The 117,092-nt window shown below is 50.3% G+C and overlaps 3 protein-coding genes across 5 annotated transcripts; 2 read left to right on the top strand and 1 right to left on the bottom strand.

Annotated features, from left to right (window-relative positions):
* Nucleotides 1–13,226: 13,226 nt before the first annotated feature.
* On the top strand, nt 13,227–84,391 carry LTBP2 (latent transforming growth factor beta binding protein 2). 3 transcript variants are annotated; one of them, XM_018907407.3, is made up of 35 exons: nt 13,227–13,353; nt 21,284–21,354; nt 26,973–27,216; nt 45,167–45,348; nt 46,745–46,915; nt 48,454–48,654; nt 48,992–49,260; nt 50,808–50,910; nt 59,477–59,551; nt 63,329–63,451; nt 63,915–64,079; nt 64,876–65,106; nt 65,637–65,659; nt 67,304–67,343; nt 67,754–67,837; nt 68,873–68,998; nt 69,189–69,317; nt 69,715–69,834; nt 70,768–70,887; nt 71,096–71,218; nt 71,413–71,538; nt 73,894–74,016; nt 74,317–74,442; nt 74,540–74,662; nt 74,891–75,022; nt 75,979–76,104; nt 76,852–76,995; nt 77,269–77,460; nt 77,583–77,663; nt 78,270–78,398; nt 78,631–78,771; nt 79,017–79,184; nt 79,664–79,927; nt 80,161–80,310; nt 83,519–84,391. In XM_018907407.3, exons 1-35 carry the CDS (start codon nt 13,346–13,348, stop codon nt 83,683–83,685), a joined length of 4,800 nt encoding a protein of 1,599 aa, XP_018762952.3. In that variant the 5' UTR covers nt 13,227–13,345; the 3' UTR covers nt 83,686–84,391. The 3 variants fall into 3 exon arrangements, with proteins under 3 accessions (XP_018762952.3, XP_050831308.1, XP_030096183.2); XM_050975351.1 differs by lacking the exon at nt 26,973–27,216 and having other exon boundaries at nt 67,751–67,837; XM_030240323.2 differs by lacking the exon at nt 71,413–71,538 and having other exon boundaries at nt 67,751–67,837.
* A 635-nt stretch (nt 84,392–85,026) lies between these two features.
* On the bottom strand, nt 85,027–87,147 carry NPC2 (NPC intracellular cholesterol transporter 2). The gene is made up of 4 exons (XM_009102381.4): nt 86,981–87,147; nt 86,787–86,894; nt 86,424–86,596; nt 85,027–85,821 (listed from the first exon to the last, which is right to left on the bottom strand). Exons 1-4 carry the CDS (start codon nt 87,063–87,065, stop codon nt 85,735–85,737), a joined length of 453 nt encoding a protein of 150 aa, XP_009100629.2. The 5' UTR covers nt 87,066–87,147; the 3' UTR covers nt 85,027–85,734.
* Nucleotides 87,148–89,439: 2,292 nt separating this feature from the next.
* On the top strand, nt 89,440–92,503 carry ISCA2 (iron-sulfur cluster assembly 2). The gene is made up of 4 exons (XM_030240226.2): nt 89,440–91,175; nt 91,336–91,504; nt 91,643–91,758; nt 91,951–92,503. Exons 1-4 carry the CDS (start codon nt 91,090–91,092, stop codon nt 92,123–92,125), a joined length of 546 nt encoding a protein of 181 aa, XP_030096086.1. The 5' UTR covers nt 89,440–91,089; the 3' UTR covers nt 92,126–92,503.
* The last annotated feature ends 24,589 nt before the right edge of the window (nt 92,504–117,092 follow it).

The raw sequence follows: 117,092 nt of genomic DNA, 5'->3' as shown, positions 1-117,092 counted from the left end.
AGGCTGTTCACCCCAGCTCACATTAGTACAGCACAGACAGCTCAGGAGAGATGACCCTTCTTCCTGCAAAATAGCTTGTGCAGGCATTGTGGACAAGGATTAAGAAACAGACTGAAAAGAAATAGCAAGATAATGGAGAAAAGCTTGGAAAGGTCTCCAGGCCTGCAAGTACAAAGATGTCCAGGGACCCTGTAGAGAGGCTCCACTGTAGTGTTTGGTACCATGCCCAGCCTGAAGCTCGAGCACCATTTAGGAGGCTGGACCAGCCTTGGCCTCAGTCTTGTTTGGCTGGATGAAGCAGTTGTCATCATGTCCCAAGTACAGTATCATCATCACTTTTTAATTCCTCCAATGAGGTGTTGCAAACAGATATCCATGTGTTGTAACTGTAGCTTGGAATTAGACTTGTCTCTGGGGGCAGGCAGTGATAAGTGTTAAGAGCTGTTTGGTTCCCAAACTCATGTTTCTGAACTGGTTTCTAACAAGAGCAGAAGTCACAAAGCTGGGAAGAGGCTGTGCTCCCCACCAGAAAAATCCTATGGTGTGGGAAGGGATGCTAAGCTGGTGATGCCCTCCCAGCAGCTGGGGTTAATAACCACTCTAAGGTATTGGAAGTGTTTCCTGACAGCTGCTAATTGGGTTTGCCCTTGTTCAGTGCCTGCCCCTGGGGTTTCCTTGGCAGTTGCATGGGCAGGTCTGTGGACATGGGACCCCTGTGGGAAGAGGCTGCTGTGATAAAGGACCATCGATAAATAAGAGGATAAGGGGTACGAGGAGAAAGTTGCCAAAGCTTTAACTCTGGTGAGTGCAGAGGTTCAGCCTGGTTCAGATCTGCTGGCAGGCAGGGAAGGGTCCTTGGCCAGCCAGGGTGTTAACAAGCCAGAGGTGAGCTTGGGTGAACAGGACATCAGGACATGTTGCATAAGTCAGACATAAAGTTCCAGAGAAAGCCTCCAGGGAGATAAAATGCCTTAAGTGTCATCAGCTCTGCAGAGATAATGAGAACCAGAAAGCAGCAGGAGGTAAAATGGCATAGAAAATGGGCTTGTGGGCCTGGGATCATCATCGTGGATCAGTGCTGGCTGCAAGGGCTGGAAGGGAGGGTGGCCGTGGGATAGTCTGGTGTTTATGGAGGGGCTGAAGAGTTAATCCTCCTAAATCTTAGAGGCAATCAACTCCGAAAGAAGAAAGTCTTCCTCCCAAGTGATGTCCCCTGCTTCTTCGGTTGTCTTGAACAGAAAGCAAGAAACCGGGGAAATGGCAAGGGCTGGATCTGCTGTCACTGTGTTTGCATGGTCAGGGAGAAGGAGGCTCCAGGCTTGGCCTCTTGGCTAGCCTGGGCTCTGAGGGAGCCCCTTGGGACTGGAGCCAGCAAGTGCAGCTAAAAGCATGTGTGGATCCCCAGTGTCACATCCCCAAGAGGGGCACATCTGCCTCCTCTGATGTGACCAAACCCATTACAGCAAAGTGGTGGATGGCCACCTGTGTTAGGTGTCAGAAAAGTGTTAACAATGCTGGAGCAAGTTGCCTGGGGGGCTGTGGAACCTCCATCCTTAAAGGGGTTCAAAAACTCAATCGAATGTGACTCGAGCATCCTGGCCTGAGCAAGGGACTGGGCCCTTCTCCAGAGGTCACATCCCACCTCAAACAGTCTGTGTGTGGGAGAGCACCAGGGAATCATCTCCCCTGCCAGGACAACCTGCTTGCTTGGCTGTGGCTGAGAGGTTCATAGCTGTCTGAGGCAAGGACAGTAGAAACTTTTTTCTCCGTACCTTCACTGTGAAACCAGTGATGGAGTCCTGCACCACTCCCTTGTCTATGCCAATCCTTGCAGGGCTGTGGTGAGACCTGCAGGGCAGGAGCACTCCAGGGCACAGCAGAGTGCTTTTGGAAGCCATCTCAGCTGGGCCCCACAGTGGTAAAACTGACTTGGTTCCACGCCTCCCAGTGGGAGGCAGGGCTGTAAAGCAGCTGTGGAAGTCAGACGCCACCTGGCTGTCTTTGGCATTGGGCCTGAACTGGTCAGGGTGAGGGCAGGGTTATTTCACAAAAGTGATGAAGTATCTGGTGGGGGTTTGTTTTCCTAGCTGCCTCCTCGCTGGTGCCCTGAAGGCTTGTGGTAAAGGACAGATGTTTGCACTTACACCTGTGCCTCAGGTGGGTGCCTTCCTCTGCCCACAAAGCGTTCCCAGGCTTGAGAGAAGCCCTGTGTTAGCTGAGAGATCTCAGGCTGGATTAAGTGGCAAAGGCAAATCCTCAGCTTTGGGAAGAGCACACTTGACCTTTGCCTCTACAGGGTTATGTTCTCTCTTGGGAGGAAGTGTTGGCTCAGCTGCTAAACAAAGCACTGGCTGTCATGAGCAGGACCTGCCTGCCTCAGGGAGGGAGGGAGGGCCTGGGGTGAGGGTCAGATTTATAGGGGGGAGGAAGAGATAACACACCCATTGACCTGTAAGATTAGAGGTGACCAGCTCAATTTAATGAGAAATGTGAAGTTATGCCGCCTCCTCTCAGTAAAAATACTTCCATCTGGAATGGTCTGGGCAAATGGGCCCACTGGCACATGCAGAAAGAAAAGGGAATTTGCTTGGCAAGATCCAAATGATATTTTTAATTCCATTCCCTTATTTTCCAACCTGTTCTTCTCTGTTATGTCTTGTAGTGCCTCTTAACCTGAATTTCTTCTAGCAACTTTGTAGGTTCTCAAGTCCCATGGAAGAAGAATCCAGTAGCAGGACTGGGCCCTGGCATGGACTTCAGACAGTGTTATATGTGCTCAGTGGTAGGAGCAACTAAACATGGTGCTTCCCCCTAAGCAGTGACCTGTGTACAGCTCTCACATTAATTCAGGTGTTTTCTCCTGCCCTTTGTTCTACGCAATGTAGCTCACTCTAGCACCAGGTATATGAGCAAACCCAGAGTGGGTGTGTGTGGGGGGGTCTCTTTTCCACTTTTCCCCCAAGTTTTTAAAACAAACAAATAAAGACATAGAAAATTACTCAGTGCAAAGCACCATAGAAATGTGTTTGTATCTTCATCACTACAGGTACACTGTTTGAAGCTTTGGGGTTACCCCTGACCTTCACACCTTTATCTATCCCTGGGCTCCTCCATTAAATCCTCTTGAATTTGGAACCACTTTGAATTAGTGAACCTAAAGAGGTAGTTCAATATTACTGAGAGCATGTGAGTTTGGGAGGGAAGATATTCACTGGGCTGGAGCTGACAGAAGAACCCATGCTTGCCCCAGTCTCCAAATGGCTCAATGGTCTCCAATAATGCTCAGCCACTATGTTAGCAGAGTGGTTTCTCTTTCAGGGGTGATGAGAGCATAGAGTGGTAGTCAGCACTGCAGGACAGGAACGTTACCTTCACCTGCAGGTGGACTGTCAAAATGCAAGGAGATGAGAGGATTGTTAATCAGCTGCTGATTAACTTTGGCCCAGACCCTCTGAAGATCTTGTGGGAAACAACCACCACATTACCAAAGCTCCCCTGCATGCTGGGGCAATCTCCTGCCCTATCAGCTTTACAGGTTGTGTGTGTCTCTTGCCTCTGTCACTCACACCCCAAAGCATCGGCTGTGTTTCTGTTGGTGTGGGATGACTGGAAAGAGACCAAAATCTGTAGAGTATGTTACTGAACACTTATGTGGGAGGTCTGTTGTTAGCACCAGTGTGAGTGCTGCACATCTGAGAAACAAATACGATGAGAGGGGCTGTGCACGTGCAACACTCAGGGCAGTGGGGCCCGTTCCTCCTTCAGATCTGCTTGGTGCTGACAAACCCATTAGTGGCAGCTTGGTGTTGCTGCTGATCAGGACTTTGCTGAGAGCAAAAGCCCTGGAGCCTGTTGGCAGCTGAGCTTCGCACAGGACCAAGATGGTGGAGTCAGTTACCCCCTCCCAACCCATATGGTGCAGATGCACAATCTATTTTCTGAGCACGTGGAGTTTCTGGGAGACATTTGGCTGAAGTCTAGGCTTTGTGTAGCTGCGTCAGCGGGTTCTGGGGTGGGAAGGGCACTGGATTTCACTTCCCTGTTTCCTTCCTAGAGCCTTGCTGACACAGCTTCCTGGACCACTAGTGTCAGGAAGGGGCAGTTCAGTTTCTAGAGGAAGGTGGGAGGGAGGAGAGGCTCAGCCCAACCTGTGTGAGGCATCAGAAGGGCACCAAACCATCCTTGTAGCCCAGCTGCTTCCTCCACTAAAGCGACCAGACAGAGTTTCTGCCATACTCAGACTGTTTGGAAACATGTTGACAAACTTCCAAATGTCTATTTTACAATCCAGATGTGCTAGTCTTGGCTGTAAACCCTCATCTGAAGAACAGGTGTGCTATAATGTTTCTAGCAGTGGCTCTAAAGCCAGCTGGAGGCTTGAACTGAGCAGGGGCCAAGGGGCTGATGCCATATAGGATATGGATACTAGGGCAGGGACAGGTGAGGCAGAGAGCTGTAGGTCAGCTGTAGTTCACATCAACTCGGACTGTGAGGCAAGAAAGGGACAAGGCAGAATATCTCTCAGCCCCCAGGCTCTGCTCAGCAGCACTGGAGCTGTCACTGAAGAGGCTGCTCTGCTTGAATGGGTAACACAGATGCATCCCTGCAGTGGCCTTGGCTGGACCTGTCCTGGTGAGGAGGCACAGGGCTAGAGCTGGCTACCAGCCTCTGTGTTCTCTCTTGACATCCCCAGGAGCTCTACGATCTGGGAGGCACTGCAGGTGCAGGTCAGAGCCCCTCCCTGCTGGCATTGCCATGGCAACTGAAATAAGTGGGGCAGCTGCTTCCTTGGGCCAAACTTCACCTGCACTTTTGTCCTGAAAAGCAGGTGCTCCTTCTGGGCTGGGAAAGATGTCTTGCTGGGCCTGGATCTGGTTTCTGAAAGCTGTGCTGAGGAGAAGCTCAGTCCCAATGGAAAGACTGGTGGCAGCAGTGGGCTACCACAGTGCTGATACCACACCACTCAGTTACACATGGTGCCTGCGGACTCAGACACGAGGTCTGTGCTCATAGCCTATTGTTCTACACCCCAGGTCCCCAGACTTGCTCTCACATGTTACCTCTTGGTGATTTGTGTAGCCTAAAACTTTTGTCAGCGATCTTCATACCCTGTGTAGCTCCCACAGATCCAGCCAAACCCGCAAGGAAGCACAGCCTGACTGAGAGCAACCTGCCATAGGAGCAGCTGCCTTTGCTGAAAGTGGGCAGCAAGGTTGGGGTGACTCCAGCCAGGGGCCATATGGGTCCCATCCCCTCATGGAACAAGAAACCAAAGTGGCATTGAGAGGGATCCCCAGAGACAGCACTTTTCCTGCCACCTGGGGTGGCCCTGGCCATGCTCTGTGCCCAGCCAGGAGCACTCAGCATCCACATGTCCCTTGCAGTGGGCATAAGGCTAGCTTGTGCTGTTGCTTCATTTTCATCTGCTCCCAGATTGCACTCCTGGCTGGGGAAGAACTTTCCTGCTCTGTAGCCCTGCCTGCCTTCCTCCTGATCCCCTGCAGCAGGAGCTGCCCATAGAGCAGCCCAGCTTGCACTGCAGGCAGTTCTGACCTGATGCAGTTGATGCAGGGATGTTCCCCAAAAATATCAGGAGCTCCCCAGCTCCTTCAGTCCTGCCATTCTCCAGGAGCTTCCCCTGGCTCAGGGATGCAGAGAGCCTGGCTATGGGAGGGAGGAAGGAGAGGGTCTCTCCCACATCGGTGGTTCCAGCTGCCTTCCTCTGCTGCCACCTTTGCTGTCAGGGCTTGCCAGCCTTGAGAGAAAGCAGGTGGCCCCTGTGCTGTTTGCACTGCTTTGGGCTTGAGCTGTGCAAGTCTTCCTTGCCTGCTCAGAGGGGCTGAAATGAGGAAAGGGGAGAGGGTGGGAAAGCAGAGGCATAGCCTGAAAATGCAGGCCATGGCTGAGCACAGAGGTAATCATCTTCATCAGAGAACATTGTCCCTGCTTTTGTCTTTAGCTCCAAACTCCTCTGGGAGAGGTAGGAGAATTATGAATGCCATCTCTTTAATCATGTTATGGACCTCTGTGCCTGGCATGGCCCCTGACTGGGTGGGAAGTGGACGCTTCTCCATCTCAAGCTCCTTGTGTTTCTCAGATTATGGCCTGACATCGTGTGGTAAGAAAGGGGGCTTTGCTCCTCTTCTCTGCAGCTGACCTGCGTTTATTTCTTTGCTAGACTCCCATTCATCATTATTCTTATTTCCTGTGAGAGTGTGGGTCCTATCTTAAGGCTGTGTGCCACACCTACATGCAGTCACCACCTGACAGTAGTCAGCATGGCAACTAGTGAGGGAGACTCGTGGAGCTGTGATGTCACCAGAGAGCTGGATTCCCAGCCTATGAAGTCATAGCTGGGAAATTGGGTACTCAGCCTAATCCCAGTAATTACCCAATGGGACTGTAAAGTGTCGATGCATTAGTCTCCTGCATGATGACTATTTAAGCTCTAACACATACCACCTAATAATTGCCACTTTTTTCAGTTCCCTAAGATTCACTTATTAATAAGCTATTAAACATCCCCTTGAAATCATTGCATTGCAAAGAGCTGAGGTCACAGCTCACACTGTGATTGCAGTGCCCAAACTGGTAGGAAAGCACCTAAAATCTTGTAATGGGTGTGAACCCACAATCTCAGGATGGCAGAGTAATCAAACTAATATGCAGATATCACCCCCAATAATCATTCTTCTTTCAGGATCTACCATCATCAGTTTTACTCTGTTATGCAAAGCTGAAGAACTTGAAGTCCAAGTTCCCCATGCCCTGGGCAGCCACAATAAGGTTCTTAAGGAAGGAGCAGCAACCTGGAGGAAACTAATTGCTTTATAGGAAGACTGCTTTGGAATCAGAAGAAGGAATTAAACTACTTTAATCACACACACTCTGTAGAATTCGAAGTTTGAGTCAGGTTTGGTTTTTTTCTGATCTCTTTGTTGTTAAGAAGTTCAGCATGGGAGGAATTTCTCAGGAAGAGCTTCTTCATCACAGTCTGGGCATTGCCTGGTTTCTTCTGTCCTCACTGCTGGATCAGCTGGTTTGCATCTCTTATATTTTCTACAGGTTGTGGTTTCGTTCAGAAGTGCTGCCTGTGAAGTTGTACCAGACACCAGGAAGGGGGACTTTTCACTTAGGAGAGCACCTCAGGCTCCCTGCATACCCTCAAGCTGCAGTTCCTGCTCCCTGTTCCCTTCCAGTCTGTGACATGCTGAGGCTCAATAGCTGCCAGAGGAATAGCCTCCTGGCATTGATTCCCCAGTGAAAAGGGGAAGATAAGGTTATGGTTATTCACTGTGAGGCCCCTTTCCACCATTTTCAGCAGTGCCCTGACCTCCCTCTTCTTGGGTCACAACCCATAAAAATGGCAAGATGTTCTGCTTCCTTCTTCCCTTTCCCTTTCCCTTTCCCTTTCCCTTTCCCTTTCCCTTTCCCTTTCCCTTTCCCTTTCCCTTTCCCTTTCCCTTTCCCTTTCCCTTTTCTTCCTTAGTGAGGACAGCTGACAAATGAGTGGAGCAGCTGAAGTCCTCTATCCGGCTGATGTCCTGAGCAAGCTTGTTCCACAGGGAACATGTGATGGAATGGATTTCCTGGTCAGGGCAGCCTCTGTGCTCTTAGGGCACCATCAGGCTTTCCTGATTTTCGGGCCCTGTTCACTGCCACGTGCAGTTCCAGCCAGGGGTATTGAAGAAACAGAGAGGCCAGACCAGCCTCATTGGGAAGAGGGAAGATTGCAGTCAGATCACTTCAAACAGGACTTTATTAATTATAAATGAACAGACTCCCTTGAGCTGCTGTAGCTCTGCATGAGTCACATTCAAACTGAGCATTCTTTTTTTTCTCCTGAGGAGTTGCCAAACAGGCTCTACATAGTGTGATGGATAAATAAGGAACCAGCTGTGCTCTGTAGCCAGCCCAACCAGGGCCTTTCTACAGCAGTAGCCCACAGCAATCTCCTCTCTGCCTCACTCTGCACTCCCATCCCTTGGGTTTTGCCACCTGATCATTCTCTCTGGGTTTCTTTTTCCCAGTGGCATGTCTTTGTCTTCTCTTGTAACCTCTTTCTCAGCATATGGTCTCAGCCCTTGGTAATGCATGGACATATGCTTAGACAACAGCATGAGCAGGAAATCCAGTTGTAGGACACCAGTTGCTTGGTCTGTGCCTCCATCTCAGAGATTGGCCTGGTCAAATGAAAGCAGAAGGAATAGTAAAACCAGCAAACCTTGGCTTTAGACTAGGAACTGGACAATTTCTCCTCTGTTTTCTGACAACAAACCACTGCTTACACAGCTCTCAGCTGCCTGCTGGTGGAGAAGCCAAGATGTCCCCAAGGCTCTGAGGGATGCACCATGAGTGTGTGGAGGTGGCTGAAGGGCCAGGCTGTGTGTCTGGCTGTAGTGGCTTGCCTGTTGGGTGGGAATGTCTACTTCCCTGGGTGCCCATAAACATGGGTGTGCTGAGTTGTGTGTATCTGATGGCAAAGACAATGGGTAGAAATGCTGTCCATGGAGGGTTTGCTGGCTGTGTTTGCAAATTCAGAAGCTGCTTTTCCTGCTTCTCTGATACCCATGGTTACAGAGATCCTCTCCATAGATCTCTCTGTATTGCTGCCTTGAAATTGTTTCTCAGTCCATGTTCTCCACAGCTGCCATGTTCTCCCTCCTGGTGTGAGATGACTCTGTTCAGAGATGCTGTGAGCTCTACCTCTACAAGGCTGGCTGCACACCCCAATTTTTAAGCCAGTGAGCCTGGCCAACCTTCCCCTGCCCTTGAGCCCTGAGCAATGGGAGCACTCCTTCTTCCTCTGTAGGAGCTGCAGGCAGCTTCTGAATCCATGGAATGTGTCCCATCTGCAGTGTGTTACGGGTATGCTCTCAGCAGAGGAAGAAGCACATGTGGGCTGTGAACCCTTCTGAAGAGGAAGAAAAGGGGCTAATTAATCGAAGGGATACAGTGCCAACATCTGGGGGCCAACTGGCCCTGGAAGCATGGCTCCCAGGTGTTAGCACCCCAAGGGAATTGTGCAGAGCTGGTTGGACCCAGTGGTATCTCATGGGTGGGATAACAAAGATGTGAGGGGGCCTAGCATGGAGGGGCCCCCATCAGCACGGTCTCGAAGAGTCCCTTCTCCCTATCCTTTGAGAGGGCTCAAGATGATGGAACTTATGCTCGTCCCTGCAGGTCACAGCCTGCTTTGACTCCTCTGCCTCTGGCCCTGTGGCTTTGATCCTCAGCTGCCCAAGCACCCCACCCTGCCTGCCATAGACAGAGCAGGTGAGAAGTGTCATCAATGCAGGCCACACTTGCTCCTCTTCTCTGCAGGATCTGATGAGCCCCTCACTTTCTGAACTGGCTGCCAGGTCTGCCTCATTCAGCTCAGTGCCCTGGCCCTAGAAAGCATGGACTTGTAGGGGTGATGCAACTGTGTCGGCTCTTGGACTCTCCCCTGGTGCCATATCTGTCACCTAGAAGGTCACATGGTGAATTAAGGGAAGTGGAGGCAGCAAAAAGCACTTTGAACTGCCCGGCCTGAAGGTCATGTCCCCAGAGGTGCCCTGTGCTCCCTGCTGCTGGGGGCTGGGCTGTCAAACCCTGCATGCTGGCTTATTGCCCCATCCTCACTCTGCTGCTGCTGATTTCTCTTCCCAAGTGCGGGTTTGACCTCAGAAGCAAGCAGCCCAATCATCCACACTCTGCCTGTGTGAGTTCCTGAGCAATGAGGTATTTAATGTTTGACTGCTGAGCCCCCACTGTGCCACATGCTGGAGCCCAACCTGCACTAGGACTCCCCACACCCCTGTCTTTCCCCTTTTCTAATGGGTTTTGTTTTGGGAATAGCCAAATACGAGCCACAGAGCACCTGCAAATAACCCCTGTTCCCTCAGCTCCTTGTGCCAGACAGCCCTCAGGTGGGGGGACTGGGGGCCACTGCCCTCAGCTGGCCCCTGCTCTGCTGCAGCACTGCCGTGGGATCAAATGGCATCAGCACATCCCTGAAAAGCTAAGGAGTGTTTGCCTGTGTGAGGCAGCAAGGAGCTCAGTGTCCAGCTCCAGGGGGTTATTGTAAACACGGAGCTAAGCTGATTTGAGAAGGGATGCCAGCTCCCTGGGCCAGGCTCCACCTCAGCCAGGGGTGGCTGCAGAAGGTGCCAGGGGGCCGTTGATGGCTCTCTTTGCACATTTCATTGCTCAGCTTCATTGGGGGGGGGGGCACAAGCTCCTGGAACCCCTCCACCATTGGTGCCCCAAGTGCAGGCTCCTGTGCACATGTTGGCCCCTGGGGATGTTGAAGTCATCTTCTTCTCTGGGGTGATCCAACACCTCTGGGAAGGAGGAACCCACTTGTGCCCCTTGTTCTGGGGTCTCCTGTTCTGGCTTTGAGCACTACCCTGGCTCTTGGCTGCTTTGTTTATGGCTTTGTTTATGGCATTGATAATTTTCTCATGTCAGGTTTAGGCACAAGCATTAGCATTCTTTCCACTGCTGCATAAGAAAGTAATTAGGTGAGGATGGAAAGGACATTCTTCTTCCTCAGAACAAAGAAACAAGCCACGGCTGTTAGTGGGCATTGCTTCTGACATCCACCACCATGCAAACCCCTGCCCAAGTGACTGTCTCTGCCCTGACAGGATAGAGAAGTAAGTTGATTGCATCTCAGGAAGTGCCAAAGCACCCTCTGAAATTTCTGCCTGCCCTTCAGCTGCCAGCACCAAGGTGAAGCCTGAACCCACTCTGCCCATCATTCTGGTCACACTTGCTCACCTGTGGTTACCTCCCATCTCCCTCACTTGCCATCCTCAGCCACAAGGAATCTGCTGAGGTCCTGCTCCACTCCAGACCCAGCATTCAGGGGGATTCCTTTCCCATGCTTTTGCTCCTTTCCCAGTTCCTCTGCATGCTGGAGGGTAGGCAGCAGTGCTCCTACCCCAAGAAGGAGGTGGCTGTGGACTGAGAAATTGTAAAAGGCAAGGGGCAATGAGGAGAAGGGAGATGGAACCACTGGTTTCAGATAGGAGAGGCTTCAGGAGCATAACTGCTGGAGGCTGAAGAGATAGAACTGAGTGAGCTGGACAGACCCCTCTGCCATAAAGCTGTTGGAAAGCAGACAGCTTGGTGAGGACCACGGAAGGCAGCACCTATAGTAGGAGGTTGATGGGAGAGGAGCATCAGTGGGGTGGGGCTGTAACGGGCTGGGGAAACAGTGGGCACAGAAGAGAAGCCAGTAGTCCTATGTTGCAGTCACCCCACAGATCAAAAGGGACAAAAGAAATCAAATAAAATCATGGACTGATATGACAATTTGCCTTTTTAAACCCAGTTGCTGAGCTGCAGCAGCTGGCTGAAGGAGCCCCTACCCTGCAAGGAGCCCCTACCCTGCAAGCCCCTACCCTTCCCAGCAAGCTGCTGGAAGATGTAAAGGTGCCCCCGAAGGATCACTCTGTGCACACAGAGTTCCTTGTGTTCTCCTGCAGACATCCAGCTGCTGCACTCAGGGTCACCACAGGACCCACTGCAGGCACAGAACCCGGTGAGTATCTCCTTCCTGTGAACATTTGCAGTGCTCTAATATGTCTCTGCATGTAGAGATGCAGCAAGAGGCCTTTAGTCACCCACTAAGGTAACCAATGCTTCTGTGGCTTGGAATGAGCCCACCCCAAATAAAGGACAGTGTCTGCATTCCAGTGGGAGGATTTGCTCCTTGCCCAAGATGGCCAAGAGCAGCAGAGATCTGTAGAGATGTGGCAGAGCATGAGGTTAAGCTCATGTGTGTGGCTGAAAGGGGATTTGTGCCCCTGTTCTCCCTCCTCCTACTCTTCTCTCAGTCTTTCTCAGCGCATATAAAGCAAAGCAGTCATTTAAAGTCCTCCCTCGACCTCTTGGTACTCAAGCAGAGGAAGACGAGGGGGGGAAGGATGGGCATCTACTCTAAGCTCCTGGAATATGTCTCCTGAAAGATCTCTCAGGTTGAAGGACCTGGAGCTTATAGGTGGGTCCTTTTCCAGCCTGAACTTATATCTTCTTATAAAGGAAGATTATAAAAGCCTGAATGGGTCGAGAGGATCTAAGAGCTCTGGCGCCAGCGTGGGATACACAACAAGGCTCTTCCCATTGCCGCGCCTTTCTCCCGGTAGATGCGATCCAGAACAGCGAGAGGGCTAGCGGTGCTGATGCAGCTCCACAAGTCCCCAAATGCTGAGGGGCAGCGGTGTATTTTTCTGGCATCCGTGTCTTCTGCTCCGTGCTCTCAAAGCCTGGGTCGCTCCACCTTTCCTGAGCGTTCCCACCTGCGGCGGGGCCCGGCGGGTCGCTGCGGGCCGGGCGGCGGGGAGGGCTGCGGGGGCTGCACGCCGACTGCCGGGCCGGCGGCGGCCGGGTCTCCCTGGCCAGGCAGGGGTTAAGGCTTCTCTGTTGTAGTTTGTTTCCCTTTGCCAAAGTGGGTGTTGCTGGAATGTCTCCTCTCCTAAGAAGGGGGGCCGAGCCGTGTCCTCTGGAGAGGGGGGATGTCAGCATCAAAAAGACACAAAGGGGGAGGTTTCCAAAAATAAAACCCTCCATCCCCTCCAGGCGCTGCCAGTGCCAGAGGCAGGCGCGAAGGTGCTTGGAGCTGCCTGCGGAGCGCGGGATCTCGCAGGCAGCCCGGAGAGCGGGGCCGGCCGCCCTTCTCCTCTTCCTCCTCTTGCGGGGGCCGCCCGGCAGCCCTCTCCCCTGCCTCAGCACTGCTCTTTGCGCCCCCAGCCTCGGTGGGCGGCAGGTCCCGTCGGAGTCCCGGAACGGGATGGGGCGGTGAGCGGGGGCGGAGAGCCGGCGGTCCCCGCTGCCCCGCGCCCGCCGGGGGATGCCAGCCGGGCTCTGAGCGCTCCGCACCGCCCGTCTCCCCTCGCCACCGGCTGACACCATGCGGGGCGCTGCCGCCAGCCTCCTCCCGCTCACCTTCGCCGTCCTCCTGGGCTTCGCCCGCTGCCGGCCGGACTCGGCGGCTAGGCTGGAACCGGGGGCCGGGGGAGCTGCGCGGCTGCGGAGCCGCGGGGCTGCCCTGGGGGCGGCGGGTACGGCGAACGGCCTGTCCCCAGCGTCCCGGTCCCCTCCACCGTCACGGCCCCTCCCCGCAGCCCTCCACGTGGATCGCGGCTCCGCGGCCGCCGCGGGGAGCCCGAGCGGTGCCGACGGCCGGAGGCAGCGTCCCGACCGCGGGCTGCCCGCGACCCGCGGCCAAGCGGGAGATGCCGGGCTCGGTCCCGGCGTGGGGCAGAGGAACAGGCAGGACTCCTCCCGCCAGCGGCAGGGCAGCGGGCTGAAAGCGCGAGTGGTGCCCCGGGCGAAGGAGCCAAGCGGCAGAGGGAGGATGGTGGGGTAAGTGCTGCGGCCGGGGGGATCCTGACGGGGGTGCGTAGCGTGAGCCCCGGTGGTCCCGGCGCTGGGGAGTCCCGGACGGAAGGTCAGGGCCCCATCCCGAACCTCGTGCTGCATCCCCTTTTCCATCCCACGAGCGCTCCCGGCGCTGCCACGTCCCCCGCGGGATGTCGGGGTAGTGCTCCCCCGCGACCGTGTCCGGAGCGGCAGAGTGGGAGCCCACGGGATGCTCGCTGTCCTGCGGCGCGTCTGTCCCGCACTTGCGGCCGCGCCGCTCGCAGCCACTCGTGGGTGCGTGTGTGTCGGTGTGCACGCAGGCGTGGCGTGTTTCCCGAGTGTGCGTGGGCCGCCAGGCCGCCGTCTGCCAGCCGTGGGGCTGCGTGCTTCAGGCGTGTTCGGATGTAGTGCCCTTGTGGCAGAGCGGGGCCTCGGCTGGCAGACAGCTGCGCGGCAGCGGGCAGTGTCCCAGCTGCCCTCTGGAGCTGCCCCGGGAGGCGTGCAGGGTGGGGGACTCCCGAGGGGGATGTAGTCTGATTTAGGTGGTGGAGAAGCTGGAGGGGCTTGCTTGGCTCTGCGGGACGGAGTCTGTCTGCTGCCGCTCTTGCTGCAGGTACCTGGCCTCTTGGCTCCTTCCTCCCATAATGGGCCCCTTGTAAGCACTCCACGCCGCAGCTTCCCATGGCTTGAGTTGGCTCAGCCGAAGGAGGCTTCCTATGACTTGCCTGGCAGGGCTGCTTCCAGCTCCAGTCTCTGGCTACAGCCCTGTGGAGGTGGAGGGGATATCGTATGGCGGGGCCAGCTGCTCGATCGTGAGGGGAGCCTGCGAGCGGGGCCGTCTGTGCAGGGCCGATAGACTCTTCAGCCCAGGGCCCCTTCCTCGGCAGTTCCCTCGCTGCTCCCCCGTGGCCGATGGCCTTCGAGATTAGCTCCTTTGCCACTTGGGAAGGGCTGCCAAAACCATCGCGCCGGAGTTTGACCAACCCATGTGGCACTGTGTGTCTGCTCTCATGTGAACCTTGTTAGGGGGATTGTGGGGGCAAGCTCTGGGTTTGCAGCCCTCTAACATGGGCAGAAATATCTTCTTCTAACATCTGGTGTGGAGCTTCACTAGAACACAAAAGGTCTGTCTTGGGTCTTCTCTCTCCTACTCATCTCCTTGTAAAGTTTAGAGGCAGAAATGTTTTCTGTGCCACTCTGTGTACTTTTCTTCAACAGATCCACAGAAGCACCAAGTTCACTCTACTTCTATTATGTTTGATACATAAAGTATCACTAGCAGCTAGGCATATCGGTTCTGAGCTTACCCACCTCATTATCTTGGCTTGTCAGCCACCCAGAGAGGGAGTCTTGGGGAAGATTCAGTCCTGCCCAGTCAGATTTGGACATTTTTGGGCGCAGAAAGATTTTACCCTTTCTGCAGTTGGAATGTTGTCAGTGATGATTTGGGATCATGTAGCAGTTTGGTTGAATTTGAGTCATCTGATACCTAACATGTTTGTTTTCAGACTGCAGCTGCCTCTGGTGACAACAGCTGGCCTGTGCTGCTGTCAGGAGCATGAGGGCAGCTCCAAGGTTCACACTGTGCTCGGAAGAGCGCTGAACCTTTTTGCAAGTAGCTTTCATCCCTTAATCCAGGGTGTAAACAGGGATGGTTGGTCCAGCACTTACACAGTTTACCTGTTATTATCTGTATCTGAGAGTACCACTGCCTCCAAGCTCAAAGTAAGGAAGAGCTGTGTCCTAGTGCTGTGCTTCTCATGCAGGCTCTGCTGCACTTTCTGCCTCTGCTCTGCACTGGAAAATCAGGGCTGGGGATACAGAGCTTTCTGCAGTCCCCAAGAACGTCAGTTCTGCAAAGTGTCTGTAATGGCTTTCTGTTTGTTCTGGAGTCCAAAGCATCACTTTTGAAGCTTCTCTGCAACTTACTGTCTTCGGAGCTTAAGAGAAAGCCTAGCTGAAATAACTGTCCATGAGTAACCACATGGTGCTGCTCCTCATGGAAAGCTAGCTGTTGCTGCCTCCAGCCATTCTGGGAGCCTCTGTCCTTCCACCTCATCCATCTTCTTACACCCTTTGCTGCACCAGACACATTTTCATCCAGGAAATTCAGGGCCTCTAAAAAACTTCAGTTTGTGATGTTTCTTTTTTTTGCCAGGTGAGATATTTTCTGTTCTGCTATTTACACTGAAGTTCTGCTAGTCTCTGGTATGACAGCCTTCATTTTCCCTTACTCAGGGAAGGGAAACACACTAAACCCCGGTACTCTTTATTTATACAATTATTTTGGCTAAAAATCCTAACTCCTGCCTGTGTTGCATTTCCAGATTCCCCAGTGAGGTACTCTGCTGGTACCTTCAGGGGCCCTGTGGAGTTCTGTGGTTGCAAAACCCCATTTATTGGCACTCTGTGTTTTTCTAGATAATTATTTTCTCACCTTGTCTGATAGCTGCATACCCAAGATTGAGTTTCTTTCCTGGGGACTCTTTGGATGCCATCCTGCTCCTGTCTGACCTTTTTGCAGGCGTGACTTGTACAAACAACGTCATGAATGCATCTGACTTCAAGACTTGCAAGAGCTGGGTTTTAGTATTTTCCCCAGAAGACTCACTGATATCCCCGCAAACATCACAGAAAATTACTGACTTCTGGCACTGAATGAAGAAAACAATCCAGCCCCGGAAACATCACTGCTTTGCTCTGCTCAGCTTAACATCCCTGTTTCTCCAGCTCCCCTGACTAGAAGGATTTTCCTCTTGAGTGTCGTGGGGTAGAGTACCAGCGACACATGACTACTATGACTGTACTTGTGTGCTGGATGCATCTCTAATTTGGGGTGGCCAGTCCTGCTGTGAGGACACTCTGGGCATCTGCCTCTACATCAGGGTCCCTTGGGATGTGTCCCCTCTTGTTCTTCTGCCCCATGGCTGGGAGGGTGGGTCACAGTGATGAGGAAGGTGGATAATGGGAGAGTAATCTGGGGAAACCTCTACTTCTGGTACCTGCCTGGACACTTTCAAGGGGCATGTGAAGCTTCCCAGGTAGCAGGCAGAGAGTCCCAGACTTCTTCTTTCTCCCTCCCATTTTCTTTTTGGGCATTCTACACCCCAGTTCACGTTTTATTGCTGTTGTAGACACCATCTGTGGCTCTCCTGCTTTACCCAGGCTTTGTTGCATATAGGTTCTTGCTGCAATGTGTTTATAGGATTGCTCAGGAGTGGAGGCAGTTAAATGCTGGTGTGGACTTGGCAGAGGGTTTTCAGTGACTCATCGATGCCAACAGCATTTTGCTAATGTTCTTCACTGGGTCTGACTGCAAATATTTCATATGCATTTGGATGAAGTTCACTTTCCTTCAGTAGAAAGGCAGACCTGATGATCTAATGGTCCCTCTGGCCTCCTGTGAGGATGCTGTACATGGTCTGAATGGAGTCAGCATATCTGGCAGCACAGAGTTCTGTGTGAAGTTGAAAGATGATGCATAGATTGCTATTAAAATAAGTGTTGAAAAAAAAGGGTTCTACTGAATGCTTCAGAAACAGTATGTGGTCATTGCTGTGAAAGCCATGATCTTACTACTGTTTTCTTGCTTTTCCTCCCCCTAGTGCCTCTTATGGTTGCTTGGTCTTGTTTAAGATAACACTACAAGATCTTGCAGGCTGTTCTCATCCTGGGTACCTCAGCATGCCTGAGTCCGATCCTGTTGGTGGCCTCTGGCTGCAGCAGCAAAGGAGGGGATGACGGAGTGGCTTGCAGCAGCTCCTTTGCTCAAGTCCAAGGTTGTGCCAGTGCATCAGTCAGGGCTATGAATGGTTCTTCAGGGTGCAGGGAGGCTTCATGGCACTGGCTTCAGCTCTGTGGGGAGTTTCAAGGAGCTATCTATCCCAGAAAAGGAGCAGGTCAGTGAAGAGTGCCTGGGAGCTCCTGTACACCAAGCTCAACATGCCAGGGATTATACCCGGGCATGGATGGTGCATGCTGGCCATAGAATGAAGAAAAAGCTTGGTTTGCAGTTGCTTGCTGCTGCCTGGGCTCTTTGGAGACCTCAGGGTGTACCTGGTACTTGAGGCAGAGGCTGAGATGTGGATCCAGTGTCCCACTCTGCATTTTCCCAGAAAAGTACTGAGTTGTGCCTTAGGGTTTTCTCTGGTACTGTGGCTATTTAGCTGTCTGAGCTATTTAATGCCCTTTCTCTTCAAAAAGGGGGAACTGGCTACTGGAAATGGTCTCTATCTGCTTCAGTCTGAGCTGGGCTGGGAACTATTTTGGAAGGTGCTAAGTGGCCCATAAGCCCTGTAGCAGCACAGTACTACAAGCAATTAGGTTCAGTGCTTTTGAATGTTCTCAGCAATGTTTCATTTCACAGGATATGTGCTAGTGGACCTGACCCTTAGGAAGGCAAATACATTATTAACATCTTCCACTGGTAAGGAGACAGAGATAGGAAAGACTGATCATTTGCTGGAGGCTTGTTTTGGCATCAGTGTTAGGGCTGGGATGAGGGCGTCCCATGGAATGTGACCTAGTATGAGGTTCAGTGGAACTTCAGTTTGCAAGACCCATGTGAGGACATGTCCTCCCTTCTGCTTTGACTGTTGAGTTTCTTTCCATCTGGGAGAGCTGCTGACCCCTCCACATGCCCATTCAGCCACTGGTCCCCCTGCAGCACAAGCTGTGCTGGATGGGGGTGTGAGTCATGCTCCCATTTCCTTTCTGCTGTGCTTCCTGTTCCAAGGAGTAGGTAAGCAGGAGAAAACCTGCTCAGGCAGCTGCTGAATGCTTCAAAGTTCCAATCCTGGCTCTGGCTTGTGCCATTGTTAGGTCTGCCAGGGGCTCGGTGTGTCACTCACAGCACCCAGCAGCTCCTCTTGCCAGGCAGTTCTGCCTTGGAAGTCCTTGTTCCCTGTGTGATGAGGGGTGCTCAGAGGCTGCTCAGAGGCTGCCACCTGTCTGCAGGTAGCTCCTCAGGAGGGACCCTGCCACTTGTTTGTTCTCCAGAAGCAGCACTGGATGGAGAGGCCAAGGGTGGACTTGCCCCACAGGGGCCTCCTGCTTGAGCCGCATCTTTGCCTAAAGTATTTGTGGTGTCATGTGCAGCAGGACAAATGGATGTGGAAGCCATCACTCTCTCTCAAGAACCATCCCACAATGTTGTAAACATGCCATGCTCCTTAAATTTCATGGGATTCATTCTGAATTCTTTGCAAGGCAGTACAAACCCCATGGCATTCAAACCAGGCAAATGACAACAAAATACTTGAAGTAGAACCAGAAGTGCTCAGGAATGGGTCCCATGCAGCAAACCTCCCATAGCTATTTTTTTTCAGCTGATACTCTTGCTTACCTGTGCCTCATGCTCTGTGAGGTCCTGCTCACTGGGCTTTCATCAGGAAATAGTTGTGGTTTTTCTCTACCCTCCAGCACTACCTACATGTTGTTCCTTCCAACTACTCATTTCCAGTCTAGGAGGTCCTCCCTGCCTCCATCTCTTCCCATTCTCTCATCCAGGACCTTATGATAGAAAGGAACATTCCTATCCAAGTATTCCTTCTGCCCCTGCCCCTGAGGGCACCCGTGCCAGGTTGTCCTCCCTCCAGGAGCATCACCCTGGTAGGTGCTGGAATCAACACCAACCCTTTCCCCTGGGGCTGTCAGTGACTCATGTCTGGGGTTGGCAGTGACACAGAGTGGCTCTATTAAGGAGAGATTTGTGCTGAACCCAACAGGGGTTTCATGACTTCAGAGTGGTCTTGTCTGCTCAGGCTTGGCCCCTGTCTATTTTAGCCTCGGATCTCTTTTCCTATGGCTGCTGGCTTGATGTTGGCATTGAGAGCAGCTAGCAACATGCTCCTTCCAGCATGCCTGTGAGAGATGAAGATAAAATTTAAACATTAATCCCACAAAGAACTATTAGTACGATTCAAGGCCAAAACAGTTTCTCTGGAGAAGGTAGCTATTTTGCCCACAAGAAACATGATTTTCTGGATAAGTTGAGGTGGGAAAGGGCAAGGGCTTTGCTCACTGAAAAGACTGAATATGACTTACGGGGTGTGTTTCACCTGTGCCAAAGGAAGAATGGGAGCTGTGACAGTCTAAGCAAAGCTGCTTATATTGCTGCTTGGAGCAGAATCCCGCTCAGGGCTTAATTATCCAAAGACCTGCTCCAGCTCAATTGTTTTCTCTTTTTACTGATCAGGACACCTTGAAAATGTTTAATGTCTTGTGAGCTCTTATGCAGTAAATAAAGAAAGGGGTTTTTTTTCAGATAGATGCTTTCTGAGGATGTCTCAAGGAAGAGACTCATACATCTCTTTGAGTTGACAGACAAAACGCTGGAAATTGGCGGTTTTGCCCAGCCAGAGCAGATATGAGTGGGTGCTACAATTACTTTGGCTTGTTCTGCTTGCAGGAAGTTACACCAAGGGAATTTAAATGCTTTCTCCCTATAAAAATCTACCCAGATGAATAAAACATTGATCCTGAAGGACTAGGTAACATTTCTAGAGGATGTGTCTTCTCAGACTACTTCCCTTTCCCACATGGAGCAATTTTACCTCTACAGGCAGCTTCATTTGTGAGCACCAGAACAATCCTTGGCATACCTGCCACCCCCTGTCCTTGGCTCTCCTAAAACGTGAGCCCCACAGCTTGAGCCCTGGCACTTGTGGAGTCTCATCTCAGGCCATGCGGATGCAGGAGCCAGGAGGATGCCAGTTTAGAACAGGATCTTCCTCTGACCCTCCTGTGTTCATGTTAAAGTCAACCCAGAAGACAAATGTGCATGTTTCTGTGGTTCCTGTAAATTCTGTCAGCAGCTCTGACTGCCTTGTCCAGCATTAGAAATAAGCCATACTTTCCACTTCTTTTCCGGAGGATTTCCAGAGCTTTCTGGCTATTTCTGAGTTTCTATCTTTTGACAACTGTTCTTTCTCATCTACCTCGACAACCAAAGGTTACCTGTTTCTAAAATCTTCCCTTCATGATGATTAATACTCTCAGAGAGCACCCTGGAATTTGTTATTCCTTCTCATTATAGACACTTAAACATGACGTGATCAGAGGAAGCAGCGTTAGCTGCCTGCTTGAGCATTGCAGAGCACCTCTTAGAGGCCCAGCACTGTCTATGATAGCTGTATGTTGACAGTCATCCCTACCTGAAAACACATAGGAAAGGGGAGGTGGGGAGGATGTCATTTATGTAAGGGCAGTCAAAAAGTAACTGCAGCTAAATCCTGGATTCAGCACTCTGATTTCAGCATCTTGGAATTAGTGTAGCTCTGTGCACATCAGGTGGACACAAATTTCATAGCACCAGAGAGTCCTCAGTGCCCTGGGTCACTGCACTAGAGACAGATCACAAATGCAGGTCTGGGGTGCTTGCAAAGGGAGTGCAAGCTGGGGAGCATCCCAGAGTGTGGCTTCTGACGTGCCATCCCTGCCAGGGCAATGAACAACAACAGACAGCAGCAGTTAGGTGGAGAATGAAGTGTTGGCCTCGTCTGGCACAGCTCAGGACATTGGCAGGGGCAAGATACTATGACCAAAGTTGAAACTGGGCCAAATTTACACCCCAATACCATGAAGAACCATGAGATCTTTAATGATCTTTGGCTGCTGGCCTCCAATTGCTCTCAGGAGGAAAATGGTTCCTCTGAGTGCTGTGCCAGGAATCCAGCATAACACCAGTTCAAAAGGGAGCTCCTCTCTCAGGGATCGCTCACACTGCAGCATTCACAATCCTTGGGGGTTTCTTTTCCAAACACTTAAACAACTCAGCCCTTGTCCCATTGGTTTTGATCTCAGCTGCTGGTCCATCTGGAAGGAAATATCAGATGCTGCAGGAAATAATTTTGTGGGTGACTCAGAGGTGATGGCTGCAGCAAGACCTCAGCTTCCCCCTCTCCTAACCACACTGCTTTGTCTCTCTGCTTAGGCCAAATGTCTGTGGCAGACAATGTTGCCCGGGATGGACCACAGCTCCAGGCACAAACCGCTGCATCAAACGTGAGTATAACAGTCTCAGCCAGCACAAGTCTCAGGATGCACCTCTAAAAAGTGCTTGGATACTTCTGTGACCCCACACACTCCCCATGCACTGTGCCAGGGCGGGAGATAAATCGTGGGGTCTGTGGAGGCAGTGACAAAGCCTTGCTGTGGGACTGCCAGGCTATAGGTCAGCTCTTCCTGTCTGCCAGCAAAGTTTGAGTAGGGTAATTATGGTTTTACTTCATTATTGTTATAAGCGTCCATCCATGGCAGGATCTTGTTGGGGCAGGGCATTGTAGTGGCAAATTTGTGTGTGAGTTTTGAGCCTTGGGCTCTCACCTGTCCTGCTTGGAGCAAAGACGGGTCTGTGAGAGTGCCAGCAGCTGGGAACCAGCAGACTGGGGCTGTGCTCATGTGGGTGAGCATTGCTGATGATGAGTGGGGAATCAGGGCTGCAAATTATCTGAGTTCTATTAACAAAAGCAATTAATGGATTTGGCACAAGGGCTGGAATGGGTGGGGCTGGAGCCTGGGGTGCCTAAAATGGCAGTGAGGTGCAGGGTGCTCCTGCAGTGAAAGCTGCCTGGCCAGGACCCTCCTGCCACCCACAGAGGAAGTATGAAGTGTTCTGCTCACCCAGGCAGTCCTGGTACGGCCCTGTGGGCTGCGGTCATTGTGGGTTCCCTGGCACAGCACTGGAAGAGAAGATGTTTGGGTAGGCAGCAGTGCAATGCACACCAGAGACCAGGGACCTGTCACCTCCATCCTCAATAGCTCCTCAGCTCTGACCAACCTGTGCTGTGATCCCTGAACAACAGGGCTGCACCACGCAGCTCATCCGTGGCCTTCGCCAGGACTGCTGGCCCGGTGCACCTGCCGGGTCCCGGGGAGGTGGGGGCTGCCGGTGGCGCTCGGTCAGCTGGGGGGCAGGAGCACCGGCCGGGGGGAGCGCCCAGCGGGAATAGGCGGGAGCAGCTGCCTTTACTGGCGCGGCAGCAGCTGCCCAGATGTTAAACAGGGAAGGAGGCTCAGCTTTGTTTGCCGCGGGATCTCACGGCGTTTGGCCGTGCTGGGGTGATTGCATTAGCAATCGCTGTTTGGGAGCAGGGGGCCAAGGGCTGACTCACCTCCCTTCTCCTCTCCCCCATGCCGACAGAAGCCAAACGGTAGAGAGCGTGCTGTGCTGCCAGACAGTGTCTGTAAACACAGCGCGGGCCAGCCATGGCAGCATCTTTCTCTCATTAGGGATTTTGGTAGGAGCAGTAGAACTGGGCTCGCAGCCACGCAGGCTGCCTGGTGAGTGCTCAGGTGCTGAGCCCTTGTTCCCAAGGATTCATTAAAAGGACAGTGTCAGTATGATCAGCCCTGACAGTGTCCCTCTGACTGGGGATGGTAAAGCTCAGCCAGGACTTCGGTGGAGACTGGTGATGTGTAAACATATTTTAATTCCCAGCTACCTCCTTCCCTGAACTTTTCTGCTGGAATTCAAGCTGCTGGAGACATACAGCTGTTTTTAAAGCTGCCAAGGCAAGCGGGACAGCCCATGCCCATTAAGTTTCTGCACTGTAATGCTATTTAATGTCTGTTCCCATGGTCTTTGATATGTGGCATATCAAGGAAGTCGGTGGGGTAGAAATGCAGCCAGAGAGAACCTCTTAAGATTGATGAAACATGTAAGAATTAGTATTCAGGTGTTGGACAGATACTTGGTTTTCAAGGATTTGAGCCTGGGTCCAGGAGAGAGGATATGTCAAATTGTTGCCATAATCTGCTTCCTCTTGCCTACCAAGGGTGGTGGTTTCTTCCTTCACCTGTGCTTTTGTAGGCACTTTATTCTTTCAATATCCCTGCATATGACTTAACTCCAGCCTTAGGGAAGTGTCTCTCTGTATGTTTCAGATTTCAGGACCAAAGTTGAAGTGAGGACTTGTGGAATTTTCAGACAGTCTGTGATCAGGAAGATAAAAAGAGGAATATCTTTCCCTGGAGCAACAACATCTCCTGGGAAGGTGGAAATGAGCTAAGGGAGTTTAGGAGGAAGACCTGGCCTGTTTGCAGTGGGCTTGATCTCTGCCCACACGCTGCCAGGTCATCCCACTGAGCTGCAGGGGGGCTGTATGCCATGAGGCTCCAGAGATCTTCTCACAGAAGGGGCCTTTAGGGATGGTGAGCTGCATCTGAATGTAGGCCTGAAAGGTTCAACACCTGCCTATTTAACTTTGTTCTGGAGTGAGATTCTGGCCATTATGTTCTTAGTTTGGTGGAGAAGAAACCTGTATACACAAGTAGCCAGATGCCCCCTTGCACTGCCCACATTTTCAGGGCTCCAGTGGCTGCACTGTACACTTGTCAATAATTTAGCTGCTGCCTATTAGCTCATCATGCTCAGCCTCCCCATGTTAGTTTATCAGCCTCCATTTTCATCAGCATTATTCATGATGGTTCTTTGCTGCTTCCAGAGATAGTACCCTGGGCTGGGCTGGGAATGCAGTGTGAGCTTTTTTTCCTGACATGAATATTTTAAAGTTTAAAAGAAACATTTTTAATCAGTGTGTTGGGAAGGACTAAATAAACGAATGCACTTTCCAATCTTTTACAGATGGTCTTGCAGTTAAGATGGTGAATAAAGGTGCAGGGATTCCAGGCTGAGTCTCTGGCTCTGCTGTGGCTTCACAGCGTGACTTCAGACAGTCCCATTAACATCCCTGGGGCTTTTCCACATCTGCAAAATGACATTCACATGCCTCTTCATTTGTCTTTCTTCTGAACAGTGGCTATAGGGTTTTTTGAACCCTGGCTGTTTTTCACTGAAGTTCTGTTTCCTCTCTGTTATTCCTGCATTGATGTTGATCTACCTCCCTGTCACTCTACACAGATCTCACTTGTGGTAAACTGTCCATCCCTTCTGGGTGTGCTCTCACGGTCAGAGCCATAAGCTAGAACTGAGTTTATGTACATAACTTCTCCATGAGAAAGTGGACTGAATAACCCCAGTGTACAAGTCCTTCAGCACCTCAGTTTTCCAATGGACCTGGACAGGTTCCCCTGCATTTTAAATGGAGCTGCACAGGAGCTGCTTACAGTGAAGATCTACATCACTCTCCTAGATGAAGAGCATGAGCAGAGCTTCAGGGACTCAGTAATCGAATGTTACCTTGCATGTCATTGCTCAACCCTGGGCCAGGTGTGTCTGCAAAGCAAAGCAAGGCTGAACTTGGTGGCATTCCCCTCTGACAGGCCTGGCTGGGTGGTTAGAGTCATGCCACAGTCATCCCTGCTGTGTGACCTTGCTGGGAGGACTTACCTTATGCACTAAAGACTAGACTTCATCTGTGAGGGCACTGCTAGATGTTCTTGAACAAACTACATTTTCTGTTTGTGATACTTCAGCAGTGCTCCAAGTCTTATTCTTTTATTAAGAGTTTTGAGATGACTATTTTTGTTTCCCCTAATCCCCAGCTCCTGGAAGAGGTGATTACATGAGACTCCAGTGAGAAGAAATGAGTGCCTGTCATCTTAACAGAAACTGTTTATAAACTTTATAGTACCCCGAGCTGGGGAGCAACACCTCAGAGTAACCCCTGAGGTCAGAAAACAGAAAGCAAAGAGAAAGATTTCAAATATATACATGTATTTAACCATCTTGTTTCTTCAGCTAATGTTATGGTTTGGGGGGCCTGACTAGTGATTTCACACACTTGTCACTGGCAGTGCTGCCACTGACTGATCTGCTCTCCTTATATTGCATAGCTGAACAAAGTGAAAACCAGCAAATTTTAAAGCTCTTTCAAGTTCTCCCCAAGTCTATAAAGGCAACTAGGAAGGGGATTAATTCTAGAGCTGAAATATTTCAGCTAGGTCAGCTCCTCATTCATCCTGCTTGAAGAGACCAAGAGACTTATCCCATTCCCTTCTTCCTCTTCTCTATGTAAACTGCCTTAGGGGCTTTTTAGAGTGCCTGGTCACTTATCACCACTTTCCTGCTGAAGGGTACAGTCTAAGGTGACTCTGTTGGAGGGAGAGGTTGTGAGAACTGCTGTGGTTCCAGGTCCCAGCATCGTGGCTCTGCAGTATTTCAGCATGTGAAGCGGTTGTTTTCAATGGCAGGCTTCCTGGGCTGGTGGCCTTTGTTAAAAAACAGGCATTTATTGGGAGATAACAGTAGGGACTGGCAGCCTATTTAAATCACAGCTGAGTTTTGTATTATAAATTACATCAACTTCTGGAGTGCCAGACTTCCCAGAGACGCTTAATTCCTGCCTGACTAGGACCTTGTCCCTGTTCCAGGGACTGCAGTGTTGGCTGATTTATTTTACTGGGAGATTTCATCAAAACCTCTGGCTTTAACCTATACAGCCTTACGTGACTTGGGGTCTCCTTTTCCTTGAGATCTCCCTCTCTTCCTGAGTGTTAACATGGTAATAAATGTCACATGAAGCATTCCAGTGAGCATATCCTTGATCTAGCTAGGAAAAGCTGATGGCAGGCTAGTTTAGGATGAGGGAAAGGTTGTGGGGGCTATGCTGCTGTGAAAGGAATTCAAGTGTCTGCATAAGGACTTCTCTCACTTGATGACAGCGGGATGATGTACGGATGGCACACGAGGAACAAGCTGTCTGTATGTTTGTTGACCAGAAGCAGTGTTTCTTGCTGGCATGCTTGTATCTCACAGGAGCGGAGAGCACAGCCAGATGGGGAGAGACATGCCCTTGAAAGACCTGCAGGAGTGTGTAAAGGTGGTCAGATGCCCCTGCAGTCTCCCTGGGGCAGTCCTGGGAGAGGGGGTTTCAGCAGAAGCAGTGGCTTTCATGGGTTGAAACCCATTCACAGGGCTTCTATGTGGCTGGAGGTTAGTGTCCACCTTGTGTTGTCCAACAAGGTTTCCTTACCCTTTGACCAGCTGGCACCTTCGTTCTTTGAAGGACAACACTGTTTTCCAGTGCCTTTTCAATTACCCTTGCTCAGAACAATGAGCCCAGTCCTACTGGAGCAATCTGTGGATTCCTGGCTGCCACTGCCTGGGTCATAAACCCAATTTGGCATCTGTTGACTTGGGAAGTGTTAGGGTCCTGTGTATAATTAATAGCACTTTCCTCCCAGGGCACAAACTGAAGCTGATGTGCTGTAATTAGGAACACACAGGCTCAGAGGTTGATTTAGGCATAAAGTTAATGAACTGTAAGTCCCTGTAGCAGTGGAGGAATTTGGGTGAGTCCAAAATCAGCTGTGGAAGGAAAGCTGGAAAGCACTGAAGGGGACAGGCCAGGGGCACTGTGCAAATCAGACCCCAAAACAGACTAAAGGTAACATGCAATCCCTTGCTTTGCAAATTAGGACCTGCTCCTGTCCAGAGCACTCTGGGCCATGCTGGCAGCCGTGTGCTCTCTGCAGGCCATGCTGCTCATTTCTGAACTTCCTGAAATGAGCCTTGCTGGAGAAGAGCTCTGCAGAGACCAGTGTGGAGAATAGAGGCGACCTTGTTTTAGGGGCCCACAGCAGTTGTAACACCAAGACTGTGAAGGTCACCTGCCTGTAGAGATGAGATGGGACTGTCCCAGTTGTGCTGCCCCATCTGGGTGTCACCACCATGGGGCTAAAGTCCTGTGTCCACTAACTGCCTTTCTGTGTCTCCTCAGCTGTCTGCGACCCGCCATGCCAGAACAAGGGCTCCTGCAGCCGCCCCCAGGTCTGTACCTGTCGCTCAGGCTTCCAGGGTTCCCGGTGTGAAGAAGTTGTTCCTGAGCAGGAGTACCACCCGCCTGGTGCCGCTGCTGCCTTCCAGCCCCTCACAAGCTCCCTCCGGAGGAGGACCGGCACAATAGGGCGGGATGCCTCCCCGCAAGGGGCTCAGGCGCCCATCCCACGGCACGTCCCAGCTGTGTAAGTCAAACCTGAGTCCTGGCATGATGCTCCGCCGATCCCTCAGGCAAATAACACCTTGGTCAGCCGGGCCACAGTCTCTGCTTCATGAGGCCAGGCAACTTGGCTCTTGATGAAAATTCCTCCATAGGCTGTGGTAGCTGACATAAGGGGGTCAGGTCCTGCTGTCCCTCCAAGGGACTCAGTTTGTTTCCAGCACTCTGTCACAGTTCCCTGGCTACACGGGAATGAGACAGGCTAATGATGATCCCATGAGGAAGGAGAACTGTGAAGGTCATCAGTTTGCCTTGTCCTGTTGGTGAAAGCCTTCATGGTAGCAGCAGGGTGGACAGAGGAGCAGTGGGTAAACTCTTTCCCAAGAGGATATGTTCTGAGTGATATATCCAGGTAGTACCCACTGAAGAGTACTTGTGAGGTGTGCTTGTAAGTGCTGGTATTAGCAAAACAATGACACTCATAGACATCTCCTGGCAGACTCTAGCAATTATTGAGCCATTTGCTCTATATTTCTGAGAAATTTTATTTTGGTTTAAGTAATTTTGGTACTCAGGTGGATGCCTGCATATTGGGTACAGAAGCAAAGATGGAGCTGCTGGAGCTCAGAGGTCCATGCAGGGGGGACTGTGAGGAGTGTGTTAAGCTCAAGATGACAACTGTGGCATCATCTGATCTTCTTGGAAGAACTTAGTGCTTCAGCACACCTGCCTCAGATCAGTGCTGAGATGCTCCTGTACCTGAGCTACCACTCCTTCACAAAACTTCATGTTTTGTGACGTCCTGATGGAGCTGTAGCTGTTTTTACTGAATGAGGCAGTAAAAATGGGAGAGGTGTCTTTCCCCAATAAGCACTGATACAGTGTCAGCAGCTTTTTGGAGATGGAGCATTGAGAGTAGTGCCTGCTACAATAACCCACACATATTACTTGTTAGGGGTTTTTTAGACCATCTCCACTTCTCTGTAAGAGTCCATGAACACGGGAGCAAAGTGTTAGACTGCATCACCCCTAAAGGCCCCTGTGTTTCTTGGAGCTTTTCGCTCAATTGCTGGGCCAGAAAGACTTGTTTTGTTGGTAGCCACTAAAGCAGAGAATTTTCTCCTGGCTTTCAGCATGAGCCCCTTCAGTTCAGGAAGACATTACAGCAAATTACAGGTGCTTAACCAGGATGCAACTTCAGTTTTTCCCTTACCTTCTGTGAACTTCTGGCTTTCTCTGTCAACATCACTTTGAGCTGCCTGAGGAGAGGGCAATTTGGCCTTTGCTTTTCTATTTTCCTGCAGGTTGTTTCCAACGTGCCCATTGCCCCTACAGTAGCGACTGCCTTTCTGTCTGTTTTGAAGCAGAGGCAGTGCATGGGCTGGAGACAATTCTAGACCCTTGGCTGTTAACAATTTTGGAGAAGCTCAAATGACTGGCGCAGATTTTTACTGGCACTGAGTAGTTCACTGAAGCTGACATATCTCGATGCCCAAATGGAAGACTATCTGATAGAAACCAAATTCAGGAAAGGCAGAGGTGATGCTGTCAGGGAGAGGTGGCCAAGCCCCTGTCATTGCTGCTGTAAGAGGGGCTTGCTGCCCAAGAGAGCATACAGCCCTCTCATGTGCCTGTAATTCTGGGCATTGCTGATGAGTTTCCCTGTTGATGACCTCGTCCTACCCCTCTGTGCTACCACTCTGTGCAGAGGGACTGGAGGGGAGGGAGAGCAGTGTCCTTGGAGATACAGCACCTGTTGAAGGCTTTCCCTGTAAGGAACATGACCTCAGGCTCCGCACAGGGGACGGAAGGCTGTGCAGGCACTGGCAGAGCATTCTTGCCCAGTCAGTCAGACATAGCAACTAGTGATCCCTGAGCTGGGATTGCTGAATGCCCAGCTGCCCAATGTACCTTAAATCCTCTGGCACTATCCCAAGGAAATAGGACTCCATTAAGGACCGTGCTGTGCTGTTCCTCCTTCTCTGCCCGTGAAGGCCATAGGATGTCACCTTTATCCCATGCTTCAGCAAGAGAATTTGACTACTGTCCTTTGCAATGGCCACAGGTAGGACACTGGGACATGTCCACCACTGACTGCCTTCTGGAGACGTCCTGAAGGATTTGCTGATGTCGCTGTGTGCCTCTCCAAGAGGGAGTTGTCCCCACCCCTCTGAGTGCTGTGCTGCCCAGGCAATGTTTACCAGCCCTGCTTTGCAGGCAGGTGGAGGCTGCCTGCACCCTGGCACTGGTCTGCATTGAAATGCCTCTCTTCAGCCCCTGGGTGTTCTTCTATACATTTCAGTCACTTGGATTTTTTCTGTGGTCTGTGAAACTTATAACATGATGTGGTTCTGCATAACTTAAAAGTCTTGTTGCTGTTAGTAGAGTTATTTCCCAAAAGTTTTTGAGTGTCCCTTTCAGCATGCCAGCTTCTGGGCTAGCTGCAGAGCCTGTAAGAGTGACCATCTGCAGCCAAAGGCATGGCCTTGGCCATGCCCTCCCATTGCTTCACTTGTTGGTCCTGGTCTCTGAGTGAGTTGGCTCAGTTCAGTAAACCAGCAAAAAAATGGACACAGCAAAATCAAAGATAATTTTCTGCCACTTCAGTGGACTAAATTGGCTTATTGGAAGATCATGAGACCAGAAGAATTGGACGGAATTGCAAGTCTATCAGTGAAGGGGAGGAAAGGAGGGGTGGGGAAGTCACGCTTCTAGGTTGGTTGTCTCAGGAAACCACAGTCTTGGACTTGTCTGAACTTGCAGTGACAACATCATCTCTTTCCACTGGAGTACTTTCTGTGCTTTTGCTGAAGATTTCTTCATACAGCTGGGCTGTAGCAGCAAAAGCAAGAAGTTTGTCTTGAAAGAGCTAGGTAATGGTTGTTCATGTTTGCAGGTATGAGGATTGGTTTTTAGGCACTGCAAACTCAGAGCTGAATTACCTGGAGTTCAGTTCACTGTCAAGTGTGGGAGGAGCAGCTTGGCTTGTCAGCTCCATGGTCTGCTCCAGGATGAGGGTGGGTTGTGCTGATGGACACTGACTTTTTCTAGTCAGCCTGGCATGATTTCACAGGAGCTGGCTTACTTGTCTGATTTGTCAGTAAGGAAGAGGTAGAAGTAGTTCTTGACTGGTTCAGTGGATGGAGGACACTGGTGATTCTAGGTCAGTGTTGTGTGAAGACTCTGAGTTCCAGGACAAATACCCAGTCCCCAGCCTCCCTGAACATTTGCATTGCTTACAAGTAGGAGTTGCACAAGAGTAGGAGCTTATAGACATCTAAGCCTTGTCTTGCTGTTCCAAGACAGGAAATCAATCCTCACGTGAGTGAATTTGCATTCTCTTTTTGTTTCTTTGCATCTATATTGGCTTTACTTGTGTTTGTTTGTACAGAGCTAACTATCAGAGGCTCTGAAGCCATGCACTAGAACAGTACTATATTAGATCCCTTATAAACATGTAACAAAACCCATGAATCCTCCACAGAGACCTGGTCTGTAAGAAGCAATTGGGTTGCTTTTGCTTTCAGTGTGTTTCGAAGTGAGAAGAGAATTAAGAGAGCAGCCAGCTAAATTAGTTAGGAACTGCCAGGACCAAAATATTCCCCTCTTACCTGAGTGATGGGACTGATTTAAAATGATTTCTTGTCCTCCTCTAGTTGGACTTGCTGCTTATCATGACTGCACCTTCATTGTGGGGACTAACCTGGTCTGGAGGTAGGAAATTTTTGGGAGTCTGTAGGAGCCCATAAAGTGTTGGTGAAGAGCATGACCAGACAGCTGCCTGTTTTCATGGTACTGCTTCTGGTATGTACATGCCTCTGGTTCTGCTTCAGGCCCTCCAGAGCCACAGTAGCCTTCAGTGGCTTCCCTGCAAGGAGAGCCCAGGAAGCCCAGCTGGGACAGCAGGAGATGTTACTGTCAGTGCTCTACCCTCAGGTACCTTCCTACCCTTGGTGAGAAATGGCAGCTCCTTGAGCAGTGAGGCTGTACCAGTCATATGCAACTGGTTGTACTGCTTGGTTGGCATTTTCACCTGTCAGATGGGAAGGCTAGGGAATGGACCTGTGGGCATTCCCACTGTAGCTGTCATTGATCCTTTTCTGGGTGTGCTGGCAGTCTTGGAAAGATGTGGATGTGAAGGTCAGCTTGAATCTTGTGCTGAGCACAGGCATCGGTGCTGTGGAGTTACATGTAGCCCTCAGTGTTTCTGTTTGGAGAGGTACCAGGTAAGAACCACTCCATCCTGGGCTTGCCTCTATGGTGTGCATTCTCTCCTCTTCCTGGGACTAAAGAAGAAGATGTATTCAGTCTTACTTGAGCTCAACTCTTGCCCAGGGAAGGACAAGGCTAGGAGAAGGGCAGCTCTGGGTTTGCTTTGCTGGCACCAGAGCTGGTAATGCTCCAACTATCATCCCTGGAAATACAGGCTAAGCAATGAGTACCACTTCCCAAGTCCTTTCAGCAGTCTGTGGCTCAGTGCAGATTTGGAGTCAGGTGTCCAAGAGAGCCTGTGGAGACTTGTTAGCTGCTGCAGAAGCTGAGAGGCCCCCATTCTGTGCTGGGTGGAACAGAAAGTGCTCTGGAGAGCAAAATCCCGGGGGTGTTAGAGGCCCTCCCAGCATGGACTAGCTGCAAATCCTCCCTCTTCTTGATCTCAGCCTGAATCTCTGCCTGGAGAAGCAAAGCCTTGATGGATGATTGTGCGGGTGGAGTTGCACCTCAGCCCAGAAGCCGAGCTAAATGGAAACAGCTTTGTTTTCCTAAGGCTGGAGTATCAGCAGAATTCATGTTTATTTAGCAGGGAGTGGGAAGGGTTTGTTCCCTTGCCCCTTACCCTCAGGATGGCTGACCAGATGCCTTTGACTCTGGGCAGTGTGTGTGGAAGGTCCTGTTTCTGCCACCTGAGAAGGTCCCTTCTGCCAGGAGTGTTGTGCAAAAATCCGTAGGCAGCATCTGTTCAAGGGAGCTGTGCTGCCTGCATGGGAGGTATGTGCTGGCTGATGGCTGCTTGCAAAGCTAGGCATCCTTCCTCTGGGAAGAGAAGCAGGGATGTCTGGGACCTGCAAAGCATTCCCCCAGTAATGCAGGCAAGGGAAAAGGGCATAGCTGTGGTGTAAGGTGCTGAGACACTGTGCAGACAGCTTCATGCAGCTGAGCTCTTGAGGGCAGGGAGCTTCCTCTGAGAGGGTTCTGTTTAGGCAAGGCAGTTGCTGGGAGTTGCCTGGTGTTTTCAGGATGGAAAAGGAAGAAGGCTGAGTTGCAACATGCCTGGCCCACTGATTTCTGATCTCAGACTCCTCTGCAGCACCCTGGAGGAGACATCTCCTCCCTTCCTGATGAGAGGAAGTGCTGTATGCAGCCCTTGAGGAGCTGTGGCAAGTGCTCCTGGCCTGGGAACACTGGGAACCTCATGCCAGCAGGCAGGCTCTGCCAAAATCTCTGTTCTCTCTCCTGGAAGCAAAGGATTAGAACAGCAGGGAGCAAGCAGATGGGAGGATCTTGGGTGTGTGGCAGAGGTTGCTGGATGGAGAAAGTGTATTTCCCCCCATTTGAAAATTGTTCTCTTTCATCTGAAAATCCTGTCCTGGTGGTAGTCAAATGTCAAGCGTGATCCTTTGCAAAGGGGAGTGGAGCCCATGGATGCATACAAAGCTGTCTGCCCTGGGGTCACCACTTAAAACACGACATTGAGAACTGTGGCTTGGCAAAATCAGCTTGATGAGCTTGTTGTCATTGAGGACTAGCAGATAGAACAAAAAGTTCACTGCAAGGTCACTTGCTTTTTAAAGATGCTGCTCCAAACAGAGGCAGATTTGTCTTAATTGTTAAAGCAGGATCTGGAGCCTCCTGTCTTGCCAGCTTTGAACTTTCCACATTTATGAGAAAAAGGGAAACTTGCTTAACTGCCTTACTTGAGTGTCCAGGACTGTTTGTCCACCATATGTCTAGCACTAGGAGGAGGTCTGTACCAGCTACACACTTCTTGAATGCATCTTTGCCCTTCTGCTCGCTTATGACTGTCACTCAGTCCACATTTATGAGTGTTACAATTTATTAATATCCAAATATCAGAGAAAAAAAAAGCCAGCCCTTGATGAGAAGCATCCCCCTGTTTAAGTGCATTCCTGTGGCATAGGCTGTGGCAGCTTTCCCACTTCATTTGGTATGGGACCAGCCCAGGAGATCCATAGTACACAATGTTGAATTCCTAGGGTAGAACACCAGTGCCAGCCTTGTGTCACTATAGTGTCTGTGCTTGTAACTTGGATGGCATAATTTCTCAGTGCAGATAAGCCCTAACTGCAGCTTTCTAAGGTGCTTCCCTTTGGCAGTATGATTTTTACAAGGTGGCCAAACATTTACATTCCTTGATCCAAAGCCAACTTTGAGTAGATATCTGAGACATTGTTAAAAAATTGAAACTAAAAAGCCAGTGCCACTCCAGGTGAGAATATGTGAAAAGGAAAATATGTCACTCAGGACAATGAGATCTCCATAAGCTCCAGATCTAGGCCCCTTTCCTGCTTTGACATAGTCAAAAGTCCTTGGCAAGCTGGATGAGAAACCTAAAGTAAAAACTCAAGCTACTCAAGAGGAGTGTAAATGCCATTTTTCCTATATAAAAAAACCTCCTATTTTTAAATTACATGATATACCTTCTCTAGTCTGGCACCAGATTCAGTTGCTTTATTTTCTAGTGTTTTAAAGCTGTCAGCACCCTTCTGGTTTATATGTTTTATGTATTTACTTTCTGGGGGGGTGCATGCCCTTCAGAGCAGCAGGAGAATAGCTGCCTTTCAGGCCCCTTTTCAAAACTCCAAATATGGTCTTTACATTAGACCTGGTTTTTCTGCACCTCCTTGGGAGCCATTCCTATAGCTTAATGCAGCCTTTAGGCAGTTCAAATGCACTCTTCCTTCAAACTGAAAGAAGAGTGCTGCTACTGTCAGCTCAGTCTGAGACTCCATGCAAGAGAGCAGGGTGCAGGGCAAATACATTGTACATGTGGTAGGTAAGGTAGTACAGAAAATCCAGTTTATAGCCTATTTTATATACTATACATACATCATCTGGGACATTTATGACAATACAATTTATATAGCAGTTGTATAAAAAAGAAAGTTGTTAGAGGAGCACTAAGGCCACATGATCAAATGCTGGGAAGAGTTTTCCTAATGCCTGAATTTGGATTGCCATCTATCTTGCTTTCAGCTCCCTTGTGCCTGTGGATTGCTGCAGTTTCTCATACCTGACTGTGTGTTGCCTTTTTTGGTTTAAACTGGTACTTCACTAAAATCCAAGCTGCTCTCTTTATTTGCAAATGTTTCACATAAATCACCAGTGCTAGCAGGAAACAAGGGATTAATTGAAGTTGATTTGATACAAGAAGTGAAATGAGGGTCTAAAATTCTCCGTATAAAATCTACTTGTTCTCTTTCGTTTCTTCAGAAGCATCCTGAGAAATGCTGCCCTGAGTTCTTGGTGCTTGGTGGGATTGGTACCTTGCTCTCCATACCACCTCATTTTCTTTCCATCTGAGTGGAAGAGTGAAGAGTGTGAAGGCTCTCATTTAGGCAGAAACTAAACATCTGGGAAGGAATTAAGAAGACATTCAGGATGGAATTTTATCAGTTACTGCTGAAGGAAAAATATCCTCTATGGAAGGAAGAAATCTGGAAGGAGAGGCTAAGATTTTTCAGGGTAGAAGTGAAAAGCAAATTAGTCAATGGAGGGCAACGCATGTGGTGCATACCACGGACTGACGGTGCTTAGGACCCAAGTCAGATGAGTTTTTTGAGTTTTCTTCCCTGTACACCCTGGGCTCCTGCTCTGAGTCAAGGTATTCTTTATTGCCAGAAAAGATCTTGACAAATTGGAAAGAATTCTGAGGGAGGGAGGGAGGGAAGGAGCTGAGTAGAATGGTTAACAGACCCACATCTGCAAAACTGAGCCAAGGGTTGGCCTTGGAGGATGAGGAACATACTTGGAGGCTGAGGCTATCAGGATGGGGCAGAGTGTATTAGGTTGCCTGTAGCCTTGGCAGGGTGGCCATGGTAATATTTCAATGGTATGGCTTTCTAAAAAGCAATGTGCCAAACTATTCCAGGGATGTAATGACAGGTTGATAATGACACTGGAGCTTTGCCTTCTCCTTGACTTTGGAGCTCTGCTGTTGCAGAACTGGAGTCCAGGAGCTGCCAAAGCAGGTGCAGGGCTCCACATCCCTTCTCAGTGAGGAGTCTGGGAAACCTGTTCCTCCCTTACAGCCCTTGGTGTGGGCACTGAGTGCTATGTGAGAGAGGTCTAGAGCAGACTGATGGTCATGGTACTCCTGGAGTCACTGTCTTTGCCATCAGGCATCGTGCTTACATGGCCAGGAGGGTTCCTGGTTCCCAGACATCCACTAGCCATTTGGCTAGTGAGCACGTGAAGGGATGGGGCCAGTGCAGAGCAGTACAGACTAAAAATCACCGGGATGCTCATTCCCTGATCCTCAGCAAGAGTGGATAGCAAAGGTTACATCCCAGCTCAGCTCTCATGGATTGAGAGTGGATAGCAAAGGTTACATCCCAGCTCAGCTCTCATGGATTGAGTGCTGCAGGTGCAGGAATCCTGTGTGTGGCTGGGGATAGAGCAATGTGAGAAGACCTAACAACACTGAGGTAATAGATCCAAAGGCCAGGACATCCTGCTGGGTGTTTAACCATGATTTTAGCTTAAAATATGTCTTAGATCTACAGTGTTCTCAGGAGGAGTGGGAGACCACCTGCTGTAGATGAAAAGCCTTCACTTCTTCAGATGAGAGCACTACACAGATCTCTTCACGTTGTTGCTCTCACGCTGTGTGTGTGTGTGTGTGTGTGTTTTCAGCCCCAAACTCCTCACCCCACTCACATGCCTGGGATGAGAGAGGCTTTTCCAGCCCTCTCTGTGTCCTGTGTAGAGCAGTGGGCAGGCAGCTGGCTCTCCCCACTCCCAGGGGTGCATGTGGGTGCGAGGATGAATAGCCTAAAGTGTTTTTTCAGGGCTTTGAAGCTGGCAGCCTAGTGAAGGGGGTGGGTGTTGCTAGTCAACAAGATGGAAATGAAACTCAAATGTGCTTGTTTTCTCACTGTGCTAAGGGGGAGATGAGTGACCTCCCCGCAGCCAATGCTGAGCTTTTCTCTAACTAATGCCTCTGCAGCAGGTTTCATTAGATGGCAGCCAGGCCCTCAGCTTGCAGCTGTTGTGTCTTGTGGAAACAGAGGGCCCTTTGAGATGGAGATCTGTGTGCTTGTGTACAAGCACAGGTTGATATGTTGTCCTCTCTTCTTGTATGCCACTGCCCTAAGCACAGATCCTTCCCTGCCAGGTAGGAGCCTGTACTGGGGAGCGTGGGGAGTAGGAGAGGGGCAGAGGAGGCGTTGCTGTGGTTGGTGGGGGGCTGAACCCTCGGTGGGGTCATCACAGTGCTTGACTGACAGCCCATTGTGTGACTGACAGCCCATTGTGTGACTGACAGCCCAGCTCTGACTGTGCCAGCAGCTTATGCTGGGGTTTGTGGTGGTGCACAGGCTGCGGCCATGGTGTGATGGCTGCAGTGAGATGGTGGCACTGAGGGAGACCTGCCTGTGATGGCAGCTGTTAGGTTAGGATGCTTCTGGATGTGTCTCTAATCACTAAGGTGTGAGACTGCCTGTGTGACTGTGTTTGGCAGCAGTGCTGTGCCTCTTGATTGTGCTGCTCAGCACCAGCCCCTCCATGCAGCAGGGGAGCCAACTGAGGCAGCTTTGTCACTGTTTCAGCCCAAAAGAGTGTGCAGCTGAGCACCCAGGCCAGCTTGGGCAGTTCTGCCAGAGAGGTGGTAGCTTGCCTGGTCTCCCTCACCATCTAAATCCCTGTTTTAGTCTATAGGGTGTTCAAGATATGGCCCAAATGTGGCATTTGTAATCAAGTAACCTGGCATGGTTCCTCTGTTGGCTCCACTTGGAGCTCAGAGCAGTTGCAGGCTGCATTTTTATTTTTGGCTTTGGCCTGTGCTTCAGCTCTGGAGACAAGCAGATTGCAGACAGCTCTTTATCACATTTGGCATTTGGAAATCATTATTCTGGCCATTTAATGGGTCAGCACTAAGGCCTGATGGATGCACAGTCTGCAGCTCCTGGTGACCACCTGATGCCATGTCCTTGAGCAGGGCATGTTTCTGCAGCCTTGCTGGGCCAGGCAGGTGCTGTTCCCATGCTTGGAGAGTTGGACTTCTTCCAGGGAGTCAGTTGCTCACTGCCTAATACATGAGAGCAAAGAAGAGCATTCAACAGAGTGTCAGGTGGCATGTGTGGCACATGTGGCAAGGGAAGGGCATTTAATGTCAGCAGAGAGCTGTGTGGAGGCATGTGAGCAGCCACTTTGTCTAAGGAGAAAATTGGATCCCAAGAGACTGGTTAAAAAGGACTTGTTAGTTGTCTGTGAGCTTAGAGGGGTTCCGTTATGTATGTGGTGTCTGGCAACTCCTGAACAGATAAAATCAGAGTTCACAGCCCTCTCCCTCTCTGTTCTCACACGGTACATGGCAGGCTGGGAGCCCGCTAGGATGGCTCTGCAGCACTGGCACTGCTTTGGGGGCCAGAAGAAGGAAGATGCTAAGGTGGTAGTGGTGGAGTCTGAGCTTGGTGGCATGAAGCAGACAGCTGGTGACTCTGCTGCCCCATGGACCTGCACATCTGTTGCTACAGTTTGTAGTGAGAGATTCAGAGAAATCTTGGCCAGCCACTGGCACATATGTCAAGTGGAGCAGGCAGCTGGAGTTACCACTGCAACATGGCACAGGTGAGAGCCCAAAATAAGAGCCATGTGGGCTCTATGAGAGCTTCTTAGTCACTGTGGTAAGGGATAGGGCTGGCACTTGGGTTCTGGACTGACATGACTCTTGGCATGTGCCAGTGACAGAGTATAATGTGCATCAGGGAGCCTGACATATGTTCCTGGCCCTGCAGCCCCACTTCGTGAGTGCTGTTTGTGCCTTCCTACACAAAGGCAAAGGGTGTCATCAGTGACACTCTGCCAACAGCAGCTCTAGTGGTCTTGGAGGGGAAAAAAAATTTGGATGACTTGCACCTTGATGTCCCTGTGATTGTCTGGGTGCCTGTGTCTCGTGTCCCATCTGGCATGACATCTGGCTGTAGGTGACTGTGGATCTGGCCCAAAGGCACCGAGCAGTCATTCTTGTGGCCTTCATGGTCCATAGAGGCTGCTTGGCTCTCCCAATAAGGTCTTATGCCTGTGGAGGCTGGCAGCTGCTTCTCCTGTGCAGGAGAACTTCCCTTGCCTTCCATCAAATGCTAGGGAGCATGGGCTTCAGACTTCAGGGTCTCGCTCCTTTGAATGGGAGGTACCAGGGCTGAAGACACCAGCAGGAGGGGCAGCAGGCAGGTTTCAGTGGTATTTCTGCTGCCCCTGGAGATAATAAACTAAGCCAGGATTTATGAACCTAATGTGGGTGGGCTTGAAGTCAGGTACCTTGTATGGTGTCGTGTTCCCCCTCCTCCCAGAGTCTTAACAGAGCTGTCTTCCTCATCATGTTTGTGAGCTAATTGATAATAAACTTGAGTGCTCTCTAAGCAATGCCTCTGCTGTGCTCCAGTGCCGGCTGAGCCCTGAATCCTTTCTGCCTGCTGAGGAACCTATTTGGAATCCAAGAATGGGAAGTTTCTGGTTTGCAGTCAATTTACTGCTTTCCAAGGCTGGCTGCTTCTTTTTCCCCCATAGACACAGATGCTGGTGTTAAGGCTGCCCATTCTTCTGTTATGCTTTAGTGGAAAATCAGCGACTGCTGAGCATTACAAAGGGGGAAGTGAATCACTGATTTTGGTCCCTGTGGCCCCAAGCAGGGAGGGCATCTTGCCAGAGGGACAGGCAGATGGACAAGACAGACACCAAGTATATTGTTCAGCATTTAAAATCCAGGGGAGAACCTGCCTGTTGCCCTGGCAGGTTATCAGGGGCTGAGCATGACTCAGTCCCTGTGCTGGCTGAGCCTACTCCTCTTGGAGATGCACATGCAGGCTGCAGTCTGGAGTAGCTGGGGTGCACTTAGCAGGGCTGCAGTGGCTGCCCTCCATGGGACTCTGCTCCCACCCCACGGGCAGCACGTATCCTTTCTGGGTACCTGGAGGCAGCAACTGCATCCCAAGCAGCAAGCTGGTTATATTTGGAGAGATGGAGCTTGTTGGGCCCTGAGGTGGGGTTTTCTGGACCCTGGGAAGACAGTTTCTTCTCTGAGAGCTGCTTATCTTCAGATTTGTTTTGGCCAGTGCTATCGTTGCCCTTCTGAGAATTGCTCCTTAAGCCTCAATAGTCTGTGTCATCTCTCCCTGATCTTCAGCATGAACATCAGAAGATTTGTTTCCAGCTGGAAGAGTAAATTTCCAATCCTCATCTCCCCAGCCCTTTCCTTGTCTGGGGTTAGTGCCCCTCCCTGCTGACCACACTGCCCAGGACTCACTCTCTCCACAGTGCCTCCAGCCATCCACCCTGCTGTGGTCTGTCAGGCTTTGGCTGGGGAGAGGGTGAGGCAGGCTGGATGAAAAATCAGTAATACTCATGTGGTACTTGGCTCTGCACTTCTTTTGCACAAATAGAAAAAAACCCCCACCGTTTCCCAGCTCACTAGCACTCTGGCCAAAGTCAACAGCTGGATGAAGAGCAGCCGATAGAAGCTAAATCCAGGAAAGACTGAGGTGTTGCTGCTGGGGAGAGGGAAGTGCTTTGAAGAGTTTGCCACCTTTGCCCCTAGCTCCAAGGAGGATGCCTGGTGTTAAGTCACTAAGAGAACAGTTTGCCCACCTGCACTCCCTCTGGCTTTTGCTTTCCCAGAGAGCTATGACCATCAGAAGTGATCAGAGATTTGAAAATGCTTTCTATATCCAGTGGGTTAGGAAAATAGTATTGTTTTCTGGATACCTCATTCTCATTGGTTATTGTGACTCTGCGTATCTAATCTTGAAATTGCAGGCTTTAAAAAAACCCTGTGGTTGATTCAGAAAACAGAGGTCCTCCTATCCATCCGTGCAGTTTCTGGGAGCCTGCCAGCTCAGCCCTCAGTAGAGTGACAGGAAATCACTCACCTGCTCTGATCAGAGAACGAGCACCTTGTAGATTAATCTGGGACTGGCAGGAGAACCATGATATCCAGAGCATACAATATTTTTGTACCTTCTCTACCCTGCTATGACTGAAGTAAATGCAGAGCAAGTGGTACCAAAATTCATTGAAAGTAAAATGTTTACACACAAAAGTGCTGTGGTGATGTGTGGGATTGCTTGCTGAATGAAATACAAGTGTTATTTGGGTCCTGCAGGGATATGTAGCACTAGAATGTAGGGGACCAGACCTTCCTTAGTTCTCTTGACTTCTAGCATGTGTTCTCAGGCTTACAGAGAATCCAGGCCATTGACCTGCACCTGAGAACAGGGCAGCTAAAAGCGCTTGTTGGATAGTTTTGAACTGTTGCAGATCTGGGTCAGTCTGTCTGCACAGCTCCCTCCCATCCCAAATCTCTTAATTTTGATAAGCACCCAATATCTATAGGTATTTCCATGTGAGGGTGACTGAGGTCTCTTAGCTTTCAGCTGGTAGAGATCAGCAGGAGCGCTCACACCCATGCTCCTGGAAGGAGAAATCTGCTCCCTCTGCCTCCCCTCCTTGCTCCATGTTCTGTCCTGGACCCCTGCCACTGTGAGCTCCAGAGGTGTGTGTTACAGGACAGCTCAGAAGGAGAGGTGTCCTAGGAGTCTACATGCTGATTTTGCCCTACAGGCTGTGCCTGGCAGAGACAAAGTTGTCAGCAGCTCTGATGGATGAAAGCAGAGAGCTGTCTGTAAGAGAAGAGACCACTGCCTCTTTGCAGAGATGTGTGCTGGCCGTGTGCCTGGCTGAAGGAGTGGAAGTGAGTGATACCATGTTGAGGAAGGCTGTAAGACTGAATGAATATGAGGCCCTGGGACTTTTGGTGACTGGAATATAGTGCTTGAAGTGTCAAACTCCTCTGCCTCTTCATTGCCTCAAGCAGGTGGGGGCATGGAGCATGGCAACACAAGCTCCACACTCTGCTGATTTGGAGCTGCCCTATCTGTTTCCTATGCTCACTCTTCCCCCTAGGACAGCCACACCACTGAGAGAACCTGTGGCAGTGCAGATCCCTGGGAAGAGGCCAAGCTCTGGCCCTATGTTTATTAAGATCCATCAAATGGATAGGGATTGCTAATGGCTTCTGATCAGATCTGTACTGCTGTGGTGAGCTCAGGTGTATTTCCTGAGACACTTCAAGCAAGCCAGTCCCTGTCTGCCCAGCATGGACTGACTCTGAAGGTTTGGAGGGAAAAAACTCTGTTTTGTTTTCCCTGACCATGAGCCAGCTGCTCAGCATGACAAATTGAGATGGAAAGATGCCTTTTGCCATTGACTTCTGTAGCCCAGGCTTGAATGGTATTACTCAACTCAGTCCACAAATCCCAGTGCTCATCCGCCTAGAATAGAACCATATAAACAAATTAATTCAAAGCAAATCTGACCCCCCACACACCTCCTCCCTTCTTCAACTCACACTGGAATGCTTTGCCAATGGGATCTCAGTAGGATGACTTTTCCTCAAGTGTTGCAAACCATAGAGTAATGTTCCTACTCTGTTTTTCCTTTGTGAAGTTGGCACTGCCCCTTGTAGTAAGGTCATGTAATCCCTCTTTCTTTGGAACTGAAATACTAATGATTATTTTATTTAAAGCCCTTCACATGTTGTTGTTATGGGGTTTTGTGGGTTTTGTTACAAAATTTGGTAATCCTGGGAATGACAAGAGATGTTCCTAAAGACAAAGGGTGAAGTTCCTTCAGGCAGGCAGTGCATGGAGCCCAGCCAAGCTCTGCTACTTGCACACAGCAAGTAGCTCCCTTTTCTCAAGGGTAGACGTGATGTGAGGGTTTTCAAGCAGAAGAGCTGATATTTCCCTGTGTTTTGCTACCTGTCACCTTCACCCAATGACTGTTCAGATCTCAGGGCCAGCACTAGGACAGTCACTGGTGTCTGGGGGAATGTTCTTCTTTTCCTCAGGGTGCTTCCATCTCTGCAGTAGAAGACCTTGGAATCCCAGCCATGTTCACCCATAGGACTGTGCTTGGGATCTCTTACAAGGGATCAGAGAACAAATGTGCCTGAACTTCCAAGGCTTAGTAGCTCCTCCCCAGCCTCTCTAGAGTTCCATATGGCTTTTCTTTTGTCACTAACAAAACTAGCAGTAGCACACCAGGTGACAAAGCAGTACATAACAGGCATCAGAAATTCCTTTTCTGGCTGCAGGGCTGAATAAGAAGCTCAGAAATGTTTGGGCAGGTCATGCCTGGCTGCCCTGGCCATCTGGGGCAGGTGGTACTCTGCAGAATCTCAGGGGAGCTTCTGAAAGGCACTGAGGCAGAACTGAAATTAGGTTCACTTCTCTTCAATTATTCTGGCTAGCCTTGCTGATTATTGAAAAACAAGCATTATTTGCTGTCCTCATTTGAGTTTAGATCTTGATTTTAACAAGACAAGAAATATTTTTGTCAGCACACTCTCCTCTCCTGAAGAGGTTGTATCAGGAGTTTGGGAATCCACCGCTGAGGTTTTCGCAGAAGGAAGACAGCTCCATGTATACTGCTCCATGTAGGCATGCTTTATTGTAAGGAATCATTTGGCTTCAGTTTGCAGATGTTGTCAGCTCTTTACACCTGGTATTTTGTTCCTGTGGAGAAACCTGTGCCCTCTAATCAGAGCACCTCCTCTTTATCTCTAAATTGAAGAGATTGAATAATTTAGGTTTTTAAATAAAAAAATAACCGGTCCCCCGATTATTTCTGTCATATTTTTTCCTGTATTCTCTCCATATTTTTGACATCCCTTAGAAGATGTGACATATTTTACATCACAGCTAGGGTGATATTATAGCATGTATACACCCTCCTGTGATGAGGACGTGTAGGGAGGCAAAAATACCTCCCTGTTCTTGCAGTGTTTCAATGTCCTAATGTCAGGGCATTGAACTGACAGTTCATATTTAATTGCTTGTCATTAGCCCTGAAATCTTTTCTGAATTGCTGTTTTCCAGGATCATCTCCAACTATCTGCAGCTGCTGCCTGCATTCCTTCTTCCTAGCAGTGTAATCCTGCATTTGGCTCTATTAAAATCCCATGTTGCTTGGATGCATTTACCCTCCACAGAGATCCAAACTGCTCTGTGTGATTGCTCTGTTCTCATCACAATACACCACATTGCAAATTTTTGTGTCAGCAGCACACATTATCAATGTCGATTGTATGTTTATTTAGAAATAAAAATATTTATTTCCAGATGAAATTCTTGAGTCATGCCAGGCCTCATACTGATCACCCTGGAACCCATCTAATTCCCTCCCTAGTGACAACTACTTCTTGTGTTCTGTTTCACAGCCAGTTTGTTATTAATTTTGCATGTGCCTGATTGACATCGTACTGCCTGTTTATTTTTTTATTGAAATAACATAGGCTCTCAGATGGTTGGTGTGCATGTGTCTCATTCTATGAAATTATGAGAATGGACTCCTTTGACAAGAGTGGTTCTTCACAGACCTCCTTGACTCGACGACGTCACTTTGTATTCCTTCTGTTTAGTTCCCAGTTAATTGACCTGTATGTCATCTTTTCCATTGTTCAGGGCTGGTTTTGGGCTTGCTGGCTGACAGTTACCTTGTGTGTTGTTCTTGACCTGCTTGAATACCAGCACAGCATGAGCTCCCTTTCCATCTCCCCAGATCTTACTGTTATTCCAAGCTATCCAAGGAATGTCTGCAAGGCAGAGCTGCTGTAAGCCAATTCTCATTGAATCACCCAGTCCTGTTTGGTTTAGAAATTTGCCTTCCCTGTAGACACTGTAGCACATCTCCTGTGCTGACTGTGTCAGGGAAGATGGTAAAAACCACAGAATGGGATAGACTTCTCTGGGTACTTCAGTGGGAAGTGCCACTCTTTGCCTCAGCCACTTCATCAGAGATGGAGGTGTTGGACTGGGTAGGCAGAAGAGTTGTCAGTACTGAAATTTAGTTACAGAGGCATCCAAGGCTGTGCCTTTCAAAGAAAGCCAAGAAGCATGTGGGCAGCCAACTTGTACCAAGCCTTTTTCCTTGCAGGTAGTGCAGGTGAGAGTGAGATACTTTTGTTGGAAAGCAGAGTATCCTCTTTGAGGCTTAGTGCTGCAGTCAGTAAAAGGAAACAGGAGCAAGTGCAGTAGATCAAGATCTTTAACACAAAGAGCTCTGCCTTGTGGTCTACATGGCTTTACAAAAGAGTGTGTATGAGATGTGACCTTGAGAGCTGGATGGCTTCTCTGTGCTTAGTCCCCAAGAGTACCAAAAGCCATAAATGCAGTTAGTGCAGAAAGTTGTATCTGCTCTTACAGACTTGAGTTCTTGGTCATTCTCTCCTGTTTGTGACTCTTATGGGTCAAGTTTTGTGTATTTGCTTGGTCTGGCCTCTTCTCTGACTATCTTACTGTGGTTTTAGTGCTTGTTTGGGGCTGGGAAGGCAGGAGAAAACTTCCACCATAAGAACAAGTGTATTTGGAGCTGCTTATGTTTGCTATGGTCAAGGAACAGACCTTGAGTGCGATGGGCAGGCAGAGATTCTTCAAGGCAGCTGAAGCAGCCCTGTGGAAGGACAGCCTGATATGATGGTACAGAGAGGGTGTCTTGGTGAATACTGTGTCCTGCCAGGCTCAGGACATGGGGCATGGTTCCTAGAGGGAAACAGCGTGCCATGGTGATGACTGAAAGTAGGGGAGGAGTGGGATCCTGCACAGGTAGACGAATCTCTCTGTCCAGGTGGTAGCTCAGGCAGCCTGGCAGTGAAGGTTGCTGCAAGGTACATTGGTGGACAGGCACTGTGGGTTAGTGCAGTCACTTGTGAGGCATATTGGTCCATTCTTTCTCTTCCACAGGATTCAGAGCAGAATTGGCTCTCCTGTCTCCCCTCAGCACACAGGGCCATCAAGGACTGTCCGGCGCTACCCAGCCAGCAATGGCCAGCTCACCTCTAATGCACTCCCCAGTGGGAATGGACATGAGCAGAGCAGATCTGACCCACTCACTGTTTCCCAGGAGCACACCTTGTCTGCAAAAGGTAAGGTCGGTAGGGCTGTCACTCTTTGGGGGCTTCTTGTTGGGGTCATGCGAAAGGGCAACACTTTAACTAGGGATACCAAAGAAACCATGGATTCCCAGGACTGTGCTGCTCAGTGGAATGAAAAAAGATCAGCATGGGCATTGCTGGGCTTGGCAAAGAAAGGGGCCCTGCTGAAGGAGGACACATCAGGGAAGCAAAATGCCGAAGGATTGAGACAGGAGCCAGGGGATATGACAATTGCATCTCAGAGATGTTGAACATCACCCCAGCACACTGCCCCAAAGGGGAATTGCCTCAGTCTGTAGGAATGGTGTCTCCCAGCTTACTCAGTCTGAGCAGCTCTCAAGGTCAGATTGTGCAACCAGCGTCTATTTCTTCCCTTTGGCTGCTGCCTTGATGCCTTCTGACATGAGCAGGGATTAGCGGGGCTGCTGGGACATGCAGATGCTGAGCTCAATGCTTCCCCAGCCAGGACAGATGCCAATTGTCTTCTGCAGCTTGGTTCCCTCCTGAAGCCGTGATTCCCCAAGGAGGCACCTCAGCCCCTATGAGTAGGGCCATGAACCTGGCTGAAGCTGTAATCTGAAAGTGGGGATTGAAACATGGAGTGGGCAGCAAGGGCAGCACATGACTGTCCCATTGGGGTGGGATGGAAGGCTCTGGTGTCAAGCCAGCTGGTTACACAACAATTCTCTCTGTTGACCATTTTCCACAAGTCCCAAAGAGCTCTGAGTGTGGTTTCCCATCATATAGGAGCATGGTGAGGGACCAGAAGAGGACCACAGATAGCTGCAGGAGGTCAGGGGACACTTGTAGGGTGACAATGGTTTTCTTAAGACCTGATGCTCTCTCTTCTGAATGACAGCGTGTTTATGTGGGAAGACTTCCAGTGGTTTAAGAGCAGCCAGTCTTCTGACTACTGATGTGGCTGGAGAAGGAATATTGCTTAAAGGGGAAAAACTCCCTTTGTGATGGCTAGTTAGTGCATGTGTGTCCCTTCACATCGTTATGCCACTCCAAATGGGCAGAACATGCTGCTTGCCATTGCTTGTGTGTTGACAAACTCTTCCAGCTGCTGGAGCAGAAAACAGGCTGGAGTGAGCAGGGGCAAAGAGAGACAGAATCACAGAATTGCAGAGTCAGCTAGGTTGGAAAAGATCTTTAAGATCATCAAGCCAAACCAATGATGTAACACCACCTTGTCAGCTAGGCCATGGCACTAAGTGCCACATTCAGTCTTTTCTTAAACACCTGCAGGGATGGTGACACCACCACCTGGGGGAGGGACATAAACTCCTCTTTGCACTGGGAATGCTTTAGAGCTTGAGCTGCAAATGACAGCTCCCCTGGCCTGGAGATGCTGTTTCCACTTAGCACTCTTTTTCTTTCATAGGGGCCAACCTGACAGAGAAGATTAGGAAGATAAAAATTGTCTTCACACCCACCATCTGCAAACAGACGTGCCAGAGTGGGCGCTGCTACAACAGCTGCGAGAAAGGAGACACCACCACTCTCTATAGCCAAGGGGGGCATGACCACGATCCCAAATCTGGCTTCCGCATCTGTGAGCACCCCCATGTCCTCCACCTACTTTCTTGCCTGTCTCCCCACTCTACTTTTCCTGCTTTTCCTGACTTTACAGACTAAGGGCTTGGGCTGCTGTAGGGAGGGGAAGCGATGGCTACTCTCAGTGCCTTGGAAGGGGTCTTTGGGGCTTACTCTCTCTCTAGGGGAAGAAGAGAGACTTTGCCTCATTGCTCTCTTTCCTGGGCAAGCAGATCCTGTTTCCATCTCACCCTGGGTAGAGGGGATGTATGTGTTTGAGTCAGGCCTGCAGCCAAGCCTCACCACCTCCTTCTTCTCAGAGCCAGCTCACTGCTTTAGTTGGCATCTAGTCTTGGGGCTGACTTTCATCACCTCATTTCCTCCTGTTCTCTCCTTTCACTCATATGGCAGCCAGGAGAGCTGGCTGCAGGTTGCAAACTGTTCTTATAAACAGGGCTTGCTGAAACCACTGCTCACCTTTCAGAGCCACTGGGATTGCTCATCAAGTCACTGGGATATCCAGCTGTGGGTTGGTCACGTTGTGTTGGAGCGAGTTGGTGGGAGAAACTTGTTGGGACTTGTCCTTTGAGTACCTCTGATTCTTCTGCTGAGAGATTGAAAAGTCTTTCTGTTGTGGACACTGATGGAAGATGGTGTTCACAGAAATTTCTTCCTAGGTCCCAGTTCAAAAATGTGTCTCCTCCCCTTAAACGGGGTGCTGGCCTTGAGCAAATGAGCTTGAAACAGGATGGGTGTTCATCCCCTGGGATGAACCTGACAAGCCATCCAGAAATGTGGAGCAGCAGTGTTTCATCTCATACTGAAATGAGTCAGGATAATATGTCAAGGAATCCCATGCACTGCTTGAGTTTAGTTCACATTGAGAACTGCTCTGGGTTGCTCCAAGCATGATGAGGTCAGAAAGGACATGACTTTGGTTTCATCTGTGGATGCTTTTTCTGAGCCTGTGCAGATGAATTGCTCCTGATTATTTTGTCCCACTCCACACTTCTCCCACATGAACTGCTGGCAGGGCCAGGGCTGGATGTGAGACAGGCTCTGAGGATGTGGCTCTCTGCCTGTTCTGTCTGCCTCTCCCATCCTGCTGAGTTCCCTTCTGGGCTAGGAGTAAAAACCCTGCCAAGTGGGGAGGGGGCAATGCAGAAGGGAAGAAATTGGGCAGACTTTGCTACATATGGCTGCCGTGGCTCCTGACCCACTCCAAGAGATCCTGCTGTGTCAGCAACACTGCCTTGGCAGCCTCCCAGGACATGGGTGCCCCAGCCTGGCTGTGGCCCCAGAGCCCAAGGGAGGGTTCATCCTCTTCAAGCCATGACTCCAGTTGTGAGCACCCCAAGGGCAGATGGTGTTGCCCAGCAGGGACCTGAGCTGGCGTAAAGGCTGCAAGTGCTGACCCCAGCCCAGTGCTGGACCTGGTCCTTGGGACATCATGGGGTTAGTCCTGTCCAGGTGCAGCTGCCTGGTGTCCCCCAGCTGCCCTTGGCTAGAGGCAGTGTCTCAGTTTCTCCTCTAAGCAGACCTCTCTTTGCCTTGCAGACTTCTGTCAGATCCCCTGCCTGAATGGAGGGCGCTGCGTGGGCCGGGATGAATGCTGGTGCCCCTCCAACTCCACGGGGAAGTTTTGCCACCTGCCAGCTCCCTCTTTGGAAAAGAAGCAAGGAGGAAGAGGCCCAAAGACCCCAGCTGGCAGCTCCATGAGGCACTCCACATATACCCTGCCCTTGTCCAACCAGCTTGGTGAGCATGGCCAGTGGCTCCAGACTCCACATTTTACTCCTACTCGTGTACTCCTCAGATCTTTTCTAACAGGCCCGAAGAAGCCACTATCCCCTTATGCCTGCTCTTTCAGGCCAGGTTGTTAGACAGGAGGTTTCTCTAGTTTCTTGTGGAGATTTTGGTAGGTTTGTCCTCTTTTTAGGCCAGAGGAATATTTTCTTTTAGATACAGTCTTCCTCTAGATTTCCTGGTGGGCTCAGTCTACCTCTCCTCCCGTTTGACTTTGTTCATGATGATGCTCTTTGGGTGCCAAATTGTTGCCAGATTGTCACAAATGCGGTGTAAACTCATCTTCCAGCTTCCCTAAACCCTTCTCTGGTGAACGTCCACATCAACCACCCTCCAGAAGCCATCGTGCAAATTCACCAGGTGGCCAGGGTGCGGGGTGATGCAGAGGCGTCTGAGGAGAACAGTGTGGAGACAGTCCTGGTGCCTCAGCTGGCTGCTGTGCCCTGGTACACCTATTCCCATGGGAATGCGAACAGCATTGCCACAGAGAGCAGACGGCAACAGCAGAGAGCCCCAGGGCTGCTGGGGAGGTGCTTTCGGGAGGCTCTCCACGGGCAGGTAAGAGGACAACTTCAAGCACTGGTGTATTTCTTCTTCTGGGGTAGGGGAGCATTGGCTTTCGGGGTATAGGGGGTGGCTTTATTCTGTGAAGCTGTTCAGCATCAGCATGGGCATCATGCAGGTGCCATGGGCACAGGCAGCAATGTGGTACTACTTGGGAAGAAAAAATTTCCTTGCTTTGATCCAACAGAGAGACCTCACTGCCTTGCCCTGACCAGGCTGTGCCCTGGGGCAGCACAGCCCAGACTTGATGGCTTTCACACACAGTCTGGTTTTAAAAGGGTGCCCTATTTATAGCAACATTTACAGCCACGCTCTGCGATTATTGTAGGAAACGTATAAAACATAGGAAAATTCCTTTCCCTCTCAGACGATAAATGGAAGTCTGATTTCCATGGAACCATGCCTTCCTGGAGAGCTCAACTGGGGCTTGGGAAGAAAATGCACGTGAGGGACTTTCTCACCCCTGTCCCACAGTCATCGTAATTTCTTATTTTGTCTTTCCCCATATGTTTCTCTTGCGTCACTGGAAAAGCATTGGAGGTTTTTGGCACCCACAGGAACACCTGTGAGCTCCCCCAGAGCAGTTCGTGCTCAGAGAGACCCCCAGCCTGGCAGACTGGGACTCAGCCCCGTCCCCACTGCTCCCCAGCCTTTTTGGGGGGGCTGCTCCCAGTTCCCATCCCATCCTTCAGTCACTCCCATCCAAGTCGTTTCTAGCAGGAAATATTCTTAGCCATTCTCTAGTGCAAAACTCGAGGAGATCAGAACCTGGGGCTGGAAAAGCCCTGCTTCTCTGTGGGGAGATGGCAGTGCGGTGACCTTAGGAGCAGAGGATGATGATGCACGGAGATGCTTACGGATGCCTGGAGAGGCTGTGAGAGGTGCTCTAGGGGCGGCAGGGGGTAGCCTTGCTATGCTCACACCTCACCCAGCTGGGGTGATGCCGTGCCTGGGAGAGGGCGAGGAGCTGGGCGGGGAGTGCCTGCCTCTCCGGCCCGCCGCAGCCCAGCCGAGCCGATCGGTATGCGAGCGCTGGGCAGGCGGCCACGCGTGCCTGGACGGGCGCCAGCTCCAGCCTGTGGCCCAGCGGCTCCGCTCCAGTGGGGGAGCCTGTAATCCAGAGGGCCTTGCCGAGAGTGGGGGGAAAGAGAGACTCATTCAGCAGAGGAAAGTGCCTGACAACAAGCTCCCTGCCGGGCTGGAGTGGTGCACCCATTTCACAGGCTAATCAGCCAGGCAAGGGGCTGATCCTGGGGCTTTGCCAGGTGATATCATCTCTGGTTCATCTCTGCTCTTTTTGATGGCCCCTTCCCCTCTGAAGAGTGCAATCAAGGGAGGATCTGTCTGCACAATTTTTACTATCTTAATCCACATCCCTGGTCCTGCTGTGTCCCAGTGGGGAGCTGTGCTGAGAGGGCCATGCCAGCCTCTGACCCCAGACAGCTGTACTGTTCCCTGTGCTGGCTCTGCTGCTGTCCTGCCAGCTGGGCACATGTTTCCTCTGCATCCCACAGAAGCCTGATCTGCTCCTCTCTCCACAGTGCACCAACCCCCTGCCAGGGCTAACCAAGCTGGAGGATTGCTGCGGCAGTGTGGGCCTCTTTTGGGGCATGGACCAGTGCCTGGCCTGTCCCCCCCGGCCAGGTGAGTGCTGCTGCCGGCCAGGAGCTGGGACAGCGTGAGGGACAGCCAGCACCCTCGGCAAGCAAAGAAAACTGGCTGTCTTGTGTAGCTGAGGCAGAGAGCAGAGCTGTGGGTCTTCATACATGGCTCTCCTTGGTCCAAGGTCCTCGGGGACGGGCAGCATGTCCCAGGGGAGTGCCAGGTCATTCCAGCTGCTGCCCCAGCCCACCAGAGAACAGTGCTCTTGGCTGGGTGCTGGGCCCAGGCTCGTGTGGCCAATGCTAGCCCCATACAGAGGGAGAAGCAGGAAAAAAGCAGCTGTGATTTTAGGAGGTGCAGTTCTAGGTTGGAGAAGGAGGCTGCAGACTTGGCCCTATAGAGTTACGGGCTTGCTCTGGGCCCAACACGGGTTTGGCAGGGGCTCTGGAAATAACACTACATCAAACAATTGGCAGGAGCACACCCGGGGTCTGTTCCAGGGGCATGGGCGTCCAGCTCTGTTTCTGCTGCACTTGGGAGCTGGACAGACTGATCTAGCAGGAGATGGGGATTCCTCATCTGCTCTGCTTGGGGTGCTTCATGACGAGCACGGCCCCTTGCACCACGGTCACATCCTGTGTTGTGGTGGAGAAGCCATACAGGAGGACTCCTGGCTGGAGAGGAGGCAGTCCCGTGGGCACAAAGGCTCCAGCATCCAGTGCTGACTGGGTGTGGTGCAGGGCAAGGTGCACTCACCTAGTGGAATGTGGGCAGGGAGCTGCTCACCTCTTCCCTGCCTGCCTGCCCCCTTTCATTGCTGCCTGCCTGCTCAATCACATCTCTTCAAAGAACTAAAGAAAACAGACCCCGTGGTTCAGGAGACTTTGGACTCCTGAAATACAGTGTAGGTATCCAAGGTGGCAGGTTTTGCAAGCAAATGTGGTGTTGGTGACTTCTAGCTCTGCTCAGAGTTTTTCCTGCTTGCTTAGACACACATTCCCAAGAGCTGAATTTGTGTCTCATTATCCTCCCTCAATTCGATTCCTACTCAGCCAGGGGTAGGGCTGACTGGAGCCAAATTCCTTGCAATCACAGACGAGGCTGTCAGCATCCTGGAACCCAGTCCAGATCTTAGGAGCTCTGATTGCTGTCATCTTTCCAAGCTGCATGGTTGTGCTGTGGCCTTGGCCATGCTACTTCTTGCCTGCCCTCACCCATGTGCCAGCCCCAAAAAAAGTCTTGGGCATTCGTGGTATGGGGTGACCCTGGGGTCTGCAGGTACAGTGCAGACAAGGAAATGCCCCATGCAGGCCTCAGCCCCTCTTCTTTGTCCCTGACCTTCACAACCCCAGTCATGGCTTTCTCTTCCCCATCCCACTGCAGTCTCCCTGTTTCTCACCCGTCTTTCTGTCACCCCTCCATTAGAAAGCAGGGGGGCTGCTTAATACTTCAGTTGGTCTGCAGACTGCTGCAAAAACTCTGCACCTCCTTTCTCCTTCTCCATGCCAGGATGCAAGGTGATTGCAGAGAATGCAGCCAGAGCTGCAGCAGTGATTTGCTCTGCTGGACTTAGAGCTTCAAAATGTGTCCTAATTACAGGCTTCTAAGATGTGAAAACAGCCACAAAATACTCTCGTGTGCTCCTTGCAGTCAGCCAACCAGTAGAGCAAATGCACTTAAGACATGACTCCTAGCTGCCAGCAGGCTCCACAGCTCACAGCTCAACGCATGCTCTGTGTCCCAGGAGCAGCTGCAACTCAAGGCAAGTTGTCACTGCTGGTCTTCACTGAGTGGACAGATGCTTGTCTGGCTTTGTTTTCCAGACTAATCCCAGGGAGCTATGAAAAATGTATCCATGTGGGTCTTTTGTATTCCTGTGCCACAAGAAATTCCCTCTGGCTTTGGGTGATAAAATTCCTCCTTGGAGACTTAATGGCTCTTGTGATTTTGGCAGGAATTCAGGCTAGTTGAAGGAGCCATTTTCATCCTGTTCAATGGTGTACAAGTATCTTGCTGCTTTGGCCACCTCTGGTAAGGAGCTGTAAGGCAGACACATGATGGAGGCAGCTTAAGAGCCCAGGGTGGACTGAGAAGCCCAGGTAGATGGCATCCCTTTCTCTGGCATGTGGTCTTCATACACAAGACAGCTGACCCCAGAGTGGAGCCAGCGAAACAGATCTTTCTCAGTGACCTTACTTCTTTAACAGAGCTGCCAAGCACTGTGACCTGTCATTGCCTTGTGCCTTGTCTGCCAGGGTTTCCAGTTCCATGCCTGCATGAAAGCATTGTTTCATATACTTCCTGCCGTAGACCACAGCCCACACTCACATTCCTTCTGCCTCCTGGTTTTGCTGGCCTGTATTGTGCTCACTCAAAGTCACTGGGCTGTAGTTCAGTGGTCTGGTGTCTCGTGCACAGAGATAACATGTCCAGGGTATGTTTCCAGCTTTCTTCTTAGCATTGTGATCTTCAGAGACAACTCCTTGCTCTCATGTGTCCCAGGGAAGCATGCACCAGAGCAGACTTGACAGCATTGGGAATTTAATTCCAGCAACTAGAGACAGAAATGGCAGAAGCTAGTTCAGTGTAAACACTTACAAACGTACAGAAGTGCAGCCAGGCAAGAGCTAGACAAATGGGGAACTTGTTTGGATTGACTGTCTGCCCGAGACACTGATTGTTAGTAGAGTCTGGATACGTCCGGATGTCTCCATCGTCTGCAGCTTTCATGTTTGGTACGTGTTTGTGTGCAGAAAGACATCAGAGAAGATGAATAGGAGGCAGGCATCTGTCCGAGCAAACTTACCATGACCAATCCTCGCTATTTTTTGTGTTTTGCTCAGCATCAGAAAAGCCAAGGCAGTCAAATGCTTTGTCTGCATCTTAATAAGACCATGTTAAAAGCTGAGTTCAAAATTAAGGGTTGACCTAGTCAGGAGTCTCTGTAGAGAGGGTTACTTTAGTCTTAGCTATTTCCTTAGGCCATGCTCAGGCTGTGTGGTTTGCTGCTGGGGAGCTGTACATTGTTAAGTGTCTTCACAGAAGTGGGCGCAGAGGTGGGTGTTCCAGCAGGCTATAGTAGAAGTTCCTGAGAGCTCACGCAAGTGAGAATTAAAGACAGGACCCCCCATGACATGTCAGACACAGCCCTGGGAGAAGGGGGAGAGCCAAGGGCTTGCTCCATGAGCTGTTGGAGCAAAGGCTGGTTGTTGCCTGGTCCATGAGAGAAAGAGATGAGCCAGAGACAGGGCCCTGGAGGGTGGCAGGACATCTGCATGCTGCCATGCAGCTGCAGTCCTTCAGCTCTGGCCAGAATTTGCTGGATGAAATGTGTTATGTTGCAAGATAGGATAAATCAGGTGGAGACATTCAGTGACACTCCTGGGTCTTTAGTACTTGGAGAAAGCGATGGAGCACACACTGAAAGACTAGAACAGAAGGGGCAAACAGGACCTGGAAAGTAAAACCTGGAGCAGACTGATAGCAGGAAAGGAGAATTAGAGTCTGATGAAGCAGCTGAAGTAGAAACACGAGGATGTGACTGAAAGGGAGCTCAGGAACAAGCACGGTAGCTGAGTGGTGCTGGTGAGGAGCCTGCACTGAAGCAATGTCCTGTCATGTGGCAAGCTCAGGAGGTGGGGCCAGTAGCAGGTACACTGCTGGGCAGAGCTACTCCTGCTTACCTGCCAGACCATGTGTTACTTTGGGGGATACAGTGGTCTGTGGGAAGAACATGTTGGAACAATATTAAGAGATGGTCTGTAGGAATTAAACCAAATTATACTGGAGCTACAGGTCGACACACACGCTGTGGCAGGTGTGGATTGGGATACTGGTTTTCTCAAAGCCTTGGCCCTTCTCAGGCACAAGGGGATAAAGGAAACTGGTAGCAGAGAGTTCTGTCCAGAGGGGATCACAGCCCTGCTCTTCCACCTCCTCTCTGTCCATGAGACCACACACATCCGGAACCAGCAGCATTCCAGGAAAACACCCATATCAGTGGACACCATCTGCAGTACTGCCAGAAGCTACAAGTCTCACCCTCCTGTGCAAATGACAGGCTTTCTCAGTGCAGGAGTAAACATGCATTTTCTAGGTCCTGATTTTTCAGTGCCCCCTGTTCCTTATTTCCAGCTGCAGTCAGCCTGAGCGTGGGCTGGGCTGTGCACCCACTAATTGTGTTCACTGCAGATCTTCCTGGGCTGCTTTCTCTCCTCCTGTGGGTTTTAACTGCATTCAGAAACAAGTCTTTGAAGGCTGTTGTTTTGTTTTTATTCCCACTCCACGTGTTTTTTCAAGTTTTTTATCCTAGAGAAAAGTCCGAATTTCACTGGAAAGTTGGATCTTGTAATGTCTGGCTTGGCACCCGCAGCACTCCCCCAACAGACCTCCCACTGTGAGAGGGGTGGCAGCTCACCCATGGAGCCGTCACCCTCAGGAACACCAAGTGGCTCTGCAAGCCTCACGCTCCCCTGCACCGTGCCTGCAGGCATTGACACAGCTACAGGAAGCCCCTTGGAAATCAAACCCCTAGTCCGCTCCTGGGAACAGATGGGGTAGGATACAGGAAAAAAAATCCCTGGATATATGGGAAGGAGGCTACAGAGGCCACTGTTACCATGTGCCACAGGGAGTCTGTGTGGAGCAATAAAGAAAGGCTGGAGGCGGGGAAAGAAGCTGAAACCTCTGCAAGGTCATGCCAGTACCACAGAAAGCAATGCTTAACCTGGGAAAGCACAGAATTTTCAGGAGTGCTTTGTTCTGCACAGTGCTTGTTTTGCTCATCATTCATATATGACATTGTCATAGCAGCACGCAGCAGCACAGTGTTTTTAGGTACAAGGCATCTTATTGGAGTTGGAAGCCACCTTGGGAGCAGAATAAGGATCTTTCTGTTGAAACAGTAAATGGCAAAAAGGAATTATCAGAGTCTTTTTCCTTCAAGCATCTTTTGCACCTTCAAGATCTTTACTGATCATGAGCAGAGCCAGAAGACTTAGTTTTGTACTGCACAAGTAGCACTGGTGCATGCCCTCCCTACCACCACTATCATAACTCTTGCTGGGGCATTGGAGAAAGTCTTGCTGGAGGCCCCTTACAACAGACCATCCAGAGAGCAGTCATGACAGACCTGGACAGAAGGATTTGTCTCTTTCCTTTGTGTCCATTCTGCTTAGAACTCAGCTGATCCCCACAGCCCCAGCCTAACATCTTGCCGTGGCACCTCTAATACATCTCCGGAGGCTGCTGTGGGGCCCAAACTGCTCTGCTCTTCTGCCAGTGAGCTCAGCATCTCATGTCCTCTGTGCAGTGGAGGCTGATCTTCTCTACTTCACACTAAACCAGGCTGAGGCTTGACTGAGTCCGCCAGCCCCCGCTTCTCCAGGTGTCATGAGACCATTCACTCCGGCTCCTTTCACCTCCCAGGACTATCAGAGGCACCACAGCAACCCTCAAGGTTTCTCAGTGAGTTGATGTCTTTAGTATGGTAGATGGAAAGAGTCAAAAAAAATGGGCTAGCTTTCAGGAAATGGGCATTTCCTCACTTCTCATCTGACCACAGGCTTTCTTCTTCCCCTTTTAACAGAGTGGTATTGTATGGACTAATGTGATGTAATATCTCATCCAACAAACATTGTCTCACTTCACTCCCTTGTGCCTACCGCCACTAGGAGAAGTTTTCCACTTCACCACCACCCTGAGCTTCGCCAGACAATGTTTGGGGAGCCAGGGCTGTTGGGTAAAATCTCTTCTCCTAGGAAGGGATGAAAAATTAGCATAATTGCTTAAAGACTATCCCACGAGGTGACAAAATCCCTCTGCCCAATTTCCGTATATTCATTTCCTTTCATATTATGATGTACTTGAGTATTTTTCTAGCTGGGGACAAAGATACTGGTGGGAACCCTGGGCTGTGGCTGCTTCACACTCACCTCCTTTCTGAGCCTGTGAGCTTATTGCATGCATGCTCCTTTGTATGAGCCCAGCCCTGAAAAGGATGCTTTATGCCTGCAGAGCTTGCAGAGAGATAGAGGAAGCAATGAGGAGAGCCAAGAGGGACTCCTAATGTGCAGTTTCCTGGTGACCACATTGGTTTGGCACAGTGTCCTCAGGGCTGAAATGCCCAGGAGGCAAGGTTCTGAAATCACACTCTTGAATCAGGAACCAGGGCTCCCTGCTCACCGAGGCTGAAATCTGTCTGCCCGACAGATGCAACTCAGCTGCTCCATCCCTAACCTCAGGCTCTGGGAGAACCCTTCTTGGAGAGAGTGTAGACAGACACAGGAGACTGGGGCCCCTTCAGCTCTGGATGCGACAGATTTCTGACCTCTCTGATCATCAAATTAGCTTTTTCCTTTTGGTGAATTCCAGAGGAATAGCTTCCCTACAGCTGCATGAGAGAAAGTTGGATGCTGATCCCCTTTGCAGGAAACCTAGGTGTCCTAGGCTCCTTTTTTCAGGAGGTTTTGGCCATCTCTGTTGTTTTCTGGCCACATCTGAGTGTGTGGAAGGAAATAGTCCTCTACTCAAGAAATCAAGCACAAAGCTGAGAGTTAATAACTTATATCCTCCTGCAGCCGCACACTGTCTTCCCTTGTGAACAGATCCTGGCAGCCTCCATCCAATACTTCAAAACTCTCTTGGTTCCCCTCTTGGTACAGAGAGATCTGCTCACATTACAATTATTCTTTCCAGGGAACATGGGTTTCTTTGCAGAGTTAAGATGTTTGTCCATAGCCTTCACAAGTGATTTGCTGAAGTAGAGAGGTTTCTCCAAACTGGAATTTGGTTAGTGCAAATTGGTTAGTGCAAATTGTTAGTTTTGGTTAGTTTCTCCAAACTGGAATTTGGTGGCACAGACCTGCAACTCATCTGCCCACCACTGGCATTTTCTGCCTTGCCCTCTCCCCAGCAGCATCTGTTGGAGGGATGCTGCAGAATCTGTTTCTCTGGAAACTTTTCAGAGGGGGAGCATGGTTCTGACACGTCATCACTGTTTGATCTCCAGCACGCTTGGCTTCTGCTCAGAGGGCTTGCACATAACAATGGTGCTTCATCTGAGTGTCTGTTATCACATTGTGCTGAGGTTGACAGATGCTTCCAAGCACAGTTAATGCCTGTCAGCAGCCCCGAGCCCACAAGCTATGGTGTGGGAGGACCTGAAATCCCACTGGGGTACTTAGCCTGGAGCCCATAAACCAGAGGTTCTTTTACCTTCCCAGAGTCTTGGAAAGGTACTCTGGGATTCCCAGTATCACCAGGAGCTCCCTCATCCCTAACATCCAGATATTTGTTAGCACCTGCTGCCTACAATTCATGACCAAACTGTAGAAGATAGAAATCAATAGAAATTTTTGTTATTTACTTAGTTGCTGAGGATCAATGTACACATGGAAAACCTTGTAACTTCATTTAATATACCTGAGAAAAACCAGGTTTTCTGTTCTCCTTCCTGGTACAGGCTGGTAATGATGTGTTCTCCTGTCTTTTATTTCCTAAACACCTTTATCTTAAGAGGCTGGTCTCTAACTTTTGCCTTAGAAGAACTGTCCTAGAATGGCTTTGAATTGCTTTATAGAGTTCAAGTGTTCAGGACAACGTTATGGACATACCTGCTCTTTGGCCCCAGAATGTGTTCTTAAACTTTGCAGGCTTTCTTTGTGGTCCTAAACTTTGGAGGCTCTTGCCAAGCATCTCCCACTGTAAGGATGGTCTCAATTTGTCCCTGGTTCTTGAAGTTGCAATGTGTAAGGAATCTGCCAGAGCCTTGATACGACTATTGCCATGGAGGGCTTTCTGTGTATGACACCAAGGAGTGAGCTACCAATGCCAGGCAAGAGAAATTAAGAGTGGTTGGAATATGGCTGGGCAGTCACTTGGCTGTTGCATGCACTCCTTGTTCCCAAGCAAAATATCCAGAAAATTTAAAAGAAACCCCACCCTGGGAAAATCCCAACCTTAGGCAAAGTACCCTTCTTCCTACCCCACCCCATTCTTACTCACTTCTCAACCCATCCACTCAGATTCTGTTTTCCTTGCTTTAAAATTCAGTGCCTAAATTTGACTTCCCAGGAATTTATGGGCCACATTTTACTTGCCTTTAAAAAATTTGGAGAGGTTTAATTGTGCGTGTTACAGAACATTTTGAAACCCACAAAACTATTTAAAGCAGAAATCTGAATTTTTCTTTGATGAGAGGGATTGGGGTAGGAAATCACATGCAGTGTAAAAAGAAATGTAATAAACAGGGCCTGAGTTGTTATTTCAGCAGCTTGTCAAGGACCTCAGCCATTCCTTTCACTCTGATCTCCCTTGTCATGTGCCACCTGGCTATCCAAACTGACCTAGAAGGAGGCAAAGTGACACAGTGGTAGATATGAGGCATAGGCAGCACCTCTGGGTCACCAGTTTGGCACTTGCCAAGAAGCAGAAGACACTGCATGATAATGTGGCTGCTCTTACCTTTGCCTCTGCCCTGGGAGTCATCAGAAGCCCACCCATGGCAGGCCTGGGGACCCTTTCCCCTCTGGAAGGAAGGCAGAGAAGGGAGGACACTGGGGGCTGGCTCTAGTGCCAGTGTCCCACACTGTTTGCTTTTTTTTCCCAGCACACCCTGTGATTGAGAATGGACAGGTGGAGTGTCCCCAGGGATACAAAAGGCTGAACCGGAGCCACTGCCAAGGTAAGGATGCTGCTTTCATCTGTTTTTCTCCTTCTCACATCCACTGTTAGAGTTGAAATTATCTACACAAAATACATTTATCTAAATCCCTGGTATAGCTCTGCAAAAAATGTGACTTATAAAAATCTCCATGTTCTCATCAAGAATGAAAGAAAACCAGGTAACACAGGACTACGTGACTCTGGTGACAAGCACAGTGAGCACATAGCTGGGCCAGTACAAGGAAACCCCCTTACTGACCCAGTAAGGACCTGTGTTTATGCTCTGTTAAGTGTGAGTGTAAAAACACTTCTTCCATGGTCTGAAGCAACAGATATTCTGTTTCCTAAAAATATTTGTGAAGGTTATCAGCTTGTTCCTTTGTTCATTTACAAGTAGGAGTGGGTCAATTTGAAGATTTACAAGAGAGTGCCATAAAAGCGATGCCTTCTCTTCTGACTGTGTCACTTGTTCATGCTGCTAGGCTCCCCTGCCTGCCCCATGCTGCCAGGATCGATCCGTTTCTCACTTCTGTGGTCCCTCAGTTCCATATGAGGAAGGCACCAATCTCTCCCCTTTTCTCTCTTGCTCATGTTTATTTGTCATTTCTTGGACCTACACTGTGTTTTTCTGTCCTCTGACTAAAGAGGAATTTTATTGTTCCCTTCTTGTGATCCCCAATAAGCTGAGAGGTGTCATCTCACAGATGTAGCAGGGAGCAAACCCAGGGTTGGCAGTCCAATGACTCATCTCTTTTAGCTGGGACTTTCCACCATGCTTACTTAATTAATGATTCAACCTCCCCACATTGTCCTGAGGGAGAACTTTTAACAACACAACAACTATTCAGCTTGGTGCCCAGATCTCATCCCTTAAGTGGCCACAGACAGTGCTGTGATTATGAGGAGCTACCCAGAGACATAAAATGCAAGTCGGAGGAACAAAGCAGCTGGAGGGACTCATGTCAGAAAGCAGAGATCTGCAGTGCCTGCTCTGGATTTCTGTCCCCTGTGGATCAGGGAGGAGCAGAGGGAGATGACAGTGTGGATTTGGCTGGGAAGATGTTTTTGCACAGGAAAAAGCATGAACCAGAGATTTGTGCCTCTGGATACTCCTTTGTAAGCTGGACTCGAGAAGTTCTGTTCTTCAGACACTACTGCTTCTGTTGCAGCAGAACATGTGTCAGGAAGCCTTAGCACCTCACTTTAGGGCCCAGAGTGAGCAATTTGGTGGACAGATGTAGGAGAGGCTACATGGAGTCTTCTTTTGCCAGCCCAGGTAGGAGGGGAGACTACCTGGCTTTGTGGGCTATTGTTAAAGAACTGTGACTTGAAGAGGACCCTGGCAGAAGCCCACTTTCCTCTGTTCAGTATGGACAGAAAGGGTTTTCTCTAGTGCCTTCCAGCAGAGGAAGAAATGGTTCACCTATGCAGTATCTCCTTTCCTTTCCTTGCTGCATCCTCTTGAGCAGAACAAGGCTGCAAGGAGTCTGAGCTGAGAGTGCCTGTCAGACCCAGCCAGGGATCCTCCTGGTGCTGCTGGGACTAGCAGGAAGGATGGCACTGGAAGGGATAATTTGGTTGCTAGACATGAGGAAAAGAGGTCTTGGAGGCTCAGGGACAGGGAGGTGTGCATGCAGAGCAATCACTGCACATGACCCACTCTGGCACCTCAGTGTCCATAAGTCCTAGGAGACCATATGTGTATTTGGTGTCTGTTGCTGACCTGAGTCCTTTCTGCTGACCGAGCACTGGGGTAAACCAGCCTGCACCTTTCCCCCAGAGGCTGCCTGACTCAGTCTGGCTGTTTTTGAGGAGCACTAGCAGGCTTGTGTGGGGTGGGAAAAAGCAGCTGAGGCAGCACATGGATCTCAGTTTGTGGTCCCTGAGGCCTCTTCTTGTGGCCCTAGCCCTGGCACGCTGCAGGGGGTAGGAGTGTGTAGCTCTGAGCATACCTGCCTGCTTTTACTCCCAGCAGGGACTTCCACTGCGGCTGACAGCAGAATAGAGGGGATTGGGATGAGGCCTGGATGTGGCCCTTTTTAAATTAAGGATATAAAGCCTAGCCTTTGGTGCTTGCTTGTTTTGTGCTCTCATTACTCTAATCCCTTCAATCCCTTTGTTCATATGGAGTCAAATACTTTGTCCAGTTGGTCTGTCAGAATGATATAACACTCTGACCGTGCTGTGGAGTGACAGGGATGAGCCACGAGACTCCTCCAGAGAGCTCTAATGTCTTTTCTGAGTGGGGTTCCCAGCATATTTGGGTTGGTCACTGGTTGTTCTCATGAACTCTGTCCTGTACTTGGTGCAGAGCAGGAAATACTACATTGTGCAGTCAAATCCTACTCCTGCCTGTCCTTCTACATATCCCTGTAGTATTGGTATCCCTAATTGACTTAACTTCTGGCCTGGTGTTCATGACCCTTGTATGTCTCACCTGTGTATGGAGCAGCTGATGGGGGAGTTTTAGAGCACAGGACTGGGGAGGACCTCTAGGTCATTAAGTCTGAACTTCAGCTGTCATTGCTGGCTGTGTGTCTCACAAGACAGCCCCCTCCACCAAGCAGTAGTGCTTTGGCTCTGAGCAATAAGGCAGTGTTGGGAAAGCTGTTCCTGAGTCTTCCACCCCATTCATCTTGAAACAGTCCCTAGAGCACTACTGGGTCCTCTGAGGGCACTTGAGGTCTTGCCAGGGCCATGTACACTGGCACTGGGACTGCCCTGTGTCTTTGGCCTAGCTTCATGTTGGCATTTCTTGGTCTTGGCAGCTCAGAGATGTCCTGTGAACAGTGAGTGGGCCCTGAACCCTCTCACTGATGGCTTTCACCTCTTAGCCTGCAGTATATGTTCCTGTGGTTTGTCTCAGGGTGGTGCTGAGGTTGCTCCCAGTCCTGCTGCTCTGTGTCTCATCCAGCTCTTCCTGCACTGCTTGTGCCTCCTGACACAGCACATTTCATCAGCATTCTGACTTTTCTGGGCCAAGCTCTTTAGTGAAGATAGAAGGCTACATTATTCCATGAGGACACCTTCCTCCTTACTCTCTATCTGAAAACTGCCCTCAGCTCCCCTTAATGCACTTTTTGCCAATCCCTGTTTTCTCTGGCTTAGCTCACACATTCTTACATGGTGCTGTAGGAAAGCCTTTACTGCAGGCCAAATGGATGAGCCCAATGGTGCTTCCCTAGGATAAACCCAGCTTCCTTCCCAAAGACTGTGTCTGAGGAGTGCTATGTCAGGGGCAGAGGCAGAATTTGAGGCAGGGCTTGAATGTGAGGACTTCACACTTGCTCACCCTGTTCTTAGAAGAAGGCACAGTGAGCCACAGCCTGGCCCACCACCTCTCTGCCTCTGGATGGGATCTGTCAATGCCCTCCCTGCATGCTGGCACTGAGTTTCTCAACAAGGATCCTCTGTGTGTGATAGGTCTGTGGAAACAGTACCAGGAATCGGGAGAAAGGACAGGACTCACCATTCCTGGCTTGCAGACAGCCATGATAATAGTGACCCTGACAGAGTGGCTCACTGTAGGGGCCACATCTGTTTTCCACAAGGACCAGAAAGCAGAACAGTCAGCCACAAGCCATCCTGCAGCTGCAGCAAGCAAGCTCTGCAGATGTGGAACTACTGTCACCACAGAGGTCCCCACTGTGCTGTTTGGTGTAGTGGCTGCCTTGGACACCAGCCCAGCTGAGACTCCTTTGGCTCACAGCACCTGAATGGGAGGCACTGTGTAGGGAGTTTAGTTCGCCCTCAGCTTCTTCACATCTCACAAGGTTCTCTTCTCTTCTCTCCACAGATATCAATGAGTGTTTGATGCAGGGCCTCTGCAAAGATGCTGAGTGTATGAACACCCGTGGCAGCTTCCGGTGTACCTGCAAGCCTGGAAGCATGCTAGACCCATCCCGTAGCCATTGCGTCTGTAAGTGCTCCAGGGAACCCCTCAGTCTGGGGAGGGACCAGAGCAGGACCCCATGGCTGAGTGTAAGCACAGAGTGCTTCACATCTCCTTTGAGTGTACCTGAGCTGGGTTGTTCTGCCCTTGTGTGCAGAATGGGTCCCAGTCATGCATTATCATTCTCTATGGACATTGCATGGTCCCTGAAGAGGCTGAAGAGAATGTGCATGGGGTGTGGCAGCAGAGGACACAGCCCCCTGGGATGAGAGAACTCCCACATGAGCTGGATTTTTTGGGGATGACACTGTTGGGGTAAAGGCCCAATGATTGGTGGCCAGGGGCTGTCCTGGAGAGAAAACAGGGCAGCCCTTCAACAGGCTGGCAGGCACAAGCAGAGAAAGAGCCAAGGGGGAGAGCTGAGTGTCCCCCATTGTCTCTTTGGAGAGCTCGGGGCACCCCTGGCACTGACTTGGCTGTTGTGTTTCAGCGGACAAAGCGGTGTCGATGGAGCAGGGGCTGTGCTACCGCTCGGCGGCCGGAGGCGTGTGCACCTTCCCCCTCTCGCACCGCATCACCCAGCAGATCTGCTGCTGCAGCCGCGTCGGCAAGGGCTGGGGTGACAACTGCGAGGAGTGCCCCGTGCCCGGCTCAGGTGAGATGTGCCTGCTTCAGCCTGGTTCTGGTTAGACTGGGGTTTGGGTTTGCCTGAACACAGACAGCTGCAGGACCCAGAGCTGAGCAGTGCAAACGCTGTCTTGGGAGAGGGTACAGAACCCAGGAAGCAGACCTGGATAATACTGGGAAGATGGAAAAGTCCGTGGGGAAACCACCCTGTACCAGAGGGAGAACACGGCCATGTGTGTCCTGGCTTTATTCAGCAGCCCTTTTCTGTCCTACACCTTTTGCTGGGAAGAAAGACAGGTGAGGATGAGTTTGAGTATCTCAGCATGGGATTGGGTGGAAGGAAAAGCACAAAAATCCTCAGGGACCGGAAAAATGTTCAGGTGGTTTGTGCAGAGTATCTTGAGTGCTATGCAGAGTGCTCAGTGCTGAGGTACTCCAGATTTTCTTTTATCTACTCCTTTGCTCAGCTTGGACTGTCCTGTGGCATGACCTCTTTTTAGCAGTACTGACCATGGGAAGGGATTTAATTTTGAGAGTCTGGGAATGCCTATGAGAAGTCCACCCTGCTCTGGGAGCTCACTCCTTCTGCTTGAAGCATCCACCCGCTGCAATCAAGATGTGTTTCTTTAAGAATGTAACTCTTAGAAATTACAGAAAATTGTAGGATTGGAGAAGCTGGCAGCTGTATTCACATACATGCCTGCCCATCTTCAGTCCTTGATTCCACTGTCCCACTATCATGTCTGTGTATGGTAAGCCAGACGATCCCTCCACCAGCCTCCAACCTCTCCTTTCTAAAGTTTTGATTTAATTTTTCTTCACAGAGGCCTTCAAGGAAATTTGCCCAGCAGGACATGGCTATACCTACTCCAGCTCTGATATCCGACTGTCGATGAGGAAAGCAGAGACAGAAGAGCTGCCCCTCAGCTTAGAAGAGCAAGGGGAGAACAGCAACTGGACTTTGGACTGGACAGTGAGGAGACACCAACTGCAAGACAGCCTGCGTGGCAGCATCCTGGAGACATTCCTCCACCCTGGCACCTCAGCAAGACAGGGTAGTGTGGGGTCTGCTGCTTAAAGCTGCTCCATCTGGGCCCCTAGCAAGGGTGGAAAACTTCTCAGGTCCTGTGGATGGACCTCTGGCTGCAAAGGGCTCCCTACATCTGTATGACTGTAGTGTTCCTGAGGCATGAGGCACTAGGTCTTCAAGTCTTTGGAAAGAAGGTTGAGTGTTTCAGGCTCCTGCAACTGCATCTTTGCAGTTGGTGCTGACTGGCCAGGCTGCCTCCACCAGGACCTCAGGCCTGCGTGGCAACCCTAGGACTCTAGTCCTTGGGCTTCTGTCCAGCCCAGCTGGAGGGCAGTGTGACCAACTGCTTGTGCCAGTAATTGCTGGAGCAGTTGTACCTGGGGTCTGCACAGTGCCAGGAGTCCAGGTGTGTTGGCTTTGGGAACAAGCTCTTGCAGACAAATGTGGGGGACTGAATGGCAGTGTCAGAGGTGGAGTGAAGTTAGGGCAGTCAGGGGTTGAGGAGGATGCCTATCTGTCTTCTCTCTACTCATCATGCACTGTTTCCTTTTCCAGGTGAAATTTCTCCTGCTGTGCGGGTGAGTAAGGTTTGTCTGGCTGGAAGGGGGATGTCATACAAATTAACTAAAAGAGTGGAGATTTAGTTTAGGTATTAGGAAGAAGGTCTTTACTGTGAGGGTGATGAGACACTGGAACAGATTGCCGAGAGAAGTTGTGGATGCCCCAGCCCTAGTTTTCAAGGCCAAAGTGGATGGGGCTCTGAGCAACCTGGTCTAGTAGAAGGTGTCCCTGCCCATGGCAGGGGGGTAGAACTAGATGATCTTTAAGGTCCCTTCCAACTCAAAACATTCCATGATTCTATTCCTGCTTACACTCTTACTGTTCAGCCAGGCAGGTACGAGAGTTGTGGCTTTAGCTGTGTCTACACTGCATCTCACAGGGACTGAAGCTGTGGACAGGAGGGATTGTCCATGATTAACTCAGTCCTAAAGAGCAAAAGGGTGAATTACAGCAAGGATCTATCCCACTATAAAAGGACATCATGGAGAATTTTGGTTTGAAATTATGGTCTATGCTGCATATTCAAGTTTGCTCTGCTTTCACTAACTTCAGTTAATATCAGCTGTACTTACCCAGCTGAGGTGCAGGCACTCACTGCCAGACTGGCCTGGCTGTAGGGCTGATGGCAGCAGGATAAGAACTGATGTAGTCAGCTTTAGGCATGCTTCTCTCATGGAGCCCAGTGTCCTGCTCAAGACCAGCTCACCCTGTGTTGAGGTGGGAGCAGCAGAAACACCACTGGAGCACTCAGGGCAGGAGTCTCCAACACAGGCTGTGTGAATTCACCCTGTCAGATGGAAGCAGCCTGGGGACTGATTTTCTGCTAGGCTCTCCTAGAACTGTGTGACTTTAGTTGAGTGTCACTTGAGAAATGTGCCTCTTGTTCTGTGCTGTCGGTAGAGGTTTGGCCATATCTCTCCTGAGCATATCTTTCTGTGCCCTCTTGCTATATCAGCTCATCCCTCAGACATATGCAGGTCCTCTGAGGGAAGGGACAGCACTCCCATTGTCACTGCTTCATAAACATGAAGTGACTTGACTCAAGCACATGTGAGAAAGCTCAAGACAGGGCAGAAATTTGAACCAAAGCTTCCAAATGTGAAGTCTACGACTTACATTGTTCAGTTGCCTGTTTTTTTCATCCATTGTGGAAAGCTCCACTGAGCAGGGACTTGGGACTCAGGTTGTGCTCCATCATTTCCTTTGGCAGCCATAGGTTTGCCTGGAGGGGATGCTGAGAAAGAGCTTCTAGCACAAAATACCCTTCTGGTAAGAGAACACTGTGAGGCAGGTCAAAGCAGCAGCTGTCCTCAGCCCTGCAGAGCTGCTCGTGACAGTGGCAACATTTACCATGCCTGGATGACCTTCCTGGCCACCTTGAGGAGGTGCCTGCCTGGTAGCCATGCCCTGGTCTCACCTGCACAGTGTGCTGCCACAGCCCCTCTGTGGGTGGCCCTCGGGGCATGGCCTGAAGCTGTGCTTTGCTCAGGATGACATGCTCAGGACAGAGCAGCCCTGCCAAATGCACCCAGCTGGGGCAGCTTCTCCTCCTAGGATGGTGATCTTGAGGAGAAAGAGGAGGCAGGAGATGGGTGGGAAAATGTCACAGGGGTGCTGCATCCCAGTTCCATGCACAAGAATCCTATGTTTCTGTCCCTCAGGGAACTGCTGATGCCACTGCAGAACCTGCCATGCGCAGAGGTGAGTGCCAGGCTGGTGGGAGGGCAAGGAATGTGTGGGGAAGAGAATGGGGCAGTGAGGAAAGTGGGGAGACTGGGAGCTCATGCTATGCACCTTTCTCTACATGGCAGCTCCCAGTGCTGGGCAGGACAGGCTCCTGGCTGGGCTGGCTGTAGGCAGCAGGGAGGACCCCATCACACCGGGTGGCTAATGTGAGGCTATTGGAATGTGGGGAGGTGATGAATATCCAGTGAGGTGAAGGAGGCTGTGTTAAAGAATAAGATTATAGAGTTGCAACCACCCTGCAGCCTCTTCCTGTGTTCTCTTTTGGTGCTGTGGTTGCCAGGACAGCCAGCACAGGTAAATCTTGGGTCAGCATCTCTGCCTGGGATCAGGTAGCTTGACTTACCTCTGTTCTTCTTCCACAGCAGAGGAAGAGGAGTTCTGGCACAGTCCTCGCCAGCCTGGCCCCACTGCCACCTGGGATGCTGCTGCTCCGACACAGGCGCCAGCAGGTGGGTGTGTGTCAGCTGGTCATGGGGATTTCCCGCCTCTCTTTGCCTGGTACTACAGCGAAATTATGTCCTAAGTTCTGCCCAGGGGCTCTCTCCATTAACCTGCCTGTTCGTCTGCTCACATGCCTCCCCTGACTTCCCAAAGAGAAGTCCCTGACCTGCCACTCTTGTCCCAGCCTCGACCCAGCTGCTGCCACCCAGGGAAACCTGGTTGGCCGTGGGGAGTCACAAGAGCGAAGCTGTACGGGGAGCAAAGCGCTTGTATCTCTGAGTCCTTCCCCGCCTGCATCTGCCTTGCCCGGCGCAGCAGTGGCTGCCGAGCGAGGGCAATCCCGCTGCGGTGGCTCTGGCCCCGTGCCCCCGCCGAGTGAGAGCTGACTCATCGGGCAGGGGGAGCGCAGGGGGAGCCATGTGCCTCCCGAGGCGGCTTGTTTACTGCGCCGGAAACAAGGCTGCTGTTGTTCCAGGCTTGCTTAAGTGTCTGGGAGTGTGGTCCCTGCCCTGCGCCGGGGGCTGGAGCACCTTGGGGAGAGGGCCTGGCGGAGGCACCTTGCTGAGGAATGCGTCTTCCTCAATAGCCTTTTGTCTGGGGTTGGGCTGCCCCCTCACTCCCCCTGGCTGGCTTTATGCCGAGGGGTGTGTGGTGCCTCGCTGCCCCTTCACTGCTGCCTGTGCTCGGCTTAGCAGGGTGGTGCGAGGCGGGGGCCCTGCTGTCACCCCAAAAGGAACGCCATCACAGGTGTCAGGCTCTGCTGCCAGGTCTAGTTTAAGGCATGGGGCCGCAGTGCCGGTGAGCAATATACGGCACTAGGGCATGCCAGCTCAGGCCACAGGAGCCCCAGGAGGTGGCAGGGTCTGCTGTGTCCTCTGTGCTGTCCTATGGGTGCAGGCTCTCTGAAGGAGAGGAGCAAGCTCAGCATCATTTCCAAGAAGGGAAAAAGCAGATTCCTCATATGGTGCTGGGGACACAAAGCGGACACTAGATTCCATGCACCCCTTTGGTGCTGCTCCCAACCCTACGCTCTCTCTTTGCAGGGGTCCGTGGCTGTGCCTCCTCACCCCTTTCCTGTGGAGCTGGTGCTTGTGTTCTGACCCCAGAGGGATATAGCTGCTTGTGCCACCCTGGTTACACCTTGGACCCCAGCCGCCTCCACTGCGTTGGTAGGTTGGCAATTGATGCTTTGACTGCTCCGCCTTCTGGGCCTCAGCAGCCCATTCAGTCCTTCTGGCCATTGGGGGAAGGTCTTCTGGCAGCTCTGCCGAGGCCCTGCCCACTGCTGCACTGCGGGGCTGGCTGGGGCTGCAAGCAGAAGGTGGTGACTGCTGGTCTTCCTTCCCTGCCTGGTGATAGATGAAGATGAGTGTCTGAAAGACCCTTGTGCTGGAAAAGGTCGCTGCATCAATAGTTTGGGCTCCTATTTCTGCCTCTGCTACTCTGGGTACACCCTGGCTGTTTCGGCGGGCAAGCAAAGCTGTGAGGGTAAGTAGTGTTCACCTGACACAGAGCTGCCATCTCTCCACGGCCTCTTTGTTCTCTCAGCCTCATGCTCTCTCATGAATGTGCACACACACATGCACACCTGCACATCCTCCCTTCCCACAGGCCTGCCATAGACAGCTTGATCATGGCAATCACTCTCTCCTGCTTGCTCGGGGATAGGACCTTGCCCATGATGATCCAGGCAGGAGTCTGTGATGCCAGCCCTGATCACTGCTTCATGGCTAGGAGGATGCTAGGGCAGGTGGGGGACAGAGAAGAGCCCCAGCACAGATCCCTTGGGTAGAGCCAGCTGCAGGGGGAGCAGGTCCTCTCCTGCACCCAGCCTTGCTGACACTGGTGGGGGAAGACTCAGGACTGTCTCCCTGTGTGTTGCCAGACCAAGATGAATGTGAGCAGCCTTCTATCTGCCGAGGACAGCACTGCATCAACACACCTGGCTCCTACCACTGCCAGTGCAAGGAGGGCTTTGCCATGGGCCCCAGAGGACAGTGTGAAGGTAAAGCTTGCTGCTCCCAGCAACCCCTGCTCCTTCAACCTACCCTATACATGGCTGAACACTTCGTTTTCTCATAACTCTGTGCCTTCTCCTGTGGGTAGGACACCCCCACATTTGTCTGTCCTGGGCCTTCCCCGTGGACTGCCTGTCCTCTCATTTGCCTGCAGGAGGAACAGGGTTTCCTGGGCAGAGGGAATGGAGTTCTCCCAAGATTCTCTCCCATCTCTCCAATGACCAGCCCATTCCAGCTTCCCATTATGGAAGGACATGCCTATATATTTTCATGCCACCTTAGCTTTGTCACAAAATTGTCATGCTGGCAGGTGGGCTGCAGGGAGAGCAGGCTGCAGAGACTCAGGCCACCCATCCCCACTGCATCCCATTCACATGGCAAGACCTGGGCCCTTCAAAGCTGTCACCCTTGTCAACGTATGTTGTGCTTGATCAAAGACTCCCCTTTCTCAGTAGCTCATCTCCATCACAGAGTGGAGGCTATTTTAGGAGGCAGTACAGGAAACAGGGCATGCACAGAATGCTGCTTCCCCCCACACAGCCTCCAGAAAGCAATTTCCTTAAGGACAACTGAACTGGAGGTTGCATCCTAATCATAGTTATGAAACGCCCTGATGACACGGCCCTGCACAGATGTTCTCTGATCCTGTTCTCTGCCCATGCACATTCCTGGCCTTGGCAACACCCCGCAGCATGAGTTTAGCTGCTGACTTATGTCAGCCCTCAGATGTGAGTGTAGGATCCTGAGGGATAGGTGGGGCCATAAGAGATTTTGTTTAAGCCTCAGCAAACTCATCTCAACTCCTATCGGGTATCACTGTGCCCTGGAGGGAAACTCTGAGGATCCAGCTGGAGAGGACACATTGGAGACTGCTGCACTGTTTACCTTTGAGAGCCTGAAAGAACTGTGTTTCTTGGCAGATGTCAACGAGTGCATGGATCCCAGCTCTTGCCCCAGTGGGAGGTGTGTCAATACACTAGGATCCTACCAGTGTGTCAGCTGTGGGGCTGGCTACCGGCCCAGGAACGGAAGATGTATTGGTGAGAAATTTGGGCTGCCTCTGGGCAGCACCCTTGCCCCCCATGGCAGCGCTCCCTGTAAGCCTCAAAAGGAGCAGGGGCACCGGCAGCATCCTTCTCCTGCAGCCAGCCAGCCTGTTTGGCCAGAGCATATAGCACTTGTAGCTTGTGTGGAGGGACTGCCCTGAGCACCCTCCCATGCCATGTTGCCTTCTGCTGTATCACACAGATGTGGATGAGTGTCTCGTGGAGGGGACTTGTGCTCATGGACAGTGTGTCAACCTGGATGGCTCCTTCCGCTGCTCCTGCTACCGGGGCTACGAGCTGGCACCTGATGGGAAGAGCTGCCAAGGTACTGAGGAGCCATGTGTCCAGACACTCTGAAGGGTCACATAGTCCAGAGGGTTCCCTAGGCTCTCCCTAAGCACTTGGCTCTGCCTGAGTCCTGGCCATCATGCTGGCTGGTTCCCCCAGCACATGTGCCCCTGGTCATGGTTGCTCTGCATTTTTTTCTCTTATCCTTCTCTCCCTCATGTGTTTATGCAGACATCGATGAATGCACAGCCCGGGCTCCCTGTCCCTCTGGACTCTGCCTCAATACTGAGGGCTCCTATTCCTGCATGTCTTGTGACACCGGCTATGCTGTCTCCAGAGATGGCAGCATGTGTGAAGGTATCCCTTCCCCAGGAACAGAGGAGGGGATGCTGGAGGAAATGAGGGAAGAGACATTGCCATAGCTGGTTTATTGGTGGGGCAGGAGGGCTTCTTTATCCTCAGAATCCTTTTCCAGCTCTTTAGATTGCTGTTCAGCAGAGAGCATGGAAGGCTGCAAGTAGATGCCACTTGGAGCAGCAGGAAGGTGATTTTGCTCTCACAGGAAAGAGATGGGGGGAAGGACTCCTGGTCCAGTGATGATCTAGAAGATGCTGACAAAAGCCAGAGGAGTACAGGAGGCCTGGAAACATTGGCAGAGTTGTGTGTCTTTTAGTTCAGAGCTGTGTGCATATACATCAAATGTAGGCCTTCAACAGAAGGAGAAACCTTGGGTCCACAGCCCATGGAGAGGCTGTGAGGACCCAGGTTTCATTATTTTTCTCCAGCTCCTAATATACCTTGGACATGTTTAAAAGGGAAAGCTTAGAACAAGGTCTCTGCTATGCCAGGTATGCTGGCAGAGACTTAACAGCAGCACTGATTTGTGTTGGTTGCAGTGCTGAGACATGAGAGTGCTCAGTCCCAGCTTTACAGCTCAACTGCCCCAGCACAAGCAGGAAAACATCTCTGATGGCTGACTGTGGGGGGGATATCCTGGGCTTGAGATGGCTTGATTCAAATTCCCTGTTTGGAGCAAGGGAAGGGAAAGGGCAGAGCTGGCAAAGGTATTTGTTTAAAGAATGGCCACGTGCTGAGAATTTATCTTTGGAGCACTGCAGAGCCCTGCAGCCTGCACGTAGCTGGCAAATGTAAGATCTTGCCTTTGATGTGACTCTCAGAAGGATCCCCCTGTATGGGGGCCTCCAGGAGGGGAGGAGAGGGAAGTTTTCCTCCCTTAATTCTCCTCTGTTTTGATGTCTGAGAAAGCCAGTGTGAAATGAACTTACTTTGCATTTGATTTTTGGGTGTGATGGAAGAGCTGTGGTTTGATGCCTTACATCTGCCCTCCCCTTTTCCCAAGACTCCACATGAGCTGCCCCATTTCAGCCACCTTGCCCCAGCCATTTCATGAGGGCATCTTATCAGGGTTTGATATTGTTTGGGTCACACTGACCTGATGGCAGGATGGTATGTTCCTCCCTGCCTTGGCTGGTGGCCTTGTCTGGATTTAGGTTTCATATTTGAAACGTGATAAGGGTTTTGTGATAGTTTTTTTGTAAATAAACTAGATTTTGGTTCCTCTCCAGAAGGATTCAGTAATACTGCTTCTTGCAACCCTCTGAGACTGAAAAGCTGGGAATCCTGCCCTAGGGTAGTAGGGATCGATGCTCTTTGTGCCTGTGGCACGCTCAGTGCTCTGCAAAGGGGAAAGTGTTCCTCCCTACCTTCAGGAGCTGCCAGTCTCAGGGCTTTACCTCCTGTCAGTGCAGTGTTCTCCCATACTTGCCCCTACCTCAAGGGCTGCAGGCAGTCTGCTGGCATCTTGCAGCCCTCTGTGTGAGGGACGGTATCCATCTCTCCTCTGCTGTGAGCAAAATCCTCAGAGTGACAGCAGATTCTGGCCAAGGCCTGGGAGAGTTGGGTGAGAGACGGTTTGTGGAGAGCTCTGCAGTTGGGTAAGAGTTGGTTGTTGTAGGGCCCTGGACAGGTCTTCCACAAGAAGGACATTGTAGACAAGTCTGGCAAGTAAGAAAGCAGAGCCTCAGAAGGTGGGGCTAGTGCTGTGTTGCTCTACTGATGTTTGCTCTTGTGCAGTTGGCTGAAGGGAGGATTTGTCAACAACTGTGACTCTGCATTGGCCTCTTGGTGGTTGTTGTATGCAGAGCAGAGTTCTGCTGGAGACAAACACTGGGGTTAGCAGTATCCCTGTGCTCACAGAAACACTGAATGTCTAAGGCTGGAGGGGACCTCTGAAGTTCATCTCATCAACACACTGCTCAAGCAGAGCCAGTCTGCCCAGGACTACATCCAGATAGTTTTTCAGTATCTCCAAGAAGGGAGACTCCACAATGTCTTTGGGCAACCTAGGCCAGTGCTCTGCCACTGTCACAGAAAGAGTGTTCAGGCAGGACCTCCTGTATTTCAGTTTGTGCCCCTTGCCTTTGGTCCTGTCACTGGGCACCACTGACTTGGTGCTAGGACAGTGTTTTGCTGGTCCCTATGATGGAAGGGAGTGAAGAGTCTGGGCTGAACCTGCACACCCCAGTAACAGGGAGTCTCTACCCTCTTCTCACTGTGGTTGGATAGTCTGGGAGGACAGCTCAAACCCACTTTGCAGGCCAACAGCTGGGTGATGCTTCTGTGGATGGAGATATTCTCCAGTGGTGGCAAGAGCTGGGGCCTCACTCTGTGCTGTGCCCTTCTTCTTGGCAGATCTGGATGAGTGTGAGGACCCTGCTGTCCAGTGCCTGGGGGGAGAGTGCAGAAACACACCGGGCTCCTATGAGTGCCACTGCCAGACTGGCTTTGAGCTCGTCAATGGCACCGTGTGTGAAGGTATGAACCTCATCCACGCAGCCCTCTGGGTCCCGGACATACTGGATCCTCCTTTCTCAGCAGGGAGGATGCTGGTGCTGAGGCAAGCGATGCCACTGTGCATGGCACATCCATAAGGCTGTAGTCAAATTTGGGCTCACCATGGACAGGGAAGATCTCTGTTTCCATGGTGAGAAAATAAGGGGCTAGGAGCCCTTTGAGGGCTACCTGTAAGAGACTGGGAACAGGGAATCCATGTGGCTTTGGTGAAGGATGTACCCCAAGGCTGGGTGCATGGTCCTGATTCTGCTCCCTCTGCAGATGTGAATGAGTGCCTGAACAGTGAGATCTGTAGTCCCAATGGCGAATGTCTCAACAGTCAAGGATCCTACTTCTGCATTTGTGCTCCTGGCTTCTCAAATGTAGGTGGTGGAATCAGCTGCCAAGGTGAGTTGACGGGTGGCGGGAACATACCTTAGGTCCTGCCCTCTGCTTCCTGCCCTGCTGTGAGATTCAGGCTGATGTTTTGGTCTTGACTTCACAGATGTGGATGAATGTGCAGACAAGTCTCTGTGCTCACAAGGCCAGTGTCTGAACACGGAAGGCTCCTACAGATGTCTGTGTGAAAATGGATTCAAACATTCCCAGGAGACTGATGATTGCGTGGGTGAGAAAACATTGCTGAGGAGATCAGCCTCCCAGAATTTGAGGGGATGAATGAAGCCAGTGCAGGGGGGAGGGCAGTTCTCTCCCAGCACTCAAAGTTGCTGGTGACTTGTAAGGAGGACTAGCACTGGTTCAAGGCCTCTGGCCAACTGAAGCGGACCCAGGTGCTGCACTGAACAAACAGGGTCCCCATCTGACCATCTTCATCCCCTTGCTCTCCTTCCTGCAGACGTGGATGAGTGTAAAGAATATGGGGATGCCATCTGCGGCACATGGCGGTGCCAGAACAGCCTGGGCTCCTACCGTTGTATCATGGGCTGCCAGCCTGGCTTCCACTGGACCCCCCTGGGTGACTGCATTGGTAAGTACAGCCCTGGCTCTCCCTGTCCCTCACCCTGGCAGGAACATGGTGCTTGTGGGACATCTCTGCCAGAGGCGCAGGGGAGAAGGAGGAGGAGGAAATGTGTGGCTGGTGGAGAGGCAGATAATGCTGAGAATTTGTTTTCTTGGCTATGCTGCCTGCTTGCGTCTAGACTTCTCTCTTCCTGGCATCTGGAACAGACACCGCATTGTGCTGCTTTCCGCTTGGGGAGAGTCCTGGGCAGGTTACAGCCATTCCAGGCTTGGGGCTGGACCACAGCTCCCTGTAAGCTGTGCTTGCTGGGGCTACTGCCAGTCACCTGCCTGGCAGGCCTGGGTGAGTGGAAAGGCTGCTGGTACCAGAGCATGCTAGGCTAGCAAGTCTGGGTTTGAAGCCCAGGCTCCAGCAAAAAGGAAAGAGCAAAGGGGTTTTTGCAGTTTTTGAGACTCCCCCCCAGCTCAGGAAAGGTTGCAGCAGGGAGGAGCTGCTGTCAGCCACTGAGCTCTGGGCTGCACTAAGACTCAGCCTTAGCAGGTGGAGCTGCTCCTGGCCTTGGGAACCTTGGGCTGTGAACATACAGCTGTTCTGACTGCTCCAAGAAAGCTTCCATGCAGTAGCTGGAGCTTGCAGGCTCTGTGTCCCTTTACAGCTCTGCAGGAATCTGCTACCCTCAGCCACTCCTGCCAGTCACCTCCCATACTTCCCATCAATTTTCCATTCCCACCCTGCCCCTATTGCTCCATTCACATGACTTCTTTGTGGCTCTCAGTGTTGCAAGTAGCTTCTCTTAACATGCACACTCATAGGTAACTGGAACAGCCAGACCCAGTCTCCCCCATCAAGGAAATGCCTGTCACAGTCCCAGATCCTGGGGTCAGAGCCGAAGGGCCTGAGTAGGGGGTGTCCACTGGGAGAAGTGGGGACTGGGAGAATTCTTGTTTCTGGCTTTGCTGCAGACATCGATGAATGTGCCAATGAGACGCTGTGTGGGAGCCACGGCTTCTGCGAGAACTCAGATGGCTCCTTCCGCTGCCTCTGCGACCGTGGCTATGAGAGCTCACCTTCCGGGCACTACTGCATTGGTGAGTCTGCAGTCAGTAAAGGAGAGCCACTGGCAGATGCCAGGCTGGCGTCCCTGCTGTGGATGGCTCCCAGACCACAGACAGGGACTGCACTCACGCATTGAGAGTCACACACATGGACAGGGCAGCTCATGGAGTCAAAACCCCTTCCCTTATCACAGCAGATCTTTGGGATTGCAAAGGACCAGGCTCTGAAAAAGTGAGTGTTTAACAGTGAACATGGAGCCCTTTTCTGTCCAGGTGGAAAGGAAGTCCTTGGGGGATGGAGGCACTGAAGGTGCTAGGAAGGTACTTTAATGGGTGCCTGTAGAGAACAGGCAGGGTGTATTATAAGGAAGAAAGTTTTCATTGTGAGGACAGGCAGGCAGGGGAACAGTTGCCTGTGATGTTTGTTCAGTTGCCATCCTTGGAGATTTTAAACACCCAACAAGAAAAAGCTCTGAGCAGCCTGGAGGGATCTTGTAATTGAGTAGGAAGTTGGACTGAAGTTCTCCAAACCTAGATGATTCTGTGATCTAGCAACCCACTGGATTTCAGCAAGCTGGAGTTCAGGTTCTGGATCCACTAAGAGCAGGGCATGAGGCTCCTGCCAGACTTGTGTTGAGCCACAGTGTGAATGTAGTTCTCAGCTCGTCCCTAGCATCCTTCATCTCCCTACAGCTGGGTAGCTTCATGCTGCAGACCATGCACAGGCTGCCCATGCAGAGGCAGAGCTCCTGCTGCCCACTGCTGCTCTTTGCTTTGCAGATGTGAATGAGTGTGAGCTGATGGTCGCCGTGTGCGGAACTGCCCTTTGCGAGAATGTGGAGGGATCCTTCCTGTGCCTCTGCCCCAGTGACCACGAAGAGTACGACACAGAGACAGGGCAGTGCAAGCCCCGAGCTGCCATGGGTGAGTAGGCAACTGCGACAGAGCACGGGGGGCAGCTAGAGCAGGAGTGTGGTAGCCCTGGCTGGGGTGAGATAAAGATGAGGGGCTGACAGGGCTGTACAAGCCTCCACAGATAATGGGCAAGTTTTAGTCTGGGGAGAGCTCAGAAACCTGAAAGTGAGGACCTGGGAAGGCCACACTGCTGGTGATGGGTGTGCTCTGGACCTCCTAGGTCTGGGATGCTGTGTTGGGGTGCCAAGGGCCCCATCCCATCCCTGCTCTGCTGTCTTCCAGAGGGCTCCGACACACATGCAGCCCACGTCTCTGATGGTGCAGAGCGCAAGCAGTGTTACTACCACATCAGTGACGTCCGCCTGTGTGACAGTGTCCTGGCCAAGAACATCACCAAGGAGGAGTGCTGCTGTACGGTGGGGGCAGCCTGGGGTGACAACTGTGAGACTTACCCCTGCCCCATCCCAGGCACAGGTAGGACTGTGACCCCACCACACCAGGCAGGGCCAGTGTTCTGCCTGCCAGCTCCACCTTGATTGCACTAATAAGCTGCTTCTTTTCTTTCCATCTCCTCTTGGCATCTGTATCTTGTTCAGTGGAATACCAAGAGATCTGCCCTCTTGGGAAGGGCTATATTCCCCAGGAAGATCTGCTCTCAGGAAAAGTCTCTTTCACAGGTACTAGCACCATTTTCTTTCATTTCTTCCAGGGGGAAGAGGGAGAGCAGTATGTAAAACCCTGCATGAAAATGCATTGACAAAACTATCTCCCTAGGCCTATCGTGGGGGATGCTAACATCCTGCTGCTGTTTTCCCCATTCCAGAGAAATCCCAGACTGCCAGTATTGTTGAGCTGGAAGTGCCCCTGCCTCCTGTCCTGCCTCGTTGCTGGCAGTGATTCTTTCTTGGTACAAGTCTCCCATTTTGAGCCAGGGATGGGGACCATTAAGACACAGCTCTTCCAGTTACTGATCAGATCTCCCAGTGGCCAGCTTGCTCCTTCTTTGACACTTTACCTCCATGGGGGTTGTGTGCCTAAGATACACATGAATTTCCTGTTTGTGAGTGTCCTGCTCGCATCATCCCTCCTCCTGCTCTGTCTGGGAGTGCTTCTGCTCCCAAGCATGGGGTCCGTGGGAGAGGTGGGGGGGCTCACTCAGGGACCTGTCAGTGATTCAAGCAAGGTGCTGTGACAGCCTTCTGCAGATATAGCACCCAGCACACCTCCTTGCTTCCATGGCTCTGCTTCCTGAGACACTTGCCCTCCCTCCATCCCTCTTTCAGACATGGACGAGTGTGAGATATTTGGCTCTGAGTTCTGCCGCAATGGACAGTGTTTGAACACAGTGCCAGGCTACAAGTGCTTCTGCCGTACAGGATACTTCTATGACTCCAGCAGGCTCGAGTGTGTTGGTAAGATGGCCTCAAGAGCAGTGGATACCCCACTGCACACAGGGGGACAGCTGTGCTGCTACACCCAGACTTGTCCCTGCTGGGCCAGTCTAGGTAACAGGCTTCCTGGGACCCTCCTGGGGAACAAGAGAGGAAGGCCTGAGGGCCATGGGGTCCCCGTTTGGGCAGGGAAAGGGTCACATTGCTCATGTCTGCTAGCCTGAAACATTGCCTTGTCCTTGTGTATGGGCAGATCAGGATGAGTGTCAGAATGAAGTGTACTGCATCAATGGTGAGTGTCTGAACACAGAAGGCTCCTACCACTGCTTCTGCAGCCTCCCTCTTGTGCTGGATGCCACTGGCAACCGGTGTGTGAATTTCTCCAGCAGGGCAGGTGAGCCTGATCCCCCACTGCAGCACACCTTTGCCCCACACATCCTGCCCCATGGCTGGGTTCTCTAAGAGGGAGCAGTGGGTGGGGACTTGGTATCTGGCTGAGGTGTGTCAGCACCAGCACAGGGTGCACCCAGGGCAGGGAGGGGGTAGGAGCTGGGGCACATGGTCATCTCTCTTGGAACAAGATGGACAGGCACTCTTCTGGATGATTTCTATGGCATCCTTTGCTTGTGTCGCTCACAGATGCCGTGGAGGAGTATGAAATCCACCTGGATGTCTGCTGGCAGACTGTTGCTGACTACATCTGCCAAGACCTGCTGCATGGACAGCAGACCACGTACACTGAGTGCTGCTGCCGGCTCGGCGAAGCCTGGGGCCAGAACTGTGCACTTTGTCCCCACAAGTCCTCTGGTAAGTTGTGTGGTGTGGGCAAGCATCTCCCAGCAGAGGTGGGAATGGGCTGGGCTGCCACTTGTCATGTCATGTGTAAGATCGCTGCACTGCTGGAGCCAGCCCAAGGAGTAGGTAACCCCACACACACTTCTCTAGGGCTGAGCTGCACCAGTGGGTAGAATGTACCTGAAATTGGTTTGCAGCAAGTCCAAGGTACTTGAGGGGAGAGTTGCCCTGTGCATCCTACTGCTTCTGCACACGTTAGGAGGTAGTGGTAGCTGGGGATGGGAGCACCCTGGGATTTGGGGTTCTTGCTGCTCAAGAACCTGCTGACCCCAGACAGGAACTAGTCTTCTTGACAATCCACATTCAGCAGCTTTGCAGGGCGCTGAATGCACGTCTGGCTCAGCTGACCCAGCGTGGATGCACACCCTCTGGCCTTATAGTGGACCTTGAGTCAGGTTGCACTGACCCTTTCTTTTCCTCACCACCTGCAGCGGATTTTGCTTTCCTGTGTAATGGGGCCAGTGAAGACAGTGAGAGAGGGGCTGAGCTCCGAGAAAGACCTAGGTATGAGTACGGACCGGGCTTGGAAGAGCCCCACTATGGCCTTCCCAGCCCCTACTACAACTACCTGGAGTCTGAGTACGGAAACCCCGAGGCCAGTTTCCCTCGGAGGGTACCCAGCAGTGAGATTCATGGCAGCCCTCTCCACCATGGCCCAGCACGGTCTCCACCCCGCTACCTGCCCAGCCAAGCTGGTGAGTATTGGAGACAGAGCAGTGCCTTCCCACCCAGACTGTGTCCATGGAGACTGCCTCATAGTTCCCACCCTGGCCGGGCTGCTCCAGGCTTGGAGCAAGCTCTGTTCCTGGATGTTCTGAGTCAGTCCTGAGTCAGTCCTGGTCAGTCACTGTCTTGCTGCATGCCCGATATTCCCTGTGTGACTGGGCTGAGGCTCACCCTGCTCTGATCCCACCTTGCCGCCCTCCAGGTCTCTACGAGGGCTTCGAGGGGCTGCAGGCGGAGGAGTGCGGGATCCTCAACGGCTGCGAGAACGGGCGCTGCGTGCGCGTCCCGGAGGGATACACCTGCGACTGCTTCGACGGCTTCCAGCTGGACATGACCCGCATGGCCTGCGTGGGTGAGTGAGGCCCCGCGTCCCCTGGCCGCGGCTGCTCCCTGCCGGTGCCGGCCGGGACGGCAGCAGGAGCAGTCCCGCTCTTCCGATTCCTTCCCATACGGCTGGGAGGGCCCTCGTGGAAGTTCCGCCGGCCACTTTCTGCTGGCATCTAGGTAAGAGCAGCTCGGGGCATCACCGAGAGCGGCTGATGTCTCCTGTCTTCTCATACCACTCTTGTACATCACAAGCCATTGTTACTGTGCTTAATGTCCTCTACATTCGCCACTGCCGTGGTGAAATTCCTCACTTTCTACCCTGCCCTATGAGACATGGTTTCTAAATTTTCTCTCTGCATTTCCTCTTAATCCCTATGCCATGTCTCCATCCTTTTCACTTATATGTCTCCAAGCCAGCTGAGACCTCAGGCACTCATAAAAGCAGATGAAGACATTCTCTTTTTCCTTAGGCACAGCACTTACTCCAACTCAGGGCATCCTTACTGAACAAAAACAATGGTGCAGCTTCCTCCTACACATACCTCATACACATACCCTCATTGGGGTCTATACCACCCCAAATGCAGCTGTGCAAAATGGCAGCCTGAGATGTTACTCCCTCTTCTGCATTTGTGCACTGTTTTCCATTCATTGGTCATAATGCTTTGCATTTGCCTTCAATTAATTTTGTCTGGTTGAATTTGGACTGCTACTATATCAGAGTAAGTCTGAACCCTGCAAAGTGCTTGCAGTCTGGTGTCACACACATATATTTTATAAGCACGGGAATTCTTCCTTTGTCGACCTTAATGACAACATTTGCTTGGAGTAGGCGTAAGGACAGACCACTGCAGCCTGTGCTTTAAAGGGTTTTTGTTGTAACAGCCAGGTATTGCTAATTGTCTTTGGAGTGCAGCTGTGTGGTCCATTGTGCAATTGCCACAGTTTAATCTACAGGGTATTTTCTCAATCTGTTTGAGTGTGTCATGTGAAAGTGTGTTGAAATCCTCATCATGGCCAAGGCACATCATATCCACCACTTCTCCCTTATCTGACAGGCCAGTTATCAGGTCAGGGAAGAGAACTGATTGGCTTAACGTAATCAGGCCTTAACTGATCTGCACTAGCTATTTAATGATCTTGTTATTCTTTAGAGGGTTATGACCTAATCACTCACAAACCTGAACTGCTTAGGGGTGAGCAGACTATAATTCTGGATTTTCCCTTCTCTGTTTTAGATGATGGTTATGGGATTTATCTTTTGTTGTTTTTCTGAGGCCTCCTTTATGCTCCCATTCAAAGACAACTGTCAACTTTTAAGGGACTGCAGGCAGCATTAAGCACATGAATTTGCGTTGCCACAAACCTTTATGAATGTAACTGCTTTATATCTGATTGTTGAACCTCTCCATCACAGTGTGACCTTTCTCTCCCTGTGTTCCTGCACCCTTGTTTAAACACTTCAAACATGGTCTGGGCCCTGTCTGATCACCACGAGTGTTTATATGATGGCTGGAACAAAACCAGTGTTAGCTGCTGCAGCCAGCTCAACTGGCTTTTGTTTTCTCTGTTGATAAGAAATAGACTGACATTCCCCATTGTTTCCTGCTAACATATTTATGGAGCCTTTGCTTGTTGCCTTTTCTATCCTGAACTAACTAGCCCTCATTTTACACTGCAGCCTGTTTTTTTTCCTTTCAGTTCTTCTGCTTGATTCTTAGTCATCACCATGTTTTTACCTTGCTGACTTCAGGCCTTTAGAATATTCCTGCAGCTGCTGCAGCACTTCCCCTCTCACTTCCCTAAGGCAACAGCTTACCCATGCCCTGAAAGTGGGCTGTGTGTCCCCACCCCTGCCCAAGTGGGCAAACTCCAGGACTTGGTGCAGACTGTTAGAACACTACGCTGTTGATTCTGGCTTTTGGGTCTCTCTGGGCTAAAGTGTCCTTGTTTCATTTCTCCTCTCGACTTGGTGGCCAGACCAGCCTTCTGCTCTTTCAGCTTTTACTTTCCTTTGCTTCTGAGGCTGCAAAGCACATCTCCCTTGATGTGCCTGACTTCTCCTTGGGCTTCCGAGCAAGCCGTCCTGTTCATGGCAATGTCTGATCCTGAGGTTTAATGTGAGTCCATAAACTCACATTTGGCTGTGTGTGAAGTCTACCTTGTTCCTCAAGCTCTCTCTTCTCATGTTTCCCCTCTCCATCTTCCTCCTGTGACTGCTTTCTCTTACCTCCCTTAAAATTTTGCTTCCAGCATTCCTCCCCGGGGTTGCACTTCTCTTTCTTTGTCAGATGGCCCCCTCCACCTATGCTAGAAATAATCCAAGGTCCCTGGGGTGGCAGAGCACTTTGGTCCTCCCAGGGTCCCTTGGCAACCGCTGGGGCCTTCTTTCTCCCTTGGCCAGCTGAACCCATCAGCTTCTCCCCACCCCCTGCTGATCAGTGGGGGTTGAGTCCGGAGTTTGTGTTCAGAGGGGTTGGGCCTGCCTTGGTTGGTGAGGATTTGGGCTCTGTTTGCACCTGTGGGTGCAAACAACAGTTCTGGGGTTGTATGTGGGTGCTCTGTCCTGCTCATGGCCCCACCACAAGTGGGTGTATCTCAGGCAGAGTGTCTGGGTGAGTACATGTAGCAGAGCAGAACTGTCACAGTAGGGCTCACATGCACACTGCAGCCTGACAAACTTGCCAACTGAGCACTTTGGCACAGTTTTCAGGTTAATAAAATAAGCTGTTGTTTGTGCAGCACGAAGTCCCTCTGTGTTTTGGTCCTGGAGGTGATAACCGGCCTCTCAGGGCCACCATCAGTAGCCTGGTTGACCTTGTTGGATCAGAAAAGGGCATTTTCCAAGGCTAGAAGTGGCTTTTTCCCCAGATCTTAGGCTATTACAACTTGTTAGCCAAAAGCTGCTAACCAGCTTTTGTCACCAGGGTGTGTCACCAGCTGCAGTGCATGGAGGGGCTCTTGTCTGGTGTACCTGGGGCAGGGTACAGTACTGTGCTGAAGGACACTGGGGATGCCACCCTTGGATACTACAGATGCTCTGCAGATATGCTGAGGGCATGGGAGGCTGGTGGGGTCACTGTGGACATCCTGAAGGTACTGGTTGGGGGACAGGGCAGGCAGAACCTGTGTGGGAGGGCTAGGTGGGGACAGCAGGGGCACAAGGAGATGGCTGTGGGTGTGGGCTGGGACTACTCAGTGCCACCAGCTCAGCCCAATCCTTCTCCTTGCAGATATCAACGAGTGTGAGGAAGTGGGCAACCCTGAGCCCCTGTGCCGAGGCGGCACCTGCGAGAACACAGAGGGCTCCTACCGCTGCCAGTGCTTGCCAGGCTACGTGGCCCTGGCCCGGTCACACCACTGTGTGCCCCAGACAGCCCAGAACCCAGCAGCTGCGTAGCTCTAGGAGAACAGGGGTGAGGGTGCTCCCCTGCACATGGCTCTGGGACCTGGGAGCACAGAGAAAGGCCTCCCATGGCTGTGGGTGCTTCGAGGCTCTTTGTTCCTTCGCCTTCGAAGTGCACAGCTTCCCCACACCCCTCTCTAGGTCAGGGCTGAGCTCCCAGCCTCTGCTCCCCTCTTGGCCCTGCCAGCCCCTGCTCTTCCTGCAGCAGAGCCCACCCCAGCCCTCAGCACCTGTCACATTGCCCTGTGTCATGGAGGCTCACAGGACACCTTCCCTTGCCACACAGCCCCTGCCTGTCCCCCTCACCCTGCCAAGAAAGGGGGTTCGTCTCCCTGCCACTGCTGCACTGACCTAGTGACAAGCCTTACCCACACCGCGGGTGCTGGCCCCACTCCTTGTGAAGCGTCCAGCCCCCAGGCCGGAGCTTAAGATGGGGGTTCCACCCCAGCTTTCTAGAGCTGCTGCCTAACCTTGGGGCATGGGAAAGAGGCCTGAGGGGCCCCAGGGCCAGCTCTCCCTGTGGCCCTTAGCCCTATACTTTGTGCCTCATGCGTGCTGGGCAGGGGGAGGGGGAGCAGGTCCAGCTTCCTTTCTGTAAAGTTGTTGGTGGTTATTTTTTTTTAACTGAGTCTGCTGGAAACTTCTCTCATGTTGTTAAATAAAACATTTATTTTGGGCCCCTGTGGCTCAAGACACTGGGGCTTGTCAGAACTATGCTTGTCTTGCCTCTGCCAAGGGCATAGCAATCCCACTTGTAAGCCAATTCTTAGCCCTCTCAGCTGGCACATGGCCTCCTCCTGGCCCCAAACCGGAGTAGGGAGCTCTGCCAGGCCAAATCCCCAGCCCAGCACCAGTGGCAGGAGCCAACTCCAGTCCCTGCAGAGAGCACGGAAGTTGTAGCTGTTCACACCCTGCCTTGTTCTCACACAAGGGAGCTGCAGTTCCCACGTGAGAAAGTATAGCTTACTGCAGTTGGTAAGGGCTCTCTGGCAGGTCTGGCAGTTGTTCTTCTAGCCAGGCCTCAGTATGAAGACTTTTACCTATGCTGCAGCAAGCAAGGCTATGTTCTATGCCACCACTTCTTCAGGGAGCCTTTGCACAATTTCAAGCCTTCATAGGACTAGCAAAGCAGGAGCACAGCCAGACACTGCCAGCTATCTATGCAGGATACCGCCAACAGAGATGTTTGGCTGCTTCCAGGTCACCCACACTTAGGCCAGCATACCACCTCTCTTCCTGCCTTCAGCTAAGAAGACCAGTTGAATCCCAATGAGAAGATGTCCAGACACTCTGCTTTTCTTCCTGATCCTCTTCACTCACAGAATACAACACAAGCAGATTTTGTCTAGCCTTTATTAAAAGGAAAGTTATAAAAAGAGATTCAGGAGCTCACAGCAGCTCCAAGTTAGTAGTAGTGCAAACCATTGGTTAGAGAAAGAATCATCCCTGCAGAGACATTGAACACCTTTTGGCTTTGCATCCACAAAATGGAAGTTTTCCCAGCTGGAGTCCTGCTGGCTTGAGCAGAAGCCCAGGACATAGCAGGCTGTCAGCTCAGGGAAAGACTCCTCTGCTTCACTGCATGGATAGCAAATGCAGGTCCTAGGGGGCATCCCAATCACAACAGAGCAGGAGAAACATGGGAAGGTGGATGCAGCCGGCATTCTGTAAGAGGCACTGAAGGGTTATCAGGTAGCAGCTCAGACAATAGCCAGGTTCATCACTGAGAATTCCTTTGTGAGGACAGACAGCTCCATGTCTAACAGATAAAGTGCCTCCAAAGAGCAGCTGGAGGATGATGCTCAGTCACTCCCACAGCAGACACTGCTGCCCTTTAAGCTTCTAGGAGAACACCCCAGGGGTGTCACCTAAACACAGTAAGAGCACTCTGCCAGAGGCTGATCTTGCAAGGAACACAGTGCTGGCTGCTCAGAGGCTGCAGAGCTCTGAAGGAAGCAGTAAGAAATGTTTATTATATAAAAGAATTTGGCCTGTGTTGTTTCTGGTTTTCCCCTCCCCAAAGCCTACTAATGGCAGAGCTCCTCAGCTGGTAATCTGCACTGGTATCTTCCAGCAGAACAACATCTGGTCCTGGTCATCTACCAGCTCCCACTTCACAATCAGTTTAATCTGAAAGAGAGAGAAGTAGAGGGAAATAAGAACATTCAGGAAATCTTAAGGCAAGGGCATGGGGAGAAAAGTTATCACTTTTGTGGAACAAGAAGGTTCTGGGAGCTCTACACAAAGAGGACAGAGCTAGGGCCTTGCCCTTGCGTGCAGTAGGTGGGCCCTGCTCACGCACTGATTCCTGGAGCATCATCTGTGGATGGAGAGCACCCAGTTACATGACACAGGAGACCTCCACACACTGCACTCGAATTCCCACTCCCTGCAAAAGTAGAGTGGAAACACCCTGCAGCATCCCTGGCTGAACTGCACTCCAGAGTCTGGGAGCATTCTCAGCAGGCTCTGGTGGGAAGCACGGTGCAGGAAGATAGTGGAGCAGCTGAAGCCACTTCTCAGCAGCTGGAGCTAGGCTGCTTCCTTTGCTGGGCCTGTCCCAAAGTGGGAACTTGAAACTAGAGTCATACAGCAAAAAGAACACCAGTCTGTCTGTGGAGTCTATTCTGTCTCACCAGAACAGAACAAGGTGCCTTCCCTTAAAGGCAGGTGGTGAGACTACTCCAGTATATGCAGTAACTGAGAAGCTGACCAGCTGCCTGCATACTTACACTGGGGTACTCGCTCTTCACAGGCAGTTTATTCAGGTAGCTGTAGGAATGGCCCTTCTGAATGGGGCACTGGATCCCAGACTTGCATCCATCAGGCTCAGGAATAGGGAAGGGTATGTCCACATGCAGCATCTCCCCGTACACCCTTGCTTTACTTCCCTGGCTCTCGATCTCTGCAAAACACAGAGAACACACATATACTACACCTGCCCTTCACACACCCCAGAGGCTGCAAGAACACAACTAAGGGACACTCTTCCTCCCACCCGGATCCTTCTCCGGCCGCCCTTCTCCCCTCCCAGCAGTGGGACACAGAGGGGATCCCCTGCCCCTGCCCACTCCCGCTGGGGATGTGCTCCTTACTGCTGGAGAAGGTGACGTTGATGCTGTAGGATGTCCCCTTGTGGAGCAGGCAGGGCTGAGTGGGGCAGGGGCTCACGTTCACCTCCTGGATGCTGCCGTCTATGGAACCTGCAAGGAAGAGTCGGAATTACCGGGCCGCCTCCGCCTGCTGCTCTCCTCCCGCTGCCCCGCGGCCACGGGCCGGAGCCACTCACCGCAGTCAACGAAGCGGAGGGGCTCGGCCAGGGCGGTGGCGGCGGCGCCCAGCGCCAGGAGCAGAGCGAGCGGGGAGGGCACCATGGCGGCAGCACGCACGGCGGCGGCAGCGGTAGCGGCGGCTCCGCGGTGTCACATGAGCGCGGCGGCCCCGCCCGCCGGTCAGCTGGGCCGGGCCCCGCCCGCGAGGCCGGGCCCGAGCCACCGCGCGCTCCCGGGGGTGGCCGGGGGGAGGAACCGCCCGCCCCCGTGGCCGAGGGCAAGGCTGCGCCCGGGAAAGGGCGGTGGGAGCCCCGTCGTGACAGGGGTCGACAGGACAGCCTGGGAGTGGTGGTGGTGTGCTAGAACTACAGACCTTGGACAGACAGACAGGCTGACACCGTCTCCAAGAGCGCTGCCACTGTACGTGCCCGCTCCCGGGCTGTGCTGGGACAGTCAGTGTCAAAGGCGGCAGCCGGAGGACAGGCTGAGATACAGGCAGTGCCATGGACCGGGAAGCTCTTTTGCTGCCCCTGCTGAAAGGGGATAAAACATAACGCCTACAATGCTGCTTAGTAGACTCGTCCGTGGCCTTGTTCGTACATATCCCATACCTCGTGTTCTGCATGTTGAAAGCTGTTTGCGTAACACGAGTGCCAAGAGTTACATCTGCTGAGTACCTGGCGTGTCTGCCACCTTTCACAGAGCACACACAACGCCAGTTCTGTTTCTCAAACTCGTGAATTGCTAGAGACTCCCTGTTTTGTGCTGTGGATGCCAAGGCAAACCAGGTGATGCTTCAGAAAGCATTTGACCCAAACTGAAGTTTACAATTTTTCAACAATTTCACATGGTAGCAAATTTTAGTCTTTTTGGGATCATGTTAGAATACAGTAGAGGCACGTGAGTGCTGAGTTGGTAGGAACGTGGCAGAGCTGACAGAGTGTCCGCTTTCAGACCTCTGTCCCAGTGAGGTGTCTGCCTGTTCAGCTGCACTGCCCAGTGACTCAGAGGTGGCAGCCCACGCTTTGCTCAGGCCCTCTGCAAAGGATGTCACATCAGAAAGGGGTGTGGGGCTTTTTAATGGGTTTTTTAGATTTAAGGTAAGCATTCAGTATCCAGACACATGCATAGCAGGATACTTATCAAAGCCCTATTAAAAACAAACAAAAAGAAAAAGAAAAAAAAGAACCAACAACAACAACAAATAAAAAAACCACCTGCTGAGACTAAGCCATGTATTTAACACTACTTAGCACACTTTATAACTGACCCAGGTAAAGGCTTTTCCTTGTGCATGGAAAGCATGCCCTTCAAAAGGCTTCCCTTATCCACATCCTTCAAGTCTTACAGATGGTAAACAAAGCTACCTATCTGACTGCTGGTAACAGAACTGCAGTCAAGTCAGAGAAACACCATAAAGTCACACATTCACAGGATAATCAGTCCTTGGAATTTGCTTGGGAGCAAATTCCACAGTCCTTTAAGTCAGGATTCTTCCCTGTGAAACAACTCGCATCTAGGATCAAAATTAACATTTTCCCTCCCAGCACCCCAAACTGGAGTAATAAAAAACCTAAGTGTATGTCTACATCCAAGGCCTTTACAGAAGAAAGAAGCAGAAACCTTCTGCCCAAGGTTTTTAGCTGATATCATACATAACTATGGTGTCAGTTTTGCAATAACATTACTAAAGCTTAAATTCCCCAGGGCAGCATAAGCATCTTGGGCCAAACCGACCTTGCTTTTAGGCACATGCCCCCTGTGACATCTGATAGCAGGCATAAGCCTTCAGCTTCCCTTGGAGTCAAAAATTGCTTAAGAAAGATTCAAATCAACTTCAGGCTGATCTCATTATTTTGTGGATGGAGGCCCTTTCAGATTGCCAACATCACAGGGAGCTTATGCTGCAGTGCAGAAACACCAGTGGAAAAGGCTAAGAAAGCTAGCAGACAAATTCTCTCCAGCAAGACTGATACTGGACTTGTTAATTTTTGTAGTTCAACCAATTCTATTACATGAGGAAAAAGCCTGAAGTTCCACTTCATCAGCTATCTACACCTGATTAATCCAAATCCCTCCAACAGCACAGCACTTGCAGCTCAGTAAACAGATGTGCTTGCAGGCACTGCGGTGTCAGTGAATACAGCAGGCAGGTTCTCAAGAAAATCCACATACAGAGACTAATCAATTAACTGTTCTTTCAGCCAGAACATGCTCCTTTTGCTACGGATCGTCAGAATCCACATTTAAATTCATCACATCCACATTTAAATTCATCACATCCACTCTTAAAAGCCAGAGGTTTTATTATCACCAGTTTCTGAAGCACTGAAACAAGTTTCGTTTCTGTTCAAAATAGATACAAGATGATTTTAGCATCATGTTGCAGAGGAGAAATTAGCAAAATAGCTATGGAATTCAACTCTCTGATAAATCTCTTCAATACAGTGTACTTAAAGAGAGCTAAAGGAACTCCCCAAACCAAGACACCACAAACCAGAATAAGAAGAAAAAATCAAAACACTACCTTAAAAACAGATCGTGTCTACCTATCAGAAACAAGATGACCAAGAAAATCAGAACCCAAGAAGGAAGAAAAACTAGACTGTAACCCTATTAAAAAAAAAAAAAAAAAAAAGCAACCAACCCTCCCTGTACCACATAGCTGACTGAAGGAAAAAATGGCCAGTGATAAGATGCAAGGGAATAGCTGTTTTCCATAGTTACTCCCACCTCCCCTTGTCACACCAAAAAGTTGTCCCCAGAACGAGTCTCTCCTCAGCACAGCAGATTATTAATTATATTAACTGTGACTGACACTAGTTGGCCTTTTCCTCATTCTTTCAGTCTGCAGTAATCATTTCAGCAATGTCCCGAAGACCCTTGAAGCTGCTTGCCACACTTCTGTCACTTAACACCTTTCTGTCATCTTAACAGTAAAAGTGAAGGGAACTCCAAAGTAACTGTCTGGTTTTTGGGGCTACATCCATTCTCCAAAAGGTGTTCACAGTGAATACAGCCACAACATGGAGAAATGCAGCAAGATCAATCTCATACACCCTACAGGAGTGAGAAAGAAAGCTAATGAAATATGGAAAAAAATCAGGTATGATCCCTCTAGATCTCCCAGGAGGCTTTCATTCCCTCTTCCAAAGTTATCAGCTTTTGGGATGCCACATTGATAGTAATCGAGAAAACACCCCAATATGTTTTTATTTAAACATTCAGTGTTCCACTATGCCTGATGAGGATTCATCAGCTATTGCAGGTGCCTGCATTAGTACCACTCCTGCTGGTACCCTGCCTGTGGTACTTTCCTGGCTTTATCCTAGCATCATTAGTGCTAACCCAAGAGTAGGCAAAATTAAACAGCTCAAACCAGTCTTTATCTACATGCTCAGGGTGGAACAAAAAGCAAAAGCCCGTGGTTACAGAAGAATCACTTTGCTTGGAGCAGGATGGTGAGAAAGCAAACTGTGACAAGGTCCCGAAGTCTTCTGATGGTAAATCACCCCCTCCTGCTGGGATGACAGGTTTTCTTCCACCAGTCTTTCACGCAGTCACTGTATGACTCTCCACAGGCCTGGCTAGGGCTGAGGAACAGGATTCCTCCCCCAGAAGCAAATGAAGAACAAAGAGATAAAAGACTCTTTTAACCACGTGCACTCCGTGATTGACCGGCTAGGCCACTGTCACACGGCAAACGATCAGGAGGAGCTGAAACCACCGTGGGACGGCAAGGAGCTCCGGGTGGCCGTAGGGGCCTGCCTGCAGCCGGGGGGGCCCTGCGGGGCCGAGGCTCCTGCCGCCCTTGCTGCGGTGGGAGGCGAGGGACAGTGTGGGTGTGAGGCTGAGCACAGCCGGCAGCGCTCAAAGCAGGGACGATTGGCCGCTACCTGATAAAGCACAGCAAAGCAGAAAAGCCGGAATAAGGGTGAAACCCTAAAACCCAAGAGAGAACAGCAGCTTTGTGCCTTTGAGCGCCTGAAACGCGTTTCCCGAAGCTGAAGCCCAGCACTGCGCTGGAAGGGTCACCGCCACCGTACCGCCACCGCACCGCCACGGCCGCCCGGTGCCGCCCCGCTGTGGGCGCGGCGCTCCCGCCCGCCGCGGCCGCACTTCCGCCATGGCGGCGGGGCGGGGCTGCGCTGGCATGGCGGCGCCGGCGGCGCTTCGGCGGTGGTGGATGTTGGTGCTGGGCGGCCGGACGAGGTACTGTTCCCTTGGGCACTCGGCCCCTTGGACCCTCTCTCGGGGACACAGAAGGTCCCGGCTGCGCGGCAGGGGGTGGTGGCTGTAGGGGCCGGGCCCGCCGCCCGCTCCGGCGGCGCGGCCCCCTCTGAGGCGCCCCTCTCCCTTCTTCCCGAGGCAGCCGGTGCTCCGCTTCGCCGTGCCCAGGCCGAGTGATCCCGAGGCCCCCGGCCGGGCCTGCCCGCCCAGCTGGCTCCCTGCTGCGCTGGGCGTCGTCCTTCTCCGAGCCGGGCCCGACGGAGAGCGGCCCCAGCGAAGGACAGATCTTCCTCAGCGAGAGCTGCGTGAAGGTGGGCACTCTCTGAGCGGTCTGGTGTCTCTGGAAGGGTTTCCACCCTGCCTGCCCTGCCGTCACGCAGAGAGACTTTTGAGTGTTCACTAGTTTGTTCAGCAGGCCTTTTAATACTCCTCCTCTTATTTATTTGCAGAGGCTGCTGGAGATTGCACAAGGATCAGAGTTTCTCAGGCTGCAGGTGGAAGGAGGTGGCTGCTCTGGCTTCCAGTACAAGTTTTCCTTGGACACAGTTATCAATCCTGATGACAGGCAAGGATAAAGGGACAGTTTGGTGGTCATGTGTTACTGTTCTTGGCAAAAATGGCAGGAGGGGTATGTGTGGCATGATAGTGTCACACATTGAAGGGAAGAACCCTGGGAGATAAGGAGCATGCTGAGGTTGTGCCTCTCTGTAAGGTCTTTGGCACAGTTAGTGGTTAAATATGCTGCTTTTTTTTGCAGGGTGTTTGAACAAGGTGGTGCCCGTGTGGTTGTGGATGTGGACAGCCTGGCCTTTGTGAAAGGATCCATGGTGGATTTCAGCCAAGAGCTGATCCGAAGCTCCTTCCAGGTGGTGAGCAACCCCCAGGCAGAGAAGGGTTGCTCATGTGGAACTTCCTTCTCTGTCAAATTCTGACCGGACTTACCATGGATGGACACTGTTTGCAGACACTTTTGTCAGTCTCCAGAGGGTTTATATTTGTTCTTTTCCCTGCTGCTCCCTCTCATCTCCCTTACCCTGTGACACAGCTGTTACACAGTACTGCAGCTGTGTGTATGTTTGCACTGAGCCTGTCTCCAAGACTTAATGGCCTTCCCTTCAGAAACGATGAAGTAACCACGAGCATGCACACAGGAGCATCTTCGGTGTCTTGTGAACCACTGGCCAGGTGGTGCTGACTGGTCTGCCCTATCCTGATTGTGGAACTACTTAACTGTCTCTGCAAGAGAAGGCTGTATATATATGTGTGTGTGGTTATTGAAAGGTCTTACTAAAAAAAGTCTATGAGGTTGATTGGTATTGCTTGTGCATTTACATGCAGGTAGAATCTGGGTTCTTTCAGGCTTATTCCTGACCTTCCAAGCAAATGGGACTTGGAGTCTCTCACATGCTGTCTCTCCACTGCCCAGCTTACAGTGGGCCTTTCTTTTTCTTGCTGAATAGGATTCTCTTGGTCCCAGGAATCTGTGATGGCTTTGTTGTAAGTTCCTGGGATGATGGTTTTTACTTGTTCAAAGTAAGTGAAACCAAAAAAATTGTGGTCAGAAGAATTATACCTTGTATCTTTTATATATAAAAAGATGAAAAGTCTTACATATATAAATATATATATATATATATATATATATATATATATATATATATAAATTACACAGCTCTCTATGCTCCAGTGCTATTTAGGCCTGACTTGGAATTTTAGGACGTACAGGCTCTCAGATTTCATAGTGTGGTTGCTGCCTGCTCTTGCCAGCAGGAAGGGAGGTTGAGGTGATAGAGGAGAGTAGGAGTACTGCCTGTGGGTTCACAAGTCCTTTTGACTTACAGTTGTCTGGGAATCTTTTCCATAACTTTGTTTATCATTTAATCTCTAACATTCATGGTTTAATGAAAGACTGGAACTCCACTCCTTTCTAAGTCTCCATGGAATGGGACGTCTAGAAGTTTCCAGAATAACATCCTTTCGATTAGTAATTTTTATAGCTTTTTATCTGCCACTAGATGTCTTTTAAGTCAGTGATTCACCTGCTTCTGGATGAAAGGAGGTATGGGGAAGCTATTTTTGTTCCCTCTTTTGTGTTTTATCTGATCATAACCAAATTGTTTTAAGATTTGAGTCTTTCACGTGAGTGTGGGAGCGCTGCATGACTTTGGTCTCAAGGGAACTGCCTGTGGCAAACGATGAGCTTTTCTAGACCATGCCACAGGCATTTTTTGTTAAGCTTTCTAAAAGCTTTTTAAAACTATTTAGCAGTGCCTGTGTTCAGCACAGTTTGCCTATTTATTTCAAGTGCTCAGAGCTGATAGCCAGCTAGTTTCAGTTTCATCAGCAGATGTTACAGGAGCTCATATATGATCTGCTCTGACTTTGTCACGTAGGGGTGCACATGGATAGGATGTGGAACAGTGGCTCTTTCAGTTTAGCCCTTTCCATTTTCTGTAGCCAACAACATCTGCCTAGTTATGTTTCTGTCAGAGAGAGATGTCGCATTTTGTAAAAGGGACTAAAATAATGTGGTTAAAAGATTTGTCTAAACCCTTTCAAGTTTTAACCCTATCTTTATGCTCCCAGATCTTGAAGGTGGTGCCAGCCAGAACTGCCTTTGAAAAGTGTAAGACCTTTAAGCTTGTTCAGGTAGAATACATTAGATAAACTCAATTTCTTTCAGCTGTGATAGCTACAAGTAGGTCAGAGGAGTTGCTTTCTGAACCAGGAAGATCCATTCTTGATCCACTTCACACAGACTGACCTAGGTCAAGTCTCTTTTCAGATCTTTTATGGGAAATAAAAGTGCAGCAGTACTGCTGGAGAGGTAGCAAGCCGGCAGCTACTAAGGCTTTTCTTCCCTGGCCTAAAGCCAGCCTTCAGCCCCTGTAAACATGCAGGCTTCATCTTGGATTGCTGTTCTTGCTAAATGTAAATGTGCTGTGTCTGTTCAACCTAGCCAGGTTCCGTTTGCCTACACTTGCTCTGTGCCGATGCAGTAGATGGAGCAAGCGGTTTCCACGGGGGGTGCTGCCCCTTGCAGAGGGTCTGCCTCTTGCTCCAAGGGACTGTGCAAAGGACCAGGCTTTGGTGCCCACCAGTGTCACTTGCAGCGTTACTGCACAGCTTGCATGTGTGCTGTGCTCCCGCGGTTCTGGCAGTACTGCTCTGACTGCACTAGGTGGACCCCTTTCTCCTTGGGACTCACTGCACTGGACATACACAGGCATTCTGGATTTGCTCCATGCAGGACCTAAGCAAGAGCAAAAGTTTCTTTGCAGCTGTCGGTTTTGGAGGCAGGCTGGTATTGCTGCAGTGTGGTCTTTAGATCAGAGAAACTGCTAGGAGCTGGAGAGATTCCAGCCCACACACCATGTTGCTCTTGGCTTCCTAGACCTGCTTCTTGGGAGAAGGTGTAAGGTATTGGTAAAAGCTACTGGTTTTCCAGATTCCATTAGGGAATGGGTGCAAAGGGCTGTCTGTCACCTCCAGAGTTGTCCTGCCTCTTTAGAAGTCTGTCAGTGCATCAGAACGTCTGTCAATGTTGGGAGGTCAGCAAAGGGCCTCTTGTTGACAGAGGGGACATTGGTGTGTTTTGGCTGTGTAGGCAGAAAGGCTAGGTCTTGGTTCCTACTCAAAAATCCTAACCTGTCAGGTTTTGTGCACTGAATAGGTGACAACAATGGCACCACACTGTAGCCTGGGGCAAGACTTGTGGTGCCAAGAAAAGGACACAGAAGATTAGACAGGGAATTTGATGCTGCCTGGACCATGAGGGGCTGCCAAGGCAGCATGTCTGCTGGAGGTCTGCAGTGTGGGAATAGTTGTGAGTCCTTGTACTGAACCACAGAGAAGAAGTTGAAGGAGCTAGAGATGCTGCCTTCATGCCAAATGAGAAACTGCAGTGGAAAATCTTTCTCTGCTCCCACATAAAGACGGAGGATTCTCTCAGTTCACCCACCTGACAAGGAGTGAATGATCAAGAAAGATATTTATGGAAACCTTAAGATGAAACTTCAAGGGAAAAGGGCGCAACCATCAGTGTCACTGACAAGAAGGTAGAAGAAGATGGAATAGAAACTCTCCCTTTGGTGAGAGCTTCTGGGAGCTCTGTGTAGAGACTTGTTGGTAGATGACCAGCACATCCTCAGCCGGTGACTGGCTCTGTTCTTCAGATTCAGTATCGATCTATCTGTCTTAATTGAAGGTCTCACTTCAAGGCCTCAAGCCAGGCAGTGGTAGGGAAATAGGAGATCTTTGTTATCCCCTGTTTTTTGTGGTTTAGGGATATGCATGAGTGCTATGCTTGTGTTGGTGGGCCCCTGTATGGTATCATTTACTACAAAGAGCATTTTGAGGTGAGTAGCTACAATAGGACCAATGGCCAGCCTAAGGTGAATATTAAGGGAATAGCTAGCAGTCCATCTCACCCACAAATTTTCATCTGTAAAATTTCACTGATGTCAGACCTTTCTCTTGTGTCATTATACATCTGTATAGAGCTGTTGGGTGAGTCAGGAAGACAGCTAAGGTTGTGGAACCAGTACCCTCTGGATGACACCCACTGGGACTTCTGGTTCTCCCACACAGTAGTGTCATTTCTTGCCACTTTAAGGGCTTGTCTGAATCCAGCACCTGGGGGAGGAATCATTGAACAGTGGAGGAGGCAGTAATGGGAAGGCAGAGATGCATGAAAGAAAGCTTCTCTTGTCTGTTTCCCACGCTGGGAAGGCACATGCTTTGTACTGCCTTCAACCTTACAAACATTTCAAACATCTGGTGGCAGCTGCAAGTAAAAATAAGAGTTTTTAAAATTGAGTTTTTACTCTGTGAACAGTTCCACTGTTCCACTGTAAGCTGGGACTGGTCAGTGGATTTTATTCTATTATAGGGTGTCCTGAGTTGGAAGGGACCAACAAGGATCATTGAGTCCTACTCCTGGCCCTACACAGGATAGCCCCAAAAGTCACATGTACCTGAGAGCATTGTCCAAATGCTTCCTGAACTCTGTCAGGCTTCGTCCTGTAATCATTACCCCATGGAGCCTAATCTAGTCTCAGTCACCCTCTGGATGAAGAATCTCTTCCTAATATCTAACCTAAACCTCCCCTGACATAACTTCATGCCATTTCCTTAGGTCCTATCACTCATTACAGAGGAGATCAGTGTCTACCACTCCTCCTCACAAGGAAGTTGTAACTGCAGTGAGGTCTTCCCTCAGTCTCCTCCAGGCTAAACAGGGACCAAGTGACCTCAGCCATTCCTCATACAGCTTCCTCTCGAGGACCTCACCATCTTCACTGCCCTCCTTTGGACACTCTCTAACAGCTTTGTATCCTTATATTGTGGCACCCAAATCTGCACACAGGACTGGAGGTGAGGCTGCCTCAGTGCAGAGCAGAACAGGACAATCCCCTCCCTTGCCCAGCTGGCCATGCTGTGCCTGATGCACCCCAGGACAACGCTGGCCCTCCTGGCTGCCAGGGCACTGCTGGTGCAGATTCAACTTGCCATCAGCCAGGACCCCTGGTCCCTTTCCATGGGGCTGCTCTTGGGAGTTCAAACAAAAATGCAGAGCAAGTATGATGTATTTCCTGATGAGCTGCTACAACAGATGCTTAAGGACTGAACCAAACATTGCCTCCACAAGCAAACACCACCATCAAATTCATTAGCAGAGAGCATGACAGCATGTGCAGTGTTTTGATACTCCCTTTTCGTTGCCTGTTTTCATGCACACCAGCCAAAGCTCTGACCATGCTTTTCTGGAATGGGCCATATCTGCCAGAGGCACTGGCAGTAGAGGAAGGGATAGCCTCGTGTAGTGGTGTGTTTGGTACAACTGTCAGCCAGCCTGGATAAAGAAACACCATTCAAGGACACAGAGCATTGGCAGGGATAAACTGCAGCCACCTGTAGTGTATCAAACTTCTATTTGGGAAGCTCTTTACTGGCTTCTTTTTTGTTTTTCTTTTTTTTTTTCCTTTTTTTTTTCCCTTTTTTCTTTTTCTCCCCTTTTTTCTTTTTTTTTTCTTTTTTTTTTTCTTTTTTCTTTTTTTCCCTTTTTTCTTTTTTTCTTTTCTTTTTTCTTTTTTATTTTTTTCTTTTTTTTCTTTTTTTTTCTTTTTTAATTTTTTCCCTTCTATTTTCAGATTTTCTTCTTCTTTTTGTTTCTTTTGGTTTTTTTTTTAGAGGATGAATCCTCGAAACAAATGCCATTAGGGGCTAGGTAGAGGATTAATGGTGCAGTTCAGATCCTGCTGGGTTCTAAGGAATATGTTTGCTCTGCATGGTCTCCAGGATTAGGCTGCAATTGGCTTTGATCTGTGCAGATACCTGCCCAGGAAGCAGCTCAGTAGATCATGAACTTTGGGTTGGTTTAGTATCCAGCTGTGGACAGAAATATTGTGTGAGTCAGCTGAAGCTGTTCATGACAGTGAGATGGGCCATTACACCAAGGCTGTGATTCTGCAGCCCGTGGGGAGCAGTTTGTGTGCAGTGCTTCCTGCCACTGGTCTTCCCAGAATTTGTATGGCTCTTAATATCTCCTGCTTGAGCAATAAGAGTTTATGGTCCTAGTCTTTGTTGTTGATTAGAACCCAAGTTTGTGCCCTGTTTTAATCAGTGCTCATTTACCTTTGGCATCCTTCAGAGGAACAGAATGGTATGTCTTTCAGTTGCCATGGAAACAGTGAGACTAAATGCACATTTCCATGGCAACCTGCCATTATCTTCAGCTCTATCTGTGGGTCTCATTTTCTGACCATGGGGGTGGGGTGGTGAAAATGGAACTTCATCTCTTAAAAAAATTTAAAAAATAAAGAAAGATGCTACCAACACCATCATCACCACCCCCTTTCCTCCTCTGACTCAGGCTTGGGGCTGAGAGAGGCCCATAACTACTGCCACCATGCCATGCACCAAGGCTCCAAGGTATTCTCTTCAGCTCCTTCTCTTCTTCACCCTCTAAAAATAGATACATTCAGAACAATTTGATGACAGTGTTCCAGCACTTCTCTGAATTCTTTGTTTCCTCAACTAATGTTTCTAGCAAAGGCCCTTGAAGTTAATTGAACTTTCCAACAGGTTCCAAAGGTCAAAGTGTCCCAGCTTCTTTTGGTCCAAAGGGCCAAGGGTTAATTACAGGGTCTAAGACTCCAAGGAGAAGAAGCTTTTGTCTGCTATGACTGGAGGCACCAGGGCACATCCCATTAACCTCGGGAGTGAGGGATGTTCTTCCAAGGGGGGCACCTTCGACTGTGCAGGAGGCAACACCCATCAGAGAGTCAGGGATGAAATGCAATGCTTATCTGTTTTGTGTGTGACTCAGGGGATACAGGGCAGAGAAAACAGGTATATGCTTGCAATGCATCTTACAGTCCACCATCCAGAAGTGCTTTTGGCCACTGCTAAAATTTCTGCCTCCCCCAGACACTGAGTCAGGAAAAGGACAAAATCTGCTGTACTTTGAGCAATTGCACACAGCTGTTCCTTAAGCCCGCTTTCATTATTCTTGTTCTAGCTGGCTTGACCTTTAGCTAATTCCTTTTATTCATGGTCTAATCTTGGTTACTGAGGGAAAAAGCTTGTGTCTTGCACAGTTCTAGCCTGATGCAATAGTTATCTGGGGAGAGGATGTGGTAGAGCTCTCCTTCTACATCTGCCCCCCTAGTCTTTACCACATGCTTGAAGCAGAGGTTGATAAAGTTCTGTCCATTCAGAAGTCAGCATGGAGACAGAGGTGATCTTCTCAACAGGTCAGCCAGGTAAGGCAGGTGCTGCTCAAGCACGGTTTTCCTTGCTGTAGCAGATGATAAATGACAAAGAGCTGTCACAGTCAGCCTGGGTTTGTGTTGTTTGATCAAGGGAAGAACAAAGACCAGTGAGTCCTCTACATTGCTGACCTTGCAGGATTTCACTACTGCCTGGACACATTGCCAGTGTTTGTCTGGGAGCTATTTCTTGAAAGCACTGAGAATGTTTTCTAAGCTGTGGGGACCTCCTTAGGTGCTGAGCACTGGGACAAACTCTGTGTGGTTTGCATGGACAGAAGCTTGCTGGAGGATGTGCTGCTGGTGCTGGACCAGGCTGGCTTGGCCCCATGAGGTGCCAAGGTAGAGGGTACAGAGAAAGTTTTGCTGTACATGCTCTGTCTGCTGTGGGGAGCTAACCTGCTGTGCAACAGCCTGAGAGCAGATCCAGCCTCTTCCTGCTGACGGCTGCTCTGAGCTGCTGCGGGCTGGTGAGTTTGTGCTGTGGGCTAGGATCCACAGGAGGTTTCTCTGCTGGCTCAGTCCTAGCCCTGCAGCTGTGGCTCAGAGCCACACAGCCAGGGTGGCTTTAGGTGCTTCCCCTCCTCTCAACAGCAGCTGAGCAGGCACTGAGGGAGTGATGGCCACCTGTTCAGCTTCTCCTTGGCATCCTGTGCTGTGTCCAGGTGAGCAGGTTGGGCAGGCTGCATGGCAGCCTTCCCTTCACCTCCCTGCCTGTCCATGCATGATTGCCACAAACTTTAGACATGGAAGATTTACATTAAATATAGAAACTTTAGAGGGAAGAGCTAATAGCATTTGGAAAAGAAAATTCAGTAGCTGACTTTGGTGACAAAGGCAGAAGTAATGGGGCAATGCTATTGTTAGCAGAACTTTATCTACCAATGTCTGCAAAAGCTTAGTGGGGAGCAGGAAAGCAGTAGGACTGTGTGGCAGATACCTTGGCCTCTTAATAAAATGTTTCTCCTGCTGCCACTGTCCTATGTTCCCTGATAACAGGCACAGGCAGAAATAGGACTGCCATGGTGAAAGAATTTACTTAATCCTCTTCAAGCTAAGCAAAAATGTAGCAGTGAAGAGCAGATTCACAGGGCAGAACTGAATTGCATGAAAGAAAATTGTGTCTGCAAATCAAATAGAGCTCAAAGGATTGTGAAGAGCAAAGGCAAAACAGGATGGTTTGGGAGAAGGGGAAATAGCTCAGAGAGATGCTTTGGGGTGGAAGCAACAGGAGGTATATGCTGAGCCTCCCCCAGCTCTGCTATGGAAACACAGTTTGATGGGTGGATGAACCTCTCAGAAAGTGGGAGGGCACTTAGAGCTGTCCAGGTACTGTAAGAGGCAAAAGAACCTATAAGACCTGAGAGACTCTGAGAAGACAAGAACTGGTGCAGGATTGGTGTATAGTTCAAGTAGACAAAAATGAAGGGGATGGAGGAACAAAGAGTAGTAAGGTGAACCAAGGGAATGAAAGGCTGAGGAGAGCATGTGTCCATGCCTGCTGTGCACCTGTCACCCCAAGACAGAATCGTTGGGGCTGCCAGATCCATTAAGTCACTTACCTGCTCTCCTCTGCATTGGCTGAACTTTGAATGGCAACAGTCTGTGCAGAAGGACCATCAGCAAACTGAAACTGCCAAAGTCTCAGAGGTGAAAACCTGCCAAAGGACTGGAACATCACCTGCTTTTCAAGAACTGGGCCCCACTGGACTGGAGAAAAGGCAGCAGATCTGAAAAGCAAGGGTGCCCAGAGCCTTGGTGATAGTTTTATATGCTTAGGAGCAAGGACTAGTTCTCAAAAGCAATAAAGACTCGTGTTGTAAGGATTTGAGGAACAGACTTCTGCTGCTTGAGAATGCCTACTTCTGCACTATCCTGGGCTTTGCAGGTTCATGTTCTTTTGATCTGTGCTGGATGAGATAATTTTACAGGGCAGATGAGACTACTCAGTTTGGGAGACTTCATGAAGACTGAGCCTTGGGGTTGGACAAGGAGGTCCTAGCTCCCCTGGAGGTGCTCCAAACACCAAGTAGTTCAGCAAAACAGCTTATTGAAAGAGTTGTTTATCCCAAGACAAAAGGAGGGCACACTTGACACGTCATGTTTGATGCTGGGCACAGAGAGGTCTCACTTACTGCCTGAGCTCCTCACTTACTGATCATATGTGAAGGGCTTGCTACACACACACCTGGAAGCTACCTCTTGCTCAGAGAGACCTGATCACATCCTCCCAGGGAAGCTGATTTATGTAACTTCTTTTGGAGTCTGTGCTCCTTTTGTCCCCTCTCCTCTTGTTCATGTTTTTCAGATACATTTGATTTATACATGCTCATTCCCTTCCTCACAGGAATGAGTTTTGGTGCGTGTCAGTTGCGTGAGAAAAATTTATAGAGCAAGCTGCAGAGGAAAGCAGCTGGGATCTTTCTTAGGAGAGCTGCAGTCGTTAATTATAGGAGTCTAACTAAACCTCAGCTCAGGCAAGAAGCATTTTCCAGATCTCCCTGCTTTCTTTTGTACCTTCCTGCACAAGTTGTCACATCAAAGTCAGGATTCAGGAACGACTGAAAACAACACCCACCTTTTTACATAAAAAAGGGATGCTGGGTGCCAGGGAGCAGCTCTCTTTCTGGCTCCCTCTTCTCACACACTGGTGTGAGGGGCACTGCACCATTCCTCAACAAGGGCTGCAAACAGCATTTGTCTGTCCCTTGGGCTTGCTCACACTTCTTCACTGCCTCAGGCAACATGGTGATTCAGCTGCTTACTTACTAAAGTCTCTCAGGTCTGATCTAACACCTGTTTTCTCTTTCCAGCTCAATTCTGTGCAGGCAGGCCTGTTCCTTGGGACAGCAGGTTTCCCAAGAGTACATTTTATTAGCAGAGTCATTGTAGAGCTGGGTAGCTGGGTCCCAGACATCTTCACGTGTGCATCGCTGGCAGAGCCAGCAGCACTGCCAAGGATTTTCTCTGTATGAATTTACCCCAGGGGAAGAGAGGAAAGAGACATAACCTGGACATCCTTAAAACCAAATAATTCCTATGCGTGTGCCTCTCTGATATGGTTGTGGCTGATGATCCCAGTACAGGCCATGCTATCTGGAGACTGCCTACACAGATAGCTTGTCTTAACTTTGCTAACATGACCTTTGCTCATGTCACCTCATGATCTGTAATGCTGAGATAAGAGTATCAGCAGGAGTCTGCATTAACAGCTAAGAGATACTAAAAGGAAAGAACTGAGAACATGCCTAGGGTAGATAAAGCTGGTTTGGGGTCTTTGACAAAGAAAGTTGTTACACGTTTTCCTCAGAGTTTCACAGGGCTGCCAGGACACCTGTGTCTAACCAAGGGCACGGTCATCAGAAGCTGATTTTGGTGTCCCAGATGGATGTTCATGGCCTTTTGCTGGGGCTTGGACAGGGAGAGAAAGAGGGAGGCGCTGGCTCACTAATTAAGAGGCATTCTCTCTCTGCTGTCTTTCTGCTGCTCAAAGGCGAAGGCAGATCGGTGCCTGATGAGAGCCTCTCGCCTGTGCTGAGACCCCTCTTAAAAGCTGCTTAACGTTAAAAAATGAGAAAGAAAAAAATTCTGTGAGCACTTTGATAGTCCTCACAAGAAAGTCAAACAGAAGAGCCTTTGAGCTCCACATAAGAAAAATTCTGTATATTGGTAGGGGAAGAAAGGCTGGTGAAGCTGAAATCTGGCAACAGTTCCCAGCTGGTGAGGGAGGTGCTTTTCTGCTGCAAGCTCCTGTCATGACTGATGCAGAGACAGAGAGAGGAAAAGCACACAATCCTCTGTAGGCAATAACTAGCACCTCAACCCCCCGGGGTGTCAGTGGGATGCGGAGGCCGAGCCAGTGCTCATCCTCTGCCTTCTTGCAGGGGCTTGGCCCTGGGCTCACCCCAGCAGAAGCACCCAGCCTCGCCACATCAAGCCTCCTCCTGCGGGACCCCTTCCCACTGCGGGAGCCTCCCAGCCAGGCAGCTTTCCCCTGCTTCACATCCTCCCGGGTTTCCATAGCAATAGGTGGTGGCAGCTGTGCGGGGAAGTCAATGGAGGGAAATGAGGGTTTCTTCCTGTCCTGGGCCCCCTGAAGGCTGGGAGAACAGGACCATCCTGGCGTTTCTGATGAAGGTAGCAACACTCAGGCTGCCCCAGTTCACCCCCAGCCAGGCCAGGGACAAGAATGTGATGGGAATGCACAGGTCCCAGAGCTCTGCAGGGCAGGTTTTGGGGGACTGCATGCACCCCAGAGCCATCCCCCCACACACCCTGCCCTGCTAGAAAGCTACTGATATGGAACTGATGCCACCCCTGATTTTTTTCTTCTTCCATAGCCTCCATGTCTTTCAATCCTCAGCATGTACCATTTTTTCCCCCTTGGCACATTGTCAATCAGTGTGGTCAGAAATTAATCTTTAGCTTTAATGGAGAACACTTTGGAGGGAGACAGGGAGGGTGGAGAGTGGAGAGGCACAGGGAGCCTTGACAGCAGCATTTTTATTTCCAGGATGGGGAAACGGGGCAGTAGAGTAAAACCTCAGGGAGGGAGAAGAGGGTGGGGAATACAGGTGTTCAAGACAGTGCTCCAGCACAAAGAGAAGGAGCATCCTAGATAAGTTCCCTGTACTCTTGGCTCAATGGGGAGACTAAATTTTATCATCTACTAACCCATCCCTATTCCTCCATACACAGATAGGAGGAAGGGGGAGACCTGTCCATTCAAACCAAATGGAAAACTTGAGGGGGTACTTGCAAAAAATAAAATTAAAATGTCAAATTGAACCCCCAATATTTCATATTACTTAGCTTAAAAAATGATTACAAGGTAGTTTAGTTTTGAAATACAACTGTCATGTTGAAAGAAAGCCAAGCTACTTCGTTTGTTAAATGTCCACACATAATGTTTTGACATTTTCAGGGAAAAATTATTCCATACATTTTCAGATAAATCTTGCCACAAATGAGTCTGAAAATCTGGGCATCCTGAAAACTGCATTTTAAAGCAAGCTTCGTATGTGCCAAGCATGTTTTTCATGTTCTTGGGCACAACCCAGGCATCTGAAGCACAGCAGTGCTGGGCAAGCCCCAGAGAGCAACATAGGGAGCAGAGCTGCTTGACACAATTCAGGCAGGTCCCATTTGTGCCCAGGGCAGCTCCATGTGGCTGCCTTATGGTTTCCCCCTGACCCAACTTCCACCAGCACTTCTCTGCCTTCTGTAGGAAGCATGGCACAGATACTCACAGGGTGATGTGCCTGCTCCTGCCTTTGGCTCAAGCCTCAGCTTTGCTGTCGGGGGTGAAATCTGGGGCCCTGATTATTTTTACCATGTGATAGTGGGGAAAGGAACTATAAATAAGCCAGAACCATCCTTCAATTGTTCATGCAGCATGGGGAAGGAAACACAGAGGTTTCTGGCATAATCATGTTCATAATCAAGGGGACTCTTTGAGAGCTTGAATGCAAGATTTATAGAGTGGAGAGAGGGGAGCAGGCACAGACACTGAATGCTCTGTCCTGTGCAGCCTATTGAGAGATTTATGTGCTTTTCAGCAGCAAGATTAGATGTCAAGAGGAGATTACCATTTACAACACAGTGTACCACTGCACACTGAGACCTCTGCTCTCCCACAGCACCTCTGGGCCGGGCACTGGCTGCAGTGCAACTTTGACCACCTACACACCTCTCACCAATTCCCATCCCAGGCCTCAGCAGGTTACAGAGGCTAAGGGCACAGGTCTGGGAGGGGATTTCACAATTGCCCACACCAGACAGGGCTGGGCTGTCTGAGGCTTATTTTGAGCTCAATAACACAGACCTTTACAAGATACGTCCTTGAGTTGGGAGGGTGACAAAAGCTGGTGCCAGACAGAACCCTCTGCCTCATTTCATGGCTTACATAGCTTAAAGCCTGCCTGTCACCATAACCTGTTCTGGCACCTGTGAGACCTGAGAGTCTCTGACCTATTTCCATGAATTCAGCATTTTCCTGTCTTCACTGCTCCTTCTCCTGCAGCCTGGAGGAGGGAAAGAGAGGCTTGCTGGAGGAAGTGTGAGGAAAATACATCTGCAAAGGTAAGAGAGAAAAAAAGCAAGCAGTAGTTGTGACTTGAGCTGCCTGCAAATCCCTAGAGGGACCGAAGGACTGCTGAAAGCATCTCCACTGAAGCAGCTCACTCCTGAGAATGCCTTGTATCACTGCAACAGGCTTGACACTAGCAGTCCCAGACCAGAGCCCTGAGGACCTCTCAGCCCTGACAGCTGCCAGAGACATTTACCTTAAGCCAAAGCAGGTTTCAGGGTTAACATCCTTCCCCTCTGGGGGGCTGAAACCTTCCCTGGAGCCTGATTCCTTCAAATTAGGCCATACATAGCAGCAACAGATGGTGATAAAGTTTTGTCTCGGGGCACAGGTCTTCTCTGTATATATTCCTGCTTTAATACAAAACAGTCAAGAAATAAAGCTGTTTTCTGCCTGCAGCCAGGGCCAAGGCTCCTTGCAGCAGCCAAGGACCATGGATAGGTACAAGACGGCCCCTGTGGCAGCTGTGTAGTCCAGAGCAGACAGATGGAGCTGCACTCCCTGCCTGCCTGGCTCCCAGCACCACTGCCTGCAAGCTTTTCAGAAGAGAATTCAGTTGTTCTGACATTTAGAATAGATTAAAAATCGTTACAGGTTCTTCTGGAACATTTTAGAAGGTGAAGCTATTGATTTAAAAACTCAACATCAGTTTTGTAAGAGAGTTGAAACCTTCCTGGTTTCCACCTGTGAACACCAGTGACTGGCCCTGGCTGACAGCAGGAGTACATTTGTCACACTGCTCTCTGTCCCTGTTTTGTCGTTGCCCTATGCGTTGTGCAGGGTTTTGTGACAGAGCACTCAATTCCCCAAAACCTCTCAGTATATGAAGGGTGCTTGATCTCTTCCATTTTGTGGATCAGCTAGGGACTGGTGTATTTTGAGGTCTAAAAACAGCACCATGTGAACCTGCTGCTCTTTGATGCCTAGTGTTGGGAGCATTTTGGATGCTCCTGGATCCAAGGACATGCTACCTGAGCCAAACCACTCCTATTTCCTTCATAAGAATTGCCCCTAATGCAGGATACAACACTGCCAATGTTTCCTAGTTGCATAGTCCAGCTTACACTGCTAGATTTCTTTTTTTTAATATATAAGCAATATTAAAATCTATGAAAAAAATTATTTACAGCTCACAGAAATACGCCTGTAGACACTGGCGTCAAAGGAGGGGTGTCAAACTCTGTGACCTTAGGAATGATGTTGTGAAGACTGACAGCACTGTCTGCATGACAAGTGTTTGTGCTATCAGGAAACAAGTGGCGTGGTCCTCATGTCTCCTCCTCCTCTGTCCCCACTCAGAGGACCCTGTGTTTGAGGAACTTCACACCTGCTGTCATTTATTTCTCCTCCTGACTTTGCTGCCTCAATCTCAGATGCCACTTCCCCCAGCTCAGTGTAGCATCCTGCTCTGGCTCATCATGCTGACGGCAATTAATAACTTCACTGGTTTCACTCCAAGTACATGCAAAAGTCCTTCTCTTCATGCCTCCTGTTCATACCTGCACACTCACCTACTCCAGCTTTGCTTGCAGAGTTGGAGTTTGGTTGCCCAAATTTTCCCCATTTGATCTTTGCCCTGTTGGATGCCAGGACTACTGAGACCAATTTGGTCCTGGCCAGCTGGTCTCTCTGGGTCATGAAGGACATCCAGCCTCCCTTGGTGAGTACATGGACTTGCTGCATACCTCGGACCACTGCTGAGGACAGAGATGCTCAAGCACACGTGCCCCTGCCATGACGTGATTTGTGTTCTGGCCCATGTGCAGAGCTCACTGTGCTGTGACACAGCCCATTTCACATGGTCTGTGGCAGCAAGACAGCCAGAAAGCACTAGGGACTTCAGTTCCAAGAGAATTAGGCAATACATCTATAAAGACATTTTGTCATGCTGAGGTGTGAAAGACATCACAAAAGTGCTACACATCTGACACAGGCTGACACCAAGCTTAAACACAGCCATGTGCTATGATGGCTTCAGCCTGATTTTGATCTTCTTTACCAGTCTGGGTGTTTTGCACTTATGATTAAAAAGCAGAGGTGATGAGGTGCCAGGTACCACCAGCACCGGCAGTAAGGGCCTGGGAACCCTCTGCCCTCCAGGTGCTGAGCAGAGGATGAGCATCTCACACTGCCCCAAGCCCTCATGTTGTGTTCACTGCCAGATGACAGCCAGCTGGCATGATGCCTTCCTGGCCGAGATCCTCAGCATGCCTGAGCTCCTCAGTATCCCCATGCCCACTGGGAGCAGGCAGGTCTCTCCTGTGGTGCCATTAATGCAGCAAACTGCAGCAGTGCTTAGCCCCTCAAGCTTCTTTCTCTGTCAGCAGAAGTGAAATGAAATTGCCTTTGCTGCTGGCTCTGGAGCAAGCTCATATCTCCTAGCCTTTAATCAGGGCAGATATGAAATTTCTTATCTGTTAAGTAAAACGGTGCTGCACTTCAATCCATCCAATTATTTTTTCCAATAAATGTGAGTGAGGGGGCTGGCAGGGCCAGCTGTAGGAACTTGTACTGTCAGCAGTGTGCTGGCAGTGAAGGGGCCCTGCCTTGCAGACACTTCAACCAGAGCAGCCCGCACAGGATCAGCTAAAAAAATCCCAAAACCTGTTCTCCTGGGTCATGTGACCCAGGGAGGGCCCTGGGGTGGGGTGTTGTGGGGGCAGGCTGGCAAGCAGGTCCTTGGAAGCTTGTTGCCCACCAAGGTGATTTCCAGGAATCCTCCCACCATGTGGGCACAGCATGGTGTCTCTCCCTTTGGCCTGGAGGGTGGGCACTGCAGGCTGTGAGCACTCTGCTTGGCACTTGTAAAGCAGAGATAACAGGTTCTCCATCAAACATCAGTCTGTCTTCAAGGCCAGCAAAACTGTCATTGAAGATCTGCCCAGAGGAGACCCATCCATCTCCAAGAGAATGCCTGCACTCAGCCCCAAAGCCTGAGGATCACCTCTAGTGAGCAACCAGCTGAGACCATGGAGGCCGGCCCAACAGAGACAGCAAAAGTCAATGACAATGAAGCAGCTTTCCCATCCTGGATCAGAGCTGAACCCTTTCCAACAGCATCCAATGCCTGGGTCACCCAGCTCAAGCATTTCTCCATTCCCAGGAGGGCAACTACCTACCTTTTCTTTCTTGCCTCTTGGAAGTCAGCAATAGTGTAGTTAGGTGTAAAGGAGGATTGGAAAAGCTGAACTCGTCACATGTAGCATTGATGTGTGGTCATCTGGAAACTCCAGACAGGGATAGGGGCACAGGGAAGTGTCAGAAAAGGAGGGGAAAAAATGGGAGCAACCATTTTTTTGGTGGGAGAAGGGACACAGGAGTTCTGCAATAAGAAGAAAAGGGAGATGAGTCAGAGAAAGAGGTCTTGTAGGAGAAGACCAGGCAAGGTAGCAAAAGAGAGATAAAAATGAGACAAATGGAATTACCACAGAAGAGTCCTCCCTGCATCGTCCTGCTTGCAGTCACAATGAGGGGCAGGTCTAACATCCCTTTACTCAATGTGGCAGTGACTGCAGCCTTCTGCCTTTTCCCTTATAGCTGTCCCTGCATCTTAAGGCACTAGCTTGGTGGGAGTAAGGCCTCCTTTCTTTGGCACTCCTCTGCAGGCTGAGCAAGCTCCACAGGAGGGTTACCCAGAACTGAGCTCTGCAGCAGTGAGGCTGAAGTCAGGGTCAGGGACAGCACTGTCAGACACTGCCTGAACTTGGGTGCTCCTTGATGGTCCTTAGCTGCTTAGAGCAGCTCCAGTCAGGTTGTGCTTCCCTTCATCTTGCACCTCACTGTTGAATTTGTCTGGCACCTCTCTGTTCCCCCAAGTCCTCTGCATTTCTGCACCCACTTCCCTAACCAGTGCTCCCCCATCCCAGTGGCTGCACCAAAGCCAGTCCTGGGCTCTGGTTCCCAGCTCCTCTAGCCCTTATGGGATCAGGGTGCTAGTCCTCTCTGCAGTCTTATAGATCCCTCACTGAACTTTGCTGGACCCAAATAATTCAAGCAGTAACCAAAGTCCCTCATTTGGGGAGGGGGAGCAGGTACCAGCCTCATCTTTTACTGGTGAGCTCTGTATTTCCTAGCAGAGGGAAGATGGAGGCTTCAGGGGGCTGAAAACACTGGAAATCCCCTGCAACAGTAGTTCCTATGGCAAGCACCTTTACAGACAGACCTCCACATCAGCAGCAGAAAGAGGGTGTTCAAGTGGAATAAGGGAAACAGTTCCCAATAGTCATCCTGCTCTTCCCAAGCCGTCAGACTATGCTGCTTCACCAGGTCTGTGCAGTTGCCTGTGAAGATGAGCAGCCAAAACACTGGGGAAGTAGAAATCAAGCCTCAGCTTCATGAGATGACAGCTAGATTTTACCCCAAGTTTCCAATAATGACAATATAAAGTAATAATAATTTAATGCAGTTCAGCAGTTAACATGCATACCATCCCCACATAATTAGGAAACTGTTCTGCAAGCTTCGGCATTAGCAAGAGAAGAAAGAGAAACTCATTCAAGGCAGAGAAAGTTGATCTCTATCTAACTGATAAAAATAGCAATTGACCATTTTTTTTCTCTGATCTTCTGAATTTCTGACTTTGAGTGAAACAAGGAGTCTTTCCTTTCCAATTGAGATTGTGGGAGAAGTTTTGGGAGAAAAACCTGCCATCTTTGCTCTCTGAAATAAGGCAAGAGGGTAGGAACTCTGCCCCAGACGAGTATCTCCAGTGTAATGCTCAACGCTGAGTTTATCAGGTCCATCAGTGAAACCCCTGTTTAGTTCGAGGACCATGAGAACAAGTACAGGAGATCACCCTAGAAAGGTAGCCTTGTTCTGGATTCTTACAATTTTCTAAAATGTTTTCTCTATTTACATGTTAGCTGCAAAGTGGATTTGCTCTTGAACCCTCTGACTGAGCAGAAGAGGAATTAATACAACAAAATTGTGGCTATGTAAAGCAGCCTTTCTCTGATGGTAGACCTTGAGTCTGAACAGGATTAATTTGGTTTCCTTTCCCATTAAAGAGGACAGCTCCAGCTCACCCCCTGCCTGCCAACAGCAGAGCTGAGCTTTTATTCTGTGTCCCACCTAATGCTGCAGACACTGCCTGGATGAAAAAAACAGGCTGCAGAAAATCTAATTTTAGGGAATAGGTGGCTCCTGATTTTCTGTGATGAAACTTCAGCCAAGGGTGCTCATTCAGAGCCAGGGTCATGCATCATCCCAAATATTTTAATACCTCTGGGCACTTCACTAAAGCACCTCAAGGGATGAAGGATTTTCTAAAAGGAGGATATAAGTGCTAAAATCTGTCTTTAATTTTTGGACGTGGCTGTTTGAATTACAAATGGACTTCATCACTTTTTTCCTCCCTTTCCTTTTTTTTTTTTTTTTTTGTCCCTATTACTTTGTGACACATTTTTAAAGCAAAAACACCCATGTACACATGGGAGCAATTCAATACCTTGAAACCTTAGGCTAGTTTCCCTTGTGGAAGAGCACTTTACATCCTGTGGACTGGCTTTGTTTCAGACAGAAACCCCATATTCTTTATGAAAAGTAATCAAACAGCTATGAACTGCCTTGACCCAGAGAAAACAGAAACAAAGTGATGGGAACAGCCCATTCCCCTGTGACACCAACCCCTAAAAAGATCTAAAACACATGCATCCTTCCAAAATGTCTCTTTTTCAGCAGTTGCTGGTAAAGGTCCTTCTGACATGACATTTCAAACAATTGCATTTTAGAGCAACCCAGCTCAAGAGCACTCTAGGGAGAAGTCAGTCCGGGCTCTGCTTTAAATAATTCATGTGCAGGTGACCTCCTCTTTGCCAGCCTGGCAGTGCTGTGTGTGTGATGGCCCCTTGATGCTTCTGGCAGGGCATCCTCCTCTGAAAGAATTGAGGACACAGCATAAGAGTGTCTTCATCATCTGGAAAAATGGCATGCTGAGAACTGTGGTCCTAAAATTTGAGAAGGAAGCTTAACAAGAAAGAAATTTTTTAAATTTAAATTAAAAAAAAAAAAGGAAAAAATATGCAACCTCTGGCTAGTAGCCATTCCTAGGTAATTCTCAGATTAGGAAGCCTGTGGGCCTAATGCTCCATGCTGAGACCTCTCCTGCTGTGCTTAGAGGCTATTCAGGCCTAACACACATTCTTCCAAAAACTAGGATGCTGACATGTTGGACAGCCCCAGCACACTGACAGTCATTATCTCTCAATGACCAAAAAAGTCTTTGGCAAGGCAGCCAGGGCTTCCTCCTGCCAGCAGCAGGGCACAGCATCCAGATCAGAAATGGTTCATCCTCCAGCAGTGATGCTGGAGAGCTGAGACTCACATCCCATCCTGGTCAAGGAGATGATTCCCCCAGGTCTCCAAGAACCTGTGTTCATGGGCAGGAGCTGTACTCCTCCTCCTGTTTGCCAGCAAATGGGGGTTTTGGGAAATGCTAACCACTGACTGTCACTTTGACAGCAATGTTTTCTTGATGGCCTGTCGACTGCTGATAATAGCAACATCCTCACGCTTAGGAACACAAATCCCAGCATAATAAATCTCATGCTCTTGTCTAAGGTTGAGTGGTGGAGAGAGATGAAATTGGGTCATTGCTGCTGCAGATTTGTCAGTGGAGCTGGGGGCATATTCAGCTGAGAGCTGGTGTCTTGTGAAGGCCCTAATCCCCAGCTCTAATGGGCCTCGCAAACATCCCGTGGCACTGACAAGCTGCTGGGCTGGGGCAGTGAGGTGTGTGAATCTCTGACAGCAGAAAGCAGAGGGGGAACAACATATATCAGTGTCCTCTGCTGGGCGCACCGAGGAGGGGCTGCTTCTTCAGTTGCCATGATGGATGATCAGGAAGCACCGTGTGGTGCAAACTGCTTTGTACAGCAGATCCAGGTAGTGGTTCTGCACACCGAAGGAAATGGTGTCTGGAAAGGATGGGTCCAGCACTGGGGGTAGAGATAGAAACAGGAAAGCAGGTGAAGAAATCCCTGCTCTGCCACCTTCACCACAGAGCCACAGAGGAAACAGTGTCATGAAATACAACCTGATCATGTACATCTTTACAAAACTGGAGACTTCCAAGGATTCAGGGTAATTCTCCTTTGGAGAGGCAATGACTTTGATTAGAAACATCTCTCGGAGTAAGTTGTGTCTTATCTGCTGGACCCCTTTGCCTGTTAAGAGTTCCACTAGAGTACAAGGTAAGTCAGTGAGTGAGAAGATGCCCATGGACCAGTAAAGTAGTTTTCTGAGAGATGAGAGTGCGTTTTCAGGGCAAGAGAGACAATTAGTCCAACCAGCTCTGGAAATTCAGCACCAATCCTAATCAAGTCATCTGTTGCTGCTGCAGAACCCAGATGTAAAAGTATCTGGGCTAATGTGTCCTACCTTAACCTAGCCCCAGCTTCAGACAACCATCTTTCTACTACACTGGTCCATCCCAGGCTGGCAAGGGTTAATTTTTTTTTTTTTTTTTTTTTTTAATTTTTTTTTTTTATGACAGAAGTGTCTTTTTCTTCTTACCATAGCATGCTTCAGAGGAAACCCAGAAACCACACAGTCCCTTATGGTCTATACGTACTTTGAATTTTATGGGCTCTGATCTATAATAAGGGCTCTGAATTAGAGAGCTGCTCCCACTGTGTGTGGAGGCTATTTCTGCTCCTTGTAATTGTTTCCTGTGCCCCATTATGCCCATGACTGAGTTCACATCAGACAACAAGTAATAAATGTAGCATCCCAGGGAGAGAAGTGGGGCGAAAAAAACTAGAGCTTTGGGTGTGCAGCCTTGAAGAAAAAGAATGGGCTGGGTTATAGCTTCATACACTCTACATGCTTGTACCAAATATAAGAACTGCAATACAAGATAGCCTCAGAGCTGTAAGAACAATGGAGAGACCCATGCATTCAGGAGAATTACCTCTTTTTTATGTATTGGTGCAAGTGGCCAGGATTTCAGCAGCACAAAGCTGTGCTAAGCCTAGAAACAAGACCCCATGGAGTGAGCAGCATGGGTCTGTGCTTGATGTTTAAAGCTTTGAGAGGCTGGACAAGAATAAATGGCTAGAGCCTGACAGATACTAAATAAGGGTCCTGAGAGCCCAGCTTCATCCAGACCCTCTGTGAAGAGCTGTAGCTTTTGGATTCACAAGCAGACGTATCAATTTATCAACTTTTTATAGAGAATTTGATCTATGTGAATGAAGCCACTGGGCCTCCAAACTCTAGTGTTTGCTTTTATTCCAGAAATCCGAGTTGTTTGGGTACACTCTTTTTTTTCACAGGGATTCCTGATACAAACAAGAAAATCTGTGATTTTAATTTCTCCCTACAAATATCAGGTGAAGCTATCATGGCTTTGTACATGGTTGAACCAGTACTGACCTGCTTTTTTGAGTTGGCCCTCTTGAGAAGACATTACATTTCTTACTCATTATTGCAAATGGACAGAAATGTTGGATCTAGGTGTCTGTCCCTGATTGTCCATCCACACCCTTGGGCCACTGCCATGAAGATGACCCACTGTGAAGATAACCCTCCATCCTCATGTCACACTGTGCCCTTGTGGAGAGCTGTGCATGCCTTCCACAGAGGAAAGAGAACAGAGGACTGGTCTATGTGCTCCTCAGAGCCAACACAAGAACAACCACTGCCTTTGTGGATCTCACGTAGTGGCCAAGAGCCCAGTGGCACTGCAAGAGGAGTGGTGGGGAGACACTGAAACGAGGAGGCCACCACTTTCAATGTGGTTGCCTCCTGGACCAGGTCAAGAAGTTTTCTTTCCATCTAGTGAAGGCACTTGCTGCAAAGTGTGTCTGACTCAATCAAAACAGCCCATGGGCGTTGGCAGGCTTCAGTTTGTAGCACTCAACTTGGAAACTGTTATGAAGACAAATGGTACACGTCACATCAAATCAGCACCTTAGCAGCTAGCAGTGGCTTAGCAGAAAGATTTGTTCAAACAATGAAGTGAGCCCTGTGTTCTTCAGAAGGAAGAGCATCTGTTCATGAATGCTTGACTAATTTCTCATTATCTTCTGGAAACAGCTTATACCACTGGAAAAGCATCTCCAGCACGGCTAATGTTCAGCCAACAGTTAGTTACCTGCTTGATTTACTGAGATCATCAAGAATGACACACTCAATATAAGAACAGGTGCAGGTATTTCAAGAGGAAGGACAGCCAAAAAGCACTGGGAGAGGTGAGTAAAATCCCATCCTTTAAAGGAAAATGGGATGAACAGCAGCAGATCTGGTGGCTCTGTGGGCCTGGCCTGTAGCTGCGGCCGAGGTGAGATGATGAGCTGGATTTGTCCAGGGACTGCTTGGATCAACTTCCAATAAATCTATCTCTTCCCTGGGGTGTGGGTAATGAGAAGGTGAGAGTTTCTGTGAGGCTATGTGAGCTATGTCTGCCTCTCATGACATTTGCTGTGCCAGGGTCATGTCCATTGCTGTGTTCATTTGCTCTATCAGACTCCCTGCCAGAGGGCTGCTCCCCTTGGCTTTCTCCAGCAGGCAGTGTGCTGTGGCCAAGGTCCAGCCTTGGCATGGGCTCCCAGCAAGTCAGCCCTCTGCCACCTCAGCAGCAAGCTGGAGGCAGAGGAGTGTCAAAGTTTAGGCTGAATTTCACATTGCAGATTCCAGATTTGCAGTGAAAAATTTGCTACTGCTCCCACTGGGAGAGTCAAGCTCAGCTAAGTTTGGTCCCTGGGACCAGGGCCCTTGAGGGATATTTTCCATGGCAGCATAAAGGGAAAGCACTCTGCCTGTGTCCCTCTCATTCATTACAGAACCCAATGATTTGTTTCAACTTCTCCGTCTGTGTCACAGAGATAAAGCAATTTGCCTATCACTGCAGAGCACTTGGCGATGGCTGGGTGGAAAGCCAGCCCTCACCTTGCTCCAGCTGTAATATCACAGCTTCCCAAAGGAGCCTAGCCAGGGGAGATGGCCCTTTCTGACATCCTTTGTCAATTTTGCATCTGCTGGCATGACGTGGATGCTCCCCAGCCAGGCTGGATCTCTGCTGCTCTGGCTGTAGGAGACCTGGAAAAATGAAACATGCCTGAGGTGTGAGGGGAGGAGGGAAGGGACAGGTAGGAAACTGATGCCTGGTGTTTTCACATCTCTGGTCTTTCGTCATTGTTATAACTGTAAATGACAATAAACCATGTATTAAGAGATAGAAGTAAGGAGAAAGCACAGTGGAGAGTCTAGAAGAAGAAAGAAAGAATAGGTAGAGAGTAAGAAATAAGAGGATTATGGACACAATTTAAAGAAAGGAACAGGAGGAGGAACAGTGTCAGACTTTGAAAGCAAGACAGGGACAAGGAAGTGATAGAGAGGAACAGAATCTGGCAGGGCAACAGGGGAGACAGGAGAACAGTTCTCAGGGAATTAGCTGGAAGGAGCAGAAGATGGCTGCTTCCCTGGTGTTCAGGAGTACTGATGGATTATCGACTGGGGGAACCTAATGTGTTTGATCCAGCATATTTCATAGCTGGGAAAAGCAGGTGATGTTTGGGAGAAGAGGGAGCAGGGACTGTGGGCAGCCTTCCTTCTGGCTTCAGACAACATTAGCACTCCTAAGGTTAAACCTGAATTTCAGAATGTAGAGAGAGTGAGAGAGAATGAACAGGGATTTAGGAGTGATTAAGCATGATGGGACAGCTTTAGAAATAAAAATAAAGGAATTAAGAGGTGCAGAGAAACACAAGAGACAGTGAAAAATTGTTTGTCTAACATATAGCAAACCAGGGTTTCTCAGAGAGGTCAAGCAACCACCTACAGCTGCAGTCTGTGAATAATGCACTGATACTTATTTGATGAAGAAATATTTTTTATTTATGTGAGCCTCATGAGAATGCATACAAAATTACAGCATATGCAAACACAAGCAGAGAATCTAGGATGCCTACACTGAAATAAAGTGACCAAAGGACAGACCCAAGGCACTTTGGTTCACATCTGAGGGGCAGAAAATACTATAATATCTGGGATTCAGCTCCTGACTGAGGTGACTCATTAGCTTTTTGGCCAAATGTCTCTAATCCTGGGACTTGATCCCAGCCTTTTGTCTGGAGAAAGACCCTTGCAGAGTTCACCTGGCCAGCTTCTTCCATTTCATTTCTCCCTCTTCCAGCCGCCCAGATATTTTTTCCTTTCAGTAGGTTTTTTATCCCAGAGCTAACATCAGGGCTGTGTGCACTGGCCCTCTCTGCCAGAAGGGGCTGCCTCTCCAGGCAGGCAACAGCAAATCCTTGGGCAACTTGCTAGGATGTTCTCTCAGCGGCTTGGTGAGTGTTGGATTTGAAGGCCAGAGCAGCACCAGGTGCCAGCAGTAAGTCACAAGCAGCCCATGGGGCTTTGCACAGGTGTGTGGTGAAGTGCAGGCTGTGGTGGGGATGAAGGGTCTCATTGACCAAAGTGCAAAACCAGGGCTGGTTTTCTTCAGGAATATGGTGGCCCCTGGATTTCTGGGTGCTTCTTGGGTCACCTCCTGATCCACAAGCAGAGGCCGAAGTGCCATGAAGAGGAAGGAGTTGCACATGGCTGCTTAGCCAAGGGCAGGCATGGTGCTGCAGGGGGGTGGGCAGCAGCCAGCCAAGATGGTTCCCATGTTTGCTTCTCACCTTTATCCTTCTTCTACACAGGCATTGAAGTCTGTTGGCCGTCTGTGAGCTGGAGCCAGTGTCTGGCATGCTTCCAGCCTGGAGAAGTCTTGGGAAGCTGAGCTCCCTAGGTAGATGCAGAGTCAGGAATGCAGCTGAGGTCCTTGGAAGGGTCAGCTGTGACAGCCCCTCCACCTGGTAAGGAGCTGGGCTCTGGGCTATCTCCCTTGTGAGCATAGAGTGTCTTTTGCATTCCTAGCCTCAAAGAGTGGTGAAGGGTGGAGGGTCACCACCAGACCCCTGGATGAGCACAACTGTTGGGTTCTCCCCCTGTGCGGAACAGGTAGCAGCTGCTCCACACCGATGGCTGCACTCTTTCAAGGTTTTTCTGTGAGAGGATTTGGAGGACAGCAGATGGACTCAGCATAGGATAGCA

Source organism: Serinus canaria, chromosome 5, assembly GCF_022539315.1.
Source record: "Serinus canaria isolate serCan28SL12 chromosome 5, serCan2020, whole genome shotgun sequence".
NCBI lineage: Eukaryota > Metazoa > Chordata > Aves > Passeriformes > Fringillidae > Serinus > Serinus canaria.
Note: the sequence above shows the minus strand (reverse complement) of the source record. Positions and strands in the feature narration are given on the sequence as shown.

Bases quoted from the DNA above. Each gene is read 5' to 3' on its own strand.
- LTBP2 (XM_018907407.3), top strand. The intron at 67,838-68,872 runs GTGGGTGTGTGT...CTCTCTTTGCAG, and splicing joins TCCGACACAGGCGCCAGCAG to GGGTCCGTGGCTGTGCCTCC. The intron at 76,105-76,851 runs GTGAGTCTGCAG...TTTGCTTTGCAG, and splicing joins TTCCGGGCACTACTGCATTG to ATGTGAATGAGTGTGAGCTG.
- NPC2 (XM_009102381.4), bottom strand. From the start codon at position 87,065: ATGGTGCCCTCCCCGCTCGCTCTGCTCCTGGCGCTGGGCGCCGCCGCC. The intron at 86,597-86,786 runs GTAAGGAGCACA...TGTGTTTTGCAG, and splicing joins CAACGTCACCTTCTCCAGCA to AGATCGAGAGCCAGGGAAGT. The intron at 85,822-86,423 runs GTAAGTATGCAG...TCTCTCTTTCAG, and splicing joins TGAAGAGCGAGTACCCCAGT to ATTAAACTGATTGTGAAGTG.
- ISCA2 (XM_030240226.2), top strand. From the start codon at position 91,090: ATGGCGGCGGGGCGGGGCTGCGCTGGCATGGCGGCGCCGGCGGCGCTT. The intron at 91,176-91,335 runs GTACTGTTCCCT...TTCCCGAGGCAG, and splicing joins GTGCTGGGCGGCCGGACGAG to CCGGTGCTCCGCTTCGCCGT. The intron at 91,505-91,642 runs GTGGGCACTCTC...ATTTATTTGCAG, and splicing joins TCAGCGAGAGCTGCGTGAAG to AGGCTGCTGGAGATTGCACA.